Source organism: Cucurbita pepo, chromosome 16, assembly GCF_057944985.1.
Source record: "Cucurbita pepo subsp. pepo isolate OVF chromosome 16, ASM5794498v1, whole genome shotgun sequence".
In the NCBI taxonomy this organism is placed as follows: Eukaryota; Viridiplantae; Streptophyta; class Magnoliopsida; order Cucurbitales; family Cucurbitaceae; genus Cucurbita; species Cucurbita pepo.
In genome coordinates this window covers 9838622-9978430 of record NC_141813.1, presented here as the reverse complement: position 1 = coordinate 9978430, position 139809 = coordinate 9838622, and the positions used below count along the sequence as shown (strand labels likewise).

Genomic DNA, 139809 nt, shown 5'->3' with positions numbered 1-139809 from the left:
TATATTATTTACTATTTCTTTTTTTAATTACCATATAAATTTTAAAAAATAGAAATAGTGTTTAGTTACTATATATATATATATATATATATATATTAGTCAAATTAATAAAATATAATTATAAAGTAATAATAATTTTTATAAAATATTTATAAATGTAATGTTATTTTTAAATAATACAAAACTAATAGTATCGTATTAATTATTATATATTTTTTTTTAATTACACGATTTTGTTCACCCTTAATTGTGGGAATTATTGTATAAAAAATTTAATTTTTTATATTATCCATTATTTTTTTTTCTTCAATCATTTCTTAAATTCCATGGACTTGATGACGCATTTTCTCTAAAAATACAAAATAAGGAAAATAAAATATTTTTTACAATAATTAAATCAATTATAATAATTTTATTATTTTAATATCTAGTGTGTAGTTTTAAAATTCACATCAATAATCAAATACCTAATATTAGGTTAAATTAATAAATAAATAAAATATCCTTCAACTTTATCCATTAAACTTTAAGGGTTTTTAATAATATATTTATACTAAAAAGTAAAAAAGATTTATATCATGGTTTGAAAATTATTAATATTTTATTTCAAAATAATTTTTCCATTTAACTCAATAATTATAATTAATATATGAAATTAAATTATTACATTCACTTAATATAGAACAAAGATATTAAATTTAATAATTTTAAAAAACTAATATATATTTTTTAAAATATAATAATATGAAAATTTTAATTTTGCAAAAAAGAACGAGTCAACTCGGCTGAACGGCTTTTAAGCGTAAAGCGAAGACTGAGTCAAGGAGCGAGCGAACCTACCAAAGCGCTATGCAGTAGATGCTTTGAGTGGCTTTGTTCTCTTTCCCTTGCCTAACTGTATTATTAAAGAAAATAAAAATAAAATAATTATTATTTGGCTTGACACGTGTCGCATCAGGGAAGGGTAGCTGCATGTGTGGGCCCTTGCTCTTTGTTATCACTCCAATGGGCCACTGTTGACCAAATAGAAAGAAAAAACAAATTATATTGTTTTTATTTGTTTTTTATTTTATAATTATTAATAATATCATTTATTAAAGTTTTTTTATTATTATTATTTTTTAATCTTTAAAAATTAAGTGTTCTGTAAGTTTTTTTTTTATTTTGTTATTTACTTTTTCAATGTTTTAAAAATTAAAAAAATAATAATTTTTAAAAATTTGTTTTTATTTCTTAAATTTGATTAAAAATTCAATTTTTCTTTAATAATAATGAAAATCGTAATTAAAAATTTGGGAGAAAACAAACATAGATTTTAAAAACTAAAAAATTAAACATATTTACCTTTTTAATTTTATTAGAAAAAAAAGTTTTTAAATATTTTAAATTATAAAAATTTTATAAACTAACATATAAGTTATCAATCCGAACTGAGGACGGGTTTTTGGAGTTAGCTCACTCTCGCGGGATCACGACCCTTTGTCCTAGCTATTGTAGCACGTGTGTCGCCCAAGGCATAAGAGGCATGATAACTTGACGTCATCCGTACCTTCCTCCAGCTTATCACCGGCAGTCTATCAACAATTTAAGCATATTTCTGATTAGGTGATTATTGAAATTAAAAAAATCCAAAAAATACTACTATTTTTTGTTTTATATTTTCAAAATATATGCCAAATTTTAAACAATAAAAAATAGTTTAATTTTTTTTTTTTTGTTTAAAATAAAATTAAAAAAAACAGAAATTAAGGAAATAATTAGCGTTTAATTTTGCTATTTTAAAATGGGTTTAAAATTTGAACGGTTTATTGAGACCCAACTGGACCGCCGATATAACCGTTTCCCGCGTTCGCGAAGAGCCCTTCTTCTTCTCTCTTTCTCTGGATTTCTATTTTTTCCTTTTGTTGCTGTGATTCAAATGGCTTCTGGAAGAACAAGAAGCCTGCAATACAATTTCATTTGTATTGCTATCTCCTCCGAATCCTACAGGTATGGATTAACCTTTCCTTTTCTGTTCTTCTTTCGCAATCAAAACCAGAAGTCGATTTCGCTTTTCCTTTTCACATTTCTAGGGATTTTCGCCCTCTGATTTTGCATATTTAGTATATCAATGTTGGAAATCTTGCAATCCCTGTTGATTTGTTGATTTTGATGCTTTTTTTTCCCTCGTTGTATATGGTGAACATGATAAGTGAAGGTAGAATGGGTGCGATGAGGACGGTGACAGTGGTTTTGGTTGTGACGGTGCTGGTTTTGGTTGCGGAAGGAATCGATACGAACGACGTATACAGTCCATGTTTGGATGCGAAGATTCAGAAATCAGATGGATTTACTTTTGGCATAGCGTTTTCGTCGAAGGAAGCTTTCTTTCAGGATCAGATTCAACTTTCGCCTTGTGATAGTCGTCTGGCTTTGATATACAAGAACACTCAACTTGCCCTTTTCAGGCCTAAGGTCGACCAGCTCTCTTTACTCACCATTAATAGTACGACTTTCAATCCGGTACGTCTGTGATTCATCTCTTCACAATGTTTATCTCATACTTTGATTTCGTTTTAACCAATTCCATTGATTTCGTTTCTTCCCCTGTTTTACCAAGAACATGAACTGTAGACAATTATAGAATAACAAGGTCTAAGAATTTGAATCTCGACCTGATCAATGTTCAATATAGCTTTTCATATTTATTCTCCATGATAATTATTGAAGAATGACAAAATCAGATAGAGTTATTTTTTTATATAGAGAATCACAATTCAAACAAGGGGTATGATTAGCAAACATATAGATGATTCTTTTTCCTGTTTCTAGTACAAGTATGGATAGGGGAGGATTTTACTTCCACTCTTAAGGTTTATTTGTACGAGCATGAATCATTCACGGGGCTGTTGTAAGTTGTTATTAACTCTCATTTAGTTCATAGTCCTTAATGGTTCATATTTTAATTTATTTTGGTTATTAACTCTCATTTACTTTATAACCATTTTGGTTCATTCTCATTTTGATACATGAATGGAATCAGATGATTCAGGTATGACATTAATGCTTCTAATGCCTACATAAAAGTTTGTCAAGCATTATTTAGAGTCATTGTCATTTTGTATTTATATGGTAGATTTTGGGTTAGATGTGGAGTCATTGTCATTTTGTATTTGTCTAAAGGCAATTGGGAGGAACTTAGTAACTTAGTAGGAGAGACTTTGTAGCCTGAGACTGTGATAGATACACTTGTAAACACTTTGGTTATCGTGATTTGGCTACCATCCGTGGATTTAGAGAAATTTCTTCTCTCCGAACCACATAAATCTTTGTGTCTATTTGTTCAATTTCTATTTGTAGATGAATAAGTACGATCGATCTTACTTCCGCTTTCACTAAACAATTGGGTATCAGGACATTTTAGTTGTGGCATTTTGGTACAACAATTAGTCAATCATGATACAGATATAGATAAAATGGATGACAACTCATCCAACTAGAGTTCTGTTCTACCAATTAGAAATATGTGTAGTTAGCAGTTGGAAACATTTGTAAAGGTAGCACAAAGCAGAGAAAAAACCTCTCCAAATCATACACTTTAAACAATTTTTTTCATTGGTCAAACCGTGGGTGGGTCACTAACTTTTTGAATGTTGAAACAATGAATTAATGGAAGATTTTGGTGGATGATTTGATTATATGATTGTTAGAAAGGAAGGTTAGGACATCAATTTAAAAGTTACAAATGAATATGATTCGTGGTGGTTTGCAGGCTATGAATGGTGGGTATATGGTAGCATTTGCTGGGCTGAAGTATGCAGCAAGATCTCTCCCAGTAATGATTACCGATAACTCTCACACCATAACTAGTTTCACTTTGGTAAGCCCATAAACCACCATTTACCATTGTGATGATAACAGTTAAGTGTTGCTTGTGTCAATGTTGTACCCAGGTTTTTGAATTTCAAAAGGGCACTCTTCAAAACCTGTTCTGGAAGAAATATGGATGCGAGAAATGCACTGGGGATTTTTCAGTGTGTCTGGACAACCAAGACTGTGCAGTTTCGAGCTCCAAATGCAAGTACCATGGCGGTTCTGTTGACTGCAATATAAGCATACAACTAGCATTTTCAGGGACAGACAGGAACCTGGAAGTCCTCAACTCCTGGTTTGAAATTGACAATCTCATGCGCTTCTCCCTCTTCAAACTTTTCGCTGATGTTCGTGATACCGTCACCAATCCATTCGGGTAAAATTCTTCATCTCTGTAGGCAAGGAACCAATATTCTTCATCATAGCTCAGAGCTATGATCTACATTTTGTTAGATATTGTACAATCTTGAAGATTCAACACACACACGCATATATATACATGGTGCAGCATAATAACATTGAATTTTATGGCTAAAAACTGTATTGATATTAATCAAATCTGTTCTGATATTAATCATAAGAACATATTGCCTTAATTTAGTTAGTATTAGTTTATGAAATTGAGTTGGCTGACTTTGCTCAATGGTGAGAGTGAGTGTAAGTAACGCACAATCGTTTTGCTAAGTCTCAAGAAAGTATGATCATAACATGTGTCAGGTCTTAGATTCGTCTTGCTTGACTTCTATTTGTCTGTTTTATGGATATCTATCAATATTGACGGTAACAATTATCGATTATATGTTTAATTGGAGGAAATTGAGGAGTAATAGCTGAATTAGGAGTGTTTTACACCAGAAAGGAGTTTATCGACTCAAATAAGTAGCATTTCAGAGCTTTTGAAGCTTCTAAACCAGTTATACTTGGTAAATGTGCTAAGCATGCAATTATGTGATTAGGAACTTAGCCACATTGATATGTGTTGATTGCAAGAATAAAGTATTGATAGATATGTTCACGTGATTAGATTACAAGTATGTTAGGGATTTGTGACTATCGTGTATATTGTATGCATCTGGGTTATGATTATGGACTCCTCGTAATATGTGGCATGTTTGGGAAAATACCCATTTTTATGATGGAACGAAGTAGGAGCCATTAGAGGTTTGTCATACGAACTGTAGTGGTGTTTATGCCTCGTGTACACTTTATGGTTTGATGGATGATAGGTTGAGAGACATGTCGCCTATTAGTCTACTATACAACGCAACGCACATCCCTTTCATTGATGCGCTGAGTAATTAGTTAGGGATATGAGTATTCTTGACTATCGAATTGTGAACCATTTCAAGCTGCTAGAGAGTCTAGTAAACAAGTCGTAGAGAGTCTAGTAAACAAGTCGTAGAGAGTCTAGTAAACAAGTCGTATAGAGTCTAGTAAACAAGTCGTATTTGACCGAGAGCATGTCTGACATGTGAGCTTGGAGATTATAAATAAGCATACATAGAGAAAATTGGAAGAGAATAGTCAAAATACCCTAAAACCAAAACTAGAATCGGGATAGGCAATTCGAGCTTATGAAATAAACTGATGGTTGGACCGAGATCCTCATCCAGATCGAAAACTCTAAATGGACAGTTAATTGGATAATTTAAATTAACGAAACATGTAACTGGTTAATGAACCACTAAATCTTTGCTTATTCGTCTTCTCTTTCCTCAAGCAACTTTTAATCTTTGAGAGTTCTACTCCTTCAATAAGGTTATTGGATAATTTAAATATAAAATTTTTGTTCTTCACTAAAGTTTTAGATCAAATTTTAAGAGTTTCATAATAATTGCTCTCGGCAAATAATGTAGCACCACGACCCATCAAAGAAAGCATCCATCTCCACACCCCCATCTAAGGTATTAACCAAGTCAAAGAGAACCCACAAATAAAGAAATTTAACTTCTTCGAGATTTTCATCCTTCACATTGAGGTCCATCGAGGCGTAGAAAGTTCGATAATGTCAAGTTTATGCATCCTCTAGATTGTCTGATCCCCAAGCTGCTCGAAACACGAAGCAAAAAGTTCGGCGCGGTGCCTCCTCGTTGGCTTCTCTTTCTCCCTACCAACACCACTTTTAGAGTGTTCCTTTTGAAAGTACATGACCTTCAACTCTTTCATTAGCTAGGCTCCCTTTTCACCCTATGTTATGCTCCCCAACTCAAGTTTACCATATTCTACGCCTACAATGTTTGCGTCATACGATCGTTGTCAGTAGTATCATCCCTACCATTTGGCTATGCAAACAGATTGCCCCTTGTTATTGCATTCGATTAGGCTGTTAAACAGTAAGCAAGCGGGTTACATGTTCCATTATGTTGAGATGTGAGATATATGTGGTGATGATCACTCTAAGGTATGCACCCTTAGCATGCATTTTCGGTTGGGGACATGTGTTAGGTTATGGAGCCTGCTCCTTATTTATAGCTTGGTCAAACGGTTATATCCGGTAAAGCTATATATAGTAGATGACTAAATCTGATAAAGCTATATATAGTAGATGACTAAATCTGATAAAGCTATATATAGTAAACTAAACCATATATATATATATATCGTCCGGTAGAGCTTTGAAGATGTACTTTCTATTATCTGTACTCTCTCTTGTCGTACATACCTGAAGTCATCAATAAAAAAAATCCTTTTAGCCAGAGTTCTCCTTGCAATTTTCTCTATCCTGTTCTTTGTGTTCATCTAGATCGAGCGTGTGCGTTGTTGTCCGATCCTAACAACTGGTATCAGAGCTAGGCGAAATTCACCACGATCTGTGAAGATGGAAAGTTCAAAGATTGGAATTGAGAAGTTCGATGGATCCGATTTCGGTTTCTGGAAGATGCAGATTGAAGATTATCTGTATCAGAAAGATCTTCACGAACCTCTGTTGGGAATGAAGCCGGATACCATGACCACGGAACAGTGGAAGCTCAAGGATCGACAAGCCTTAGGGATGATCTGGTTGACGCTATCCAGAAACGTGACGTTTAACATCATCAAGGAGAAGACAACGTCAGATCTGATGAAGGCGCTGTCAAATATGTATGAAAAACCGTCGGCTATGAACAAGGTGTATTTGATGCGTAAATTGTTCAATCTACAGATGTCTGAAGGTGGACGTGTTGCTGATCATATAAATGAATTCAATATGATCATAAGTCAACTGAGTTCGGTGGAAATAAATTTCGAGGATGAAATTAAAGCGTTGATTTTGATGTCATCCTTACCCGAGTCATGGGATACTGTTGTTGCCGCAATCAGCAGTTCCCAAGGATCTGATAAACTGAAGTTTGATGAAATTCGAGACGTAGTTCTCAGCGAAAGTATTCGCAAACGGGAAACTGGAGATTCATCAGGCAATGCTCTCAGTGTTGATCGAAGGGGAAGAAGCAAATCAAAGAGCTCAAACAAACATGGGCATTCAAAATCAAAGAACCGGGGAAAATCTCCAAACAAACCCAACGTAACGTGTTGGAGCTGTGGGGAAAAAGGACACTTTCGGACAGATTGTACAAAACTGAAGAAGAAGCAGAATCATAAATCTGAAGATGATGATGATTCTATATATACAACAGAAGATGCTGAAGACGTTTTAATCCTTAGTGTGGACAGCCCAGCTGAATCCTGGATTTTGGATTCAGGTGCATCGTTCCATTCGTCTCCAAGTAAGGAATTGTTTCGAAATTTCAAATCAGGAAATTTCGGGAAGGTGTATCTTGCCGACAACAAAACCTTGGAGATTGAAGGAAAGGGAGATGTCTCCATACAAACTCCAGCAGGAAATCAGTGGACATTACAAGATGTCAGATACATTCCTGGTCTCAAGAAGAACCTGATCTCTATTGGTCAGTTGGATAGCATAGGCTATGCAGCAGAGTTTGGAAAGAGTTCATGGAAGATTGTGAAGGGCGCCATGGTTGTTGCACGTGGCACAAAATTCGGAACCTTATACACTACTGCAGAGTGTATAAACATGACTACTGCTGCTGAGAGTGCTTCCAATTCAAGTCTATGGCACAATAGACTTGGACATATGAGCGTCAAAGGAATGAAGATGCTGACTGCGAAAGGAGCTTTAGAAGGCTTAAAATCTGTTGATATGGGTCTTTGTGAGAGCTGCGTTATGGGCAAATAGAAACGAGTTAGTTTCACAAAGGCTGCCAGAGAACCGAAGAAAGTACGGTTGGAAATGGTCCATACAGACGTCTGGGGACCATCTCGAGTTTCATCACTTGGTGGATCAAGGTACTACGTCACCTTCATCGATGACTTCAGCATGAATGTATGGGTTTACTTTTTGAAACACAAGTCAGATGTGTTTACCACCTTCAAGAAGTGGAAAACTGAAGTTGAAAATCAGACCGGCTTGAAGATCAAATGCCTGAGGTCTGACAATGGAGGAGAGTACAACAAATCAGAGTTTATAACATTTTGTGCAGCTGAGGGAATTAGATTAATAAGAACAATTCCCGGTAAGGCAAGACAAAATGGTATTGCAGAAAGGATGAACAAAACATTGAATGAGCGAGCAAGAAGCATGAGGATTCATTCTGGACTGCCAAAGACATTCTGGGCCGATGCTGTGAACACAGCAGCATATTTGATTAATAGAGGGCCGTCAGTACCCTTGAAGTTCAAATTGCCTGAAGAAGTATGGACAGGAAAAGAACTCAAGTACTCTCACTTGAGAACCTTTGGTTGTACTGCGTATGTTCATGTTGATCCAGAGAAGAGAGATAAGCTTGATGCTAAGGCTGTGAAATGCTACTTCATAGGCTATGGCTCTGACATGTTCGGGTACAGGTTTTAGGATGAGAAAAATATGAAAATCCTAAGACACTATGATGTGACCTTTGATGAAAATGTCATGTACAAGGACAGAGAGAAGATAAACTCTGAGACTACGAAGCAAGTGGGAGTTGAACTTGAGTGGCAGGAAAATTCACGCAGTGATGGTACAACAGAAGCTCAAGAAACTCCTGATCCTATTGCTGAAGAAACAGACGTGGAGCAAGTTGCACCTGAGCAGGTGTTGAGGAGATCATCCAGAACTATCAAAGCACTAGATAGATAGTCAACCTCATTACATTATCTGTTGCTGACTGACGAAGGAGAACCAGAGTCCTTTGATGAGGCCCTACAAGTGGAAGATTCAACCAAGTGGGAGCAAGCCATGGATGATGAGATGAGCTCACTTGAAAGGAATAATACGTGGGTGCTGACTGAGTTGCCTACAGGAAAGAGAGCTCTGTTGAACAAATGGGTGTTCAAAATCAAGGTTGAACCAGATGGCAGAAGGAGGTTTAAGGCTCGGTTAGTAGTTAAAGGATATTCACAAAGAAAAGGCATTGATTATGCTGAGATCTTTTCTCCAGTTGTGAAATTGACTACTATCAGAATTCTGCTGAGTATTGTTGCATCAGAGAATTTGCACCTTGAGCAAATAGATGTAAAAACGGTGTTTTTACATGGAGGTCTAGATGAGGAGATCTATATGCAACAACCAGAAGGGTTTGCAGCTCCAGGCAAGGAGCACATGGTGTGTAAGCTCAATAAGAGCTTGTATGGACTGAAACAAGCACCGAGACAATGGTACAAGAAGTTTGACTCCTTCATGTGCAAGAGTGGTTTCCACAAGAGTGAAAAAGATCAGTGTTGCTACCTCAAAGAATACACTGATTTTTATGTGTTTCTACTCCTGTATGTGGATGATATATTAATTGTTGGATCAAGTATGAGGGAGATAAACCACTTGAAGGCAAGCTTGTCTTCAGTATTTAAGATGAAAGATTTGGGTGCAGCGAAGCAGATTCTTGGGATGAGGATTTCTCGAGATAGATCTGCTGGCACATTAAATCTATCCCAAGAGCAGTACATTGAGAAGGTGTCGTCCAAATTCAAGATGAATGATGCTAAACCCAGGACTACCCCCTTGGCAAATTATATTAAACTGTCAAAGGGGCAATCTCCCAAGACAGTTGAGGAACGTGAGCACATGACATCAGTTCCGTACGCTTCTGCAGTTGGGAGTTTGATGTATGCTATGGTCTGCACTAGACCTGACATAACACATGCAGTGGGAGTTGTTAGCAAGTACATGACAAATCCAGGGAAAGAACATTTGGAAGCTGTGAAATGGCTTCTGAGATATCTGAGAGGTACATCCAATACTTCACTTTGTTATGGCAATGACAAAGTAGTTTTGCAAGGTTTTGTGGATGCTGATCTGAGTGGAGATGTAGACTCTAGCAAGAGCACATCTGGATATATCTACACTATAGATGGAACAGCAGTGAGTTGGATGTCCAAGCTTCAGAAATGCGTTACTCTTTCATCTACTGAAGCAGAGTACATGGCAATAGCTGAAGCTGGAAAGGAGATGATATGGATGACAGACTATCTAGAAGAATTAAGTAGGAAGCAGTGCAAGAATATCCTTTATACAGATAGTCATAGTGTCATACAGTTGGTGAAAAACTCAGTCTATCATTCAAGGACAAAGCACATTAGAAGACGATACCACTTCACTCGCAGGTTAGTGGAAGAAGGCGATATGTGTTTGGAGAAGATAGAGGGCGCAAAGAACCCAACAGACATGTTGACAAAATGTGTTGATGTTGGAAAATTAAGGTTATGCAAAGCCTTAATTGGTATGGTGCAGTGATCGTTTGAGAATTAAATTCTTGGTTGACTGGATCAGTCTCCACGTGGGAGAATTGTTAGGTTAGGGAGCATGCTCCTTATTTATAGCTTGGTATGGTGCAGTAAACCTATATTTTGTAAAGCTATATATAGTAAAGTTATATATGGTAAAGCTATATATGGTAAAACTATATCCGGTAAAGCTATATATAGTAAACTAAACCATATATATCCAATAGAGATGTTCTCTATTCTCTATTCTCTGTCTCCAAGTGGGAGAATTGTTAGGTTATGGAGCATGATCCTTATTTATAGCTTGGTATGGTGCAGTAAACCTATATTTTGTAAAGCTATATATAGTAAAGCTATATATCATAAAGGTATATATGGTAAAACTATATCCGGTAAAGCTATATATAGTAAACTAAACCATATATATCCGATAGAGATGTTCTCTATTCTCTGTACTCTCTATTCTCTGTACTCTCTATTCTCTGTATATATATGGTAAAACTATATCCGGTAAAGCTATATATAGTAAACTAAACCATATATATCTGATAGAGATGTTCTCTATTCTCTGTACTCTCTATTCTCTGTACTCTCTATTCTCTATACTCTCTATTCTCTGTACTCTCTATTCTCTGTTCTCTGTACTCTCTATTCTTTGTACTCTCTATTCTCTGTTCTCTGTACTCTGTTCTCTGTACTCTCTATTCTCTATTCTCTGTACTCTCTATTCTCTGTACTCTCTATTCTCTGTTCTCTGTACTCTCTATTCTCTGTACTCTCTATTCTCTGTACTCTCTATTCTCTATACTCTCTATTCTCTGTACTCTCTATTCTCTGTTCTCTGTACTCTCTATTCTTTGTACTCTCTATTCTCTGTTCTCTGTACTCTGTTCTCTGTACTCTCTATTCTCTGTTCTCTGTACTCTCTATTCTCTGTTCTCTGTACTCTCTATTCTCTGTTCTCTGTACTCTCTATTCTCTGTACTCTGTACTCTGTTCTCTGTACTCTCTATTCTCTGTTCTCTGTACTCTCTATTCTCTGTACTCTCTATTCTCTGTTTTCTGTACTCTCTATTCTCTGTACTCTCTATTCTCTATACTCTCTATTCTCTGTTCTCTGTACTCTCTGTTCTCTGTACTCTCTATTCTTTGTACTCTCTATTCTCTGTTCTCTGTACTCTTTGTACTCTCTATTCTCTGTTCTCTGTTCTCTGTACTCTGTACTCTGTTCTCTGTACTCTCTATTCTCTGTTCTCTGTACTCTCTATTCTCTGTTCTCTCTATTCTCTGTTCTCTGTACTCTCTGTTCTCTGTACTCTCTGTTCTCTGTACTCTCTATTCTCTGTACTCTCTATTCTCTGTACTCTCTATAAAAAAAATCCTTTTAACCAGAGTTCTCCTCGCAATTTTCTCTATCCTGTTCTTTGTGTTCATCTAGATCGAGCGTGTGCGTTGTTGTGCGATCCTAACAACTAGTATCAGAGCTAACGACTGGTATCGATCCCAACAACATGAAATGTACAACAGAAGTTGCATTAAATTTAAAAATGTATTGTTTTAAAAATATTTATAAGGTTTAGATACTATTTAGAAAATAACAAATTGTCCAAATTTGTGAATTGAAATATTAAAGATAAAAGGAATTGGAATATTTCAACCATTTTAATTAAAGATAAAAGGCAAGAAAAATAAATAAATAAATAAATATCGCCCACAGTATACCATGTCCGCAGCAGATTCTGGCCCCACCGCTTACGCTTTCTTATCCAAAAAGGAAAAAGTCCAACGCACCCTTCCAATCCTGTCCACGTCACCCACGTGTACCCAATCACATCACGCCAATCCAACGCTCCAGAACACGTCGACAGAATTATCTGACGTCACGGCCCCTTGATATTTTCTTTCCATATAAAAACACAAAATCGAACAATTAATAAATAAATAATCAAATTCCATCCTTATCTATTTTTTGTTCATCTTCTTCCTCACAATTGCTCTCAATTTCTGCAACAAGCGATGGAATCATCCCTTCTCCGTTCTGTTTCATCTCCTTTACTTCTCGAATCCACGGATCTTCTTCGCCGGATCGGATCCGTTTCCTCTCCGAGATTTCCTTCTACCGTTGTTCGTTGTTCTTCCCGAAGCCATGCTTCTATTCCGAAGCTCGAGCCGTTTAGTCGCACGAAGCTTGATCGCGCCATCAAAGATCCGCCTCTGGTTGAGAAGTCCGAGAACGAGCTTGCAGGTTTGGCTATTGATTTCAGAGGAAGTTGTTTTGACATGGAATCATTTTTGTGTTTCTGATCCTTTGCGATTTCTTGTTTTCTGTTTGGTCTGGTTTAGATTACTGCTCGACATTGGATGGAGACGATTCATATAGCTGTTGGAAAGCGTATTTCGAGCTCAAAGATCTTGAAGTGAGTTTCTAGGGATTCTCGATTGATTTTCGTTCCAGATTTTTTGTTATTTCGTGTTTGATTTCCCGTTTCCCCCAAATCCGATGAATTCTAGACCTAATTTTAAACGAGAGAGGAAATATACGAATTAATTAATCAACGAACTAATTAATCGCTGTGTGTGTGTTTTCAGAAAGAGTCGCCTAAACAAGAAGTGGAGAAACTGATTCTTCAAGCGGGAGGCGTGAAATCGCTGATCGGACTCTTACACGGCATCGCGGGCATACACAAGAGGAAGGAAAGCGAAAACGAGGCGAAGAAGCCATTGAACGGCGTGGAAAGAAGAGTGAGATTGTCCAATACCAGATGGATTGCCGAAATCCGCAGAGGAAATTGAAGAAGAAGAGGGAGCGAGAATGCCGGATTCGCCATTTACGAGATTGCTGAGGAGCAAAGGTACATTCCCTGCCTGGTACACCCCTGCACCCGATCACGAAACAGATTGAACAAAAATACATGATCTGTTCTATGAAAATCAGTAATGGTTTTGGCAGATCGAATAGCGGAGTAAAAATTTGTTATATAAAATTAGTGATTAGGAGACATCCTTCAGTATATGTGATTTGATGTGTGTTTTGTTCGATTGTATATTTTACATAGAAATGTCTGCTAAAGAATATGATTGAACAGAATGTTTGAATCTCATTACTGAACACTTATGTTCTTCAATAAAGCACTAAATTTTGCTAATCTATATTGGATAAATTAATAAAAATACTTCTGCATTTTGTAATTTTTTAAATTATATTTTCGATCAATTGAGTGACCGTTTTATGAAATAATTGTGTGATAAAATAGTTTTTTTTTTCTTCTTTTTCTATATACTATATATTTTTCTATAATATTTGTATCTAACCTATTTCAAAATTGGAGCATGCTAAACTTATATTTTCAATCTCAATTATGGATAGGTCGGGTTGGAAATAAGAAAATTATAATACCAACATAAGCGTTTACAACAAATGGAAAAAGCTCGTCATAGTATGCTAAGCTCGGATTTTCTTCATCGACTGTGTTGGAAATAAAAAATATTAAATATGCAACACTCGCTCATCGACAACGTGACTTACCGGAGTTACTATCGACACTGATAACAAACTCCGATAATCAACCATAAATTTAGAAACATTTTTAAACATTTCTATAAACAAAGTAAAATATTTAAAACTAGTACTATTTAAAATATTAAACAATCGACCTAACTTTTAAACAACGAAAAGCATAACTACATAAACAGACCCAGACATGGATGTCCAATAGTCTCTAGCCGATCTTGTCCTTGGATGTACATAAATACATCCGAATATGCTACTTAATTGGTTTCGAATCCCTTTTTCTCTTGGATGTACGTTTAATAGGGTATTTCAACCCAATTCCTTCATATTAGACCTATATTCACAATTTTCAAGATAAGTATAGACCAATAGGTCAAAAGGAGTCGAACGGAACAAACCGGGAGCCAAAACAGTGACGCACACGCCCTCACGTGCCCCCACTCTCTCTGTCAGCAGAATTCACGCGCCAACTGATCATCCACTCGCACGCCTAGTCACGGATACTCACGCACCATTTCTTCTTCCTTGCGATTTCCTTCGTATAAACGTTCGATTCATCTCGAAATCACCCTTTGTCCTTAAAGAACTTCTCGGCAACAACGATTAGTAACGGTGTAATCAAGCTAAACCACGCAAAATCCAAAATCCCCTATATTTCTACTCTGTTTTTGGTGTTCCCCTTCCCCCTATCTTGCTTTTATTATTATTATTATTATTATTAAGTACATATATACATATTATCATTATTATTATTAGATTTTTACAAAATATCAATCGGAGTATAATTCAAATAGCACTTATTAAGAAAACTTCAAATAGCACTTATTAAGAAAACAATTGACCCGTACAACAACAACAAATGAACGAAGAAACAAATCGAATCAACCTAACCAACTTCAAATCGAATCAACCTAACCAACTTCAAATCGAATCAACCTAACCAACTTCACTCCTCTTAATCAAGACATACATTTAGATTGAACCAAAATGAACTATAAATTTGGTAAAGGGCCCAAAACCCTCCAAAAACCTTGATATTTGGGCCACTGTTCTTGATATCCAAACGGTTCATCAACCCCGTAAAGTTAGCTTTCAAACTCGAGCATAGGTCAATAAATAAACTATCGTTAACTATCTTAAAAATGTCAACATAGTTTAATGGTTACTAACAAAACGTAATTTTGTTAGTAATGTTTAACGAGCATGCTCTCTTTATCATTTATTCATTTATGTAGTTCAATAATTATAGGGTGGAGATGATCATAAATCTAATTTACGTGAATTATTTAAAACCGACACCTACCCTTTTGAAAGCTTAAGGATATTTGAAAGTTAAAGGTATTTTTGAAACCCTTTTCAAAGCTCGGTGATATTTTGAAATAAAATGTTATCTGTTTCCATCCAAAACTAATAATAAGAATATTTTCTCGAACCTCTTTTTAAAAGTTTAAGAATATAAATTTTAAAATTTTATTTATATAATTAATGAAATAAAATTGTCAACAACGTTGCAAAATACAATTACAAATAGATATCAAAGAAGGAACGAGGAACATTGAACCATGGGAGATGAGAGCGACTTCGCCCATAGGTTGGACCATCCCACAGGCCGAAGTCCTTCCATAGCAAGAGATGGACAAGGTATCGTTCTCGTTATTGTCGTACAAAACCAAGAAAGGGAAGAAAGCTAGCGTAGGAGGAAAGACGAGGCTCATGGACTACGACTCCACGAAAGAGTTACCTTTGTATACAAAGGGCATGGGGGCGCCATACTAGAGGTGCAACGACTTTCAAGCTTGATAAATAAGCCTTTCACTTAGCTTAGTATCATAACTCAACTCATAATGTGATTGTGCTTTGAGAAAGTTCCTCAGCTCAGCTGCATACATCACTGCACTTCCACTTGACACCTATCGTGAAGATAAACGACTTATCTCACCGTGACATTCTCTTGAATTCTTAAAACTTCTGTCGCTCTATCCCCGCAGGGGCAGAGAACCCATCACTGTCTCGACTATGCTACCGGAGGCTCTGGAGAAGTCGGAATAGGAGAGCACTCATCTTGGGTGGGTTTACTACTTAGATGCTCGATGACTAATTTATATGGGGGAGAATGTCACACCCATACAATGAAGAAAGTAAGTTATGACCCTCACGTCGAGACGAGTAAAGCAGCGCTCATTCGGCCACACGATGGTCAATATAAAAAATAAAAAAAAAAAAAAATGTCATGATGAGACGTTTGAATTTTTTTTATTTGCTAACCATTTTGTTTTGAAAATTGACGGAAACTAACGTGTTTCTTTAAGAAAAACAAACATACATTCGAGAGACGAAAAATTAAAAATAAAATTGCAATGAAATGCCGTTCAAATAATTGTTAAATGGAGTTTATTATTCAATTCGATGTAGCTCCGACCCTAACGTATTTATTATTGTCCCATCAATCTTGAGGTCTTCCTCAAGGTGGTCCACTTTCTTCCTACCTATTTGGTTTGCGTGTTCGAGACCTATCTCTTCCCATAAATGAGAGACAACGATTAGGTAATTGTCTCACGCAACATAAATTTTATAGGTAGGTGAGAGACAACTTAGCGAATTGAAACATCTTAACCGTCAGATAAAAAAAAATAAAGAAGCAATTCTCATAGTACCAACTAGCGAACCGAGAATAGACCGAACCGTAAAAACAAAAAAAGCAATTCTCGTAGTCGCAGCAGCTAGTGAACTGAGAATATACCGAACCCCGAAAAGAAAACAGGTAGAGGTATTCATGGGTTGAATTGGATTGAGTTAGTTCGAGTTTTTTTTAATCGTTTATTCAATTTTTTTAAAAAAAAACAGTATTTTTGAAACAAAATATTTCCATCCATCACTGACCAAAAAAATATTTTGAAAATTTTGAAAGTTTAAAAGTAATTTTAAAATAATGACCTATAATTGCGTTAATTTAACCAAAACTAGTTTCGGGAAGACTTAAAAAGTTAGATGAGAAAACATTTAAGTACGAGAATGACATTTTAGGCTATATTGAAGGCTTGTCGAACAAAATTGATGAGAGATTGGTCCATTGACGTGGTCCAAAGTGCATATTATATTCCTTGCTGTTCATGTTATGTTACTGTCACGAACTTAAATTTTTCAATGAAATTTGAAGAATTTTGTTATTTTTATTGTTTTTTTTTTCTCTAATTTTAATCCAAGCTTGTTTATTAATGGCAATCCAAAATAATTGAATTATAACAGTAAAGATTGGATTGAATTATTTACAGTTGACATTTCTTATCTGAGTAAATCCAAAATAACTGAATTATAACTGTAAAGATGGGATTGAATTAGACTTTTTCTAAGTTCTGTCTGTGAGTTGACATTTTTTATTTGAGTAAATCTGATTATTCTGAAAATAAGGTTACTACTCAATCCTATTTTTACTTTTAAAATTATTTTAAAATTATTATGAAAATAAAGAATATTTGGTGTTTGTAATGGAAGGTAAATGGAAATTTTTAATTTTTTTAAAAATAATTAAAAAAATAACAATTGGACAATTACAGATTGGTCATATATATATATATATATATATATATATATTTATTTATTTATTTATTTATCCGAAAATTTTATTTTATTTTATTTATTATTATTTTGATGGATTAAAGAATGTATGAGTAACTTTTCAATCAATTTGATTGCCTTTGTTATAATTCTTTTACTAACCAACTTAAAATAATAGAATAAACCATATTTATAATTTAATTAGTTATTGATAATATTTTAATCAACCTGAAATAAATTTTTATTTATATTAAAGACAATATTTTATAAAAATTATTTCTAGCCATTTTAATCCATTTTTACTTATGAATATTAAAAAATTCTATTTATATATTTTATTTGTTGAAATAGTAGGAGAGCTGAAAAAAAAAACATAAGCATATACAAATCAAGTATAAAAATAGGGTTTATATATTTAAAAATAAATAAATATAGGAGGCTACCTAACAAAATTAGGAAAAAGTAGAGTAAGAGTCGGGTCGGAACTCAGCTGTGCAGAGGACGAGATGAGAGGCATCGACATGAATGGTGAATGGAACGACCTCGCAATCCTTATTATAAACTTTGCTGCCATTTTCAACAACTTCAAACATATTCCCGCCTTCTGAACCACCGACATACTCCTTCTCCTCTTTCTTCTGCGTGCGTGTCGTCTCTCTTCTTCTTTGCTCCTCTATTTATTCTGAAATTTTGGACAATGACATTTGTCATTTCTCCTCTCTGGAGGACAAGGGTGCGAGATTAATACGCAATAAATATAAATATAAATAAATAAATAAATAAATAAAAATATATATATATATATATCAAATTTCATATTTATTATGTTTTCTTTGCTCCTCTATTTATTCTGAAATTTTGGACAATGACATTTGTCATTTCTCTTCTCTGGAGGAGAAGGGTGCGAGATTAATACGCAATAAATATAAATATAAATAAATATATATATATATATATATATATATATATATATATATATATATATATCAAATTTCATATTTATTATGTTTTGGTAACAGCAGCTCATGAGCGGGTAGTTTTGGCCTGTTACTCTTGTCGTCAATCTCATGTTTTAAAATCGTTTAAGATTAATTCCTCTCTACCATCTGATCTACATTTTTATTTTTTTATTTTAGCTAAAAAAAAATTATAATATCTTTATGAGGAATAACTATTTAGTTTTTACTTCTTTTTAAGTATATGATATTGTTGATATGAGCTATCATTTATATATGAGTCGAATTATAAATTTAATTTCTATAATTTAAATAAAATTAAATTTTATTCAATTTTAAAATTTAGAATTTTATTTATTATTATATAAAACTTCAATAATAAAATTAAAATTTAGTGGATTTTAAAATTTAGAATTTCATTTATTATTATATAAAATTTGCAATAGTCTTATTTATAACAATTTTATTAAACAATAATTACTCTTTAGTAATTTAACTGAACAAATTATAGATGAGATATTTAAATAAATTTAAAAGTTTTAAATTATAAACGAGATATTTTAAAATTTTAGGAATTAAAATAGAATTTAAACATTAAATTACGTGTCACAAAATGACAAAATTAATTTAAATGGTTTGTCAGGAATACAATACAATATTTATTATTATTAGTTGACGTCTCAGCCAGTTATTTTTTGGTAGGGTTTTGGATATTTTTTTATTTGAGGAAGATTTTAGTTGTTTTTATTACACGATATTTTGTATAACTTAATTTATTGAAAGTATTCGTGTATTTTAGTTTACGGGAATTATTCATTCATTTATTAATGTAATATATACTTGATTCGATGGGTCTAGATTATTTTAATTTAGAGTTTAAATTCTTATAAATCTATGAAAAGATTATTTATCTTTTAATACACGATATATACATGATTTTATTGGACAAAAACTCATCTAATTGGATAAGATTATTTTAAGCTAAACTCTACTAAATTTACGAGCAGTAGGTTGAATCATAGATTATCTAAATTCATTTTAAGAGTTTTTTATTTTTTATTTTTTATTTTTTATTCTCATTTTCAAAAGTATAAGAGTGGATTAAATTGTCATTTTCATTAATCAATTGGATATTTTTTAAAAAATTATTCGGTAATTTTCATAATTATTATGAGATTTTGGTTATTTTAGTTTGAATTTTTAGATTTTTTAAAATAATTACTCCATCATTTTAAGATTTCGGTAGTTGTTTTGATAGGGGTATCTTGGTAATTTGATAAATCTTAATTAAAATTTGAATATATAGAAAATGTTATCCAAATTTCAATAAATAAAGTATTTTCAACCCTTTTATTATATTATTTAATTTCAATAAAATGTTCTCAACATAAAATTAGTAAATTTAGTAAATAGGCAATTCAATTATTTCATAATTTTTTGTGATAATAAATTAAATATATATTTAAAAAATTATTAATGATAATTAGTTTTTAATAGTTTATTTTAAATCAATGTTAAGGTTGCAAATATTTAATTAATTAATTAAAGTTAAAAAATAAATATATAAAAATTAATAGGTATTAATAGCTCATGTTAAATTATGATACGCAAACATTTTTGGGATGATATGCAAACATTTTTGGGGCAAGTTGTAAATTTCACTCCATTTAATCTAAATTATAAGTCCGTGAAAACTAATGATGAAGGTTATCTAGAGTACTCGAGAATTGTTAGAAATAGGAAGATCGACGAGATACACTACTAATTCTAAAAATTGTCGTTAGATTTTTGAACTTACGGGAATGGTTAAAATGGTGTGGATACAAATGAACCGAAAGAGAGTGATATGAACCAAAACATCAATCATGTAATATAAACTTTAACGAAGATGTGAAGAAAATATTGTTCAAATTATCACAAGATGTTACAATTCATGTCACATTGAAGAAAAATCAAACTTCACTCGGTCGTGGTTAAAAATTTTGGGTGGATGATAATTACGGAGTGTTTTTTTAATGCATTTTAAGATTTTTATTTACTTTTTAGGTTACATTTACATAGCAGCTAATTATGGTCATAAATTATGAACATTTCACCTAAAAAATGCAGTAGATTGAGCATATTACACATATATATATTAGTCAATTGATAAGTTTTTTTACCATTTTATATAGTTTAGATCGCATGTTTAGAACCATTTAAATTGACATGATCGATCTTGCTTGTGGAGTGATTCAAATCTCAAACAAATGTTCTTGCGTTGAGATATTTGATGATCTAGTGCTACATGTGTTACAAGCGATTTAGTCTAAACACGCATCTAGGACTTCATATGTTCCCAGCGATACGGTCTGAAAAGCTACATGTGTTACAAGCGACTTAGTATGAACATGCATCGAGGACTTCATATGTTCCCATCGATACGGTCTGAAAATTGAGAAATGAAATGAAATAAAATTATAGAGTTTAAATTGTTACAATTGTATGATATTGTCCACTTTGAGTGGAAAGGCCTCACGTCATATGCTTGGGCTTCCCCGCTTCCCCAAAAGGCCTCACATCAATGGAGAACCGTAGTAATTCTAGAGCTAATACGTGCAACAAACCCCAACTTTTGGAAGGGATGCATTTATTAGATAAAAGGTCGACGCGGGCTCTGCCTATTGCTCTGATACCATGTGATATGAACCACGACCAAGGAATTTCCATACCTCAAGGTCCAATTACAAGGACGAGAGCCAAGAAGCTACAACAAACCTTATACAGTTATATTCAAGCTATGGTGAGCTCATCAAAAGAAATTCTAAAAGACGTTGGAGACCTCTCTTATATGTTATGCAAAGTTGAGCTTCAAGACAGAGATGAATTAAATGCACTTTAAGTTCCACTGAATTTATCAAATAGTCCAAGGATGACTAATAAGCACATTTTATTATTTGCATTATTTAATTATAGTTTAATTATTTGTTGTAAGCTAGTTTTAAATATAGGAGTTAGGCCATTAACTAGCCATTTTAATAGGGAGGTAGTATTTCTCATTCACTAAAACCTTCTTTTCTTGGATTAGAATTAAAAATAGAATTTCTATTTTAACTTTATTGGGAGCTAAACTTTCCTTTCAAATTCTTGTGTTTAGAACTTGCATGTATAGTCATTCGAGTGGTATTGATCAAACCCTCTTGTGGGGTGATTCGAATCATGAGTTTAGAAACGAGTTTTCTTTACTATTGATCTTGATCATCAAGGTAATCCGTTTCATACTTTCCCTTGGGTTGATTTCCATATCATCATGGTTTTACTTTGTGTTTTACCAAAGGTCTCGCACTAATGAAAATCATTCTCTAAATTAGTGGACGTGGGATACATAAATAATAAAATAATTTAATTGTTAAACAAAATTTTAAAGAGAAAGAATAAAAAGAATCAAAATTATCTAATGATTTAAAAAGGAGTGAAGAAGAAATGAAATAAAATACGCTGAAGTGAATCTCTCCATATCAGATCCTTTTTTTTTTCTTTCTCCTCCCAAATTCTTCGATCTCTCACTGTATAGTATATGAACGTAACCACCTCCATCCTGTTTTAATTTTCTTGTTTTTTTCAATTTTTCTCTCAGCTTTTGATCCATAAATTCAAACGAAGAAGATCTGGGTTCTCTTGAGAACACGAAGATCAACAATGGTTTTGCTTCAATCTGAACTCAGTTTGGATTTTAGACCTACTTTTGTGCCCAAAACGCTCACCGATTTCTTCAAAGAGGTTTCCATGATCGGAAATGTGCCCGACAGGGTTTCGAAGCTCAACGATTTCGTCAAAAGTTTGGAGGATGAAATGAGGAAGATCGATGCCTTCAAACGGGAGCTTCCTCTCTGTATGATTCTCTTGAAAGACGGTGAGTTCTTCTTTTGAAATTACAGGTTTCAATTCCTAATGAGATGAATTTGAAATTATACCTAACCAGAGGTTTATTTCTTAGATTTGGGATTTTGTGGAATTTCTTTGGATCAATTGAAATTCAAACGTTTGAATGGATTCTTAGGGCTGTTGATGTTTGTGTTTCAGCCATTTTAGCTGTGAAGGAGGAGTCATTGCTATGTGTAGTTCCCAAACCCCAACCGGTTTTGGAAGAGTTCATACCTATGAAGAAAGAATGCTATGAAGAAGAACAAGAAGATCAGAAGAATTGGATGAGTTCTGTTCAGCTTTGGAAGTCCGATCGGAAACGAGATTCCAAATTCGAAACTAAGGTATAAGAATTTCTCCTATAATTGTCGAACTTGATCTTGTTATCTGCTTGATAATCAGTTTAGAATTTGGTGTACTCTTTCTTGTTTGGATGATCACAGAGAAATGAAAAAGTAGGCCTAGTGACTTGTAGAAATAAGAATGGGGAGAGGATCCATGTACCATTTAAGGAATTTCCTATTCATGCGCTTTCTCTTTGCACTCCGGGAATCAAAAATCCGATAGAGGAATCCGCTTCGAGTGGTACTCGAGTTGTTTCGTCTTCCACTCTGAGTTCTCTTGTGAATTTAAGAACCGGAATGCAGCAGCAGAAACAGCAGTCGTCTCGTAAACAGCGGAGATGCTGGTCACAAGAGTTGCATCGATGTTTCGTTAGCGCGTTGCAGCAGCTCGGGGGATCTCATGGTAAGATATGAAGTTTATGTTTAACCACCAATGTCTAAATGATTGTTGTCTTCAAAATCATGAACAACTATAGACCTTAATCAACATGGTTAAGTAAAATGCTACTATATGTGATACCAAGAACGACGATGTCGGTTGTTGGTATCGATTTTTGGACTCAAAGTGATGGAGATTCTCGGGTTTGATTCGAAACTTTTGTTATCTTTTCCAGTGGCGACACCGAAGCAGATTAGAGAACTAATGCAGGTAGATGGTCTCACCAATGATGAAGTGAAGAGCCATCTGCAGGTTACTTTTAATGTCTTTTCTCTTTGATTCTGTGATGAACTACTAAACATATTGTTTTCGTAACGTTTCGTGTCACATACATCAATGAAATTAACGATATCTTTTGCTGAATCCAGAAATACCGACTCCACACAAGAAAACATCCAGTATCTGCAGTCACCCCTGCAAACCGATCCGTAGTTGTTCTTGGAGGATTATTGGTGCCTCGAGTTCACTACGGTGATTCGTCAATGGTGTGTAGTTCTCAAGCTGGCTCACCACAAGGTCCTCTTCAGTTAGCAGGGACAGGGGAGACATCGACCACAGGGGAGAACAGCACGGAGGACGACGACGAGGATGATGCAAAATCCGAGAGCTACTGCTGGAAAAGCCGAATTCAAAATCCGGGGATCGAAGATGCGTAAGGTGTTTTCTTCCCACCATGATTTTGAAAATAAGAAGATATACATTGGAGGTATATATATATATATATATATATATATATATATATATATAAGGTACATAAAAGAAAGGTGAAGGCTTGAAATTTTGCAGGATTAGTGGCCCTTCCCCTTTGAATAGATTACACTTCTGTTTATTACTCATAAAAATGGTACAAAATATTTGTAGGAAAGCCATGTTTATGTGAAGAAACCAAACCAAAAACTGATGATTTTTTTTATATACACCATCAGTTTGTTTGCCCTGAAACTTTCCTGAGGCTCATAAATTTTCTTTCGAAGTTCATGTGAATAGGTCGGAATTTTTGTTTCAAAACTCCGATATTATTTCAAAAGTTGATTGTTTTGTCGGGAAAAATCTGTTGTTGTGAGGTTTTCATTTTATTTTCGTTTCCTCGTTTTCATTTTGTGTCATTTATCGTACATTTGTTTAATATATATATATATGAAATAAAAGTATTATTGTGAGTAAAGACCTATTTGGGATGAAAGCATGTAAAAGGGGTTTGGAATGGGCATGCAACCATGGACAAGCAAAATTAGGATATTTGTCATGCGGCCATTGACAACACGCCTTAGACATGCATGACCGTGACATCCTCCCCCACTCAATTGGTTGACGTCCCTGTCAACTGACTCGGACAAGCGTCCCTGTCAACTGACTCGGACAAGCAAGACTGAGTCATCTTTTGGGCAAGCATGACCGTAACATCCTCCCCCATTCAATTGGTTGACGACTCTGTCAATCGACTCTTTACAACCTTGTGTCATAGGCTGAGGTTGACTTTTAGGTCTCTTCGTTGTATTTTCAGTTGATTTCAGTGTTGTGGAGTCTCGTCAAATTTGTAAGGAGCTGTTGAAAACTGTTTCTTGATTCGTTGGCTCTTGGCGTCTCCCCATTGTTTTTTTTTTTTTAAATAAGAAGGGAATATCCCGAGCATTTGAAGTAGGAATTCACATTTTCAGATTCTCGGGAATCTTCTTTAAAATTTTTGCTATACAAATGAACTTCCCTTATCGATCGTAAAGGTAATTTAGTAGCTCATGAACTAACTTCCCATGCTAACCTTACAAAGTGACTGTTTTTCTCGAAGATCATCTACTACAACTGCCTTTTGCTCTCACTTCCCTTTAAACCTTTAATGTTATTCATTATTATTTTTATTCGCTTATATATTAATGAATAATTATTATTTTATATGCTCCCAATTCTATTTAAAAGATTAAATTCTACCATACATTTAAAAAGCTAGTCGAGAGCTCAGTTAGTTAACAATCGAGCAATCAAGGCTTACCATAGCATCCGTGTTCACATGAGCAAGAGAGTTCAATATTTTACAATGTTCTTGTCCGATTCAATTGGATGGTCACACTTTTTCAAGAACGGGTTTTCCCTCGATTCGAAAACCAACGTACTCCTTATTGCACGAGCTGGGTTACTAAACGTCACGATCTATATATATATATATATATATATATATATATATATATATATATATATATATATATATATATAAATATATATATATATATTTTTTTTTTGCATTATTTATTTATTTATTTAATGTTGGGAAAAATGGGGTATTAGTGTAAACTTCTGCGTTCGCACGACACCAGGAACAAATGCATTTAAAATTTGAGAGAGGGTTGGTTACATATTTAGAAATAAATAGCGGGAGAGAGACTCTTTGTAGCAGAGAAAACCAAAAAAGGGGGGGAAAAAGAAAGACACCCTTCTTCTTCGCCTTCTCCAAGAACCAAAGAACACTCTAGAATCTAGAATCTGAACCAGAGCCACCACCATGTCCAAGCCAAGGTGCTTCTTAGACATCACCATAGGCGGAGAGCTTGAAGGTAGAATCGTCATCGAGCTCTATGACGATGTCGTTCCTAAAACCGCCGAGAATTTCAGGGCGCTTTGCACTGGCGAGAAAGGCATTGCTCCTAACACCGGCGTTCCTCTCCATTTCAAGGTCCTTACACAACACGTCTTTTTTTTTTTTTTTTTTTTTTTTTTTATCATTTTTGTTCGATTGCATATTTGTTTTTTTTTGGAAGTTGAAGCTTGTTTGTGTATGAGAGATGAAGCAAGGACTTGTAGTTCTGATGATTTTGTTGCTTTGTGTTCGTCGGTCGAAGTGTTTGTTTCCGAGATTTGAGGGGACTTTTGCTTTTGGCTTTAGTAGATAGTGATATCCTCGGTAAATGTTGGATTATTATTGCTTTTTTTTTTCTTCTTCCTGCTTTGGAGACTTTTTCGTCGTAGTACGTTCCTAACCTGCGTTTGCCTACTTTCTTATAGGTTAAGGACCGTCCTGCTTTCCTTTTACTTTGCCTATCTGTTGTTTAATGGATTTGGATGTTGATTCCGTCGAACAATACGTAACTGAATAAAGAAAAGATAATTACGAAGTCGCCGTTAACTTTTTCTGGCCTTCGGTTGTGAAATTTGTGTTTGAGGCTTAAGATTTGGCGGAGGGTTATGCTTTTGTAGATGCTATCTTTATGTCTGAACTTAAAGAAAAGGCATACTGTCTTTTCTAGCAGGGATTTCTTCTGTTTGTGAATTGATAGGAGATGAACACTTTGTTTCCCTGTATTGTTTCATGCATAAATGGAAAACGAATAAAGAAAATGGAAATTGAAGGTCGCTCTTCTGAAACTTTATTCATAAGACTGCTATGAAAAAGTTTGACGTTACTAGAGTGATTGATATCTTCTGGGAAAAAGTGATCGCTAATGATAAATCACACCGGGATGAGTTAAACTACATTAAAGTTCCCTTGTGTTATAGCATATCTTCTTTTGACTTGATTTCTATGGTGAAAAGCACCTTCAACCCAACATTTTTAGTGGCCTGCCGAGATGTAAGTGTATGAGAAAAACCTTCAACCCAACATTTTTAGTGGCCTGCCTGTGAGCCTTAAGCACAAAAGGTAAAAAAAAAAAAAAAAAAAAAAAAAAAAAAAACTGCAGACTTCTTTTTAATGAGTGAATAATTTTTCTTAATACATGAAACAAAAAGTATCATGAATAAGATAACGAAAAATGTAAGGAATTAAAGCTTTTAAGTTCTAAATTGCAATTGAGTAGAGAAATGAATATTTGAAGCACCGAGGTGCATGCCTCTAGAATTGAGGTGCCTAATGTGGGCTCGCCGAGGCACTTTTCTAACCAGTATGCAAGGCTAAGGACCATTATAGTCATAGCATCACTCAGGTGCATCAAGCCGAATAAAACTTGGAATACTTGTTTTTTTGTTTACATCTTTAATTGGAATGTCAGGTCATGCTTGATAAAATATTTCCAAGTTCAGTGAGAAATATTGAAATAAAGCATATTTTGTAAGCTGCTGTCATATTTACTAATGATGCATATGCATTTTTGTAAATGAATATATGATACCATCATTTGGATCATCAGGTCCCTGCAATGCTTCCAAAATTTTTACAAGTTTCTGAAATGTAGTTCGTTTCACAAGGTTTAGGTGGTTACTCAAATCTTATGCCTGTTTCTTACTGTGTGATAAATATGTTTATATACTATGTATTATCTTTGCAAACACCTATGGTAGACTATTAGATTTCTTCTATTTACTTAAACTTGAAGGAAAGTAAGTTTTTGTGTTTCAAAATATTATTGTTACCATGGAGATTTTCTTGCTGACACTTTCGTTGATTCTCTTGTTCACACTGTTACAATGGAAATTATATGAATGAATGTATTTTTTGTAAATATTATCTACCTCATGCACACTTTTTGTGGCTTTACTTTGTATATTCTGGTTGGTTAATGAGGCTTGACACACAGGTTTGTTGCATTTTCTAGAATGCACAACTTCATTTTTCTCCAAACATGATTATGTAGAGTTCGTTTTCCAGTATTTGAAGCCACAATTGTTTAAAATTTTAGGGTGTCTGCTTTCATCGTGTAATCAAAGGATTTATGATTCAAGGTGGGGATATTTCCGCCGGCGATGGTTCTGGGGGAGAATCTATTTATGGTTTGAAGTTTGAAGATGAAAATTTTGAACTGAAACATGAAAGGAAAGGAATGTTGTCTATGGCAAATTCTGGTCCCAACACAAATGGGTCTCAATTCTTCATAACAACAACACGTACACCTCATTTGGATGGAAATCATGTGGTCTTTGGGAAGGTGGTGAAAGGAATGGGAGTAGTTCGCTCAATTGAACATATCTTAACTGGTGAGAATGATCGTCCAACTCTTGATGTTGTAATCAAGGATTGTGGAGAAATCCCTGAAGGGACAGATGATGGAGTATCAAATTTGTTCAAAGATGGTGATGCCTATCCTGATTGGCCAGCTGATCTTGACCAGAGTCCTTTTGAACTTTCTTGGTGGATGAGTGCTGTGGATTCTATTAAGGCTTTTGGTAATGAACATTTTAAGGTAAAATCTATTATGAAGGTTCTTTGAAGTCTAATGACAATTTTTTTGTACTTCTTCAGTTATTATCATCAATTCACTTATTAGTTATCTTCAAAATTTCACTTTATTTTACTTCCATTTTTAATAACAAAATATTGAATAAAATTCATAGAAACAAGATTACAAGATGGCTCTCAGAAAGTACAGGAAGGCTTTGCGATATCTTGACATTTGCTGGGAGAGAGAAGGGATTGATGAAGGTAAACTCTTCATTTACCTGCATTACTTACATTTATGGAATCCGTACATTAGTTAGACATTGTTCAGATCTTTGATCTTTTGTGTTCTTAACAGAGAAGAGTTCATGTCTGAGGAAGACCAAATCACAAATATTTACAAACAGCTCTGTAAGTTTTCATCAAGTACTTAGTGACGAAATTTTATTTTGTATATATTCATAAATGTTCCCTCATACAAAGATGATGCCATTTTAAAAAATCTCAAGGAGGAAGGTTGAATATAAGCACATTCCATTTCATATGGAAATGATTATTCAAATTAATTGTTTGTTAGGCGTATTTTGTGCTTAGGAAATTATTTTCATTGTTATTATTCTTTGGGAACTTCAAAACACCTTATACTCTTTGCTTGGTACAAAGTTGGGATGCAGTGGGGTGTGTTTATTTTCTTTATCCATGTGCCGGTACTATTTTTATTTTTGTGCGTTGCTTTAAAATATGAACCGTTATTCTTTCCTTAATTATCTGCAGTTTTCATAATGTCTTTCTACATCAAGTTGCTCTTTCTGTCTATTTTGCAAGTTTTTTCTAACATTAATTAATAACTTTGAAATTATTTTCCAGTTAAAATATTCCTTCAAGGAGAATTCATACGGCCTGCTATTCTTTATTTCATGTTTCATTGTTTATGTATCAAGGTGAAGAACTTTTTCGTGCAAGGCAAAAATGTTGCACACCACCTATCGTCCTAGGGAAATGGTGCATGTTTAATTAAAAGAATATATTATATTGGAAGTTGAAGATAAACTAGAATTTAGCAGGACATGAAATGTATCATTGGGGTATAAAATTTTATTTAGTGAGAATATAGTAAAGAAGTAGACATTTTAATTTAGTATTATTATTTTTGGATTCGACAATGGCTTGAAGGATTGAACCATTGAATCTTTGGAATGAAAATCGATGTCTTATCTAGTAAACTATACATGGATTGGCTACAGGTTTTTGTTTAGTACGTTTCATTCGATACTATTTTCTTTTAAAGAGTTAATGAAAGAACCTTAGTTGTTTAATTCACTAGTATACAGAATGTCTTGGATGCTCATCGTGGCCGACTGTTTGGTGCAACTGACATGTTTAGATGCTCCATCTTTTAGTGTAGTCATGTTATCCTTTCGTCTATTGTAGGCATGTAAACTGAAGCTAGGGGATCTAAAGGGAGCATTGTTGGACACTGAATTTGCAATCCGTGAAGGAGAGAACAATGCAAAAGCCATGTTCCGCCAAGGTCAGGTTGGTATCATCTTTCATTGATGAATTAGTGAATAAGGTCTATTGGTATCATCTTTTAATTACTTGTACGTTCTTTACAACTAACCTTGTCACCTATCAGGCACATATGGCTCTTAATGACATTGATGCTGCAGTTGAAAACTTTAAGAAGGCATTGGATTTGGAGCCAAATGATGGTGAGTCATGATTACTTCATTTGGTTTATTTCCTTGCCTGAGATATTATTCCCCCATTTTCCTTGTTTTCCTTTTGAGTTGGAAGCTGGTATAGTTTACTGGTTTATATCTTGGTCCGGAATGTCACATCCATTAGTAAGGAAGCAGAGATACATGAGACATGTACATGATAGCTAGGAACACTAAGTCTCAGTCTCTCTCTCTCTCTCTCAAAAAAAAAAAAAAAAAAAAAAAACCCCAAAACATTATTTTCCAACTCTTATGGACTACTGATTTTTTATCTTATCTCTGTTCGTATTTGGTTTATCTATATATATATCTAGATGAATAATAGAGTATGGACATGACCATGCACCACGGGACCAGATTCTGTTTATGAATATATGAGAATTTGGTTTGTTTCTTATTTTGCCAAGTTTTTTTCAGCTGGAATAAAGAAAGAGCTGGCTGCTGCTAAGAAAAAGGTTGGTACACTGCAATCTTTTATATTATGCATGCAAGAATATATGGGACTAATTTTTGTGTACAGGTTGCTGATAGACGTAATCAAGAGAGGAAAGCATATGGCAGGATGTTCCAATAGGAATTTGCTCTCCAATGGTACACACTTATGACTTTTTTATAAACTTGTTTGAATAAGAAAAAAAAAATAGTACGTGTTGGATGATGAAAGTCCCACGTCGGGTAATTTAGGGAATGATCATGGGTTTATAATCAAGGAATACTCTCTCCATTGGTATGAGGTCTTTTGGGGAAGCCCAAAGCAAAGCCATGAGAGCTTATGCTCAAAGTGGACAATATCATACCATTGTGGAAAGTCGTGTTCGTCTAACAGTACGAACACTTGGTTAATCATCTTTTTAAAGAAAAAACTTCGGCTTCATTTCAGGTTTTGTTTTGGAGCGAGATGAAGAGAAATAGGGATCCAGTTTGTAGTGGCTAGTTCAACTATACAAAACTGCAGTTGGAGAGTTGGAGAGCGGGGTATAGAATCGTCAATTTTTGGGATGGTAATTGGTGTCTTACCTATTGAACTAGACTAAGATTAACCTCTTTAAAAAAGAAAATATATTGAGAAACAGGTAGCTTTTAGTAATTTTGATATGGATATTTTGTTGTGTTCAACTTTGGTGATAATATTTTGTTGGTATCATCTCGAGCTTGGATCCAAATGAAATGGATGGTTATTCATGACATTCATATAACTCCTGTTTGAGTAGGTTAATGATTTGTTATTGAACTCCTTGTAGTTGAAATTGGAAGCCATGGAAATGGGTTGGTCGTTGGTGCCCTTCGACCCAAGGAAGAATAAAAGTCATAAATGGAAGGAAAAAAAAAAAGATGGAAGGGTCGAAAAAGGTAAGGCTTTAAATGAGTCGGTGAAGCTTTAACAGAAATCAATTGATGGAATTGATAAATAATTTTGATTTTTTTTAAAAGAAATTATTAGGGGATGAAAAACGTCATATTGGCATCATTAAAATGTCATGCCATAATAAGTGGTATGTTTCAAAGGTGTATTTTGGTAAAATCACACTTTTTTATGTTTGAAATGTGCAATTTCTTAATAGTTTTTTAGAGCCATTTTCAATGGAAGAAAATTTGACATTTTTTAAAACTTATTATTATTTTTTTTTTTCCTTTTTAGTGGAGAAAGAACTTTAATTACCAACCCATTTCAGCTCCAATATTGTTCCTTAATTTTCTCAAGTGTGTATTAAAACTAAATTACAAGATTTTAACTTTTTTTTTTTGAGTTATTTCTTTTAATTTCTAAAACTTAGTTATGAATAGAAATAAGTTTAATTTTGGAAGAAAATTTATTGTATAGTTATAATTAAGGTGCGATCCATTGAAATTAAAAGCTTAAAGTTAATATTGATACAATTTGATCGAAAATTATAGAGGTCAGAATTGGAAGACGGAAGTTGGGAAATAAAATTTAAAATTGAAACTATTTTGGTGATCGGTGATAATATAAAAACCCCATCAGCTCAAACATTGGCAACATCAAGAACTCATTCACTTAGGCTTTTGTGTTTCTCTCTATCCAACCATGCCTTTCATATCTTCAAAACTACTCATTCTCTTCATTTGGGCATGCCTCTCAACTCTATCCTCTGCCAATCAGCCTTGGTTTTGGGCACATAATTGCTCCTCCCCTTTCAACCCTACCCACAACCCGTCTCCGCCACCACCAACATCGCCACCGTCTCGAACACCGCCATCACAACCGTTGCCACCCTCACCACCAAGATCACGACGTCCTCGAACAACACCATCACCACCACCACCATCACCACAACTGCCGCCACCACCACCACCTCGACGTTCACCACGTCCTCGAACACCACCATCACAACAACTGGCATCACCACCACCATCACAACAACTTCTACCACCACCACCACCACCCCGACGTTCACGACGTCCTCGAACACCACCATCACAACAACTGCCATCATCACCACCACCATCACCACAACTGCCACCACCACCACCACGACGTTCACGACGTCGTCCAACACCACCATCACAACGACTGGCATCACCACCACCACCATCACCACAACTGCCACCACCACCACGACGTTCACGACGTCCTCGAGCACCACCATCACAAAGACCTCAAATACCACCATCGCAACAATCACCACCACCACCACCACAATCACGACGGTCACGAACACCACCATCCCAACAGCAATCACCGCCACCACCACCATCACCATCATTGCTACCACCAACCCCACCATCTCGAAAGATCATAGTAGGTGGCTCAGAGCATTGGCACCTCGGCTTCGACTATAATGATTGGGCGCTTAAGAACGGTCCCTTCCATATAAATGACATCCTAGGTAACCCTTATTGATCACATTTTCAAGGTTATTATAAGAATTTTTCATTCTCCAACTTATTTGGAAGTTAATGTTGGCAGTATTCAAATACGATCCTCCAAACAGTACAACTCCGGCTCACAGTGTATATCAGCTCCCAAACATGAGAAGCTTCGTCAACTGTGATTTGGGAAAGGCCAAAATGCTTGCAAATTCAACACAAGGAAGTACTGAAAATGGCTTTGAATTTGAGCTCAAACACCAAAATCCTTACTACTTTGCTTGTGGAGAAGCCAATGGCTTCCATTGCCAAACTGGATCCATGAAGTTCACCCTAACACCAATACTTCAAGGTTGATATTACAACGTTGAGCTAAACTTAGTCAATACGGTCAAATAAGATCAACCTCTCGAGTCAGTGTTACACGAACCTTTTGACTTTTTGGTAAAAAATAATATGACTTATTTAATTGAGTTATACTCCAGTTGACTTCTTGATCTACTTTTCAACTCGAGCGTAAATCTAACTTTTTCAAACCTAAATTTGACATGTTTTATTCAGGTTGGAATCTAGATTCAAAATTTCATACTACTAAAAAAAAAATGTATGAATATAATATAATCTATAATCATAATGCATATGTGATGAATTTGAATGTTGACTTTACCGAACAAGATAAATGGTAGGTATTAGAGATGTTCATATGACTCGATAATCCGACCAACCCAAACTACCCAACATAGACTATAAATGTCGAGTTATATTAGATTTTTCGGTTCGAGTTGAGGTTGAATTTTAGAAAAATAAAAAAAAGCTTTATCAATTTGCGAGTTGACATTTTTTTGGTTAGGTCAACCCTACCAACCGAATTAACCCCGAAAATATGCTCTTATGAATATTAAAAATATTTAACGTTGGTAAATATTGTCAACTTTCTGTTGGGAATTACTTTAAACTCGTACATAGAAAAATGGTTCCGAAGGGGAAATAGACGGGCCGAGCCCAGCAGAAAATAGACGGGCCGAGCCCAACAGAAAATAGACGGGCTGAGCCCATCAGAAAATAGACGGGCCGAGCCCAGGAGAAAATAGACGGGTCGAGCCCAGCATAAAATAGACGGGCCGAGCCCAGAGAGAATAGACGAGCCGAGCCCAGCAGAAAATAGATGGGCCGAGCCCAGAAGAAAATAGACGAGCCGAGCCCAATCCGATATTTATCAGGGCCCGTATGGTTTGGGCGGATTGAAAATAACAGACTTGAAGAATCCCGATCTGGATTTTGCCCTTCCCCCAAAGAAACCTTCATCTCCGGCGAGAAGGACGGCATCAACAGCCATGGATCAATCCTTCTTACTGATGCTCTCAACTCTCCTCCACCTCCACAACTACCTCGATCCCACCATTACCCTTCTCCCTTCCACTCCCTCCTCCGCCTCCTCTCCTTCCTCCGCCTCCTTCAACTCTCCCACCTCCCTTCTTTCCTCCTCCTCTGCCGCCCCTCTCCTCTTCTTCACAATCGCCTCCGTCCTCTCCTTCATCGCCTCCTCTCGCTCCAACGCCTCCTCCTCCCCTTCCCGAACCTCCTCCACTACCCTTCCTCCCTCTTCCTCCGATTACTCCGTCTCCGCCTTCCGCGCCTTCTCCACCGACCACATTTGGTCCCTCGAAGCCCCTTTTCGCGATGCCCAATGGCGCTCCCTCTACGGCCTCTCTCACCCTGTCTTCACCACCATCGTCGACAAGCTCAAGCCCCATATTGCCCTCTCCAATCTCTCTCTCCCTTCCGATTACGCCGTCGCTATGGTCCTCTCTCGCCTCTGCCACGGCCTCTCCGCTAAAACCGTCGCTGCTCGTTTCTCTCTCGAACCCTATCTTGTTTCCAAAATCACCAATATGGTCACCCGTCTTTTGGCCACCAAGCTTTATGCTGAGTTTATTAAGATTCCGGTTAGTCGCCGGCGTTTGATTGAGACCACTCAGGCTTTCGAGGAGTTGACTTCTCTCCCCAATATGTGTGGCGCCATTGATGGGAGTCCGATCAAGCTTCGCCGACTACCCCCTGACCAGAATTTTTCCACTAATTACAATTGTCGATTTGGGTATCCCTCGGTTCTGCTTCAGGTTGTTGCTGACAACAAGAAAATTTTCTGGGATGTGTGTGTTAAAGCTCCTGGTGGTAGTGACGATGCCAGCCATTTTAGGGATAGTCTTATGTACCATAGGCTTACTTCTGGTGATGTTGTTTGGGATAACGTAATTAACGTTAGGGGTCACCATGTTCGACCTTACATTGTGGGTGATTGGGGATATCCTCTGTTATCTTTCCTGTTGACACCATTTTCGCCGAACGGCATCGGCACGCCTGCACAGAACCTGTTTGATGGAATGCTGATGAAGGGTAGGTCTGTTGTGGTTGATGCAATTGGGTTGCTTAAGGCGAGGTGGAAGATTCTTCAGGATTTGAATGTGGGTTTAAGCCATGCGCCACAGACCATTGTTGCTTGTTGTGTGTTGCATAATTTGTGTCAAATTGCCAAGGAGCCAGAGCCTGAACCATTGAAGGACCCAAATGAAACTGGCCCTGCACCCAACATTCTTGACACTGAAAAGTCTCTGTGTTATTATGGTGAAAGTGTGAGGCAGGCGTTGGCTGATGATTTGCATCAAAGGCTTCCATCGAGGTAGCTAACGTTCCATCAATATAGTCTTTCATGTTGCACTTCCATTGTTGCCATGCTTAGTCATTGCCTACATTAGAAAGAGTAATTGTTCATAGCTTGCTCCTAGAAGAACTCTGCCATTGACTGATAGCTTTAGATTATTAGTTAGAAACAAAGGGATGCGTTTGTTCAGTAATGCATGATTGTCTTAACATCCTCCTAGGCGTTGTGTATCTGAGTTCAATGATGGTTATATGAACTGTAAGTTATGGGTGAATGTTTGTAGAAATTAGTGTTCAAAGTGTACTCAGAAACTCTAATTGAAGCATTTCAGGCAGTTTGATCTATGTTTGATGATATATTTTGGCTACCTTGCATCTTTGATTCCTGAAATCATTTAGATTTGAGTTGAGAATTTTTTTTTACGAATAGGAAGAGAGTTTGATATAGGAGTGTACATTCAACCGGCTAATCCGAGTTATAAGGGTTAGGTTGGGTTTAAAAGGGTTTCGGGTTTGGGTTGGGTTCGTTTTTTGAAACTCGATCCGGTTCGGGTTTCGACCCAACTCGAAAACCTTAAAAAATTTAAAATAGGCCCAAGCCCATGAGTCATGTTGTCTGCCATTGCAAAGTCCAGATTGCATAGTGCAAATGGCCTCTCTCTACTCTTCGATACACAAGATTGAATTAATAATTGTAATGAATTAATAATTGTAATGATGAAGTATTATCATCTTTCTTATTGTGCTCTTCGTCTTCATAGTTCTCATATTACAGTGTTCGTCTTCGTCGTTCGCCTCTTTATTTCTCCGTTGACGTCGTTCTTATCTCATAGCGGATGTCGTTCCTGTCTCTTCTCAGTTTGGAACAACCCAAACACACTTCTTGTCTCTTCTCAGTTTAGAACAACTCAAACACAACTCGAACCTAACCTGAATTGGTCCAAAAAAATCTCTCAACCCAACCCGACCCAGACCATGTACATCCCTACCCACAAATCCCAAAAGGTAAAACAAGGTCCTCATAAATGATGGAGACCAATTTGAGGACTAAGCCCCTAACCCAAAGGGGTATTGAGACCTCGAATATTCGGTCAAGTTATTAGACCTATTTCAACATCTCCCCTATTGATACATCAAAGCCCTTGTATAGACTCTCGAGAGTTGTCTAAATAGAGATAAAGATATAAAATGGGCATTCATGCCAAACATACAATAAAGATATAAAATGACCTGTTTTCCCCCTTTCAATACAACAATGAAGGAACCCAACCGGACCCAAGAATTCGACCCTTCATTGGGTCATGTTCCTCACCTGGTTCATTCCCCAAAATCTATATTCCCTTTTTACCCTTCATTTTCTGTTATATCCGCACGTATAGGGTGTTCGTATAATCCAGTGACTCAAATAACCCAAACTATATAGATTAAGTAAACCCAAACTATAAAGGGTAAGTTGAATTGATTATTATTTTTATTTTATTTTTTCCGATTTGGATTGGATTGAATTTTTGAAAAACTTGAAAATTTGTTTCGATTCATGGATTGAAACTCTTTTTGTCGAGTCAACCCTAACAACTCGAAAATAGGGTTCACAACTCATCCAAACCCTAAATTTATTATGATTCTCTAAATTTTTTAATATTATTTTTAAATGTTCATATGTATTTTTAAAATGTCGTTCATATATTAATGGCAAAGGTATTTTTATATTCTTGAAGTTTTTAAATAAATTTAAGGATATTATTGAATCTTTCCGAAAGTGAAAGTTAAAGAGTATTTTTAAAACAAACTATTAACGATTTTTATGGATAAAAATATTTTTTAACATTATTTCTTTGTATATTTTTATTAATTCAGCCTAAAATTAAACCGTCAGCCACGTTGTCACGGTCTCGGCCCCCTCAAATAATTATATTTTTGAAGAGTAATACAGTCAGCATATTGGAGTTAGGATGGTCAACTTATTAAGAGTCAAAACATCAGTTTCTAAATTAACTGTGTTCAGTCAAAGGTTTCGGCTGTCGGTACTAACCCTTGTCTTTTGACTTTGACTTGATATTTCATAGTCAACGTCACTAGGTTGACCACAACTTAGACACTTTGACTCAGTCAACTCATACTCGATTTCATTTTTAGTCCTCGCATATTATATAGTCAAGCAAAATTGAAATTACATTACAAACATAATTATTTAGTTGCGTTTGTATCGATCTCGAGAATGTTTCGAAAGATCAGCGTTGAATAAATTATAAACGGATAGAATTCAAAATTCTATGTTAAAAATAATTATATATATATATTAATTGAGTTATGTTCATGTTAACATATACAACATATTAGTATATAATACTTGGAGTTAAAACATATTTTATAATTATGCGAATCCTGAATCCAATAAACGTGATATGTTCAGATGTGATCATAATTCATTAATATATTGCTATTTTACTCGAGTGTCACATCATAGCTTTATATAACGAACCTTTCACAACTCATTTTAAGTGTTGAGTTCAAACTCTTCCTTGGGTTGTGACCTTCCCTTGAATTCTCAAAACTTCTGTCACTCCATCTCCGCAGGGGCAGAGAATCCATCACTGTCTCGGTTGTGCCACCAGAGGCTCTGGGGAAGTCGAAATAGCAGAGCACTCATCTTCGGGTGGGCTTACTACTTAGATGCTTTCAACAGTTATTCACTCCGCACTTGGCTACCCAGCGTTTATCGTGGGCTAGTTATAATCAAATATGAATCGAACTCGTGCATTCTTTTTTATTAATTGTCACGAGAACAGTTATACCAACATGATTTAACTACGACGAACCGTCATATTAATTTATAATAATTAATAGATAATTTATAATGTTTTTTTTTTTATTTATTAAATCATAATAATGATGTGAAAGAGTGGGTGGTCCAAAGGGTATCTCATTTAAGCATTAAATAATAATGTAAAGTAGCATAGCAAATATGAATCTCTTAAAAGAAAAAGAAGAAAAAGAGAGAAAGCTTGTCACATAATGATACCCCAAGGTGGACCTCTTTCTCAATCATATAATAAAAACTCTACTTTTTATTAATATATATACTTCTCGACCTTTAATTTAAAACCGATAGGATGGTTCGAGAATATCTCGTTCACTACGTAGTGTCACAAGCGTACTCTTATGGTAGCGGGATAGCGATTGTGCGGCATTTGTTCTAACCCAACGAACAAGTCAGTCGTGAGAAATTCAGATTTCGAGGACAACATCACTGTACTCGAATCTCGAGTCATGTTTGAGAGAGAAATTTTGGAAAACGTGAGCGAGAAAATACGTTGATTGCATATAATATTATAAGCTAAAAGCGATTAAGCAACAACGACAGATTTTATAGTATATAACCCGATTAGTCATATCCCCTATAGTACATTTTGGGGTATTTTAGCTCTGGTGCGTGTTGACACAATATGTCCTATCTAAGATGAAAGCATGTAAAAGGGGTTTAGAAAGGGCATGCGGTCATTCGGGGCCGTAAACAACACGCTTTGGATAAGTATGACCGTGACACGTAACACCACACAACTCATCTCTTCAGCCTCTTTACCTATCGGTTGACCTCGAGTCAACTGTTGTAGCCGAACATTAGAATAATGGGAGAAGGAAATGACGATGATTTGAATGGTCACACAGGATTCTTACCCTTCCATCCTTTTTAAGACGTTTTGACATATAACCTATTAGACGTAACTTCAAACATCATGAACACGAACACCGACCCATTAAATAAACGAACAATATGATGGGAGTGAATAGACATTGGCATATAATTAAACACTAAAAAGGAAAAGGAAAAAGTGTTGTTACCAACTCCTTTTGTCTTTCGCCAAATATTAACTTATTGCTTAAATCTTTTGCATGAGGAAAGAAGATGCCAATTAAAGCCAAGAAAAAAGGGAAAAGGGGAAAAAGGAAGAGGATGGTGGGGAAAATAGAATCATTTTAGGGTTAAATCCCGTTTTTTCTTCGTTCACGAACGTTTACGTTTATTTTAGGTTAAATTAGGTTTAGAATTTTAACCTTATTTTTTTAAACTTTGTCATTTTGTAGCAGAGTTACGTCGATTCTACTGTTGTCGTTCATATGAGTGTTGAACTAACTTAATGTATTATCGAGTTTGGAAAAAAATTTGAGAGAGTCGGAAAGTTTTTAGATAATAGAGAGAAAATAAATTGAGAATTAACGGAATAAATTTTTAGATTAATTAAAAAAAAAATTATAATATATATATCGGTGGACTATGTTTAAAAAATACCAGTAAAATTTTAAAATTAACATTAACACCCTTTACGTTTATAAAAAAAGTTCAACAAAGATTCCGTCAATATATGAACTAAAATCGTCTATTAACATTTTATAGATTATTTACAAATGTTTTAATGTTACTTTAAAAAGTTTATGAACATTTTTGAAACGTGGTACGGTACGAAAAAGTATTTTTTTTTTTTTAAATTTAAAGGTATTAAATTAAGAATATTAATAAAACTTTTAAAATTTAATGTCCCTTTTAAACCATTTTGAAAATTAAAAAATATTTTTAAATAGAAAGTTTATATTTTTTATTTATTAATTTAATGTTTTTAAATATATAAACAAATATATTATCTTCCTCTAAAAAAAAACATGCCCAAAAACTTAAATTCTTTATTATTTATTTATATATAAAATACTGGAAAAAAAAAACATTCTCTTACATTTATCAATCCAAACAAAAAAAAAAAATCAAAATTAAAAATCTGCCGGTTCATCCACGTGTCAACGACCCAATATCTCTAGAAATTTCCTGCATACCGGACCGGTTAAACCGCAAGCAACGGCCCAAAAAGCTCCTCTTCTTCATAAACTCCTCGGAAACCGTCCGGTTCGCCGCTGTGAAATGCCTCCTTGGACCGACGCTGTCGGCTGATCGGAAACTCGAAATCTTCACGTCGTTCTCCATTCTTTCCGACATTACAACGTACGTAGACCTCAGCTTATCAGCTTTCTCCGTCGCTCGGCCTTCGGAAGTGCTACGAAACAATAAGTCTCTGAGCCTCCATTTTCTATTGGCCTTAGAGAACGATATCGCCGACAAGAACGACAACGACTTTGACTTTCCGGCGACCGTGCAGCTGTCGCCGTCGCCGTCGCCGTCGCCGTGAATTGGAGTTCGAGAAGAGATTCTGTAAGGGGAAACGGATCGAGTGGGTTTGCGGGCAAAATTAGAGGAAATGTATGAGATTTCCTCTGTTCTTCCTCTGTTTTTGCTCTGTTTATCAGCGAGCTCATAATTGGTTCGATGGTTAAGAGTCTCTTTCATTAGCGCCGCTTCAAATGGGTCGTCGTTGATGTTCATGTCAGAGCTGTTCTTCGTTTTCCGAGGGGAAATCCTCGAATTGTGCGGCGATCTCGGCGACGACATGTTCGACTGTCGAAGAAAAAAATTTAGCAGAGGAACTTGTAATAAACTATTAATTTAACATTTGGTCGGAAAAAACAGACCTGGAATCCGGGCGGGGGTTTGAGCGGCCGGATTTTACCGCCGTCGAAGAGCTCATCGGCGGAGAGGGAAGCTTTAGTGCAGAGCGACTGGCGGCTGAAATCAAATTCAAAATCTTGGTCGGCGGAGCAATTGGGGGATTTGGGAATGCCGGGTTTCTCTTCCCAGCGGAAGGGGACGGCGGAGGGAGAGCCAATCGGAACGTCGTCGTCGTGGCGGAAGAAGTTGACGGCGAGAGAGGAGGGGCTGGTGGGCGCACTGAGGGAGGAGAAGGGAGTGGAAGGAGCGGAGAGATAGTGGGAGGAGCAAGGGCTGCCGAAGTTGAACAGGTCGCCGGCGGGAGAGACTCCGACGGCCACTTCCATCTCCGTTGACGGCGGCAAGGCGGTGGATCTGAAGCTGTGTGAAATGAAGGAAGGGGATTAGGTGGAAGAGATCTAAAGAAGGGGAAAGTTGAGAGAAATTGAGTTCTAAATTATGATCAAAAGTGGAGCCGCCATTGTGGATAGAATTAAAACTATTCTATTCTTCCAATATGAACACGTTGACCACATTGACCACATTCATATTTATTTAAGTTTAAGCATCCAATGAAAATCTTCGGTTCGTTCTTTCGACTTAGTTTGGCTTTAGTTCACTCGGTTGGGTCGGTGTAACTACTTTGACCGTCCCACACAACTCGTCCCAAAATCCTTTTATATGCATTATTTCATTGAACAGTGATTGTTAATGTGTGAGACCTCATGCATGTTGTATGTCATATGATCATAGATTACTTCTTTTGCAAGTTGATTTTTCAGTAGCAGTAGTGCGTGTTAGCCCATAGTTAGACTTAGGGAGTATGTTAACGAGTTTGCCAAGTGGTTTCATATGCGTATGAATGAACTGTGTGTAGAGAAGTACTATGCATCTAGCTCTATCGGGAAGAGAAAGTAGTAGTGAGGTCACACTAATCATGATATATATTAATATTAAATATTTTTCAAGTAAAAGTAAAGGACTCATGTACGAACGACAAACCATCATTTTCACCATATTTTCCGTGCGAGGGTAGTATAATAACGTTTTTTCAATTTTGAACGGAGTTCTTAAACCTATTTCAATCATGATTTTCTTGTGATTACAAGTTTATAAGTATTTAAGTTATGACAAATTTTAAAATAAAAGACCTCTTGATACGGTTGACCTCATTGTTGACCTCATTTTTCTAACATTCACATCAACATACCTCTCGGTATGGTTGACATTTCGTATATTGTAGAAAATATGATAAGTGGGTTGTTGTATTATTGTTTCATACATCGATAAGGGCATTTGTGTCATTGTTTTATACAATATGAAAGATCCTCGTTATCATACATGTGTACGTGTCATTGTATCAATACTGTCACACTCACAATCAACAATCTCAAAATATATACATTTTGAGAAAAATTACTCCGTCTTTTCTTGAATCAAATACACCCGTAAAATTGAAATTATAAAAGATGGCACAACATTATGAGTATATGTTATAGTTACTTGTCAATACGAACGTAGCGACCTCTAGGTAAGACACTAATGATGATTAAAACGTCCATTTCAAAGTCGTTGGACTCGAGAAGGTGTATGATATACTAAACGTAGCTAGTCCAATAATAGATGATAAGCATATGGGTGTCCTTAGCACATGGTGAATTAATGCTTGTGATCAAATGGATTGGATTAGGCTGCTTCCTACCTATAATAGCCTTTCAATTATTTGAGACAAGCTATAAATCTCCTTACTCATGTTCGTTAAATGATAAGCTACGAGTTTTTTTTCAAAAGTTCGTGTAGTTTAAAATAATTAAAATTACTTATCAAATGCAAAGACACGAGAAGTTTTGGTAAGATTATTTCATTCAACCTCTCTTTGTTTGATCGGTAGCGTGAATCTTAGAACTTTTCATAGTTCTGTTTGTTGGATGATGGAAGTCCCATCGGCTAATTTAGGGAATGATCATGGGTTTATAAGTGGGAAATACTAACTTCCTTGGTATGAGGCCTTTTGGGGAAGCCCAAAGCAAAGCCATGAGAGCTTATGCTCAAAGTGGACAATATCATACCATTGTGGAGAGTCGTGTTCGTCTAACACTGTTCATCGATTATTGGTAAGTCACGTGTTTTTAATATGAAAAAGAAAGTCAATAATTTAAAAAATTAAATCATAAGATATACGATTGAATAACGTGAATATAATTTGACTTGAACTAATTATAACTCATAGCTTAAAATACATGTCAAATATGAAATCGAGTACAAGATCATATTGATTCACACGAAACCGTTGAAAGCTATGGGTCTAGAGACGAAGAAGAAGAGATGGCTTAGCCATATCCGAGTATATATCCGTTCATGAGATGGAGCACATGGAACCATTAATTTGTGCATAAAAATTGACTTGAAAGAGTTGATGTAAAGCATTTAACATTTACAACTATCATAACTTTACCTTTGGAAAGAATATATGATTCAGTAAGAAAGTGTAGTACAGTTCCATAACTTTTATTTCTTTTTATTTTCCATTTATTTTATCGTTTCATTATTAACGTGGCCCAAATGCACATTTAGCAGATATTGTCCTCTTAGCCCAAGTCTACCGTGGAGATATTATTATATTTGAGTTTTCCCTTTCAAACTTCCCCTTAAGGTTGCTAGAGAACGAATTGGGTTTTCCTTTTCGGACTTCCCCTTAAGGTTGCTAGAAAACGAATTCTACACCCTATGTTTCGTTTTACTCTCCAACCGATTGGGATCTCACAATGTGTTTCGTTCTACTCTTCAACCTATGTGGGATCTCACAATGTGTTTCGTTCCACTCTTCAACCTATGTGGGATCTCACAATCCACCCTTTTCTAGAAGGATTTCCACACCCGGGATCTCACAATGTGTTTCGTTCCACTCTTCAACCTATGTGGGATCTCACAATCCACCCTTTTCTAGAAGGATTTCCACGCCCTGTGTTTCGTTCTACTCTCTGGCCGATGTGAGATTTCACAATCCACCCTCTTTGGGGCCCAACATCCTCCCTAATATTTGTTCCCTTCCAATCGATGTGGGACCCCCCAATCCACTCCCCTTCACAACCTAGCATCCTTGCTGGCACACCTCGTATCCATCTCTTTCGGTATCCATCTCTTTCGAGGCTCTGACTCGAGGCTCAACCTCTCTTTTGGTTTTCCCTTTCAAACTTTCCCTCAAAAATTTTCAAAACGCGTCAGGAAGAGATTTTCATACCCTTATAAAGAGTCCTCAACCAATGTGGGATCTCACACACCCATAACACACTAACACATGTATTCTTTTACATACTAACACTTAACATAATAATTTGTAACAATAGGGTTATAACCCAACTACCCAACCCAAAAATAGACAATATCAACTCAGAAATAAAAGATTGAGTTGGATGGTAAAATTTAGGTGGCTCGATCAACTAAAATAAAACAATATAAAAAATTAATGAATTTGAGACTTAAAATCCTCTGATTCCAACCTTTTTTTTCTCACTAGCCCCTACAAGCAGAAAACTTCGGGAATAAAAAAGTAAAAAGTGAAAAGTTAAAAAAGAAAGGTAGAAAAGCAGTAATTATATATATCATTGATTTACAAAGCATCCAATGTTGAACCTGCATGAATCTGGAACAAGACAATAATTCTAAGGACCCCATGTCGTTAGAATATTATTTTAAGGATTATGGTTCAGAGCATCTATATATTAAAAAATAATAATAATAATAATAATAATAATAATAATATAATTATAATCTGTAAATTAACTTTAAAAAAAATAAAATACCCCCTCAGCCAAGAAAAATCAACCCGCATACCCCAAAATTGTTCAGCAGATGAGCTAGCTACAAGCAGTCTAATCTCAAGCATGACTCTTGCAAGGCAGTAACTAATAATGTTATGAAGCCATATAATTCAGCAAATAAAGATTCAGCTAACCACAACTTAAATAAGTTCTCGCTATTACCAAGTCAATGTATATATTGATAGCTAATAGATTTGTGTTTTGAATGCTCAGATTTTAGTTTGACGGTGGCAATGGCAATGGCAATGGCCATGGCCATGTCCTTCTCAAGATGTCCCATTGACTGCGGCAGCTGCGGCATGCATGTTTGCGTCCTGATGCTGTGGTATATAGTAACCACCATAGCCACCATAGCCTTGCCCTCCATAACGTCCCCCATTCCATTGGTTATTAGAATCACCTCTCCACTGCCAAACATTAAACCAAGAGGAATAAGAATAGTATAAATGGGTTGTTGTTCGTCATTAAAAGGCTATTGAAGGTCAAATACCCTAAAAAAAGGTGTTCATAGTAGCTAAGAACAGATTTACGATTATTGCTGCTAAAAGAGAAGTCAAAGAAAAAGATGCCAGAGGACTGACAATGTACAATAAATCAAAAGGTTGAAGAAACTAATTAACAGTATAATGCAATGCCTTCATGACAAAGGTCAAAGATATGGAGAGAAGGCAAAAAAAAAAACGAAAAAAACACGTTCCTAGATGATTCAGCATGAAGTAAACAGATCTTCAAAATCAATGTTCAAATGTTCAATAATTTACTCTCTAAATGTATAAATTTCCCCAGTAATTCTTTTTATGTCAATTAATCCTTTTGTTCAATAAAGGTTTTATATTCAAAGTTGTCTAAACAGGTTCATCAGACCTTGGGAGTATCAATAAGTCCAATATGTATTCAATAATTGTCTAATAATGTCATGATATTTTTTACAGTAACAGACCCAAGAATAGAGGAAGATGGGATATCCCCACTCCAAACAAGTGTTGTAATTCCATATGCATGGTCATCAAATCCCATTTCTCCTATTTTCTAAAGGTTCTAAGCCATACAACAACAACTAGTAATCTAAAAATATTCATAAGAAGACGAGTAAAACAGGACAAAGATTTAAAAAGAAAAATAACATAATCAAACCTGCTTGTTCCCTGTACTGCGACCCCAAGAAAGACGAACAGTTTGCTTGCCGATAACTGTACCATTCAGTCCCTGTATTGCATCCTCAGCATTCTTTCTACAAAAAAGAGAAAAATACGTGCAAAGATAGGTCATATGCTGTCCATTAGTACCCACGAATACAGTGTTTCATGAAAAACTCATTTTCTTTGCATGTAATTGGATGAATGTGTTTGTTTAAATCAAGCTGGAATAAGTACTATAAAAACCAAAGCTAAATATTTGTTTAAAGACCAATAAATACATCGCTATGAATCTAGCCGTTAGTCAATACAATGCTTAGAATCCTCAAAAAAAAAATAGTACTGCATTAGAGATGGTTATCTCTACCCCTTGCCCTGGGTGCACAAATCACATAAAATTGTAGTTTAAAGAAACATTTAAGTATGAGAATGGATAGCGTCCATCTAACCTCATTTTAAAGGAACATTTATCCAAATAACTTGTAGTTTAAACAACTATGAAATATATTCATAAAAATAACAAAATATGGTTTAAAATTTAAACCAAAAAAACCATTTTCAGAAACATCACTCAGCAGTCAGCAGTTGTCAATTTGAAGAAGATAGGATATAGGACCAGTATTTGTTGGCAAAGGGACAATTGAGGAATAGGCTGCCTTGTGTCTGTCTTTCATGCACAAGATAAGATACACTCATACACCATCCTAAAGAGAGAGCTCATGTTGGATATCTCTTCTGAATCAAATCGTGTGTGTTAATAGCGTACTCTCACAATTAATGTCCTATAAGAAGAACTAAACCTTTTTCAGGACCATGCATCCGAAAGTTCACTGAACTCTATAAAGAGAGAATCAAGAACAACCTTGTTTTTGAAACAATTCACTGGAAAGGGAAAACATCAAGCAGAAGCTGGAAGGTTCTAGGGGCCATCTGGATCATCTGGGGGGTAGACTGATGATAGCAAATCTGATAGGAAAGCCCACACTCAGTATCTTCCTCCAAGAAGAGTTTTCAAAAGTTGAGATCCTAATCATGCATAGGGTGTTCAATGTATCTGTGATAGTTTCCTGGTGGAGGGAGAGGAGTCTAGGAAACACAAGTGCATTTCTAATCTACCAGTCTAGTCAAAAGCTGGCAGAAGAGCCGTTCGGCTCTTATTCGATCCTTGTGCCTGAGAATAGACTTTTAATGACCCTTAGACGAGGTGCAAACATATAAGTCCAGCCAAGTGTTGATGGGTAAGAGCCAAATTTGTCCATGATGACTCTTCTACATAGGTATTCTTTCTCATAATGTACCTAAAAATTCATGAATGTCACTTGTATGATTGTAAGAATAGCCTCCTTTGGAGATATGACTTTCTCCATTTTTCAAGCTTGTTATCTATTATATCAGCAATAGGGGCCTAAAAGAAGATGGAGCAACCACTAGTGCCAACCTTGCAATGAAATCTGTCTACATCAGCTTTGAAGGATGAATCAGTATTATTTATCCCCAATAAAAAAATTTCAATACTCGATATTAAGCTCTAAAGCTTCCTTGAAGATGTTGATGATATTAAAGAGGGTTTCTTTTCATCGAAAAAATCAAGCTTTCATAAAGAAAAATGAAATAAAATAGTACGAAATTTGGTAAGACCGAAGGAGAAGCTTTAAGAGAAGAGTCTACTAAAGCAATCTGCCATATCGATGGTGAGGAATGGAGAAAGGGGGTCACCTTTTCTGACACCTCTTAAAGCTAAGATTTTATCTATAGGCTTGTTATTAATGACGTTGGAGAAGTTGCACCAGAGACTCATTTACTAAAAAAAAAAAAAAAAAAAAAGGCACAACCTTTGGTGTGAAGAACTTGATCTAAAAAGTTCCAATCAACTTTGCCATTGCCGTCTTTAAAATTTATAAAGAAACAAGCTCCAGATTATGTGCAATCAACCTATAATTGCGAACTGAAACCATCCAAGCAAGCACTCCAAATAAAGACAATAGTTATTATTTTTTTAAAAAAAATCTATGAACTTCATTGGACAAATGAAATTCTAGGAGGGGAAAGAAAATATTCATTTCTTTAGAAGGAATCCCTTTAATGGATAATTAGGGAATGGGCTTGACTTGGTTCTCTCACAAGTTGGAGCTTGTTTTTGTAGACCAAAATGATGGTACAATTACAAAATTCGAGGATAGAGTTTATAATCTGGCAGATTTGGCAACTTTTTCTACAAAACCTGGTGAGGGCAAGCTTGATCAGTATATTTCAGCCAAGTTGATTTGAGACGGAAATTTTCTGAAAGAAGTAAATTTTACGGATGTATTTTTGTAGGTTAACCACTTCCGCCATCGTTTTCGGCAGCTCATTTTAGGAACAAGGTAAAAGGTAGCTTGTTGTATGAATAAAGAACGAACACCTATGTCCGGCTTGAGTGTCAAGTTTACAGATTCAAAATAGAGAGCCTTATGCAACATATTGGTAACTAGTCTAAGTCAATCTGGTTTTAAAAAAATGTTCCACTAGCCATAGCTTTTTAAATATATAGCTACAATTATTATAATAAAGTACATATCTACAATTATTCTAGAAAAGCAGGCTACCTAATCAAAATATCCTAAAAGAAGACACAGGCATATATAGGTCATAAATCTCAGACCCAATGAGGCCAGCTACTATAGCAAGCCAAAACTGACTGCTACTTCACGGGTCAATCCAACTTGGGCCAGAGTAACCTTCTCAATTTGTAACCTCTAATTCTTTAAAGATAAGATAAGCATGGCAGCTGCATGTTTAACAATACCTGTTGGCAAATTGCACAAATCCACATCCTTTTCCAATCGGGATTTTCACAGAGACAATCTCACCAAATTTAGAGAAAGGTTGCCTGAGATCTTCGTCACTAACATCAGAATCAAGGCCACCAACAAATATCTGAGGTAGCACAAGTTGGTTAGGTATGTATTGGAAGAGAGAAATAATATGAGACAGGGAAGGATAGACTAACAGTCGTGTTGTTCGATTCGCCATCTGATTGTGAACCCTGAACAGCCATGCCATTTGCATGTCCACCAGCCAATACCAAAGCTAAATAAATGAAACACAGAAATAGGCATCAGAATCAACGTCTAAACTCAAACTCAAATAGATATTGAAAACACATAAACTTCATTTTCAGTCACATCTACACCTTATAGCCGCAAAATAAATTAAACATTAGAACGTCTTCTACACAAGAAGTATATAGCAAATCTATGTTCATAATTCTGATGCCTAAAATCCATTCATGAAAATGAAAATATTACTAGGACGGATGCCAAACCATGCACATGTCAGATGAAAACATCGAACTTTTATTCTTCATCCTCTAGCTGACATACAGCCAAAAGACACTAATACTGGCCAGTAGGCTGGTTCCCTAAACTTCTCAGAGAAATGATGTTTTACTTATCAGTGCAACAGGAGGGGAAAGATGAAAATAAAAGAAGATTTCAAGAAAAACCAGTACCAAAACGTTACAATACGATCCAACTTGGGTATCAGTTAACAAAGAATAATGTGACAAAAAACATGACTAACAGAATAATAGATCCACAGACAAAATCACTGGTCTCCATCAATAGTCTCGAAAATCACTAATGCTGAAACTGTTTAGCATTTAGAGGATGGAAAGATTTAACAAATAGCACTGGGTTAAGGATAAAAAATCCTGCAAATGTTGCTATTGCAGATTTTGTATTCTAAAAGTGTACAACTTGTATTGCAAGGTATATCAATTGATAAAGATATATAAATGGAAATACGGAAATCCATCAAAAAGGAAGAAATAAAAGGAAAAATAGAACCCTAGCCTCAGAACCATCCCTCCTTTAGTCGCTGAACTAATTCCATGAAACTAGAAGAATGAAATAGGAAACCGTTCGCAAACAATTCTACTGCCCACTGTTAAACTTCTGTAACGACCATTAACAACTTTATATTAATTATTGTAGTTGCTTGCAAACGGGACAATTTTGAATGATAACTTTTTAATACCTTTTTGTGTTCTGCTTTCTTATTCTTTGTTTTTTAGGTGTGTGTTAGGGATGGAGGCATATTAGTTCATTCATTCATGAAGCTTGTAATAGAGATGGTTAATGATGATTTAAAGCCTTTCAATTCCTTAGGAACAACAACACCCACAGTAATGCCAGAAAAACCAAGGCTAACCTTGTGATGAATAACCTTGTTGATATCCAGATGCTTTCTTTGGTGTTGCAACACCAATGCGCATGGGTCTACTTGAACAATATATCCCATTCATTTCAGTCACAGCCCTTGTCCTTTCACTTTCATCACCAAACCTGACAAATCCGTAACCTTTTGAACGACCTGAATTTGAATCAATAACAACCTTGGCTCCCTTAACAGATGTGTATTTACTAGAAAAAGTTTCTTGCAGCATAGCATCAGTTACATCAGCAGCCAAATCACCAACAAATATAGATAGGTCAGACCCAGTGTCCGGTCGCCTATCACTTCCACTAAAGGTTGCCCAATTGAGACGAAAAGGCAGATCTGTGTTAGGCATTATAGCTCCATTATAACTCTGCAATACCTTATCAGCTGTTGCATGCGAATAGAACTCAACAAATCCATAGCCCTCAGATTGACCAGTTTGCTTATTGCATATAACCTTAACAGAGAAAACCTGAAGCAAACAGAAGACACACAGTTCAGTCAACTAATGATCGAAAAAAGATGCTCGTGATGGAGATTGAATTAGACCAGGGGAAATATAAAAGACAGTCTGCAGTTATCCATCTAACCATTGACCAATAAACCAGAATCAGAAGCAAGCAATATGTCACTCAAGAACACTGCACGGACGAATTAAGAATAATGGTAAATCAATACCATACACTAACTCCTTCAAAAGAGTAATGACACTGAAGACCAATCACACATTGTTTGATGAAATTCAGCCCCAAGTTATTTTAAGACAAGAAACTAAGAAACGAACACACGTTATTTCAATTTAAACTCAATAATACACGTTACTTTAATTTAAATTCATGACATCATGAGGAAGGAAACATAAACTCCAAATAGTATTGCAAAGCTTGTGATCTATTTGCGTCGATCATTATGATGTCAAAGAAGAATTGAAAGGACAAATCAAGGACAAACAAACGGTAATTAACAAAGCGCAAAAAAAGAGATGCTCATACAAAAATAAATCAGTCTAGGATTTGTCCCCTCTTCAGTAACAATTCTGCTTGCATTGGCGAGACTTGTTTTGGACCACCAATCCAATTTCGGAACAATATAAGATGCAGCAATAATAATGCCAGCAATCACAGATTCACAGACTTCAAATCAATTCTATAACGCGTAAGCACGAAAAAAAATAAAGAAATCCGATCGATCTCTGTACAGAAAGCCGCAAAACGATCGAACAGAAACTAGAAGAACGAAAATAGGTTGAGAATCGTAAAAAGTAAAAGCTCGATACGATAAGTAAGTTAGACCTCGCCGATGTGAGCGAAACAATTGTGGAGATAGGTCTCGTCCATCCAGGGCTGAAGATCACCAATCCAAAGCGTCTTAACCTCGTCCGTGGACCCCTGTCTGCGAGGTCGCTGCGACTGAGCTTGCTGTTGCTGCTGCTGCTGCAACGGCGGCGGCTGCTGTTGATAAGGAAGGTGAGAATACGTCATGTAATGCTGAGGAGGGTACATCATCATCTGTTGTTGATGCATCATGGCCATGGCGGCTGCGGGATACTGCATCGCCATCCATTGCTGTTGATACTGTTGTTGTTGTTGAAACCATTGTTGGTGGGGGTGGGGGGCCTGGGGATTGAGATCAGCTCCGTTGGACGGCTGGGCCATGATCTTCAAAGAGTCTCCGTATCCGTCCGTATACGTATACGTCTCCTTCTCCGTCTCCGTCTCCTTCTTCCTTCTCTCTCCGACGACGAGATTAAGCGAGAAACGACGGCTCCGGTTGGATGCAAAGGAGTAAGACCAGGTTGGAGAGAGAGAGAGAGAGAGAGTGATGCTGTTGAAGGAGAGAGAAAGAAAGAAGGAGAGAAAGAGGAGGAGATTGGGAATGAGAAAGAGGTTTTATTGTGAATGATAGGTTACAATAAAATAATAAAATAATATAATGGGAGAGAGAGAGAGAAGGCGGTGGTGGCAACGGTGGTGGCAACGGTGGTGGCCACGGTGGTGGATGGTGGATCTCCGCCGGTAACTTTACAAAAATAAAAAAAAAATTATAAAACAGATTTCAAAACCTGAATGGAAAAAGAAAGGAAAGAGGAAGAAGATTGGTTTGCCCTAAAAATGGCCTTCAATTCTAAAATAAATTAATTAATTAATTAAAAATTTTATATATTTTTAAATTTTCTATCCGAAAATTTATGATCCTATCTAATAACAATTAGTTATTAATTAGTTATTAACTTTTTTATTAATTTTTGGAGATCTCGATATTGGAAAATATATTTATAATATATGTCTTTAGAGGTATTTATTAAAAAAAAAATGACGAAGTAATCCCGTTAAAATAGTAAATGATGAGGAAAAAAAATAAAATATTTCTCGCATTAACTAAACTGTTACAGATAGACGCTAAGATTATATTATCTGTCTACATTCCATCAGATATGTCTAATCCGAAGTATATTATTAAATTGTAATAAATTTTGAATTTTTAGAAATGTTTGTTAAATATTATATTATATTATCGCTTATAAAATGAAATTGGATTTATTATCATATTTTGTTTTTGTTTTTATTTTTTTTAATAAAAGCTATACTGAAAAAAAAAATTATCTATTAAAATATTATTTAAAATTAATATACATACAAATATATTTACTGTTAATTTAAAACAAGAAACAGTAATTTTTTTTTTTAAGTTTTTTAAAAGTAAAAAGATATTTTTGAACCTTATTAAAATACGTTTTTATTAAAAAAAATAATCTAAATGGATTAGGAGACAATAAATTTAAGAATGTTTTTTAAATATTTTTGAAACAAAATATTCGATCATTCAAATTAATTTTTAAATTTTTTTAAAAAAAATTAATTTAGAGGTATTATTAATAATTTTGAAAGTTCAAATTTATTTTAGGATAAAGATTTTTTTTTTTTTTTTTGTATTAATTTATTCGAATAATAATAATAATAATTTTATCAAAAAGACCGCTGTTTTAAAAATAATATTTATATAAATCAATTTTAAAATATAATTAACAACAAAATTAATGGTATGGATTAATTTTAAAATTTATCCAAATAATAAAAATTGAAATACAAAAAATAAAATTAAAGTCAAACTTTATTTAGTTAATATTATGTTCATATTCTCTTATTATTATTATTATTATTATTATTATTATTATGGTTATATTTTGTATAATGTAATAAATTAAAGATTGGGATATAAAAATGTCAAGCTGGTGTCCTTTCCGTGTAACAGCGTACTTAGCAACGCGTTGATGCCGTCGTCCATGTTAAATGTTGGACCATTACTTTGAAGGTCCACACAACTCCGACTTATTCTTTCCTAATCATTATCTCGACTCTAATTTCAAATTTTTACTGTCGGCGTACGCTTTACTCAAGTTTAAAACAATTATTCTCGAAATTAAAATTTTAAATTATCTTCAAACTGCTTCGATTTTCATTCAAAACAGCTATAGTTTTCAAAGAGTTTGTAACCTTCAAAAGGAATCGTTCCGTCTTTTAGAAAAATTTTTCTTCAAATTTTCAAATTTCTGAACCTCAAAAATAGAGAACGGCTCATTTATTTAGAAAATCTGCTACGCGTACCGTGGGTTAGGATTTTTTATGGCATTTGGGCTCGACCCTTTTGATTTAGGTTTCAGTCACGATCATTATTTGGAGTTTTCAATCTTTTTTTCTTAAAATTTAATTTGGGATGTAATAATTTATAATTTCAACATTAATTTAAAAATAACTAAGTGGCAAATTTTGATTGGTCGAATTTTATCGGTATACTTCATTTATATATATATATAGATATAATTGTACTAAAAAAAATTTAAGTTTATCGAATTAAATTCTAATAATTAAGTCAACATATAATATTAGTCGATGTGTTTTTAAATTTTATTTTAAGAATTATAAATTAATTATACTTCATTGTTTGATATTGGATTATCAACATGAATATAGCTCAATATCATTACAAATTTTGAGGTCTCATATTTATTATAATATATATATATATATTTATTTATTTATTTATTTAGATGAAAATTAACATTCTAAAACGAGTGAAATCAAATAAATTCAACAATTAAAATAATGAACAAAATAAAAAATGGGGTAAAAAGACATTTAAAAGTAATTAAATATTATAATTAACCATGGTTTGGGAGAGTTAACCATAATGTGGTGTAAAGCTTTCATAAAATTGACAGAGGCATGACAGAGAAGCGGCTGCCCAGGTTGGAAGGTTTGACGAGTTTGTTACTCTGACTCCTCAAAGTTGAGGGTATTTTTGGAATTTTGTGAACCCTCAACGACCTGTCGGCAACTAGGTCAACGTTCAATCCTCTCAAACTTTCCCGCCTACCTCAAAGAATCGGCACGTGACCTTCTATCCTTTTCCGTTATTTTCTTTTCTTATTTTTTAGTTCACACGTGATATGAGAATTATAATTTCTAATATCTTAATTTAGGATATATATTTTAATTAAATGAATTAAAATATTTTTTTAAAAAAGTAACAATAATTTTTAAAAAATCTCAATTTAATATTAATATATATTTTTTTTTTACTAGCTTTACTTTTACGACTCTAATCTTTTAATGGGCTGAAGGGAATGAAGATAATTGGGCTGGGCCTGGAGGATCCAAGGATGAACCCGTGGGCCAACCCGAGACTAGGGAGGCTGTGGAGTGACCGGCGGCGAACTTGATTCCGGGCGCGTGTGTTTCACGCAGAATTAAGGGAGAGTGGGTTTGAAGGGTTGGGAGAGTTGGTCGAGACTGAAATGGAAGACCACGCGCTTCATTTTCTTGAGAATTATGTTTAAAATCTAAAAAATAAAAACAATAAACTAAAAATAAAAAATAAAAGGGTGAAATTTTGTTTTTATTATATATTTTTTAATATTAAGTTTATTATTTGATATGAACCCACACGTCAAACCGTCCTTATTAATGACGTAACATATTTTCTATTACTATAATAAATATATTATTTGTTAATACAAAAGGAGTCTAGGTCACTATTCAAAAGAATATTAAAATTGTCGTGTTGTTGGAGGTGGAACCTGAGTCATCACTATATTATAACGACTTTTAAAAAATTTAATATTTGTTCACACACGAGATTTTATTGATCGTCGTTAGAAAAAATAATCCAATTTCGAATTCGTTTAAAACTGTCAAAACAAAATTGAAGTTGTTATTGTTGGGGATCAAACTCAAGTCACTCGAGTGACAAGTGGGAATACTCATCCTTGTACTACAATGACATCCAGAACATAATAATTCCAGTGACAAGCGGAAATACTCACCACTGTACTACAACGACCTCTGAAAAATATATTGTTTATTAATACACAAGATTTTATAAACCCTTTTTTAGAAAAAAAAAAAAGCATTCGAGTGTGACGAGTGACAAGCGGGACTACTCACTCTTGTACTACAACGACCCTTTTGAGAAAAAAGCAATCATGTTCTGAATTTCATCAAACTACCGTTGTGGGGTCAAACCCGAACTCAAATCAAACCAATCTCGGGTCACTTGCGCGACAGGCAGGATTACTCACCACTATACTGCAACGACATTTAAAAAATATAATATTTGTTAACATACCATATTCTATTAATGGTCGTTAGAAAAGTAATCCAATTAAAACTGTCCAAACAAAATTAAAGTTGTTATTCACCCTTAACAATCAAGGAAATGAATTTTCTATAAATAAAATTACTTTTCGAGTCATAATTGTCCAACTTCGAACCGCCATTTATTTTCTGCTCATCAATGGCTTCTTCAACAAACGACGTCGCCGACGAGTTCTTTCCCTTCTTAAGAATCTACAAAGACGGCCGCATCCAACGGCTTCAAGTCACCTCCGACATAGTCCCCGCCTGCGCCGACGACCCCAACTCCGCTTTCCGAGCAAAGGATGTCACGATCTCCGTGGATTCCGCCCTTTCGGTGCGTATTTTCATCCCCTCCGCCGTAGATCTAAATCAGAAACTGCCCCTTCTGTTGTACGTCCACGGCGGAGCCTTCTGCTTCGAATCGGCTTTTAATTTGCAGTACCATAGCCACGTGGGTTCTCTCGCTGCTAAGGCCAACGCCGTCGCTGTTTCCGTCGAGTACCGCCTCGCGCCGGAGAATCCAATCCCCGCCTGCTATGACGATTGTTGGGATGCGTTACGGTGGATCGCGGCCCATGTGAACAGGTGAGGCTGATTTCAATTTTTAATTTTTTTTTTAATATCAAATATTCTTTTTAACTTATTAAAATATTTAGATATTTATAATTTCATTATCAATATATATAAAGATATTTAGATACTTTTAAATTTTTTTAAAAATATTTTAGAAATAAAAATATTTAGATATTTTAGAAATTATAGATTTAAATACTTTAGAAATAAAGTCTAGTTACATTTAGATATTTTAAGATATTTTTTTTAGGCAATTCCAAAAACTCCGAGCTACCATAAGAAAATTAATCTGCAAAAATAAAGTGTCTTGTAATCTTTTTTTGACTGGTTCTAACACAACAAGTGTGAATATTTGCCACAAATAATTGTGTTCGACAATCTGGTATTAGAGTGAGGGTGGTGTAGGTTGTCGATCTCCAATAATTTTTAATATGCTCTGTGGGAACCTACTCCAAATGGGTGAAAAATTTTGAGCTTAAACTGAGAATGAGAGACAGGACGAAGAATATATTCCTCGTCCGAGGCCAGGAACCCGGTCTAAATTCTTAAAAATTGAGAAAATTTATCTCTAGCATGATTTTATTTTAAAAGTCTTTATCGTTAAAATATCATCACTAGCCAAATAGTGTCAAGCCCAATAATTGTCTAGCCCGATAAATACCCTTCAAAGTTTTCATTCAAGAAATACAAAACAGTAGTATTCTACATGAAAATATTTGCTTAATCCACCACACTTAAATGATGTGAAAGTTATTTTATTTATAATCAAATAAACTATATGGAAAGAGTAATAAATAGAAAGAATTTAAAAGCAAATAATTTAGTACTAAATATAAAATATGATAATTTAGTACTAAATATCCTACACACTAGTACGTAGTTAATTGGTTTTAATAGGTAGGATTGTGTTAACATTTTTAGTGTGTTCAAAACATTGGGCGCCAACAGGGATGGTCCAGAGCCGTGGCTGAACCAGCACGCAGATTTGGACAGGATCTGTTTAGCTGGCGACAGTGCGGGCGCCAACATCTGCCATCACTTGGCTGTCCGAGCAGGATCATCAGCAGAGCAGCTGGGCAGAGTAAAGGTGGTGGCATTGGCTTTGATTCACCCGTTCTTTGGCGACGGGGCGGGGGACCGGCTGTGGAAGTATCTGTGTTCGGACACCACTTGGCTGAGACCCACTGCACAGGATCTCGCCACGTTGCCTTGTCGGAGAGTGAAGATCTTTCTGGCAGAGAAAGATTCTCTGAAGTTCGGAGGGTGGAATTACGATGAGGATTTGAAGAGCAGCGGGTGGAACGGGGCGGTGGAGACGGTGGAGCACGGCGGAGAGGATCATGTGTTTCATTTGAAGATGCCGGAGTGTGAAAAGGCCGTTGATTTGATGGAAAAATTAGCCTGTTTCATAAACTTAGATTAGGATCAAATTAAGCTAATCTTAAAATAAATCTCTTAGCTTAAAAGGTTCGGGTTTGTATTTGAATTAGACTTCTTCGACAATAATCGCACGACTTTTGAATGAATTGTAACACGAATTGATGACGGGTCTTTTTAGATGTGATAGGTCGAAAAAAGTTCGAATAAAACTTTAGTTGTCTTTTTTAATATGCTACCAAACCCATATTAAAAAATAATAATATAAATTATATTTTGGTATTAAATTTCTCTCCCCTAAACACTAGATGTATGCTCTTTTAACAACAACAAAGAGAATTGAAAAGCGTAAATGTTTAAGGTTTCTTTGTTCTAAAAGACCATTCTCCTCAAATTGTTTGTTTCAACGATCGTGGGTCATATCCAACAGTATCTTTATTTATTCTTCTACATAAATTCGAGGGCAAATGCATAATGTGATGTCCCACCTTAGTTGGGGAAGAGAACAAAACACGTGTAGAAACCTTCTCCTAAGAGACGCGTTTTAAAGCCTTGAGGGGAAACCTGAAAGGGAAAGCCTAATAGAACAATATCTGCTAGCGGTGGATCTGGAGAAGTATCACATTTCCAACCCTGCCCGAAACTGGAAAGAGTCTGAGGCCATGTTACGACTTTAAAAGAATAGGTCTCAAATCATGTTATGTGTGTGATTGTATTACTAATCCTAAGAGTGGGTTGTATTACTAACTCCAACAGTATGTCTTAAAATATTGAAGTCACGTGCTATCCTTATATTTTTCATATAAAGGTAAAGCTCCCATGCATGAATGACGGTGAACGCTAGAAAGATCATGAAAGTCGATAGGTCGGTAGAACACATAAAGTTTCATTAGTGGTTGATAGGTGTTTTAATGCCATTTATTTTTTATTTGTTTCCGTGTATATATATAAATATATATAGATAAAAGGTATCTATGCAGTGACGCCACTAAATTAGGGAGTAGTCTAGTAATTAAGCATTTTTAATTTAATAAGATACATTAAAAGAAATAATGCGTCATTAATGGAGACCATTTACATGGCAGTAGTCTAGTAAGGTTTTTAATACCATTAATGTAATAATAAAAAAAAAAAAACCCAAAATTAAAGTGTTAGGTTGTATTATGAATTTAGTGTTAGGCTGTATTATTAATTTTAAGTTGTTCGAGTTACCCTCCAATCTCAGTGTAATGGCTCAAGCTTCCCCCAAAATTTTAAAATGTATGAGAGGTTTTAAAATCTTGGGGGAATCCGACAACCCAGCAACCTAGACCAACCCAACCCGAACTATTCGGGTTGGGTTGGATTAGTATTTTGGGTAGGGTTGGATTTTGAGCCCAAATTGAATTGGTTCGGTTTCAAGTTCGTGGGCAAAACCTTCGAGTTCATAATATATTTTTTATTTGGCTCGAGTCAACTTGAAGGTTTTGCCTACGAACCCAAAAACCGTACCAATTCAGTTCGGGATCAAACTAATGTTTATAGTGTTCCATGTTCATAAAACATATATATATTATTGACCATGACTCCTACAAGGAGAAGAAGGAGAGAGAAAAAAAACTGTGGTTCGGACAAATGATTGGCAGCGGGCGCCCTCATCTTTTTACTGTACACTCATTACCAAATATATAAATATAAATAAATATATATTATATATAATTGGTAATATATTATATAATATATATATATTTGGTAATGAGTGTACGGTAAAAAGATGAGGGCGCCCGCCGCCAATCATTTGTCGGAAGCACAGAGCTTTTTAAGTTCACAAATTACACATTTGTTGTCAAAACAGAGTGAGGAATTTTTTTGGGTTCTGTTCATCCGCCGCTTATTTCTCGTTTCCATGGATTCCACCGAAATTGCCCACAACTTTTCCCCTTTGTTTATCGTTTACAAAGACGGTACCGTCCACAGGTTACTCGGCAACGATGCAATACCTCCTTCTCCGGATCCCGTTACCGGCGTCGATTCCAAAGACGTCGTCATCTCCCCGGAAACCGCTGTCTCTGTTCGGATTTACAGGCCCAAACCCGCCACCGCCACCGCACAACCCCAGAAGCTTCCTGTTCTCGTTTACGTCCACGGCGGTGGCTTCTGCATCGAATCGGCATTCTCCCCTTTCTACGACCGCCACGTCAAGTCCTTAGTTGCTGAAGCCAACGTTGTCGCCGTCTCTGTCGACTACCGTCTTGCTCCGGAGCACCCTCTTCCGATTGCTTATGAAGATTCATGGGCCGCTCTGAAATGGGTCGCTGCCCATTCCGATGGAAACGGGCCGGAGGAGTGGCTGAATGGAATCGTGGATTTGGATCGGGTTTATTTTGCTGGAGATAGCGCCGGAGCTAACATTGTTCATCACTTGGCGGTTCGGGTCGGGTCGGAGGGGATAGCCGGGTTGAATCTGAAGGGATTGATTTTGGTTCATCCTTATTTCTGGGGAGGGAAATTGGTCGGAGATGAAGAGAAGCTGAGACCAGAGGAAAGACACTTTATGGAGAAATTGTGGTATGTGACTTGCCCTACAATTAGCGGGTTAGATGACCCGATTGTGAACCCGGAATATGACCCGAAATTGGGACAGCTGGCGGCGGAGAGAGTGGTGGTTTATGTGGCGGAGAAGGATGCTCTGAAGAACAGAGGATGGTTTTACAGCGAGTGTTTGAAGAAATCGGGATGGGGTGGCACCGTCGAGGTCGTGGAGACAAAGGGCGAAGGCCACGTGTTTCATTTGTTCAACCCGACGACCGACGTGGCGCTGGATTTCGTCAGAAAGCTTGCTGCCTTCATCAATGGCAATGGCGGCCGCCGTGAGTGATCTCAGAAAATGAAATAAATCCCCTTCCCCCCACCACCCCTCACGGCCCTCTTCGACGGCGCCGGCCACCGGCGGCGGAATTTTAGGCCGTTTTAAATTTCCTGTTCTTATTTACATTGTATGTACTTTGGAGGGGAAATAAATAAAGGGATTTAAAGTCAAATCAAATCAGGAATTGTATTTCTAATTTTGTTTTATCGTTACGGTCACCCCTTTCTTCTAAGAAGTGTTTTGTTTAATTCCAACCGACCTAGCCACTAGGTGTCTACAACGACGTGAGATCTCACAATTCACCCACCACTGGCACACCACTAGGATATCTGCAACGACGTGGGATCTCACAATTCACCCACCACTAACCCTGACACACCACTAGTGTCTCGCTTTGATATCATTTGTAACAGTTAAATTTCAATTATATTTATTTAATTATTTTTTTTGTTTTTAATAAATAAAAATAGTTTTTAAAATATTTATTATTTATTTTTATATTTATAAAATAGGTAACTCAATTTTAATATATATTTTTGAAAATTACAAACCATAATTTTTTTTTTTGAGTCCATTAAAAACCATGACCTATTATTGACGAGCAATAATAGAATAATTTTTTTATATTAATAAAAACATGAGACATAATTTATAATATATAATTATACCGAAAAAGAAAAAAAACCAATTCAAAAGTTTTCATTCCGTTAAATTAAATCTAACCTAAATAAATTCATAATCCAATTCAAGAGTAAATAAATTAGATGAATCAACTATGGACACGTGTACACGAATCGAGTAGATAAGTCATTTCCTTTGTGCATCACTATCTCAATAATTGAACCGTCTTCGTTTCTCATTCCATTTGAATGGTTGAGATTGATTGAAGTTCGAACAAAATTATATTTTTTTAATTTTTAATTTTTAATTTTAGAATATGAGGTTTCTAATTTTTATTTCTTGTGAAATTACGATTTTGCCCATCGCGTTAATTGCCTTCTAACAACCTTCTCCCTTTAGAGAAATTATTTGAAGTGTCTACCAAATATAAATCATATACAAGATAATACAAACAAAACTTAATAGTTACCATAGTTTGGAAAATAAAATAAAATAAAAAATAATAATTTTTACTAAGGTTGAAAACTATGTAACGCTCAATTTTACTGTAACGTTTTATTACGATAGTAGAACATGAACAACGTCAGTGTATGAAGTACAACATAGTGAGGGAACATATCGTGGTAGTGACATAGATGACTGTTTGTTTTGACTTTGTATAAAAACTCTCGGCTAAAGGGTTTGAGAGTTAACTAAAACGTCTAAAGTTACTAGACATTTCTGATCTTCTTTAAGGTAAGTGAGAGAACATAATACATGTCTAACCAGCTTTAATGAAGTGGAACATTGTTCGAATATATACTTTAATGAATTAACGGTATATAGATAAGACTATGTGTTTTATCTTAATATTATTATTACTACGACCCATTTTGTAATAGTTATAAATAATTTGATTTGAATTGTACAATAAATTTGTATGAGATTAGATGGTAAATTGATCGCTTCTTATAAATTTGTTAATTGAGAATATTAATATTTGACTTGATAATTTCATTAAGCTAGAAATGAACGTCTACTTAAGAATATTTTATGCTCAATTAATAAAAAAAATATATTCCGAAAAAAAAAATATTTATAAGCTTTGAAAATTTTTAATAATCCCTTAAACTTTAAAAATAGTTTTTAAAAAATTAATAAAAATACAATATGTAGTTAATATTTTGTTTCAAGAAAATACATTTGAACTTAAAAAACATTAAAAATACTTTTTAAATTTTTTTAAAGAATTTTAAATTTTGATAATTAATTTCAAAAATATTTTTGAACTTTTTTAAATATGATTATACGATTTTCGTCCATTTTTAAATAAATTAATAATCCAACCAGAATATTTTTTTAAAAAAATTTATGTATATTTTTTAGACGAGTTTTTATAAATATTTTTATTAATTTACCGAATAATTTATTATTGGATAACCGGCCCGAGTGGGTATGCTTTGGGAGCTTTTGATTTGATGCTCTTGACCTTCTTGTTTTAACCCAACAATTGGATTACATATTGAGTTATTGTTTTGTTTTATGTTACTAATTTCTTGTACATTTTAGAAGCTTTCTCGTCGTAGATCACCACTGAAACGTTGTCGTTGGGCGTCATTAAAGAAGTGGAAATCGGGGTTGTGATCGAGTGAGAAGAAGTTTTGAGTCAGGTTCGGGCTTCGAAAGAAGAATCACCAGAAAACTTAAAGATAAACCCCATAGTCACTAACAAACGCTCGAGCTCAAATCCGTGGCGATTCCTTAAGTAAAGTTATGATCGAAAGACGTCGATGATGTAAGAATTTTGTGGATTTCTTAGAACTTCCATCGGCGATAACTCTCTCATTTCTCCATGGGTTTTAACGAAACTTGAACCATTTTGTTCACCGTGACGAGCACTACAAGTTTGTAGAAGAGACTGTGAGCTATCGGAAGTTGGAAGAATCAAGGAGATAGAGACTCACGTGGGCTATTATCTAAAGAGAGACACGTCATATCTGAGTATAGATTTTCTTTTAATTCATATATTTCATATCAATGAGTAACAGTTTGTTGCTTGAGTACTTCAAAAAGTGAGTCGTTACATGCCCAAAGTCACTAGTCTACACAAAAAGCAACAACCTACGACTACGAAAGTTCAGACGCCTCCAAGCCAAAGAAGCATCAACAACCTAGCCCCACAAACTTGACACTAGACGCCCAATGTGTGCATGGCCCAAGCCCACGAAGCGTAGCCCAAATGGAGAAGTTCGACCCACGAGCATATGTTCGATACCACAATCGCACTCTTTTAGTAATAGACTACGATTTTGATCTTGTTCTAAACTAATGAAAACTTAATTTTAAGACTTGAATTAAAGACAATTAGCTTCAGATTCAAATTCAGAAAAAACAACCCAACCTAACCTAAAAGACTAATCCAACCCAACCCAACCCCTACAATTTGGGTTGGGTTGGTCCGGGTTGTCGGATTAGATGTACACCCCTACGATAAAGAGACTTGAAGCCAATTAATGGTGAAGGAGGACAAATTCGTAACTTCATGCAAAAATAAAAAATAAAAAATAAATTCCGTAAGTTATTAGCACGTTCTTGGTTGGTATCGTATGTGAACGAGATTCATTTCAAGTGTTAACCACGTGGAATGGATAGGGATAGTTTTAATTTAAAACATTATTTAATTAATTTTTTAAAAAGATTTTATAGTTAAAATTATAAATTTAATTTCTAAGTTAAAGTGAAAAAGAAAAAAGAAAAAAAAAACTAATTATTTAATAAATTATTAATCTTTAGAAATAAACTTATAATTTAACTAAAATTTAATTTAGATGATAAACAAAAATTCATTTTGGACTAATTGGTTAATAAAAAAAGTTAAGGGGCTAAATTGTAATAATGGGAAATGTGTTCTATAAAGTTCACACGTTTATTCTTCTTTCTCCTTCACGCTTGATTCCGCCATGGATTCCGATGAAATTTCCTTTAACGCCGTACCCTATTTCGTCATTTACAAAGACGGTCGAATCGACCGGCTCCTCGGCGAGGATTTCGATCCGCCCGGTGCCGACCCGAAAACCGGCGTCGAGTCGAAAGACGTCGTCGTCTCGCCGGAAGATTCCATTGCCGTTCGGATTTACAGGCCCAAATCCGTCGCAAAGCAAGCTCGGAAGCTTCCTCTTCTCGTTTACTTTCACGGTGGCGGTTTCTGCGTTGGAACGGCGTTTTCATCTCTCTTCCACCAGCACATCAACGCCTGGGTGGCTAAAGCCAACATTGCCGCTGTCTCCGTCAACTACCGGCGAGCACCGGAGTACCAGCTGCCGATTCCTTTTGAAGATTCGTGGACTGCCATGAAATGGGTCGCGGCCCATTCTGGGGGAGCCGGGCCGGATGAGTGGCTGAATGAAATTGCGGATTTGAACCGGGTTTATTTGGGTGGAGATAGCGCCGGAGGGAACATTGCACATAGGATGGCGCTGCGGGTGGCGACGGAGGGGCTGGCCGGAGTGAAGATCAAGGGATTGCAGTTGGTTCACCCACATTTTTGGGGGGAAAAATTGATCGGAGAAGAAAAGGAGTGGGATCCAAAGGATATATTTGTGGTGAAGAATCTGTGGTTTGTGGTTTCTAAGGATATTAAGGAGCTGGATGACCCGATTGTGAACCCGGAATACGACCCGGATTTGGGGCGGCTTCCGGTGGAGAAAGTGGCGGTTTATGTGGCGGAGAAGGACAATCTAAAGGAGAGGGGACGACATTACGCGGAATGTCTGAGGAAATCAGGATGGGGCGGCACCGTTGAGGTGGTCGAAACCGTCGGTGAAGGCCATGTCTTCCATTTGTTCAATCCGAACAGTGACTCAACGGTGGAACTGGTTAGACAGCTAGCTGCGTTCACTAACAGTGACTGTCGTGGTTAGATGAAGATAGACAACTAGTTCTTTGTAATTCTATGTAGTTTAAGTTGCATGTTTAGAATCATTCAAGTTTGACACGATCGATCTTGCTTGTAGAGTTATTCGAATCTCAAACAAGTGTTCTTGCCTTGAGATATTCGATCAACAAGCTAATCTGAATTTTACTTCTCTTGTAGTGATTCCTTATCATTTGGTATTAGAATTTTTCACTCGAGTTGATTCCTTATCATTATGTATTAGAGCTTTTTCTTGGGTTGATTTCCTTATCAATAGGTCACAATGGGTGGGAAAGAACCTACTCCCTCGTAAAAAGGGTTATTACTGGTCAAACCTTTGAGTCGATGTGACACAATTCACGAAGACATGTCTTATTTACCAACAAGACAAATTCGAACGAACGAAAATTGCAGCGCTGTTGGAACCTCTACCAATCCTTTCTCATCCATGGGAGAGTGTATCTTTTGACTTTCTCACGCACCTCTCGAAGGTAGGAGAATTTGAGTCCATCTTAGTAATCGTGGACAGGATTTCCCAGTACGTCATATTCGTCCCAACTCCCAAGTTGTGTTCGACTGAAACAACTATCCAACTAGTCTTCCAAAACGTTGTAAAGTTGTGGGGCATTCCCACTAGTATTGTCCGTAATCGTGATGGAAGGTTTACGGGGACCTTTTGGACCGAACTATTTAAGTTATTGGGGTCGAGCTTAAACATCTCTCAAAGCTACCATTCCCAGACAGATGAACAAATTGAAAGGTTTAATAGCATGCTTGAAGAGTTCTTACGTCACTTCATCGACACGCAACAAAAGAACTAGGTCTATTTGTTTGACGTTGCTTAGTTTAGCTTCAACTGTCAGCAAAGCTCGTCGACAGGGAAGACCCCCTTCGAGATAGTATGTGACAGATAGCCACTCATGCCTCATGTCATTGACCACCCTTATGCCGAAAAAAGTCCACAAGCTTATAATTTCACCAAAGAGTGGTAGCAAACCTCCAAAGTGGCACGTGTATACTTAGAGAAAGCTTCACAACGAATGAAGAAATGGGCAGACTTGAAACACAGACCATTAGAATTCCAAGACGGAGACCAAGTTCTTATCAAGTTGAACTATAATAGTTTCAATTATGAGGGAATAGGTACCAAAGACTATTGCGAACGTCGGGAGGACTTCATATCGCCTTCAACTACCCACATGGATGAAGAGCCATCCTGTCATCCATGTAAGTAGTAGCTGGACACCATAACACACAGACAATGATGACCACCAACATAACAAAGTGACACGAACTTGAGCCATAACAATCGATATTGGTCTACCTCTTCTCAAAACATTCACGTTCGACACCTTCATCTGTACAAAGCTTCTATAACGCCATCCGATTGGTTGTTTAAAAATTTCAAAAATATATTAAAAGGAGGAAATCTAAGAGGTGTTGATAGATTGTTTTGGTGACCATAAAAACTTATTTGAAATTTTTTTTCATATAAAAATATTACTTTTAAATTTTCATATTAATTTATGTTAGGATAATTGATTGCCACGTGGCAAAATCTTCATTTTTTGTTTTTCCACAGATTTTATTTATTTTTTTATTGTGCCTCTTTTTTACACGTAACTAACTATATGGTCTAATTATAATTTACCACGTGACAAAAAATTTATTTTTCTTTATTTTTATATTCCACTAGAGTTTTCCACGTGGCAATTTTTTCTTTTTCTTCCTTTATATATATATATATATATATATACAATTTTTTTTGTGGGACTTTTTTACAACCCAGCTATGTGCCTGCCACGTGGAAAAACACTAATATTAATATTTTCAGTAGCCAATCACTGGATGCCATCTGCTACAGAAAGAAAGAGACTTGAAGCCAACTAACGTTGAAGGAGGGCAATTTCGTAACTTCAAATAAAAACTTAAAAAAAAAAGTATAGGGGTTAGATTGTAATAATTTCTATAGTGAGGGTTATTGTTGTAATTTTGCATAAAGCTAAATATGATCTATAAGTACACACGTTTATCATCTGTTGACAGAAAACAGAGTAATCGTGTTCTTCCTTCTTCTCTCTTGATTCCGCCATGGCTTCCGATGAAATTGCCTTAAACGCCGTACCCTATTTTGTCGTTTACAAAGACGGTCGAATCGACCGGCTCATCGGCAACGATTTCGACCCTCCCGGTGTCGACCCTAAGACCGGCGTCGAGTCAAAAGACGTCGTCGTCTCGCCGGAAGACTCTGTTTCCGTTCGGATTTACAGGCCGAAATCCGCCGCAGAACAAGCTCAGAAGCTTCCTCTTCTCGTTTACTTTCACGGTGGAGGGTTCTGCATCGAAACGGCGTTTTCCCCTTTCTACCATCAGCACATCAACGCCTGGGTGGCTAAAGCCAACATCGCCGCTGTCTCCGTCAATTACCGGCGAGCACCGGAGTACCAGCTGCCGATTCCGTTTGAAGATTCATGGACTGCCATGAAATGGGTCGCGGCCCATTCTGGGGGAGCCGGGCCGGATGAGTGGCTGAATGAAATTGCGGATTTGAACCGGGTTTATTTGGCTGGAGATAGCGCCGGAGGGAATATTGCACATAGGATGGCGCTGCGGGTGGCGACGGAGGGGCTGGCCGGAGTGAAGATCAAGGGATTGCAGTTGATTCACCCACATTTTTGGGGGGGAAAATTGATCGGAGAAGAAAAGGAGTGGGATCCGAAGGACATATTTGTGGTGGAGAATCTGTGGTATGTGGTTTCGAAGGATATTAAGGAGCTGGATCACCCGATTGTGAACCCGGAACACGACCCGGATTTGGCGCGGCTTCCGGCGGAGAAAGTGGCGGTTTATGTGGCGGAGAAGGACAATTTAAAGGAGAGGGGACGGCATTACGCCGAGTGTCTGAGGAAATCAGGATGGGGCGGCGCCGTTGAGGTGGTCGAAACCGACGGTGAAGGCCATGTCTTCCATTTGTTCAATCCGTCCTGCAACTCCGCGGCGGAGCTGGTTAAACAGCTAGCGGCGTTCACCAGCAGTGACTGCCGTGGTTAGATGAAGCGCAGACGGCCGGTTCTATTTTTTTTTTGGTTCACTGAATTTGGGACAAATCAATCATGTTGTTCAAGATGATGTCAATCATTACTTTATGCAAATAATTAATTTAAAATCGTACGTGAAATCAAAGCGTGTTGTGTCGGTAGCTCCAACACAAATAAGGTGGGTTGACTTGAGTTGTAAACTTATTTTAGAGTTGGTCATGACTCAACCAAAAATGTTTCAACTCACGAACCAAATCGATTATGGTCGTGGTTGACAATATGCGAGAGACCAGACATGTATTCCTGCAATATAGACAAGTGAGATACATTATGCACAACATCTTCTAGGACGAGTGAAAGCTAATCTACAGATTATTGACCACTAGCTATTCCAGAATTTAGAATAGTCGTATAAATCAGGGGCTTGTGTGTACTCCTTTTGCCGAATCTGAACGCTCCTTTTCATAGGCACCATCTTGAGAAATACGTAGTCACCTAAAACAAATTTTGGATAATTTCTTCGTGAGTCTGCATAACTTTTCTACTATTTTGCACAAACTGTAATCTCATTTTTATCTTCTACACGACTCTATTAGTAAGTTGCACTAACTCGAGCCTTAATAACTAATATTTGCCTACCTCTTCTCAAAACACTACGTTCGTCATCTTCATCCGTACAAAGCTTCAAATAACACCATCTAGATGGTTGCTTGATATATGTTATTATAAGCAAATTCCATCAAAAACAGGTGTGCGTTCTAGTTACCTGTAAAATTTATTATTTAAAAATTAACGTAAAAAAAAAAAAAACGAGTGACATTTATCTAAAATAGACTTAAAAATATTTAACCTTTGGAATAATTTGTGAATATATTTTCTCATAAAAATTATTATTATTATTTAATCAATTTTGATAAAATTTAATTTCTTGTATTAAATAATTTAATACTGATATTTTAATTTTTTTTAATAAATAAGAAAAAAAAAATAAAGAAAAAAAAAAATTATGAATTGAGTGGAAGCTGAAAAAAGTTGGGGACAGAAAAATGGAAAATAAACGACTGTAAGTTACCAAGGAAGTAGCGTGAAATCTACTTCAGAGGGAGAAGGAGGCAAATCATCGAAGCTCATCGTTGAAGTTGTATAAAGAAGAAGAGATCCAGGCGTTTAATGCCGACGGAGGAGTTGTTGTTGTATTCAGAGAGCGCCGGAGCTATGGGGTGGGGGTGGTCGATCTGCGAGGGAGTGGTGGCTGTGACTTCGCTTTGCCTTCTTGGATGGACGGGGCTATGGTTCTTGAATCGAAGGCTCTACAAGGAGTACGAAGAAAAGCAAGTCCTTGTTCAAATCATCTTCAGTGTTGTCTTCGCTTTCTCCTGCAATCTACTTCAGCTCGTTCTCTTCGAGATCATTCCTTTTCTTTCCAAAGAGTGAGTCCTCAGTCTTCAATTTCTGCATCTTTTCTCACTAATGAACTTACTGTCAATTGTTTTGTGTGTTGTATGTCTGAAATTTTGAGTAATTCGGATCCGTTTCTTGTTTAATTTCTGTTCTTGTGGAGTACTTGGGGTTGAGTGGTTGCTTATATGGTTATGTTTGAATTAACTTGGAGAAGTGATCATTCCTTTTCTGTTAGACTATAATCGGGCAAGTAACATAAGATTATATAACTTGGAGAAGTGATTAAGAGGTGATCTCTGAGTTTTTCTTTGTTGCTGGATAATGGGAAAAAGGAAGAAGATAGATGGGATTTAGGGACAATGGTCAGTTCAGCCCTAAAGAAGAAAAACAAAAAACCCCAGCTAATTACAGTATTTAGATTGAACTTGGATCAATAGGCTGACCTGAATGGAGGAGTACCTCAAGCTTCAAGATGATAGGACCCTAAAATTCAACCAATTAAAAAATTTCACAACTCACACTCCCAAAATGGTGGAATTCTCCATTAAGATCATGAATTAACAGAAACAGCACCCCGAAATGTATAATTTTCATGGTTGAATTGTTGCAGGTTATTCAGAAGTTAGGTACATTAATCTTTGTTTACTTTAATTGCTGCAGGGCGAGATGGATAAACTGGAAGGTGGATTTGTTCTGTCTGATATTGCTACTGGTTTTCATGTTACCTTATTATCATTGTTACTTGATGCTTTGCAATAGTGGTATACTTCTTCCTTTCTAGTCTAATAACTGAATTTCATTATTTTTGCTTTCGTTAAAATTATTTCAATAGAATGAAAAAATCGAATACACTTAATAATCGACAATCCTGTTTGACAGGATTTAAGGTTAAATTTGAAGTTTCATTTTTCAAAACAATTTGGTGTAAATCGTTTAATACATTTGCTTCCTATAGTCATACCTCTCTCATTGTAAATTGGGATTTTTTTTTTTGTAAATATCATGAACAACACATCACATCCCTTTTGTAAATCTCAATCATCAAGAAGTTATCTCTGACAAAAAAAAAAAAAAAAGATAGTACTTTATTTCAATCACAATTGAAATTACAATTTTCTTTAGAACACAACTCACCAAAATTTCAACTTCAAATTCAACCTTTAATCCCTTCAACCAAAACCTAACCTTCCTCCAAATTAAAAATACACATCCATCTCCAATTCCCAAAGTTCTCAGTCCACAACCATATTTAGAAATTTAAAGATTATTCCTCACAAGGTTCAACAGATTCTCAACTTAACCAACATTAGTCTAGGTGATTTTAGATCTGATTTAGAGGAGAATGCTTACTCAATGCGGTAAAAATCTTACCAAACATGCAAGAATTTCATCAACTTATTATATCTTTTGATATGACACCAAACTTCCATTGAAAACGTGAAATGGTATATGAGAGATAGCAAAGAAGTACCCACACAAGAGGAGACCCAACCTACAAAAATGGCTTCCAATCAAAAAATACACCTAATTGATAATTACAAGAGGCCTTAGAGGTGCGTCCACAAGGAAGTATTGGAAGCTTTGGCCTCAAAGTTCACAATGATGTTACTGATTCTGTTTGAAGATGTCCTGCACGTCAGATTTCAAAGGGACAATCAACTAAGTAGGATCTTTTTGCATCATAGCCATTCCCTGAAAAATTGCTGATCATCATAGGAGTTTATCTGTGGATGACCTTCATAATGTGAATGAATTTTGTTTTATAATAAACAGTTGATCGACTCAATAAGAGGAGCCATTTTATTCCTTGATAAGACATGATGCTGTTAATATGGGGGAAATTTGTCGTTTTGTGAGATAGTTTGATTGTATGGGGCCGTGGAGTCCATTTTATTGTGACAGAAAGTTAAGTTATCCTAAAAAACCATTGAGGCAAAAAAATTGGCGTCCTTAAAAATTTATATTCAACAATACATGCTCGATTGCAAGCTCATGGACAAACTAAGATAACTGATTGAACATTGGGCAAAATTATTGTTGCACAACAATACCTCAAGCTGACTTTGCCTCTAATTTCAATAAAATACTCCAATTGGCTATGCCTGTACACAGTTCAAAATTGCCTGAACAGAAGTATCTCTTAGAACTGAACTTTTTCTTTTTTTTTTTTTAAAAAAAGAAACAAATATTTTTGTGGTAGAAGAACGTTTTCAGTAATGGTGGTCACTTTTGTTGTTCTCAACCTTCCTATGTGATGCTAAAACATTTATTTTAGGTGTACGGAAGGAGCGGGCAGCTCTTGGAGCCATGTTATTCTTACTGGCCTTTCTTTATGCATTTTGGCGAATGGGCGTTCATTTTCCAATGCCTTCTCCTGATAAAGGTTGGCTATGTTTTTTTTACTTTATTTTTTTCATTTTACGACTCTTCCAGATATTTTAAATTTTTGCTGTATGCTTTGTTAGTACCTGTAATTGAATAACCCCTACCCCTGCTCTCCCCAAAATTCAATGTTCACTTGTTTCTCTTGACTGTAATACTTCTAAAAGCACAAGTCCTATCCTCCATTCTCGTTTTAATGACGTATTCTTTTGGATTGGTGGAGCCCTTTTCTATATAGTATTCTCTATGCCTTCTTTCTTCAGGTTGTCTTTTTTGTATGCCACTCTTGTTTTCTTTTAAGTTTCTCAATGAAAGTATGTTTTTCATAAAAATAAAATGAAATAAAAAAAGAAAGAAAGAAAAGAAAACTTTTTTTAAAGAAAGGAACTGAACTTCATTGATGAATGAAATCAAGAGAATTCTTCCACTTAGATATGAGATTAGTGAGACTATAGTCCTTAAAGGAATTTGTACATATGCACCTAAAAGCTGCAAAGAGCACCGAGTAAAAAAAGGGATTGTATGGCTTAGCTTTATCATTGAAAAATGCAGTTATCCCTCTCCCTACTAATTGTCCAGCAAAAAGCTCTGACCAAATTAGTCCAATTGACTTTCCTTTGGGCTTTGAAGGGTACCCCATTGGTGTCTATGAGAGGAAATCATGAATGTTAATGGGTAGCACAGTGAACCATCTGAAGGATTCCAATACTGTTGAACAAAATTGCATGGCAAAGGAGCAAGTGATGAAGAGGCGGCTTTTAGATTCGGATGCTTCCATGCACAAATTGTAGCAAGAGAGAGATAAAGCCTGATGTATGAGCTTTCTCTGCAGACAATCATTGGTGTTGATTCCCCGTGGCTGAGTTCCCAAAGGAAAATCTTCGTTTTCCCAGGATATTTTCCATCCCAAATGCTTTTGTACAGAGATTTAGCCTTCTTGTTATGGCTATTCTACAGAAAATAAGCTTTTTTTATTTGATTGAAGGGAAAAATCACCATGTAGGTCAAAGAAGGCTCCGGAAGTCCATAGCCATCTACCAATTCCTCATTTAGAACAACTGCACAAGGAACCTTTTTTCGCATTCACCATTTAGCATCGAGGAGCAATTTTGGATATTTATCGTCTCTATTAGTTGAATTCTAGTGTCTTCACTGTCCTACCCAATTATGGAATTTGAATGCATGTGATTGCAGATATATGCTAGCCTCATGTGTTATTCCTGCTTTTGTTGCTCCATTTGTGCTATTGAGTTCTAACTTCATTGCTTCCTTTGTCAGAATGTTTGGGAACTTTGCTCTTCAATCATTCTGTAATTTTCTCTGTTTGATATTAATAAAATATGGGGCGAGTTTTTGTAAAGCCTAGAATAAGATTTCCTGGTATAGTTTTTGTTTTACGTAATAGTTTAGCTTGTCCTTTATGTTTGTTTGTAACTTTTCACATATCAATGTAAAGCTTGTTTCCGATTGTTTGTTTTTTTTAAAAAATATTCTCTCTTCAGGCTTCTTTACCATGCCACAATTGGTCAGCAGAATAGGGGTGATTGGGGTCACTGTGATGTCTGTGCTATCTGGTTTTGGAGCTGTAAATTTGCCTTATAGTTATTTGTCTCTCTTCATCAGGTATCTGTTACTTATTCCTCTTAATATAATCATTTGGGCTGAATTGAATTCTCTGTTTTTTTCTTCTAGATTTTTTTTTCTTTTTTTTTTTCCCCATTGGAAATGCCTTTTATAACTCCTTTGGATTGTAGCTTTCTCTTCCCTTCTATTTTGTAATTTTCATACATTAATGATATTATTTCTTATTAAAACAAAAAATTTTGGCTGCATTTTCAGTTCAATTTTTTTTCTTCAGTAGTGATTTGGGTACTCTGATTCTCGTATATTACTACTTCAAATATTGCCAGTTAAAACATGAGATCATTGTGGCAACATGTAATTCATCTTGAGATGAGAGGCTTTAAGTTTGATAGGAATGAAGGAAAGTCCTTCATTACCTTGTTCAGTTAGTAGCTGCAGAAGTGACCCTAATGCAACTATTATCCACTATAGAAGTGCTTTTAAAATGTATTTCTAACTTGATGTTGTTTTAGTTTTTTATTCAAATTAGCACTATCTTAATGGCTAGAGCTTTGCATTTCTCATAGTGCATATGGTTATGTTATATTTTGTAGAGAGATCGAGGAAACTGAAATTAAGGCATTGGAAAGACAACTAATGCAATCCATCGAGACTTGTATTGCAAAGAAAAAGAAAATTATTCTTTCACAAATGGAGATGGAGCGGGTTCTTGTCTCAGAGGAGGTATCTTAATATTAGCTCTATTAGTTGGTAAATCTGGAACTTTATGATTTGTTGGTATTACTAACTATTTATTTTTCACGTTGAATATATAATTTTGTCCCCAATGTAATGGCAGTTTTCGGTTTTATCTATGATCTCTTAAAATTTTAATTTTATCCTATAAGTTTTAGGTTTTAAGTTCTTAGTTTTTCAGCTGAGTTCTCCTTAACTTAAGAAATAATGTTGTGAAATTTTATTCTTTTTTGTCTGATTAATTTTTGTGAGGTGGTTTGTTGTCAACATAGTAATGCTTTTGTAATAATTTGCTAGGCCTTTACTTCTGGATAGAAGCCCTTTTTTAATAGTTAGTTTGGGTTGGATCTCTTGGATAAATTTGTTTCCATGTTTTTTAATGGAAGTTCCATTACCCATAAAGAACATTGCGTTTTTATTTGGTTCAGTCTATTTTGAGTTGGGTAAATTATTGCATGTTAAACTATGTGAAGTGGATAGGTGTTCGTTTTCTTGGATGTGTCAAAATTACTAAAATAAAACCCAAGATATTTCCAACTCAGTTTGATAAAATGTAATTCATATTGTGACATCATTAATGAAATTGAATGCTTATTGTGACAGTAAGAACTTGTTTAAAAGAAACTTAGACACATACAAGATCTTAATATTTAAAAGCATCACCAAATGTTAACGGATGAATGTTGCAGAATTCCAAGTCTAGATCTTTCTTCAAGCGGCTAGTTGGTACTGTTGTTCGGTCAGTACAAGAGGACCAAAAAGAGCAAGGTTAGTTGTCCTTCATCCTCTTAGAATTAATTTTTTCCATCCTTTTCTTTTCTTTTTGTTTTCTATTCCCAAATAGTTTATTACCTCTTTCAATTGCTTGCTGTATCTGTCTGATATTCATTTTCTCATGTTCTTTCTTTTTTCCTTGATAAAGTGTGACTTCTGGTATTGCTTATTAAAAAGATTCATTAATTTAACCAGAAAAAAGGATGTGAATGAAGTGCCATGATTTTCAGAAATTTATGTCATTCTCCCATGATATTCTATGATTATCCTTATAGTTTTATTCTCATTTTCTTCGTTTCACCTTTGTTCTTTATTTTATTTTTGCCAATTCTCCCGGTTCTGCGAAGATATTAAAAACATGGAAGCAGAAGTACAAGCTTTGGAGGAGCTATCAAAGCAGTTATTCCTGGAAATCTATGAACTTCGTCAAGCTAAGGTTTGTGCTGTACTGCTGTATGAATGTAGAAATTCCTAGCATAATTGCTTATATTACTTTATCCATCATCATTTGTAACGGCCCTAGTGTGCTTTAAATTTCTGTACGGGCATATAGACTAGAAAGGTTTTTCCATGTCCTTCAATTTTACAAGTTTGGCTTTCAAGTTCACTGGATAGTTATGCTTTATGATCGTAATTTACTATGTTTTTCTTTCCAGAGGTAGGTAAAAATGTCGATACAGTTATAGTAGAAGTTACTGTGTTGAACTATTGAAAATATTGCTGGAAACACAGGGAGGGTGGACAGTTTAAGTACTTGGATATAAATATTTGTGTATGCATGCATGTATGTATAAATGTATATAGATAAGATTCCGATACTTTTATGAGATATTATCAAATGTACAAAACATCTTAGGAAACTACAGAATGCCATTCTATTTGGAAGATATCAATAATGGAGAATAATTTGAAAAAGAAAACTTTGGCTATGGCATTTCGGAAAAGAAAAACAAGTCTTTTGGAGAATGGTGGTGAAGAGCAAATATGGGTGGATTCTTCGAAAGACCTAAAAATTAAGATAAATTGGAGAGATTTGTTTAGTCTCTGGAAGGAGATGGCAAAAATATCAGATTTCTTTTAGAAGAACGCGAGTCTTGAATTGGGTGACGGAAATGACACTCTCTTTGGGAGGACAGTTGGCTTATGAACCATCCCTTGAAGACGTTGTTCCCTTCCATCTATAGCATTTCTAACGCAAAAAATAGCAAGGTTCAGCAGCTTTGGGAGCAGTCAGGTTTAAACTGGGACTTAAAGTTGAGAAGGGTAATGTTTGACCGAGAAACTGAGGAGTGGAGCAACCTTGCTGGAAATTTGGAGGCCCTCTTCTCTTGATAGACATGGGCATCCCTCGACAACACAAGAAACACAGTACCCTCCTGCACATTTCTTCAAAGATCTGCATGCTGTCCTGTATTTGGATTGATAATTGTTTATTCTACAATCTGGGGGAATTTATGAACAGCATTATGTATGGTAGCTGAATGCTAAAGCTGGATGATCTGAAAATCTGAAAAAAAAAAAAGAAAAAAAAATCAAAATAGTCAGATAGGTTTTCTTTGAGAAAAGTAATTTTTTGATTTGATATGCTCCAGTCATGTGTAATAGTCCCAATTGTCTTTACGCAACTGTACCAATTAATGCTGAGTTTTCCAGGAAGATTAGTAAATTACCAGTGCATTGTTAGTCACTCAAGATGAAGGATTAGCAATTGTTGTTCTTACCATTTGTTGGTTCATATATTTCTCAATACAACAGTTTCTTACATGGGAAACTACTTCACCGTTCTTCTGACTTGGCAGGAGGCTGCAACTTATTCACGTACCTGGAGAGGTCATGCACAAAATCTACTCGGCTATGCATGTTCTATCTACTGTGTGTATAAAATGATTAAGGTTTGTTAATCAGCTTTTTTTATTACCGTCTTTTGTCAGTAAAAATGATTGGTTCTTGTGTTCAATAATTTATTATGAATTTTGGCATGATAATATTTGACAATAGATATTTCAAGCCACATTGGTGGGCTCTATAATAAATTGATGTGACAAAGAAATTGATTCGACGGAATTTCTAGATTAATTCTTTCATTAAATTGCTTATTAGTTATTAGGAACAAATACCATTTCATTTGATTTTCTGGAATAAAATATAAAAGAATGTCCTTTCAGTAGTTAATTACAAAGAACATGTCCAATGTGACATGAGGGGAGTTAAACTGTAATTAGAAAATGGAAAAGACGATTTACTTCAGATAAAGCTCACAAGGAAGTAGATTCAATAAATGTATAGATGCTTTGGTGCTCATCCGAGGATATTATTGCATTTCTTTCCAACCATAAGTTCCAAAAAAAAAAAAAAAAACTAACAAAATTTTGCTAGAGAGTCTTCTTCTCCTTGAATGGGTAACCCGTTAGGGAGAGGGAGAGAAGAGTGATGATATCCCCTGGTCTTGTTATGCACCATCCAAAAGATTCTAGTAGAATGGTGCAGAAGGTTGAGGCAAAGTGGCAATTGCTGAATAAATGGATATGTGTCTCTTGGTTTTTCATGCAAAGGTGGCAGCATTGGGGAGTGAGAGATAGCTTCGGGGACCTCTTGTGAAGCTTGTCATATGTTGATGCAAGAGTAGCTAGGTTCCCAAATAAAGAATTTGACCTTGTCATTAGTTAATGACCATGTTAGTTATTTCCATTTTTCTTTCTTCTCCAGCAACCATGATTGATCTTATGATTTTTTATTTCCCACATATTTAATGCTTCTAGCTTGTGACAGAAAACTATCAACCAGGAGGTTACAGCTCTTACTAATTAATCCTCAAGCCAACAGTAAAACGGAAAAGAATAAGAAAGTACAGTTATTCCCTAAATCACACTTTACTATAATTCTCGTTTTAAGAAATAGGAATAACTTTACATGCACTACATAAATTATACTATAAAGTTCTGTATCATTTAAACTTGATCATTTTAATCTTGATCTTTAATAATGTCATAACTTATCTATTGTTGCTTAGGAGTAATCTGTAATGACTCCAAGTTGTTTCCTTCTCAAATTCTAGTATAAATGTATTCACATTAAGATATCTGATTCATTTGATTTTTTTTTCTTTTTTCCTGTTTCTGCAGTCTTTGCAAAGTGTTGTTTTCAAGGAGGTATTGTTATAATTCTCTACTATTGATTTTATTAATTCAAATCATATCGTAGATGTGGATTCCCCTTAAGATTATTACGTTCTTAGAACCATGTTTTGTTCAATTCATATTCTTCCCACTTGATGTATTCTATGTTTTATCATTATTCAAATATATAGGCTGGCTCAGTTGATCCTGTGACAATGACGATTAGCATATTCTTCCAATACTTTGACATCGGGATCAATGCTGCATTATTGTCTCAGGTAGTCTTTTAAACAAGTTCTTACTGACAATCTTAATGAGGAAATCCTAGGGTATTCAATTCATTTATTCATCCACAGATTCAAATTGCAGATGATTCTTGTAATACACCTTTTGGTGGTGGGAGTCTACTATCCCTCCTCTTATTTCACTCTTCAATGAAATTCTCTCTCTTCTCAAAAAATTAATCAGATTTAATAATGATCAAACAGAACTGTTAGGGGAAGATGGAGGCTCTGGATATCTGATCGACCATTTAATTCATATTTCACAATCTTTCTGTTTGTGGCTTCTGTTAATCCTTTTCTGACTGCCCTGCATTTTCTTGGAGTTTATGGTCATGGGACAAGCCAGACGGATCATTAGACATATAAATAATGCAAATTTATTTCAATGAACTTTTCATTTATGGGTCTTTTTTTTCGTAAAAAAGAAAAAAAATTGTGGTTTCTGTTGACCTGTCTTTTCTGACATTTCTTTTTATTTCTTCTGTAGTATATATCCCTGCTATTCATTGGCATGTTGGTCGTAATATCTGTACGAGGTTTCTTGACCAATCTAATGAAGGTATGAACTTTGGCCTTCATTTTAATTGCTTGTTTTTAGTGATATTTAGGATGTTTTTTTTTATGCCAGTAATGCAAAATAACTGAACGGATGTTCCGAAGTGACCAAGTATCCCCATGTTGTTGCTACTTCCTTATTTTGCTAAAGGAACATATACTGTAAAAGTAATTAAGTTTAGTTCTGAAGCATGAGGCCATTTTCTCTTGCAAGTTGTCCACATGATTGTGATGTTCTTGATTCATATAATTTAGATCCCAGTGTATATTCCTTTTCCTTTCGAGGTGTGTCTATCCAAGTGTGACCAAGCACAACCATGAGCTGCTTTTCTTTTTTATTGCGGTGAAAATAATGCAATTATTTGGGCATTTATAGTTTCTACTTGTAATCTTTTTCTCCTATTGTTTGAAATAATAGCTTGTTCCAATACCTTGAAGCCTAAATATATACAATTTTCATTTTACGTTTTTTTTTCCTGGTGTAGTTCTTTTTTGCAGTTTCTAGAGTCGGGAGTGGATCTTCGAGCAATGTTGTTCTTTTTCTCTCTGAAATTATGGGAATGTATTTTGTCTCCTCTATCCTTTTGATAAGAAAAAGCCTGGCAACAGAGTACAGGTATTTTTTTTTTTTATAGGAAACATAAATTTTCATTGATAAGATGAAATTACAAAAGGGGACCCTATCCAATGGACCACAAACTTCTCCAGTTGGTGGTCATGAGATTAGATAAACAATAATTACAATAAGTATTTATGATTTTTCTTGGAGTTAGAGGGCTTCAAACTACCTCTTGATGATCTCATGGAAAAAAGAAAGAAAAGAAAAGAAATTAATCACCTTTTTTTTATTTATTAATGCTAATTGGAGACTTCTTTTGTAATCTATTTGACTTGCAAAAATTTTAAATTCCCCCATTTTTTTTAAACTTTTTCTCCCTCCAACTGTAAGTACGCTTCTTATTCAATTTTCGAAACAATAAATAATGCCCATCTTTGAATGTTTGTTGCTGTATAATTTTAGTGAATAGCCGGTTACATATTGATCTATTACTAATAGCCTTTCTTCTTTGCCAATGTTCGTATCCCCTCAGATTGATCATAACAGATGTACTAGGTGGAGATATTCAGTTTGACTTTTATCACCGATGGTTTGATGCGATCTTCGTGGCCAGCGCGTTTCTTTCTTTACTTTTGTTATCAGCACATTATACATCACGGCAAGCTGACAAACACCCAATAGATTAACCCAAATAAGGTATGTACATGAAAGTTCCTTGTTTAATTATTTTGCCACTTTCATGCATTATTTTTAATTAATTCATGAAAAGATAGGCTTAAGGAAGTTTCTTTAAAATATAATGTAGTTCTGATGGCTCCACTTCTAGGATCACTTATTATATTATACCTCTAGCTATGTGATTCAGCAGCTCAGCCACGCCTAGCATGATTCATGAACGCAAATTCAAAAATCATTATTGCTTAAAAGAGTAATCTAATTTGTACGTACTATCCAGAATATCATTGTCAATGTCTTGGTGAAAAGTTTTCTATTTTGAAATCCTAATGATTCTACCTATAAAGAAGTCAGATCTTTTGTAAATGTTTCTGTGATTAGTATGTTAATACCATAATGTCTGGTTCAATTAAGGAATGTTGTATTTTAAGCTTTTCAATGTAATAATAACTAATACCATTAGGAACCAAAGCCATATAAGTACAAATCTGCCGTGTACTTAAAAAAGTTGTATTTTAACAATAACTAATACTATTCATTATGTAATGAGCAGTGCTTTGTGTGTGCCATATGGTTGATGCCAAAGTATTAGTTACTTAAAGAACTATCATTTAAGGGATTACATCTTTCCAACCCGATGCAGATCGAGATTACCGAGTAGCTTGGAGAACACAATTGAAGGCTATGGAACACCTCGAGATTGGACTATATCAGTTAGGCTGGTTTCTGGCCTTGTCTGGATGCACTGAGTGCAGTAATAACGAAGAACATCGGCATTGTGATCTTGGGATGGGATGAATTCTTGTGTTCAACCTCGTGTGCAGAAAAATGTCTTACCGACTGACGGTATCGAACTCTTTTCGTCTGTAGTAGGTCAGTATTTGATTTTATTGGTTATGTTTCTATATATCATTTTCTCAAATTATGTCAAGCAGTGAAATGATGAGTTTATTATATCTGTGCTTAGTATTTTTTGAGCTGTGATGATCTGTAATGATCTGTAATGGGATAGCTCTTCTCATAGAAAGGTCTAGCAACTCTTGGGTGTGTTCTGTTCTCCATAACTCCTTTGAGATTAAGCTCCAGATGTTCTGATGCTTCACTCTATTTCAATCTGTTATAAAGAACTTAGGAGGAAGCTAGGTATCTAGGCCATTAAGAGAAAGATTGGCAACTTCATTAAAACAGGATACCTTGAAGCTATTTGCATGCTTCATTTGGTGGTAGTATTTTGTATGCAAATTATTCCATGAAAGTCCTATTTTGTGCTTGGAGATTCTTTGAAGAACTGTGATGGTAATTGTACAATTAGGTAGGTTTGTTCCATTTCTGTCCACGGAAAAACAATTCTAGAATTTTGAAACGTGATAGTTACATTTATATTGGCGTCTTTAATTAACGATGATACACACAAGCTAGTTGATTTGACACAGTGCGATAGAGACGATTAAACAAAATAAAGTGATGTGTTTTAAAGTAAGTTTTTTTTGTATCTATATTACTTTGGATGGTAGAATGTGATGTTGGATGATAAAAGTCCCACATCGGCTAATTTAAGGAATGATCATGGATTTATAATCAAAGAATACTCTTTCCATTGGTGTGAGGACTCTTGGGGAAGCCCGAAGCAAAACCATGAGAGTTTATGCTCAAAGTGGACAATATCATACCATTGTAGAGAGTCGTGTTCGTCTAATATGGTATCAGAGTCATGCCCTAAACTTAGTCGTGCCAATAGATTGGTAAATCTTCTAATGTCGAACAAAGGACTCCAAAAGAAAAGAAGTCGAGTCTCGATTAAGGGGAGGCGTACCTTGTTCGAGGGGAGGTGTTGGATGATGAAAGTCCCACGTCCGACTACTTTAGGGAATGATTATGAGTTTATAATCAAATAATACTCTAACCATTGGTGTGAGGCCTATTGGGGAAGTCCAAAGTGAGCTTGTGCTCATACCATTGTGGAGAGTTGTGCTCGTTTAACATGTGAGACTTTTTTCAGTTAAGTTATGGAATCCTATTTAAAGACAGAGGAGAAAGGCAACTGAGCGAGAGACCACTATTACTCTTTATTTAATTTTTTTATTTTTTATTTTATTACGCGATCATAATTCCCTAGTTAAGATTAAAAAAAAGCATGGACATTTTTCCTCCATAAGTATTTATGAGTTCATATTATATTATAATTTTCTAAACTTTTTTGAATAAAAAAAAGAACAATAAATTGATATTTTAATTTCGAAAAATGTTTTTAAAAATTTAGATGTAAATTTTCATATATAATGAAACATTTTGAAAATTTTTAAAAAATATTCTAAATTCAGTCACCATATTATAAAAAAAATAATAATAATAAAATAATAAATTTCTTCCATAATGGCAGCTTACACAACCCATTATGGAAGAAACCATTTAATTTAATTTAATGTACCCATTTTTCTCTCATCTACACACAATTATTTTGCTTTCATTTATTCTCAATTTCACATTATTTGGTCATCGCCTTAAAAACCCACTTCATAATTGTTACTTTATTGACTCTAATCTTTCCCAAATTTCGAGAGAGCGTTGACACGAGTATAACTAAATAGTGATCGACATCAAAAATTTGAACGGTCGTGCACCTACGTTTGTTGTATGAAAAAGGAACAAAATACACTTTTAGTCCTTGAATCTTAGATTAAGTATCATTTCGATACGAAAATATTCGAAATTTATGATTTCAGTCTTGAAGTTTGAAAAAATATGTTTTTTTTAATCTTTGCCGTCAATTTTCTATGACTAATTCTATCAATTTAAGCCCCCAAAAAAGATGAAAATGTTTGAGATCAAAGAACCGACAAAAGAAAAACACACATGCCAAAACCGACACAAAAAAAAAAAAAAAAAAACCCACATGCCAAAATATACTGCTAACAATGATGAGAAAAACTCACAACTCGAGCAAAGGCAAGAACTTCAGAAAGCTCAACAAGGTGAACCATGGCGTAGATAGTTCAAGCTAGATGTCACATACAATGATTAGGACTGTGTCGATTGCTAACATGGTTGTTCCAATCTAGCTCGTAGTCTTTTGGCAAATCCTTACGAAATGAGCTTGTCTAACTAATCATACCACACCAAACAAGTACTATTGCAACAACACTTACGACATTGGGAGATCTTGATACTCAACATTTAGGTGAAAGAACGAATACTTAAAGATATTGCTTAATGCATGCAAAAACGCCAAACTGCAATTGTACGAGTAATGCCTTTAAAATAGCGAAACTAAATACAAAAATCAAATTCTGTTGGCTTACCGTGAATATTAACACGTGGGTCAGGACCGCAACGCTCGTCTCTATTTTCATAGCTTTTTTTTTTTTCATATAATATAAATTCATCTAGTGGGTCGTGGGTTATCTTCGATTTTAGAGCTTCCACGTATAATGTCTATTCTTCTATTTATTATTGTTGTAATAGCATAAATTTATTTCTCTTTCAATACCTACTCGGATGTAATATTACTTCAAGTACTAGCCGCTGAAAACACACTCAATATAGTCAAAGCTCGGCCACCAAACCTTATCTACCTATACAAATAGGCACTAAGTGAACATCGTCGTAAATCTTACCAAGATCAATTAAACAATCAGAATAACGTCACCTCCAAGAATCAACTATAAAAAATTCATCGAACTATCTATATCATAAACGACTTTGTCGACTATATCTTTGAAGGACGGGAGGGGACCTTAGGAGGCCAAGAATAGAGCAAAACAAAGCAACCACCATTTCAAGTTGATATCACTAACTTAGAGAAACTTTGTCATAGATACTCAAAATAGGCATCTACCTCCATCATAATATGCCCATTACCATCACCCTATGCCCACTATCACCCGAAATTTTTATTAATTTATTAAAAGTACAGGGACTAAAATGAAATAAATTATCGGAACTAAAATGATATTAGTATATTCAAAACATGTTCGTAAAATATATATAAATTTGATATTAAGATACAAATAATCGTCTAAATTATATATTTGTATTTACTTCGTAATAAGCTTATATGAAAATAAAAAAATATACGGGATCAAACCGTCTTCTTTAGTTGAAAATTTAAGTACTAATACATGATATCGTGCATGCAAGTATACACTAATACAAGCAACAACACTAGACCCGAACCAATTCTTTGTTGCATCAGATTTTTTGAAATAAAATTTAACTGTAATAGTATTCTCAGTCTTGTTTCTCCCATGATTTAGCTCCACGTGAATGTTGATTTATTTTTGAACTAAGCGTAGGTGTCCTACTTACCCTAAATCTCTCGAGAAATATGTAAAGTATAATGGATTCTTATAGGATATACGATACGTTGGACTTTCTATTCATTCTAATTTTCTCAGACGCTAGAAATGTGTCATTACGTCCTTTTGGTTGGTCAAATATAAAGAACAATTTAATGAACGGAAACGTCTTAATAGTCAGAGGAAAATAAAGCGAAAGTGATTCCCGTAATAGTAGCGAGCGAAATGGCAACAATTTAAGCTGAGCAAAAAAGAAGGAATTCTCTAAATATTAAAAAAAAACCCGAAACACGTTTAAGGTAAACAAAGCATGAATGACTTACTAATTAAGAAAAATACACGATAAGATTTAAAATGTGCCCCCGCCTAAAAGAAAATTTAATTTAGTCACTCATATTGTGAAATCAAAACGACTAAGCAACCGAAGAAATGAAACTTAAATAGATCGCCCGACTGAAATCCACAATCATCTGTTTCATCCGCTCGGTTTTCACGTCGTGCTATCCCGCTACGACGGTGTCCTTTTATCGTATTCCACTCCTTGTTGTTCGGAGTCCCAACTTTTTGGATTTGTAACGCATTCACTACTATGCAGTTGAATTAGACAATTAGTTAAGGGTGCTCGTGGATTGGATTGAGTCGGGTTGAGACATATTTTCTAGACCCAACTCAATTATTCGGGTTGTAAATTTTTTTCAATTCAAATAATTTTTATTAAATAATGATTGGAATCCAACCATACAATTTGAGTTATTTATTCAAATTTTTATTTTTAAAAAAAATAAAATATTAACTTATAAAATATCTATTTATTTCTTTTCAAATAATTAATTTAATATATATTTTAAAAAATTACTCAAATAAGTCAAATTTATTTTTAATAGCCTTCCAAAATAAATAATAAAAAGGATAATTATAGAATTAAATAAAAATAAAATAAATAAATATATATATATATATATATTTCAAAGACAGTTGGATTCAACCTAATTTAGTTTTAAAAGAACTCATGAACCAACCCAACCCAACCAGTACAAACTGGATGGAGTTGATCGGATTTTTTGGACACTCTACATATAGTGATGCGTCCCGTCTCTGCTGCTCTGGGAGCTTCCATCCAAAATTTATAAATTTATATTTAATTTGTTAAAAAATTAATACTAATTATTATGTTAAAATAAATTATGTGCATTAGAGTATATTAAATAAATAATTAAAATAATAAAATAAATTTATATGATTAATTATTTTTAATTAACCTAATATTTAAAAAAAAAATATTTTAATTAGTTTATGAAAATACTAAAAATAGGAGAAAATTAAAATAATTAGAAATCAATAATCTATTTAAAGAAAACAAAAATCCAATAATTTATGACTTACAATATTATATTGGTATCTATTAAAAGTCTAATTTCCATTAATTTCAATTTCTTATAGAAATTTTCTTTCCCTTTCTTCACCAAAAAGGAGAAGAAACTACAATTACTTGGCTGTCACGTTTTAGTCTGTCAATTACAAAACGGGGATAACACGTGTCAATCTCTCATTGATCCAAACACACGCGGAATAAACCTCTGGTGAAAAAATGTGAGCCAAGCAATCTGGGCGCATGATAGTCCGATGCTCCACATGCCAATCACGTGCCATTATTTCCAACCTCCCCTCCACACGTGTTTGTTCCTCCCACGTGCAACAACCCTTTAAAAAAAGAATTATTTAAATATTTATTATATAATTCACAAGCGATAAAAATGTGGTGTTTTTTCAAATATTTTAAATTACAAAAAAAAAAAAAAACCCTAAATATTTTCCGTTTATTTAAAAAATTTGAAGATAAGAAAAGGAATATTTATTTAATTACATATTGCCATTAAATTATTTATGATATTTTTTAAATTATAGATTTAAAATGCAATATATATATATATATATATATATATATATATATATATATATATGGAGGAAAAAATTAATGAAAATTGGAATGAATAAATGGGCGATGGCATTTGGCAAAGAGTATTTAAAAGAACTTTTATGTATTCATAAATGCAGAAATTTATAAGGGCCTCCAAATTGAATGCGTTTCCCTCATTTACTTTCTTTGTTTTTCTCGGGAAAATCTAGGAGAGAAAATTCGAGGAACAGAGAGGCGAAGAAGATAGAGACAGAGAAAAAGAGCTACAGTTCGATTGGATTTTCTGGAACTTTGGAGGAAAATTATAGAGGAGAATTAAATTAAAATTACTGGGGGTGAGGAGTTTTTTTCGTTTCGCTATATATTGTTTATTTTAATCTTGTCTTTGGTTTTACTAATACTTACCTGATTTTCGAGCTTCTTTTCTCTCTCTCTCTCTCTCTATCTTTCTGTCTCTCATCTGGGTTCTTAATCTGGTGTAATTTGTAGGCTTACCATTTATATTTGTGTGTAATTTTGCTTAAACCTAGTCCAGAATTTCTTCAATTAGCGGACTGAAGGAGGAGAGTGGCTTGTTGGGGTGTGATTGGTGGTGGGGTTTGTTGTAATCGGCTGCTAAGGGAACGGGTTATTCGGGAGTGTGGCCGATCGTGTCGGTGATGGCGGCGAGGAGGAGGGAACGGGTTGTGGACGGACTTTATGATGATGCGGAGGCGGTTTCCGAGTCCAAGGCATGCAATCGCTTTCAATTTAGGGTTCTTTTTGATATTTTTTTATTTGGGTTCTTTTGATTCTGGGTTCTTTTTGGGTGTTCGATTGATTTTTTTTTTTTGGGGTTTCTCTTATTTGGAACGGATTGGTTGCTTGCTTTCTTCCATTTTTACGACAATTTGTCTGTCTGTGGTTGCTGTGGGATTGGTTTGTTTTGTGTTCTCAGAATTAGGGTTCCTTTTTGCGAACGGGATGTTTCACCCTTTGTTTTTTTTGGGATTGTGAAGTCTCTATGTTCGCTGGAGATTTTGCAGTCGTTGTTGTGTGTAATTCTTTTTGCTGTTGCTTTTAAGAGATGGTATTGCTTGTTCTTACTGGTGTTTGGCAATAGTGTCGATGTAAGATTCTTTATGCTGTGAGTTTTTGGTTTTCTTCTGAATGTTGGATGATTATTAATGCCGTTTCTGCTTTTCCTTTTAGATCACACCAGTTCTAAGAGGGAGTTTTCGTACACAAGGGCCTATTGATGAGACTGACGATGACATTCAGGGGAATATGGTGAGATAACAGGGTGGTTTGGGATTTATGGTTCATAAGTAAGATATATTTTTGTTTTCTTGCGTAGATCTTAGTCCCTAACACCATAGTAATAATTGGATGTTCACATTTTGGGTATCTGAAGTCAATGTTATAGCTTAGCTACTAAGTTCATGTTTCGATATATAATTCATTGGTATACTGAATTTTGGTGATTTGTTGTATCGATTTCATTTCCCATTCTAGCAGTTATGTGAATAGATGATGGCTGTGTATTTGTTTATATTGGCAATTGCTAGAAAAGAAAGGAAAAGAGTTCATTCTCTATTGCTAATCTTACTTCATCTTTTTAGGTATCACCTCAGTCAAGTAAAAATTTTACCAACTGCTCCATGAATCAGACAGTTCATATGAGAGGCGAGTCTGGAACTTGTAACGTGTGCTCTGCTCCTTGTTCATCTTGTATGCATCTTAAACGAGCTCATACAGTTTCAAAAACTGAAGAATTTTCTGATGAAACCAGTCATGTAAATGTTACTAGTCAGTATTCTTCTAATGATGCTGATGCTATATCCTCCGTAAAGAATAGAGCATGTGAAAGTTCACTACATGCCAATAGTGAGACAAGTAATCTACTTAGCGTTAACTCTAGTCACGATTCCTTTTCTGAAAATGCTGATAGTATGGCAACAATAAGGTCATCTGATGCGGCGAATTTTTCAGTAGACATTGACATGCGTAAAAAATTATATAGTGGAATAGTTTCAGAGGGACATATTGCTACTGAGTCATCCATACAAACCATTTCAGAGAAGCATGAGAGTATCAAGGGTGTAGAGGGCCATGATGACAGCATTTCATGCATTAGTGGTTCTAGCAATGCAAATATTGCAATTGGTTCTCACCAGAACATCATGGACAACAAAAATCTATCATGTGGCTCTGCTTCAGTGGGTAGTTTATGTCGAGAAGGATCTGATAAGGTAGTTTTTTCAGAGACTCCTGCTTCTAAAGAGGTTCAAAACAGCTCAAAGGAAGCACATACTCTTCACTCTCTTTGTCCAAGTGATAAGCCATTATCTGGAACGGGTTTTGAACAGAACCCACCTGCTTGTGTGAAGGGAGAGCCATTAGAATCATCTTCGGTACACAATGACACTTTGACTAGGGAAGTAGTTAATGCTCCACCTCCTGGGGAGAAATCTGTTACCAATACATGCAACAAAATTGGTGACGATTTCAAGATTTCTTCACAAAATTTACTGAAGTCAGAAGAAGAGATCCATGTTGATAAAAGTGAGCCACGTGATGGAGATGTGAAAAATCAGCATGAAGACGATCAAGATGAAAATTCCAAGAACTTGTCTGGGTCATCTGATGTGAAGGAGCCCCATTTGCAATCTGCATCTGGATCTGAGAGCGATGAATCGGATATTGTGGAGCATGATGTGAGTTGAATTGAAATTCTTTATATTTAAGTAGTCCCTTTTACTATCTCTTTGGAACTTAAAAGTCTATAATTCTTTCCCTCTTATCTTCCACCCGTTGTAGCCTTTTGTTGGTTGGTTCATCTCGCAATGTTTGGGTCAGTTGGTAATAAATGTTTTTCATGTAGTAATGGTCCATAGGGTTATATATATGGGAGGAGATTGTGTGGGATTTTGGATTAAGTCCTCTAAGTTGAAAAACATAAAGAAAATTGATATTGTATTGTCTCTGATTAATTGTGTTAAGTAGTTTATTAGTAATGGTCCATAGGGTTATATATATGGGAGTTGATAGGATGGGATTTTGGATTATGTCCTCTAAGTTGAAAATCATGAAGAAAGTTGATATTGTATTGTCTCTGATTAATTGTGTTAAGTAGTTTCCATCTAAATTACCGCTCCTTTTGGTTTGATTTTTCTCTGGTTCTTGCTTTGAAGGTTAATTGGTTGCCCCTTATAAGTAAAATTCAATGGCTTTTGTGTCTTAGTTGATGTCATGATGCGACCATGCCCATAACTTATTTAGATTTGTACAGGGAAAGGCTGCTTTTGCTGGTGCTTTTGGAAAACTCTCTTTCTCTCTCTCATTTTTTCTGATCTTTATTTTTTTGTATCATCGAGAATTTTGGTTTACTGCATAGTTTCTTTTATTCTCAATTCCTCAAGTTTTTTAGTTTGATTTTGAACTCTGGGCATTCTCTTACTTCCATTGGGAATCAGGTCAAAGTTTGTGATATTTGTGGCGATGCTGGTCGTGAGGATTTGCTTGCTATATGTAGTAGGTGCACTGATGGTGCAGAACACACGTAAGGATGTTCCCTTTTTATTTAAATGGCATACTTTTGTATTTGTAATTGCTATTCTTGAAAAACTAAGTACCACGTGTTCTAACAAATTTTTTGTAACAGCTATTGCATGCGAGAGATGCTTGATGAAGTCCCTGAAGGTGACTGGCTGTGTGAGGAATGCAAATCAGCGGAAGAAAATGAAAACCAGAAGCAAGGTGACGTTGAATTCATGTTTATATAACTGTAATAACTAAGAAGAAAGGGGAAGATAGAGTTTTCACTTATTTTAAGAGTATATTATGATCTCATCGTGCAATTAATTTTCAGATGTTGAAGGGAAAGGTTGCATTTCCAATAAAAAAAAAGATGAAGGGAGAAGGTCAAATATCATTAGTCCAAGTACCCATGTTTCTGGTAAGAGAAATGCTGAAAATTAGAAGTCATTTTAAGAATATTATTGATAGCAACTTTAATTTTATTGCCACACTGAATGCTTCAGATGCTGAGGGAAAAAGAGTAAGCAGAGACTGCTCAAGTGTGAGAAATTTTGGCAAGAAGAATGTGGAAAATGTTGATGTTTCTGTAGCTGCAAAAAGACAGGTCCTTGAAAATAACAAAGGCTCAACAAAAGCATCCAGCCCTGGCAGGAGTATTGGGCTATCCCGTGATTCTTCATCAAAGAGCTTAGATAAAGGGAAGTTGATGTTTTCTCAACAGAAGTGTTTGGGTGATCAAGGCAGTAATGATGGTTCAGAAATGGCACGCTCACCATCTGCTAGTTCAAGACTTCAGACACTCAAGGGTAGATAAGCAGCCCTATATGGACTTTTTTTATTCCTTAATTTTCTTCTCGTCGTGTTGATGCTAATTGTTTATTGTTTATGCATTTGCCTATTACTTTCAACATACAGGTACTCTTTTAAAGTCTAATTCATTCAGCATCTTAAATTCGAAACCCAAGGTCAAACTTGTAGATGAGTTTATACCTCAAAAGCTGAGGGGGACTAGAGAAAATACCTCCCTTGAAGTCAAGGATGGGCCTTCCAGAGCTTTAGGAAAATCCCAATCATTCAAAACTTCAAATTCTGGCCGTGCAAGCATGAGTGAAGCAAGAGTTAAAATGCTACCATCTAAGTTTCCTCATGTCCAGGATCCAAAGGGTGTAAAACAAGGGAAGGACAGGAACATTTTAGATAGGAAAAATCCATCGAAAGCAAGTTCTGCAGTTTCAACATCTAAGGTTGATCAAAAGCATTCATTGCGTGGTGAAACCAATTTGGTATCATCTCCAAGCAACAATCGAGATCAAAAAGTTATACAATCTGATGGAATCTCAAGTACTCACCCCAAATTGAGAAGCAGTCTAGTTCACAAGGGTGTAGATAATCCACTCAGTCCAGGTATGCCGTTTCTGATGGCTGGATAGAGTTGATATCATATTTGCTTCTTTGTGCATGATTCTCTTATTCACTAATTTCAGAGTTTTGTAAGTTCTATATGCCTGTTGTTTGTTGATGCTAAGGCTTAGTTAATATTTTCATTTGTTTTTTCAGTTAGAGCTTTATCCTCCAATGGACTATGCAGTTCTTCTACTGAACAAAAGATAAATCATGTTAGCCCCAGGGAAGAACCAACTGTTGAGAGGCCATCTTATAATGATACTGGAAGGTCACGGGAAATGACAGGACAAGATGAGAAAAATAGGGAGAGTTCTGCAAATCTATCGAAGCCTGCCATTGCTACTAGTCCAAGAAGTGGTAGCTGTCTGAAATGTAAAGGAACTGAACATGCTACAGAATCTTGTGCTAGTGGTAGTCCTTATGGTGCCGATAGCAGTATAATTAGCTCTAGAGAGGAGACGTGTGAGGAGAACAAGTTGAAAGCCGCAATTCAAGCAGCATTGCTTAGAAGGCCTGAAATATGCAAAAAGAGAAAATTTAGTGAACAATCTGACGAGGTTTCCTCACCAAGCACAGTCTCAAATAGTGATATCGTGCATCTAGATCAATTTCCATTTTCAAACAAGATAAAAAATGAGCTTTCATCTGAAAGGGCATATGAAGGGAAGACAATTATCAGTAGTTCTGCTACTAACTTTCACAAGCAACCAGCTGCAAGTAGTTCAAAGCCACATGTCATGCCGAATCTCGATGCTCCTGTTCCTTCAAATTTTGAGGATACAGATTCAACTGCCATTCCTGTTGAAAAGGTTAGGATGAAAGATTTGTTTGGTCGTAGTGCAACAACCTCACTTCTCCTGAAGATGTCAGTGATTCCGGAGTATGAATATATATGGCAGTAAGATTCTCATTTGAGTTATCTCATTGATTTCTGTTAATTTATTTCATGTTTCTTTTTTTCTTAAAAAAATTATGATATGATATATTTTATCATTCATTAACAATCATTGAAAATACCTTTTGTTGTTTCTTGAAGGGGTGGTTTTGAGTTGCATAGAGGCGGAAAACTTCCAGATTTCTGTGATGGAATTCAGGCTCATCTGTCAACTTGTGCGTCACCCAAAGTTGTTGAAGTGGCAAACAGACTTCCACAAATTATTTCTTTGAAGGAAGTACCTCGCTTGAGCACATGGCCATCCCAGTTCCATGACTGTGGTGTTAAAGAAGATAATATTGCTCTTTACTTTTTTGCACAAGATATTCACAGGTGCCACTTTCAGCAATTTTCCATCTTCTTTAATCCTTGCTTCGGCTTTCATGCCAGTCTGATATTCTCTTGTACAACTGTATTTCTTGCAATTCAGTTACGAGAGAAACTACAAAAGCTTATTGGATCATATGATCAAGAATGATTTAGCACTCGAAGGTAACCTTGGTGGTGTCGAGCTCTTGATATTCTCTTCAAATCAGCTCCCTGAAAATTCACAACGTAAGATTTTTTTTTAATTCTTATCATTTCGATTGTGTGGTTATTTATCAAATAGGTCTTTGAAATTGTCAGATTGTCACCAAGTTGTTCCTTTGTAAATGATGTCTGAGCATATCTAGAAGAGGCTTTTCATTTGTTATATGAATCCTCAGATAGGGAGTGTTTGGTTCATTATTTTGTGTATTTTGATATTTTCAATTGCTTGAGGGTGAAATTTAGTCTATCATGGTGTCCTTTCTTTCTCCTTTGGAGCTTTATTATTCAATGCCCCGTTTATACAAAAATTGGGGATTTTGAGCTGTAGATCACTTTTTTGTTACTCTGTTAATTGGGAAAGATAGGAGTTAAGTTGTGCTGTGCAGCATTTAGGTAAGCCAGCTTTCGTTGAAACTGGAAACAGAAAAAGATTTTACAGCATAGTCTTGGCAATAAGAATATGGTATGCTTTAGAAGAATATGATATCTTGAGAAAATTGAAGACTCCTCTCCAACACATTCTGTTTCATTGAAGATCTGATAGTTCCTCTCCATCCATATTTCCCAAGTGAAAGCCTCTAGCACTAAATCTTTGCCTTCCCACCCCCTGAGTTAGTGGTATGGGCATTTTCCCTTTGAATCATTTTTAGTGAATACAGGAAAACTTCAACTATAATTGAGAAGACACTAGTTTGAGGATTAATGGTACTACAGAAGCTTGTGGGAAACCATTTCTGTGTCTAACTACTTTTCTTTTTCTTTCTTTCTTTTTTTCTTTTTAAATAAGAAACTGAGTTTTAATTGAGAATAATGAAAGAATGTACAAAAGCATATGAAAAAGCTAGCCACAAAAGACGACCATTGATTTGTTTACCTTCTTCTTCTTCTTTTATCCCTCAACTTTTAAACTTTCTTTAGTTAAATTAGTCAGTATTTCCTTTGTCGTACTTTGGCCAGATCTTATAATTTCCAGGAAGGGTATAATTTAGCTTTCTCTAGAAAGTTCTAGTAACTTTATCGTACATACAAATCTTCTTAAACTCCATTTAATTTTAGGTTCTATGGTTGGTAATTGTATTTGGAATGTTTTAAACGATGGAAGGATGTAGTTGTCATTTACTGATTTTGTTGGGAATAGTTATTGTCTTTTAGATGAATACATCAAGATCTGATTTGATTTATAGGTATAGATATATTTGCTGGTTTAGAAATTTATTGTTTCAATTGTATGTCTTAGATTACTCCTTTGTATAAGCATGTATATTGATCTTGTGATTCAATCTCTCTCCTTACCTCCCTCCTCCAGGTTGGAATATGTTGTTTTTTCTATGGGGTGTGTTTAGGGGAAAGAAGATGAATTGTTCAGATGCATTGAAGACTTCAAATATTTGTAGCAAAGAAGCTGTGCCTTTAGACAAGAGCTTTCCGGATATCATAGCAACAAAGTCTGATGATGTCTGTTTGGCCAAGTGTGTAGATGTAAAGATATTTGCTTGTGATGTTCCCAAATTTGGTAATGCATCCAGTTCGGCAGACCAAACTTCTGACACAACTAGCACCGATTGTCGCAAATGTGAATCTTCTTTTCACCAGACACAACTGAATTCCCTAGAAAATTCAGGCCGTAAGGATGATCAGTTTGAACTCAAAGCATCGTCAATGTTAGCTACAAGCATGGAATATTGTCAAGGATCGGCTAGCTCTGCTCCCATGGTAATACTTCTTTTTGCATCTTTTACCTATAGTTTTGTGCAAGTGAAATCTTTCTCTGGTGCACACTTCTGCACACACAAACTTACCATTGCGGCCAACAGTCACACAATGAATGCAACACACATCTGCTATGGTCTTCACTACCCTTGTTTCTCTTGCTCCCTTGTTCCTCAATATCTTTTGTTCTTGATGGTATTCTTTATCTACAATCCTTATCAGTGCTTTGGAAATGGGAATGCGTGATACACCTTGGATTCGAGTACCTTTTGTAATTTCATAGATCAATGAAATTGTTTCTTATTAAAAACGAATCCTTACTAATGCTTGCATTGGCACAGGCAAGCAATATGCAGTTTAATTTGTCTGATGTTCTTATATTCCTAGTTATTTTTTAATTACATTTTTGCTCAACCTCCATATTACATCTATTGGACATCGTTAGGTTAAAAGGCTGACATTTTAACCTCGAGTTTTTAGAAGTTGTTTAAAGTAGTCTATTTAGTTAATATTCTATTGCTTGCAGTAACATGTAGTTTAGAGCTGTGCCTGATTGCCTCAATAGTAGATAGTTGATAAGATATCTTTTGTAGTCTATTCTATAATTTTAATTATGCTGATGTGGTTACAAAAAGTAATTTTGTATGCTATTATGGCTAGTCAGACACTTTTATTATTCATTTGAACTCTAAATTATTACTTTGTTGATGGAACATTTATTATTAATCACAAAGTTCCGATCTTGACAAACAAAAACCTCCGAGAAACAATCAGGTTCCATCAAGGAGTTTGGTAACAACCAGTTTTTCATTTTCTAAGATACCACCAACCAATTGGTTTCTTAAGACAACAAATTGGTTCCACTTTTCTTCTCTTGATAACTTACTAATCCATTTTGTGAGCTACGCTTCTTTCCTCTTTTCTCCTTTTTACACTTTTTTACCCTAAGCTCTAATTTTGATTCGCAACAAAGTAGTTTCCCAGTTCACCAAATTACTCGATTGACTGTACCTTCCGTGGTTGGTGGTTCTAATAACTTCCTGTACAAAGGACCTCATCTTCCTCTCCATGTTTAGAACAATCTCTCTTGGTGTAGGAAATTGTCATCAAGAGACTGCGAGGATGCACATTATAGCATGGCTTCTAGGATTTCTCTGAAGAGGCATGAATATATAGGATAAAGGAATTTCACAAGCTGGACATCCCATTTCTTTATCCTCCTTTTTGACTCTGTTAAAAGGAGCAATAATGTATTGTTGGCCAATTGTGGATGAGATAAAATGTGCTTTGTCACGGCCTGGCCCTCCCAACACAAAAAGGAAGTGTGATAAATGATCTTCTTTTCTCCCTCAAGGCCCTAGATGCTCAGATTACCCTCTAGGCTTCTCGTTGAGGAAAACTGAGAATTTGGCAGCCATTATTTATCCACTAATCCACTTGAGCCATGTACCCCCGTAGCTGTTTTTTTCATAAGCCAACAAAAACTTCCAATTGACCATATCACGTCCTTTCCCAAATCAATCTTTGGCATCTCCCTCCTTTCATAAACCCCTCAAAGAGACGCCCTCAAGTTAGGGTACTGAATCCACCCCTTCCCAAAATGAAATGGAGAGAATTCCCATTTTATGCTTTAAATTTTGAGTAACGATCGTCTGTGATTGGAAAACTCCCAACTTTTTTGCATTTTCTTTTGTGTCCTGTGTGTTTAATACTTTAATTATTGACTTTAGTTAATAAACTAATCATTTTGGGTTCAATTGATTTTTTTTAATGTCGATTTCATTGATATTTTGCTCCATTTTCATTTTGTTACTGTATTTAATGGAAGCTAATGGTGGAGATTATTTTGAACTGTTTCATGATGCTGACTCGAGTTTAAAATGTCAAAATTTGAAACTTAGGAAATAAAGTGTAATTTGCCTTCTATACTTCAATGAATATTTGATGTATAATGGTTAGTGTGGGATGGCGTTTGCTTTTCTTTTTTTTCTTTTGGGTCCAGTTTTTTAATTAATTCTGAATTGTGAGTAAATATTCATTACTTTATGTTTCACTCGGGCCTCATTTTATAATCCTAGTTCTTCCTAACAGATTAGATCGCTATTTCCTACATTGTTTTGTTTCTTTTGATCAGACCTTGGTTTAACCTGGCAGAACCAGGAAACTTTGAAGGAGTTCTTGCTGAAGATAGAGAGGTGCTTGGATGAACTGAAAATCTAATATGATGCTAAGTTTGCCCATCAGTTATATGGGTGAATTGATTGCTGATTAGGTGGGCTATTTCGGAGATGAATACAATGTGGATTAGATCGTGTTTTTTGTTGTCCATTGGATATCTAGCTCCATCTTATTGTGAACTGGAATGGAATATCATTTTCTAATTATAGGATATATAACTGAATACCAGATATTATATCTCTTTCCCTCCCTTTTCCTTCTTCCAGCCCATTTCCTGACGTCTCTGTCCCTTTTCATTTCTTTATCACTATTTTTTGTGGTATACTTCTCTATTTTGCATTTCCTTATCGGATTGCCATAGTTGTTCATTTTAGTCTTATCAGGCCTTCTCACTCTTGAGATTAATGGATCCATTGATGTTCTCTTATTATGCAGAAGGAATCTGATCGTTCAGAGACCATAGAAGGGGAGCAATTTGAACCGACCATTCAAGTTAAAGAAATTGTAGGTGTTAATGATAATAAGAATGTGAAGCTGGACTTCAGTGCAACAGAAGATATGCCGCCGTTCATTAAGACCATTGATGACATGAAAAAAACTAGTGCAGGTGAGAAAATTGTAGATAGATTGGTTTGTGAAGGAGAGAAAGTTATACTCCGGACAGCAGAAGGGAGTTCAGACTATGAAGGTATTTCAAAAAGAGATTTAAATTCCGAAGCAATCCATTGTCTAGAGTTCAATCACAGAAAGCGAGAACAGATGGATATCTTACCGGCAGCTCTAGTCTCTATTAGTTCTAAGAAACGTACTTCTCGGGATGAGGAGGTGGACTGTATAGTGCTGGATGAAGAGAATGTCAGCAAAAAGATGAGGACAGGCTTTGGTAACTCATATGAAAATAGTTATAGTTCAGGTGGTATAAATTCACAATCTGATGCTTATGTCTCACCGCGTAATGATATCGGTCCCACGTTTTTATTTCAGAAAAAGGGAGGTAATATAGTATGTGATGTGAATGTTATTCCAGAAGATTTTGAAACTGCTGAAAAGCACTTCTTTCCTGTTGTTGATTCACATCAACAACTAGAGGATCACCACTTAGCACTTCCAGCCAAAAATGAGAACCAATATCACGATACGGTGCCAAATCTCGAGCTTGCGTTGGGGGCGGATACTAAGCTACGAAAAAAGAGTATGATTCCTTTTTTTATGGATTTAGTGGATGAGAAACGTAGCCATAGTGAGTCCTCAGAAAAGGTGATAGATGATGAAGAGGAAGATGACTCTACATCCCTAACATTGTCTTTGTCTCTCCATTCCCAGAGAAGCAACAATCGGCAAAAACTGTTCCGAAAACAAAACAGCTTCTACCCGATCGGTGGTATGTGAAATGTGAATACTTCACCAATTCTCTTTGGGGGGTTTGTCAGAGAAATAGGAAATGATATGATGTTGTTACTCTCATCTCATCTTTATGGCGTCGAATTTGCGTTCGGCAAAATGTATACCAGATTATGTTAGCTGATCTTTCAAGGGCTTCGTTACGTGAGGACCCGCCTTCCATCTGTTCATATCCCTCTCAAAAGTATATACCAGTAATTATTTTCCCCTTTTCTCCTTTAGTTTTTTCTTGGCTATGCTTTAGTTATTCATCTTTGAGCACTTTTGACTTCAAGATCAGAATTACGGCGGTTTGTATATATTAGTAGAATGGAAACAGAAATAATATTTGCTTGTTAACAATCATCAGGTACTACAGACCAATATGTTCACCTTGACAGTACTCTCTCTGTGCTATACCCTTCCTGTAGTTCACTGTTAATTTCCTGTAGTTCTTGTTCTAAGCTGTTGTTAGGCAGCATATGTGTTTGTTGAATCATATGCTGTCTACTACTTGGGACTTGAGATTCTACCAAGATTCTAAAGTTTACTTGCAAAGTATTGTCCTTTGAACACTCTAGCCAACTAGAAATTGAGTATGATACAGACCATTGCCTTAATTGTTTATTCCCATATTTTACAGGCTTCTTCAAAAGGGTTAGCTGATAGCCTCATTGTTTTTTTAAAATGATGTTTTTGAGAGTTCAACATGATTCTTCTGCTTATGGTTTGAAAGGATTTTTGTAGTTTGTTTAACCTCCGCATGGTAATGGTTTAATGTGTTGGATATATATTTGAGGTTAGAGATTTAAATTTTTTTGATATTGATGATTGAAGATATTTTAATTGGTTTAGACATATGTTCAAGGTTAGAGATCGAGTCTGTGAGATTCCACATCGATTGGAGTGGGGACAACATCGATTGAAGAGAAGAACGAAATATTAGGGTGTGGACACCTATTTTTGAGAAAGAAGTCTGAAATTCCAAAAAACTAAAAAAGAACAATATCGGCTAAAAAAAATTTAGATCATTCATACATTGAGAGGATATCTCTAGGCTAACCTAAAATAGTGACTTTGGAAGCTTTTCTCGAAAAAAGTTGCGGTGCAAAACGTCCTTAAAGAAGGAAGATACCGGTATGAGATCTCTTTTTAGGATTTAAAATTTACCTTTTCTTTTCAAATCCATATCTCCTTTTTAAACTTTGAAAGTAATGAAAGTAAGCAAAAACGGTTGAGTGATTTGTTCATTAAATTCTTTTGAAATTACCTAGTCAACTTAAATCAGACGTAGTTGCTAAGTCCAATTCTAGTTAAAATGATACGTATATGAACATTAAAGCAAGTTCATAGTGTTGAGAGTAAAGATCTACCTATCTATGAATTTACGTATTTCGATATGTACGTACGTACCTCAAAACGACTCTATAATCAGATTGATCTCAAATTATGGTTCGATGAAGAATACTTAAAAGTTGGTAATTATCAGTAGTATACATTCTTTTACTCTCCAAGACCATACTAATACCAATCCAATACACATTAATACCTATTACATTTACATTTTTTTTAAAGGATGAAGTAATAAAAATGTTTTTAAAGTTATATATTTTATCTGATTCAAACGTATTTAAAAAGTTTCAATAATATTTTAAACTTTCACAAAAAAAAACTTTTTGTTTCAAAAATATTCTTAAATTCTTAATAGTGTTTTAAAAATACCTCTAAACTTTTTTAAAAAAATTATTAATATCTTTGAATTTAAAAATACCCACATAATCAATACTATATTTAAAAAAAAATACCTATAAAATTTTATAAATAGCATTAACACTTTTTAACTTTATAAAAAGAAAAGTTAAAAAAAAAAAATTATGGTTAATATATAAACCAAAATCGTTAATTATCTCTAAAACTTTTTAACGTTACTTTTAAAAATTTATAAGTATTTAAAACTCTTAAAAAAGTTTAGGGCATTAATTAAACTTTTGAAAACTCAAAAGCCATTTTTGAAATAAAGTATTAACGAGTTTCATTCCAAATTAATAATACTTTTGAACTTTTTTAAAAGTTTAAAATATTATTGAAACCTAGTGTGACAATAACACGAGATGGGTAGGTCTACCATTTCACTTTCACTTAGGCTCGAGAAAAGTCGTTAGGGGACTTTGTTGAGGTCCTTCTCCTGTTCTCCACCCCCCAAAATAAAATTGTACGTGAGAGTTTTTCTTCATACAGCTCGAATCATATTCTTAGGATGCCTCGAAAAGCATCCTTTCTTTGGTTGTTGGGTTGGTTCACATGCGCACAAACGAGCACCGGCTGCAACAACATCGAACCTTGACCAATATATTCAGACACTTGGCTACATTTCCACGCAAACTAAAATAATATTTGAAAAATAATAATAATGAAAAATAATATTTGAAAATAATAATAATAATAAAATAATAATGAATAGAGGCGAACAATAAGGTAGCTATCTTAAACACTCTCTCTTGTTAGTTCTTTCTCATTCTCCAATTTCGTTGATTTCTCATCTTCATCTCTACTCTCTTTCCACATGGCCGCCTGCTTTGCTCCGTCGCTCTCTGTATCTGGTAAATCTTTTCTTTTCTCTCTTAGATTTGCTGTTCAAGGTTTTCATTTCCCTATCTATGCATATTCACTTGATTCTGCGTTTGTTTCGAGTGATTGAGTAGGTCGAACTTTTTCCTTAGTAATTATCGCCTGTAAGGTTGCTTTGAAAAGCTCTGGAAACGGATGAATTTAATCAGACAAAAGCAATTTCGTATTCAATCTGTGGAACTTTATTAGGACGTATTTTGCATTTCAGTTCCATGTAGATTGCTATTATAGACGTTTTCTTAATTTCGAGGAGGAGGTTTGTTGAATTCTAGGTCTCAATTGGCTTTTGTAACTCGATCGTTTAAGATTTTTGTTCTGTTTATCTTTGCTTAGCTCGTTTCTTTTCACAAGGTAATCCATCTGTTCATCGCTCTTAATTCTTTTTTTTTTTTTTTTTTTCGTTTTTTTCGTACTTTCCTTCTGTGTTTAGGGGGATTGATCAAGGCCTCAGATCTCTCCTCAAAGTCCATTTCCTTTGGTCAAACTCCAAAACTCGCCATCCAGAGGAAGTGCTCGAGAACCAACCACAAGTTATCAGTCCGTGCTGAGTACAAGTACGTGATGTAGTGTTATTCAAAGAACAAAGCTTATTAGCCTTAGTTTTTTACATTTTGTTATTATTAAAGTCAGGTAGGCTATATTTCAGCATGAAATGAAAACTTATATGGATATGAGGGATTTATCTTTATAGTGACGGACTTCTAAAGTTGCATGAATCTGAAATTTCAGATGTAACTGCCCTTTTGAGTGATTTTAGTTACTACAAATTCAAGTTAGTGGAGCGCAGTTGTGATACAAATCAAGTATGCTTACCAGAAAACGAGGTGCTGGGTGAGAGTAGGGATGAGCAGGCAGGAGATAGTATTAAATAAGAAAGAATGTAGATTACGAAGACATGGTTAAAAGGAAAGTAGTGTATTCAGGTCTTAGAACTCAAGGACACAGTTGTACAACCTATAGAACATATCCTGTTCAAATAAGGTCGTAGTGTACTCAATTCTCAAAATCTAATTAGTATTTATAACAAAGTTTTTTGTGGGCACGAGATTCAGGGGGACGAGGGCTTTGTAATGCACTCCTAGTAGATTCTTATCAATTTTTTTAGCGAGAATACAATCCCAAATTTAACGCCACTGTATGACCTGAGGGATCCATCTCTAGTGAAGTATTTATTTATGAGGCAAGAGCCATAGTTCCTTTCCTTAGATCTCCAGCTCAAGACCACCAATTTTTTTAATTCGAAGAAACTATGTTGCTGTTGAAATGATGAATTCTATCCTCCTTTTCCCTGCCAGAAGCCCAATAAAATTCCTTAAATTTCTCCAAATGTGAACTACCCTTTCATGGGTTTGAAAACATCGTAAATTGGAGTAAAAATCCTTTTTCTCCCTATTTACTAGCATTTTCCTTCGAGCATGCATGCCTTTATTTTGTTCAAGGGAGGAAACTGTACTTTAGACTAAGAGATGGAAAGAACAGTAAGGAGAGAAGACAAGGCATCCTTCCTTGAGATGTTAGAAGGAGATTACCTGAAACTACTCCCAATTTAAAATATGTCATCTATTTAGATGTATTTTAGGTTTTCAATTCTACTAATGAGTTTTAGTAATAATAAATTGTCTACTGCACATAAAAATGATAGTTTATTTTATACATTTGTTTCTCCTGTAGTAGCTCTCCCCTCTGGGTACTTGAAACTTAATGATTTGGATGTTGTTTTGTCTAGTCCTTACTGTTCAATATGAATAGCAAAACTCTATTGATGAAAATTTCAGCAAGACAAGATCCTAGCAAGACATCCTCAAGACAAAGATAAGAATTGCAAGAAAGAACTCAATGTATAGTGTGAATTATAATGAAAGGAGAAATGAGAATAATCGTCAAATCCAAAAAAATTCAGGATCAAATGGTATGTCAATAGGTTAGGCTTTATGTATATTGACTTTGACGACACCTTTGTTGGTGTCGGATTGATATTCTAGCGCAAAAACGTTAAAATCTTGATTTTACTTTGTCATTTTAACGATATCAAAGTTCTTTGTAAATCTTCATGTTTCTCTCCTACCGTTCTAGATTATAATAGAAAGATAAAGTTCAGCGTAGCCATGGATGATGATGCATTTTATGCCCCGTTTATAAGGTTTTATAAGCTCTTCTAAGTTTTAAAGTCGCCCAATTGTATTTACTCCAGGAGTTTGTTTCTTGTGAGGAAGTCTTCCTTTATTTTCCTCCTGAATGATAGTTGGACTAACAATTTCGAGTTTGATTTCTGTTACAGTGATGGTGGTAGAAGTGGAGGTGGGGAGTTTGTAGCTGGTTTTCTTCTTGGGGGTGCTGTATTTGGAACTTTAGCTTACATTTTTGCTCCGCAGGTGATTGAATGTTTTGCTCTCTCTTGAAATAAAGATTTTAATGTAATCATTTGGATTTGATATCACCATTGATGATCTGATTCAGTTTAATACCTCCTTGTGATATGCAAATTCAGAAGACTGATTATTTCTTTGCCCCACGTATGTTCCATTGTAGCGTTCAGTTACTCTCAACTTTTATAGGAAAATTATGCCATCCTCCTTCCGCAATATTCTTGACTATTTCCTTAAATCTTGTTGAGTGAGTCATATGGTTTCTCGTAGGTTCGAATATCTATTTACTGCCTTTCTGATTGTATGCACGTAATACAGATCAGGAGATCTATACTAAATGAAGACGAGTATGGTTTTAGGAGGGCTAGACGTCCAATCTACTATGACGACGGTCTAGAGGTAACTACATTGACTTGTATCCTTTTTCGTAGATTATTTATTTAATTTTTTTATGAAATTTAGTTTCCTTTATATATGTGTGTATGTGTATATAATATCCAATGCTTGAACTCTGATAGGTGTGTTTATTTCGTATCTGAATTTCCAAAAAAAATTAGTTACATCTGCACATCGTTTAGTTAATGATCTGTAAACGAGCAGGATGGAGTGCTATTTATTTTCTTCAATGGTTTGCTTTTCTTTTAAATCATCTCATGTTCATCAAATAGGAATAAGCACCACCGAGTAAACTGCACTTTATATGCACAATTCAAAATTAAGGTCCATAATTGACTTTGTAATCGGTTAAATCCCAAAGTAATCGCCGGTCAGCCGTTGGTGGTGAATTCGTTCCCGGGTCTTGTATACACCGCCCGTCACACTCTGGGAGCTGGCCATGCCCGAAGTCGTTACCTTAACTGCAAGGAGGGGGATGCCGAAGGCAGGACTAGTGACTGGAGTGAAGTCGTAACAAGGTAGCCGTACTGGAAGGTGCGGCTGGATCACCTCCTTTTCATGGGAGAGCTAATGCTTGTTGGGTATTTTGGTTTGACACCGCACATAATTGACTTTGTAATCGGTCAAATCCCAATTACAAGTTTAGTTCTTAATTTTGAGATTTATGTGTCTTTGAGCCTTAAACTTTGAAAAGATTTGTCAGAGATTTACTAGACGTAGAGTTGAAAGCTTCGAGATTTATTAGATATAGAGTTCGAAGCAAATTAGCGAGTTGCAAACTGGGTCCAACTTCTTTATTAGATGCTTAATATCTGAACAAAACATGATTTTCTGAAATGCAGAAAACCAGACAGACGTTGAATGAAAAAATAGGGCAATTGAATTCTGCCATTGACAATGTATCTTCACGTCTAAGAGGTGGCAACAAGACTCCAGCTGTGCCAGTTGAAGCGGATCCGGAGATAGAAGCTACCATGTAAATACAGTTTCTAGTTGCAGAGGTTTGAAGTTTCTACTTCTTAGATACCATATATCCATGTGACAATATGCCACAATTTTTAATTGAAAGAATTTGGTATTGATCCGAGTTAAAATGGATCGTTACAGGTTTTTTTGAATAAGTTCTCGAGTATACATGGATTGAGTTGTGTTAGAGTAATCTTTTGGATTAGTTAGGTTTGTGACCCGAACATTCTGAATAGAGTTTACAACCCAATTCAACCATTTTTTTTCTTTTTTTTTTTTGTTGAGTTGTCAAGGTTGTTTTTTTTTTTTTATTTATTTTTAAAAAAATCTACCTTGCACAATACATTTTATATTAATAATTAAAATTTCAAATATTAAGTACTCATAAGTCACAATGATATTAGTTACAAATATCAAATATTCTTAATTTTCGTAATGATATTAGTTACAAATATCAAATATTCTTAGTTTTCGTAGTGATTAAGTAGAGGGTTAGATTGTAACCCTATTTTCAGGTTTGGTCGAATTGACCCATAGATTGAATAGTTCGGGTGGCTCTAGACTTTCTGATCATTACTGGTCAATTTCTAGGGAATGGCCTAACTCTTACTCTTACTAATCACTTCAGCATTGGGAAGTGACTCATGGAAGTTGAACACTATGGTGGTACTTGTGGAAGTTTTAGGCTTCATTCTCCAATGGACTCTCTTGGACTCTCTTGTAAGGTACAAAATTAAATCTCCCCTTTGGGAGATTAGTCATGGCGGTGCCAACACGATTGACCGAGTTCAACGTCGAGTACCACGAACACCCATTTCGCTCTCTTGATGTATTACATGCAATACTTCTTATGAATCATCCTAGTATCTTTTCGGAAAATTTTTTGTATCTCTTTTTAAAAAAAAAAAAAAAAAAAAAAAAAAAAAAAAAATCTATAATTTAACCTTAAATTAAACGGGTGATATTACCAAATTGGCCTTATCTATGAAATTTTCAATCTTCGCTATTAAGAAAAATAATAAAATAATAATTTATTTTTGAACAATAAAATAATAATTTGTTTTTCTAATTTATAAATATAAGGTAGTCAACTTAAATAACTTAGTAGCTAAGGCATTTCTAATGCCTCATAGTTCCTATTGTCATTTAAATAAAAAAAGAAAAATAGAATATGTTTTTTTTTTTTTTTAATTCTGAGACACTCGAACCTCTAACCTTTTAGTCAATTGTACATAATTCATGTCAGGTGATGTTCATGTCGACAAATCACTCATAACCCAAACAACATATATTCAATATTAACGTATAGAATGTCCCGACCCATATTAAATCTATAAAACAACTTTTTAGTGTAATATATGTACGAAGACTGAAATTCCAGTTTTTTAAAATTAATTCATATTTATTACGACTGAGTTACAATTGCTTTGAAAACTATCTCTAATTTAATAATATAATATGGGTTGGTTCAAAAGTGAATGCCTCATTAATATTAAAAATTATTTTAAATTGAAATTATAATTATTTAATCTAAAGCTTTTAATTTTTAATTAGTTTAGATGGAGAAAGCATCCTACCACCATACAAATAATTTTAATACTATTAAAATAAACAACCATTTTAGTTCCTTAAAAATAAAATTAAAATTAAAATAGAAATGCCAAAATAGTTAGATTTTAAAATATAACGAGTAAAATAAACTAAATTGAAAATGACAAAGGAATATTTAAGCTTTTAATTTCTAATTATTTTCGTTTTTTATTAAAAAAAATTAAATTATTATTTTTATATTCATGTGAAGTAATCAATTACCTAGCTTGATAGATACCCACATATATTTTTTTTATTGTTGTTTTTTTTAATATTTTTGAACAATAAATAAATAAATATATATATATATATATATATATATATATATATATAAATAAATAAATAAATATATATATATATATATATATATATATATAATATATATATAACACTTGAATTAACCAGTGGCACTAAAAAAAACTAGGAATTCTTCGTACAAAGTATAAAATCAAGAGACAAATAAACTCGAGTGGGTTCATAGGTGAGAGATCCCACATCGGTTGGAGAGGAGAATAAAACATTCCTTATAAGCGTGTGGAAACCTATATGTAGGAGACGTGTTTCAAAAACTTGAGAAAAGCCCGAAAGGGAAAGCGTAAAATGGACAATATCTGAGGCTCAAAAAAGACAATATCTTCGAGCGATGAGCTTGAGCTGTTACATTTTAAATAACTTTTGTTAGTAGCCACAACCACGAGTCTGTCCAATTCCTTAAAGATTTATGATCTTTGCCTCATTCAATATTGATGTGTACACGTAATCAACGTTAGATTTTTTTCAACGTCTATCAATTCTCAAATATCAGTGTCTCTCTCGCATCTTCAAAACCATTCATTGCTCTATTGTTTGAACTTCGTATCTCTATTCCAACCGACCATTACAGTAGAGACTGAGAGTGTCATCACTCAAATAATCAAGCCATCATTCATTCAATTGACCAACGAAGTAGATATTAAGCGTATTGTTGTTTGAATCAACGAGCGTCAATAATGTTTTTTCTCTTGCTTCTTATGCCCTCTTCTGTTCCCAATCGTCATCAAGACTTTAGCTTTTAGATCGACTCCCGTTCAATTCCGACTTGATTCAAACTCGATCTAAAGTCAAAGTTTGACTAGCTTGTCCAGCTTGTCCCTAACCGCTCATTCCTGAATTGAGTATTCTCGAAAAGCGAGTTGCTCCACGATAAGTCATGGGCCATATTTGGATGGATAATGAACTTATCGCATAATTCTTTATATTTTATATATTAAAAATAGTAGACTTATTAATATCTTTTTCTTGAATTTTATTTTTATAATTCAAAATACCATAGTTTTGATTAATAAAAACTTTCCATAGAGTTAAGAACTAATGAAGAAGTTTTAAGAAATTTAAAAAAAAAAAAAAAAAAAACAATAAAAATACTTAAATTCAATTATTTTAATAACATCAATTAAAAGAATCTAAAAAATATTAAGAATTTAGTTTTTTTTTTTTTTTTTTTTTCCTCCAATTTATTATCATACCTACCATGCTTAAATTCAGGGGAAATTAAAATTTTCCCTAATAAAGAGGGATAGATATTTGTTTCTGATCATTCCAAAACAAACAAAAAAAAAAAAAAAAAAAAAAAAAAAAAAAAAAAAAAAAAAAAAAAATCATGATTCAAGAGAGAATTTGCTATACTGCTCTTTAATTTCTTTCTGAAATTTTGTCTAATATTCCATTTTCCAGACAATTTTCTCGGTATCCAAACAGGCGCATTCTCACCACTGACCGCGGAATACCGGAAGAACAGAGACCAAATCCTTCAGAAATTTACAATCATAATCTCATGAAAACCTAATTACGATTAGATTAAGCACTAAACGAAATCGCAAGCAACAATACACACAGTAATTCGTCACACGAAGGGAAAAAAAATCCCCAAATTTGACAGGAAAAAGAAAAAAGAGAAAATCTCTAATCAGATGAAGAAAGAAATATACGAATATGATCAAGGAATGAGAGATGTTGAGGCCTATCTTTGCGCTTCACATAGCCTTTCGCCTCTTTCTCCGAGTACGAATTAATCACTCCGCCGCCGTCCTTCTTCTTCCCCTCCTTCCTCCACAACTCCATCGCGTAACTCGGATGCGCATAATACGCCTCCGCCACAACCACGCCGCCGACGCCGCCGCCGTTCGCATCCACAACGTCGATTGGCAGGCGGACGTAGTGGCCGTTATTCAAACCTTCCAGTTCATCGGTTCGCGCGAGTCCTCTATCCGTCACCGCATAAACCTCGCCTTCAACTCGGTAACCAGAACCGGGCGAGTTTATCAGAAACGGCACTCGGTACGGTCCGCAAACGAGCGGAAAGCTCTCCTTCGTCCGGTAACTTCCAACGAAAGAGGCGTCTCCGGTCCGCATCAGGTCCTGCAACAACGTATGGTTCCAGAATCCTCGCTTCAGAGTACCATAGGTGAAGATCAAGGTCGTCGGAATCGTCTGATTGGCTTTGGCAACCATTTTTCTCTCACTTTTGGCTTAAGATCCTGATGACGAAGCCGGAGGAGGAAGAGAGAAGAAGGAGAATCTCCGATGAGATCAGCGGTTTGTTTGATTATCGAATCGCAAAGCTGTTTGGAAGAAAGGAAAATTGGAGAATGAGTTTCTATCCATCTAACCAAAGGGAAGAGTCTCCGATTTATAATCAATTTTGTTCAATATTTTCTTTATTTATTTATTTATTTATTTATTTATTATTATTATTATTATTATTTAAATGGTAAATATAAAATAGTTTTTCTTTTCCCTCCCTCAACTTTTTTTAATTTGTTAATTTTCTTAATTTTAATTTTAAACCGCAAGTAAAAATCAGAGGTGAAAATAAATTTTACTATTTTAATTAATGAACTATATTATTTACATTAATTTAAATATTTAAAAACCTCCCCCTCCTCTCTCCATCTGGCCCAATTAAAATCACACATTTTAATTTTATTCTAAATATATATCTTTTTTTATTCCAAAATTCCCATTCATAATTAAAATTTAAATAAATAATATATATATATATATATATATATATATATATATATATAGTTTTTAAAAAGAACGGTATAATTAAAAAATTATATAATTTAGCGATAAAAAGAATATATATCTTTTTAACATTTGAACTAAAAGACCGTGGAATTCAAAGTAGAAAAAGGTGTGACATCTTTTAGAAAGTCTACATTTGTGAGTTTAAAACGAGTTTGATTGTGTCCTGTTTCTATACTCTATCAGTACACGTAATCAAATTCATCAATATTTCGATTTTTTTTTTTATGATATTTAATATCTTGAATTTTAAAAAGTAAATAAAAAATATGTGAAATAAGCGACAATATTAAATATTTGTCTGTAATAAAGAAGAAAATAATTTTAGAAAAATAGGGAAAATAATAAATAAGATTTAAATTTATTATTATTATTTTGTAGGAATTCAAATAAATAAATAAATAAAAGAAAGCCCAGAAACTGTAGATAATAAATAAAATAAATCTGGATTTAAAATAAAACAAAATACACATGCGTGTGGGGTCATGTTTATTTCGCCTAATAAATCTCAAATTAAATTTTATATTTAACAAAAATGAGAAAATTACGAATTTAACCCAATTCAGTTATAAACTTATTTAAATTTTGTTTAATTTAATTTAATTTAAATAAATAAAACTTTTATATTTTTTTAATAAAATTGTATTTTTGCTTCCATTACAATTATATATACATATTTTTGTAATTATTTTATTATGATTCTTATTATTAATTGTTTAGTGACCGGTCTAATTTTTTAAATATATATTATGAAATCTTACCTCGGTTGGAAAGGGGAACGAAACATTCTTTGTTAAGAGTGTGTAAACTTCTAGCGATGGGCTGTCCAACTGGACCCCACCCGAAAGGATATGAACTAATATTTAACCAATTATTATCTAATAATGATTATTTTGGTTGAAAAAATTTACAAACCGAAATAATTAAGTTTAGTTAAAAATGTCTCGACCCGATTCAACCTAACCTAACTCAACTCACCAATATGTTTATGGACAAAATTAAATTTTTTTTAAAAAGGACAATAATGTAAAACTCAAAAATTAAAATTATTACAAATAAAGCCAAAATTGAACAGCTCATACAAAGAACAAAAGAAAAGAACAATGAAAATGATGTGCAAATTCAGACTCATCAACGTGTTGGATTTTTCTTTTAATCTGTGGACGGCTGAGATTTGTTGTGGCGTTTCATTTTCCCCTCAATTGTACGGAACTGTTGGCTGTTCTTGAACTGTTGGCGTTTCATCTCCCTTCTCCACACGCTTCTTTCTTTATATAAACAATATAATTCCTATAATTTATTTAGTAGAAGTGTGCATGGGTACACTGGAAACCCGACCCTCTAATTTCGAGTTAAGTAGGTTGGATTGTTGGGTTGTGGTAGCGAGAGAAGGGCGTAAGTATGCAACGTGATACAAGGCAAGGTGCATTTGATGCATCGATGAAATGCTTGTGATGCAAGGGTAAGGAGCTACTAGGGGTGAGATACTAACAAAACTTCCTATTCACAATGGTGAGAAGGTGAGGAGCTGAGATTAGTTGTGATGTCCCACATTGGTTGGGGAAGCCCGAAAGGGAAAGCCCAAAGAGGATAATATCTGCTAGCTGTGAATCTGGATCGTTACAAATGGTATCAGAGCCAGACCATGGGCTCAACATGACCATTTTTACAGAGGCAAAATCTCCAGAAAAGCGATGCCTGATATAGACAAATACGATGGAACTGGCTGTCCTAAGACTCATCCGCAGCAGTTTTTCTCAAATGTAGGTTCTATGAGGCTCACTCAGAAGGCAGATGCCCGGAGTCTTTGGTTACAGCCGAGTAAATTCATTGAATACGCTTTACAGACTGAAATGGCTTAAAACATAGGTAGAGGAGGAGTCAAGGAGAGAAGGAGAGAAGCTAAGCTTACCCGGACGATGTGTTAGCCTTCTCACTGTTCCCCGAAGGGGGTAGACACGAGGCGGTGTGCCAGTAAGGACGTTGGGCCCTGAATAGGGTGGATTTTGTGGCAGTCCCACATCGATTGGAAGAAGGAAAGAGTGTCAGCGAGGACACTGGTTCTCAAAAGGGGGTGGATTGTGATGTCCCACATTGGTTGGAGAGGAGAACAAAACACCATTTATAAAGGTGTGGAAACCTTCCTCTAGAAGACTCATTTTAAAGTCTTGAGAGGAAGCCCAAAAGGGAAATCTCAAATAAGACAATATCTACTCGCGCTTTTATACATTCCTCATTCATAACATTAGTTAACGGGTGTATGTGTTAGAAAACTCTTCACTACTATAGTGCAACATGTTCCTCATCGTAACATGAGATATCATCATCTTACATATCATAATGCATCATAATGCATCACATAATCATAACATATCATAACATCATAGTATATCATATCAACATACATGATATGCGTAGCATGTGTCATCATACATAAGACAAGTTAAGTCTTTCGACCGAGCCGATAATAGGATCACTTACTTGGTTGGTGTAGGCCGAAGCTACTAGAACCCATTGGTGCTTGATGTTTTGCCGAAGCTACTACGACCCCTTGTTTGATGCTAGCTTAAATCTGCTCTCTTAAATTTAATTCTACTTAAGGAGTCCCCATCAATTAGATTTCTAATGTGTTGCTTGATGCTAGCTTAACACAATTTTTTTAAATTTAATTTTATTAAGGAGTCTCGGGTGCTTGATGTCAACTTAACACTGCTTTCTAAAAGTTAATTCTACTTAACGAGTCCAATAATCATCAATTATAATTTTAATGTGAAAATTGACTCACCTAATTTTGCATAAATAATTTAAATATTAATCCAAAAATTTAAACCATCCTTAAACACTCCGGGAGAGTTGAAACTAGTAAGAAAGTGTTTAATAAAAAATTTAATTTTTTAATTTTTTAATTTTTTTTAAATAGTCAATTTAAAAAAAAAAATTAATAAATTTTAAAACGTATAAATGACTTATTACATACTAAATTTTAGTTTGATGATTTTAAAAGTTAATATTTTATTTTGTGAAAAGAAAATATAAAACTTTTATATAATATAATAAAATTAATAGTGGTTATTATTGACCCAGCTGGGCATGCGCTTCCCAACAAAGCTGCTTGTCGTTTTATATATTAAAAATTAAGGAGATGGTGAAAGTGACAAAACTTTGAAAAGTTCGACATGTCGACTTTTTTGAACGCCAGTTAAGGCTTCAATAAACAATTTGTCCATATCTAAATTACCATTTTCACCATATAACCTAACCAAATTGCCTTCTAGAATCACCAACACGACTACCCGAACCAAGATGAAACGGTTGATTAGGTTTTCGTATAGTGCTGTTTTAGTTATTACACAAAGTCAACACGACTATCACTGTATACCGATTGTTGAGTCTCGAGTCACTTAAAGAGAATTTTTTACACTGTCTGCATTTATTATTAGCTATAAGAGCAGCATTCCCTCCCTCGAGAAAACAGGTTTCATTTAGTGCTACCTTTAGTTATTGCACAGAGTCAACACGACTAACAGTATATACCGATTGTTCAATCTCGAGTCACTTAAAGAGAATTTTTCATATTGCCTTCATTTATTATTACTATAAGAGCAGCATTTCCTCGACCCAAAACATAGGTTTTATATAGGGTTACCTTAGTTATTGCACAAAGTCAACACGACTTATCAGCGTATATCAATTGTTGAGTCTAAAGTCATTTAAGGAGAATTTTTCATACTGCCTATATTATTAATGGCTATAAGAGTAGCATTCCCTAGATCGAGAAGATATGTCCTTTACTAAATCCACTCGAGGCAAGATGAAATGGTTTTATTAGGGTTTGTACAGTGATTGCTTTGGCCCGTTACGTGTCGCCGTCAGCCTAAGGTTTCCACACTCTTATAAGGAATGTTTCATTTCCCTCTCCAACTGATGTGAGATCTATCTAACAATCCACCCCCTTAATGGCCCAGCATCCTCGCTGGTACACCGCTCGATGTCTAACTCTGATACCATTTGTAACAGTCCAAACCCACCGCTGGCAAATATTATCTATTTTAGTCCGTCTACGTATTGAAACGCATTATTACTAATAATAACAATGTTTGAAAAATGTGGGCTTTCATAAGAGAATTAAGTGGGCAAGCAACGAGTAACATCATATTAAGTATAATTTCAACTTCAAAATATTATTTCTTTTTCTATGATATGTTACATTTATAGTGGTTTTTTTTATAAATTTTGCTAAAAAATATGTTAAAAGATTTCTCTTTTTCTTTTAAAATTGAAATTAGTTTGTGTTAATTAAAAATATATTAAAATATCAGTATCGACATTTTTTAGACTCAATCTAATTATTCGGGTTATAATTTTTTTTTATTATAAAATATTTGAGTTGGATTGATTTAAATTGTCGGGTTGATTTGGTTCGACCCAAGGGGTATTTTTGGAATATTAGAAATATTTAGTCTTCAAAATTTCCTCCAATTTATGAATCTTTTTTACTTGACTATTTTCACACTAAACAAGGCTTGAGCACATGGCCCATTTTGAGGCCCATAATTTAAACCATTCCTCTTAAAATTATAATATTTATTATTTACTCTTATAGGTTACCGACATTCTTGTTCCAGGTTTTCTCGAAATGATCTCAAGCTACTTACTCTCTCTCCAAATGGGTCGGAACAATTCGATGAATTTAGTCGATAACAACTACTCTTTCTTCCTTCAACTGATTTAGCCAACCATTTTGTGATATCTCACATTAGTCGGAGAGGATATCGAAACATGGAAACCTTCCCCTAGCATATACATTTTACAGCCTTGAGCGGAAGCCCGAAATGAAAAGTACAAAGAGAACAATATTTGCTAGCAGTGGACTTGGGTTGTTACAAACTGCTCTACCACTGAGCTAAGCTATTGAAAAACACCATACAAGACAATATTTGCTAGCAGTGGACTTGGGTTTACCACTGAGCTATTGAGAAAGTGATAACCTTTCATGAAACTTCATAAATGTTTCAAAACTACATTTTAAAATTTGATGATGTATTCAAAAAATTGAATTGTCAGAGTTATCTAAGTCCCTGTTTTAATTAATTTCTACTTCAAAAATAACTTTGAAACGCTTTTCCATTGAAACTTTTGGAGAAAAAAATATTAGCCGGGTTTGGTTCGGGGTCGGAGTGAGGTTCGGGTATGGATGGAGTTGAGAGCAAGAAGATAGGCAGATTCCGCAGCACCAACCAAAGCAGAGATCCATTTTTCTCCATAGCCCTACCTTTTCCTCTTCTCCATATTCTCTCTGTCACTTTCCCGAGAAAATTCCACAAACACGAAAGCGATCCAAGAGGGAAAACACAAAATCAAATACCAAAAAGCATCTTCCTATCTTCAATTCGCCAACAGCCGCGCACTCCAGCCGCCCCTAGATGTGATCGATCACACAAATCTCCGCCGCAATCGCAACAATCATGGTAAGAATTCGATCCAAATCGGAACACCTCCATTGCCGAATCGGTTTCCTAATTCTCCTATCGATCGATCGCGCTCTATTTCCTGAAATTTCTTCCGATTTTGCGCTGAATTAGGTAAAAATCGGAGAAATCGATCAGAAAGAAGAAGAAGAAGAAGAAGAAGAAGATGAAATTGAATGGCCGCCATGGCTGGAACCTCTGCTGAGCACGAGCTTCTTCGTTCAATGCAAGCAGCACGCGGATTCGCACAAAAGTGAATGCAATATGTATTGCTTGGATTGCATGAACGGAGCTCTCTGTTCGCTCTGTCTTGATTCTCATCCAGATCACAGAGCCATTCAGGTATGCTCTGTTCTTTGAGATTCTTTGATCGGATTCTTTCGCTTTCGTGTAGCGAAGAATTTCTTCAATTATTGAATTTTCTTTTTTTTTTTTTTTTTAATTTTGATTTTTGGAAAATATTTAATTGAAGCCTACGTGGAAATTACTGTTTGTTACCTACTAACAGCAACAATATGTCAAATCATAACTATATTAACTGTGAAAGTCTCTCTTTATTTTATTATTTTATTATTTTATTATTTTCTCTTTCTTTTTTCAATCAAGAGGTTGTTGGTGTTGTAGTTAAATTTTGAAAAGTTACTTCTCTGTTTTGAGGTAAAGGTAAAAAAGTAAAAAAGTAAAACATAATTTGTATCAATTAATATTTAAATCCGAGTCTTTTCTCTACCACATATTTCAATCTCTATTTAAAATTTTTAATTTATTTTTGTGGAATGTTTTTTTTATATATATATATAACTTTTGTTCTCGACGACCCCGTTTAGCTAATATATAGAAATTTCGCATGATTTTCTCCTCTATTTTCCCAACTTGGGTGAGTTTCTGGGCTCGTTGTTCTTGATTAAAAGTTACTGTATTTTTGGATAATGGAATACAGATAAGGAGATCGTCGTACCATGATGTAATAAGAGTATGCGAGATACAGAAATATGTGGACATAACAGGAGTCCAAACTTACATCATAAATAGTGCGAGGATCGTGTTCTTGAACGAGCGCCCTCAGACACGTCCTTCGAAAGCTCTCACCAACATCTGCCTTGTTTGCCACCGTTCCCTTCTTCATTCCTTCCATTTCTGCTCTCTTGGCTGCAAGGTTTTTCTTTCCCCCCTTTTTTTTTTATTATTTATTATTCATTTCTATGCTCCTCTCCTTTTGAAAATGTTTTTCAAAAATCATTAAAAAAGAAAAAATCCCGAATAAATATGTTCTTACTTTGTTTATATTTTGATTTGGAGACTGGTATGATCTAGAACTTTTACATAGATTATAAAGAATTGCTTTGTGCATAAATTGAAACGTGAAGGTGTTTTGAGTAATTTGATCTTAAGAGGATATTTGAAATTATGAGACGAGTTATTAAATTTGTAGCGGTTAATATCATGACTTGTAGATCGACATTTTCGTTTTTATGAATTTTTCATTTTTTTTATAAATAATATTGAACGGTTGAAATAAATGTGAGTTTATATTTTATAAATACAGCTAATTGGGACGTCGAGAAATTTTGAGAAAAAGGAGAAAGTGATGGAAAATGAAAGCTCGGACACCGCCACGAGCAACAGAAGAAGGCTTAGAAGCAAAATCCAAAGCTTCTCGCCGGCGACGCCACCACCCACGGCGGCGGCGACCCACAAAGCTGGCAAGAGAAGGAAGGGAACGCCACATCGATCCCCAATGGGAGGACTTCTCTTAGAATTTTAAATATTTATTATAATTAAGAAAAGACGAAAATACCCTTACAACCACCACCGACGCATAAGCCCAAATTATTACTATTTTTTGCAGCATCTGAGCCTTTGGCCAACGGTTAACGGAGGCCGTTGCTGTAAAAGTCACATCTCTGTTATATATAGTGCATAAGAAATGTATTTTCTTGTAATTTAATAAATAAAAATAATAATAATCATTATATGTGAAGTCTATTATGAGTCACCATCGTCATTAGGGCTAGCATGACTTTTAAGATCGAAACTCGATCTAATTTCAAGTCTCGGACCTAACATACTGTTTGGGTTGACCCGATTTCAAATGGTCAAACTTACCTTCAACCTTTAAAGTTAATCATTAAATCAAAGTCTGGAAATGGATGGACTCCTTAGTCGGCCCAATTTTTAAAATGGTAATCCACATCGAGACTGCAACAATCAACTTTGACTTTGGGCCGAACTTGGATTGATCCCGACAAATGAATTTGAATTAAATTGTGAAAATAATTTCACTTTTTTTATTTTTCCCACTTAATCGTGAAAATAGTTGAAATGATCTCCCTACCCAAGATTATATATGCTAAGCCGTTGTTGTCTCTCTCTTGCTTGCTTATATAACGTCTCTTTCAAAAATCTCTCTCTCTCCTCGTTTTCTAAAACCTTCTTTTAAAACCGAGGCTAGAGACTCGATCATACGTCGCTTGGCCGTAGGCGACGCAAGAACAAATTGGCTTAGCTCACTTGTCGTTGGAAAGTGAGTGTCACACAATCGCCAGTCCGCTGCCTTCAAAAGTGCAATTGGTACATAGTAAGATAATTTATGATTTTCTGGTTTGTTACTAAATCTATGATTTCATGGTTTGTTACAATATAATCCTCATTATACACATCTATAAATACATGAGGTCATGACTCATATAAGTTAGTTATCGTGCCATTCAACCTAGCATGATCAACCATAGCTGATTTCACATGGTAAAATATAATTTAATTTGGACTAAAAAAAAAGATAATTGTTTTGTATACTTTATTATTTTCATTTTAATTATTTGTAATATCAAATTCATACTAATATTTTTCTACTTTTCCGATTGAAAATTTGTCAAGTTAAGGTCAACGTACATAGTAGCAAGGATAATGCATCGTCTATTTCTCGTTCTCGCTCGAGAGCCAAAATGAAAACACATGCTACCTATTATACCAGACTTTCAACTAGGTATTCTACCCTTATCGAATCGGAACCAATCACTCCAGTATAATATTAGGAGAAAGGAAAACGCTCGAACAGTTGAGCGGCCGCTGACCAACAACTTCCATACTGATATGAACCCCAAAAGACATCAATCATATAATATACTTCAATGTGTCATGAATTGAAATATCTTTTGATAATTTTGACAACCTTTTCTTCACATCTTCATTGAAGTATATTGTATGATTGATGTCTTTTGGTTCATATCACATACGCAGAGATAGATTCATTGTTTGTATCTGGTCCAACTTCACACAGTCTGCTTTCGTAATTTTTTCATACTCCTTCAATTCAATGCTTCCATAAAAAGAAGCATTTAAGAATTATACGGACTCGTGTAATAAAATAATATATCATGTAATGACGTGACAAATGTTAATAAGATATTAATAAAAAAAGAAAAAATGGGTTATATTTGATTTGTGCACAAAAAATTGAGGAACATCGAATTTGTGTAACATCGAAATGGAAAAACAGAGGGAGAGGGCTAAATCTGAAGAAATGGAGAAGCTCTGCCGAAGATGTAATCGGTCCTATCTTCCATCCTCCAATTCATCTTCTTCATGCCGTTTCCATCCTTCGTTTTTCGTTTGTCGCCGCCATGACGATCAGAAGAGGTAACCTAGAATCTTCCCCATCATTCATCCACTATTGAATCATACTCGTTCCTCCTTGGGAACCCTTTCAATTGCTCTTGCTTGAGTTTTTGAGTCATTCTCATTGCTTTTTTGAAGTGATTAACTGAATCTTAGTGTTGAAATAAGCCATTACTGGCAGGGAGAGATTTTGAAGCCAGTGGGTTATAACTACAATCGGGCATTTTTGCTTTTGAATCTTATGGTTTCAGTATGGTTATTGTACTTGGTGATTGTTAAGTTTAATTTTGGTGTAATGATTGTTTGGATCTTTTGGCAGAAAAAAAAAAAAAAAAAAAAAGAGAGAGATAAGAATAAGTAATTGGCTTTTGGCGCTAGGATTAACGGGATAGATGATTTCAAGTTATGTATGATACGAGATAAAGGAATTTATGTTTGCACCATAGTTTGCATTAGAGCTTTACAGTTTAACAAACAAATTATGATGTTTTTATCCTCTCTCTCTCTATTGAAGGGATGTGATCTTAAATCTTGAATTTGTATCTAAAACCATTCTTTATGTAGCTGCTGATCTGCAATTGGCTGTGTGACTGAAATGCTGCTTTCTTTTGTTTCGTTTCCATAATTTAAGAGCTTACCACATGATCATTTACATCTGAAGAATTTCAAATGGTGCAAAACATCACTTTATCCAGTTAAACCATAGGATACAAGAATAAGAGAAACTGTTTCATTTCCATCTTTGAATGTTGATATGGTAAACTCTGCTTCTGGATTCATGACATTTTCTGTGCTGTTTCTAAGATTGAAGTCATTGCAATTCCTCCATGTAAAATGCGGTATAATACAGAGGGAATATAAAACGCCCTCCAGAAACCTCCTAGTAGCTCATGGTTCCAACTACAATATTGATAGTCGGGGAGTATTTGCAACAAATGTTAGAAAGCAAGCCAGGTGCAATCTGTAAAGCAAACCCCTTCTGAACGATATCGAGTAAATGCTCACTCGGAAGGGGTTTGTTTACCGATTCCATGTGGGCTCGCTTTCTAAATTTTTTGCTATTACTTCCCCACATGATTGTAGCAAATACTCCCCAATTATTGATCTTGCTCGTTTGCTTTGTATAATCTTTGAGTACCTGATTATTGGGGAAGTTTTTCTGTTAAGTAACTCAAGGAAGGGTGGGCCTGGTTCCAGCATCTTCGTGTAACGTAAAATTGCTACTCTCCCCTCTATTGTGGACCTATGGTTTGGGGAAGAAACTGCAAAGTGTAAGATCTCTTAGTTTAGGGTCAATCCAGAATTTTGTACATTCTCCATTTCCTTCCCCGCACCTTATTTTTGTGACAAAATATCCTTGCACTCGACATTCCATACTAGGGGCTCCTTGTAGAAAGAACGTCTGGCTTTATACCAATTCAAGGCTAAGAAAAGAAAACAAATCTCCTCTCTTTAAATTTTCTGATTCTACTTCACATTTTTCACTTGTCTGCTTCATTTTCTCCTGCATTACGTGGAAGTTTGAATAAATTTGACAAACATTTCTATACATCAAGCTTTGTAGTTAAGCTCATCTTCATTAGGTAGAATTATTTCCCTACATTCTTTGTCTCAAACTATTGAACAAAATAAAATCCAAATTTTCGATGTTGACCTATCGGTTAACACAAACGTTGAGAATAGTCCAATATTCGAGCAATGCAGGAAAGCATTGTAGATTGATATCCCTGCACTGTCACATGGCCTATCTTTGTGGAAGGGAACATGGAATTGTTTCCCTGCTCAGCAGAATATTATTTACATCGATTTTGCATTAAGTGTCACTCCCTAGGAAAGATGTTGACTGCCTTTCTCCCCTCAAAATCGTAACCTGCCAAATGTTCTTATGAGATAGGAAAGAAGAATGCAGAGGTAAGATCGACTAGATAAATATTCAAAAGCATCATCTTCTAGTTAGTTTTATCTAAAGTGAACCCACTCTATGGTAATCTTTCAAAAGAAGAAAAAGAAAGAAATGGAAAAAATTAGTGGTAAAAATCAATTTATACTCCTAAAGTGTTGGGGTTGTATCACTTTAAACCCTAAACTAGTAATTGTATCAATCAAATCCTAGCCTTTCATTAGTAAGTTAATTTAGACCGGGTTAGGATTCCATTTTAAAACCATTTTAACACGTGCATAAATGACTTCTTTAAATGCCTGAATTAACGTAGTATTAGAAAAGTAAGTTGAAATTAAATGAATAGTAGTAGTTTTCATTAGCATGAGTAATTTTTTATTTTCTGGCCTTCCTCTATTTTTCTTGGCTTACTCAAGAAAAATCATGTCATAACTTTTTTTGTTTGTTAATTTGGTAGAATTTTGGGAGAAAATAATTTTATTAGGTGATTTCGAAGTTCATTTGGTAGAGTTTAAATTGATACCATTATTAATTTGAAGTTTTAATTGATACAACCTCAAAGTTTAGGCTTATAAATTGGTTTTTGTCCTAAAAAATTATGATGAAGTTTATGCAAGCGGAACTAATAAATTTTTCTATCGAGTTTGAAGAAAATGTAAAATTTTGTCATTAAATACGGTTGAAAATGGAGATGAAACATTAGCCAGTGAATTGAAAGGAGCTTCACTACACTAATTGCCCTCCAAGAGCACTGCTACTGAACATTTGATGACATTGGAGTAATAGGAAACACTTAAAGAAATTTATTTCCAAGGGTGTCTACAAGAACCTCTAATTGCCGAAAAAGAATTGTATTTATTGTTGTGTAATTCACGCTTGCTTTCCATGGTTGAATTCAGTTGCACAAGTTTTATTTCCCATATATGCAACTTCATGTATCATATTGAATATTTAAGTCAATGGATGGCTCCGGAAGTGGGGGAAGTTCCTCATGCCAACAACCATAAACGTGAGCCACTTGGACGAATCATCATAAGTTGAGGAACATTGTAAGAAGAGGGAAGGGGCTTTTACATTATATGTTTTTGTTTCAAATTACTTGTGCTTTTATCCACTTATCTTTACTAAGTGATGTTAATAGTTAATGCGATCCAATAGATGGTTATTACGTAGTGATCGCTAGACACTTTGAAATTCTGTAACAATACGGAGGGTTTAAACTTGAGCCACTTGTGACAATACGGAGTGTTGGTGATGGAAATCACCACATGATTGGCTTGCATTGGTTTTGAGTTATAGGATAACACTGAATTTGGTGGAATGGTGGATATTATGTCACCTGAATGTTCATGTCTGGTGTGAAATTAACTTCTATTTAGTCAAGTCTAAAGTTGTTTGAAAACCCCATTAAACTAATTGTAGTTGAAATAACTCGATGATTCTGTTTGATAACCCATTAAACTAAGAAGCACTTGGACAAATGTGATTAGATCTGGCTCAAGTTTTGGAAAGTTGTCTCAATGCCCTTTCATTTGGGTTCTTTTTTGTTTGTTTGTCTGTCTGGCTGGCTTGATTAAAATTAAGAACGTATCAATTTTATGATCCATTCCAGTTTGTAAAGGGGTTAAGCCAGGTCAATTGATTGTTGCTCATGACAAGGCAAGGAAATTCCTACTTTGCCCGCACTTTATTCTCGGACTATTCCCGGTAGAATAAAGTCTCTGTAGTCCTGAGTACGTGGATACTCATTCTAAATCACATGGGAGTCTGTAGCTAGGTTACCAGCCATCTCACTTTTGCCCCCACTCTAATTTTCCCGTCTCTACCGGAAACTGTGCAAGGGAAGTGTTTGGGTTCCCTTGACGGGACAGACGAAGTGTGGGGCTGTGCATCCGATGCTCCGGTTTAACTTGCTAGCCTAACTATGTCTCGAGTTTTGTTTAGTCTCAGGAAAAAAAAAAAATGATTAAAGATGCGGGTACATTAGAGATTGAAAGGTCCCCCGAAAAAAATATTTGATGTAGTAGTGGACTGGAGTGGTGTGGGATGCGTCCACAAGTGACACTTCTGTCCTAGTTTGTCTTTTACTCCTCGTCTCTTCTTTCTCTTCTGGGTTGGCAGATCGTGCAAGTTCGAAATCATATTTATGCATGTATTTTCAATTTAAACATACTTCAGCTGATTAAATCGTATGTTTTGGTCTAGAGATTTAAATCTCGCAGCTACATATGTTGTTGAAGTCAAAATACTTGGGCACACATATATATTCTCTGTATTTAAAAAAAAAAAAAAAAAAAAAAAACTGCATTGATATTGATAAGGAATTACACTGTAACAAGCGTTGAATGAATGATCTTCTTTTTTCCTATTTGAATCTGCTCTCTTGATTTGGCAGTCTGATATTTTCAGTTGATTGATTCAAGGTACTATGAATTGGGACCCAACGACCCGCCTTATGCAGCCAAATTCTACGACTGCTGTGGGGCTGAGGACGCCGAGGCGTCAGGCTGCACCACCAGCTTCCATGTTTCTTATGATGAATGATCATAACAACAATATCTGAAGCTCTTTTTCACTCAGGTCTTGTGCTTTGCACATTCTGTAGATATAATCTCACCACATCATCTGCCAAACAAGGTTCATCTCATCCCTTTTATGATTAAAGCTTCTGAATCACTTTGAGTTCTGTGTTGTGTTTGTAGAGAAGACTAAATGAAACATAACATGATTAGTTTCTGAAGATTGAGTTCAGACAAAGTTACTGTAGTTTCTCATTAGAAAACTATTTCTTGTAAAAAGTTGTTTTTGGTTTCATTTATTTTGTCTTACAGTGGCTGTAAAGTGTGTTCTGATTCTGGGACAGATAAGATTATGTCCGTTTCTCTTGGGACCTTAGGGGGGAGATTAGAGAGAGAGAGAGGGTAAAAAACAAATGGGTGGTGAGGGATTCACGTGTAGGGTTGAACATTATGGTAATGAACTGCAGAAAGATATGGTGGTTTCTATAGGCTTTCTCTTTCGAGTTTTCTCCCAAGGTTTTAAAATGTGTCTACTATACAGAGATTTCCACACTCTTATAAAAAAATGTGAGATCTCACAATTCACCCCCTTTGGGAACCTAGAAAGAATGTTGCCCGGTGTCTAGCTCTGATACCATTTATAACAGCGCATTAACCAACTACTAGTAGATATTGTCCTCTTTGGATTTTCCCTTCAAAGGCTTTCTCTCAAGGTTTTAAAACACCTCTAAAACCGTGAGACCGATTGTAATGCGTAATGGGTAAAAGTGGACAAGATCTGTTAGCAGTGAGTTTGGGCGGTTACAATGGCATTGCAAGTTACAACGCAACGGGTTGTTCTTTATGCAGACTTTCCTATCCATGTTTCTAAAAGCAAACTTGTAGTTTATCGTTAAGCTCAAAGATTTCTTTATTGAAATTTGATATGCAGTTTATCGTCCTCGCTGGCACACCGCCAGTGTGTGGCTCTGATACTATTTGTAATGGCTTAAGCCCACCATTAGCAGATATTGTCCTTTTTGGATTTTTTCTTTCGGACTTCTCTTCAAGATTTTAAACGTCTATTAGGGAGAAATTTCAATACTCTTATAAGAAATGTTTCGTTACTCTCTCTAACCGATGTTGGATCTGACCGTGCTGTATTTGTTTTTTGGTTTATTTCTTCAAACTTTGGTGGAAAGAGAGGGAAAAAGTTGTTAAAGTAGGGTGTGTTTGGCTGACAGAAGAATATGAACAACAAACAGTGAACAAAAAAAGTAAGAGGAAGAAACACATGTTCCCATGCCCATTGGGTATCTGAATAAATGCTCTGTCTCTTTGCTCCTTTCCAAACATTTGTCTGACCTCATTTTTTCAAACTTGGCTTTTTTGACCTCTTCAAAACTCAAATCATCTCTTTAACAAAAACATTCTTATCCATCTCTTCTCTCACTCGGTCGTTCAACGAGGAACTCTTCACAATGGTATGATATTATCCACTTTGAACATAAGCTCTCGTGATTTTGTTTTGGGCTTCCCCAAAAGGTTTTATACCAATGAAAATGTATTCTTTACTTATAAACTCATGATCATTCCCTAAATTAGCGTGGGACTCCCTCCCAACAATCCACAACATTCTCAAGTTTGAAATTTAAATCATTTCGAGTTTTGAGCACATTAAAAGTTAAGATCTTTTGATGCGAGCTCAAAGTTTAAACTTAGAAGCATTCGGTTGATAAAGGGAAATGAGAGGAAATTTGCATCATTGGAGCAATTTCTTCACCGAGTTCACAAGTGTTTGAAGGAAATTATGTTCAATTGTTGTCAGGCTAGTAGAGATTGGGCAATCAATTCGTAGAGTCAAACTAGGTGAAGAACTGTCGTGACATCATTTCAGAACTTTATCGAGTTATGTCTTAGTCTTGTCGAGATCCCAAAACATTCTTATAAGAATTTTCTTTTCAAAAAATTGTAATTTTAAGTTGATAGTATTGATGAGAAAGTGATAAAGAACTTAATCATCAACCTAATTCATGTGCATTGATTCTGAATAAAGTTGTATAAGATTGTTCTTAATTGGCAATTAATATAGTGGATTAATGAAAAAAATCATTGTTGGTATGATATAGTGGGATGACACAAGTCGTTGTCATTACAATTTATAATGGAATCACAAAAGCATTGTCATTATCAAGATAATATATGTACAACTCCATTTCATTTGTCCTATTAATCAATGTATTATTGCATCATTACAATCATCATTCAATTCGATGTTTCCTTTTTTTTTTTTTTTTAGTATGACGGTTGAGAATTTGAGCTTCTAATAAAAGAAAGGCATTCTCGTGTTTCAACCTCATTAGATTAGTTGTGAGACACTATATATTGAAAGTTTCTACAATAAGCAAGTGAATGAGGCTAGTGCTTTGTGTCGTAACCATCCATACTATGAACAGGGTAGGTTGTGACTTCCATGTCGATAAGCAAGTGAATGGGGTTGGTGCTTTGTGTCATAACCATACTATGAAGAGAGTAGGTTGTGACTTCCACATTGAGACGAGCAAAGCGGCGACCCTCAAGTGGAGTTCATTTGGCCAATCGAGGGCCAAGACATACGAGTGTCATGATGCGACCGAGGAGGATGGTGCATCATCCAATATAACGAGTAGACAAGAGTGTCAAAGATAGGGTTGTTTAAGGGCCGAGTAGGGCCCCAAACCTTAATCTCGAAAGTTAGGGTTTTTAAGGAAATTTGGGTATGCGGTTCTGGAGTCAAGTCCGTCCGTATGAAATATGAAAGTGTGTGAAATTTGGTGTCAATCGGACATGGGACGGACGCTCCACGACACCGTATGATCGTTTGCAAAATTTTGTCTAAACCTGTTAGTTTGGAAATGCCTCAAAATGTACCTTAGGAGGAGGCATGATGTCAATTATCTACCACCCTTGGACCTTATGGCCTAAGCGAACTACCCTGTGGCACATATTGTGCCAAAGTGAGGGCGAGTGTTGGAAGACGAGTTTCTTGGACGACTTCCTTTGAAATGAATTTTTCAAGGACAGTGTCAGATTGCATGGTATGTCAACATTGCACCCCAACCCATGTATCGAAAATTAGATCATACACCCACTATCGATACGAAATTCATAAATGATATGGTACGAACACGGGAGGATCTCATGCCTTGATAGAACTCAACAGATGGATGTTTGAGATGTCTCAATATTATGTACGACACATGAGCCCATTCTCGATGGACATAACCAAGTGAGCTATGATGCCTTGCGACTTTGGTTGGCATCAAAATATGTGGACATCTTCAATACAAACCTAAATGTTATTGAGATGCGACATTACATTAAGAGACCTTAGCCCTGAGTAGAGACAAGATCGAGCCGAATGACTTGATCTAGTGTAGATGCAAGTCGGTTAGGTCGCAGAAGATTGAACATGCATGCACAGCCAGCGTATGTAGCCTTACAAGCTTGAATTCTACAAAAAAACTTATGTTTGATTGGCGAAGACAAACCTCATCTATGGTTCAACGAATCCACAAAGACAGGCGAAAATGCATATGGGGCTTGGGTTTTCCTCAAGGCTGGCCGTAAGCGTATCAAGATCACAGCACCACACGATTGAAAATGTACGACTGTGACACATGGCGAATGAAACAAAACAGTTCATCGGAAGATTTAAAGGATAAAAGTAAAGGTAGAACTCCAACCCTAACCCTAACCCTAATAATATGATATTCCAATCAATTTGCCAACTAATTCTACAAGAAACACCTAATGTTTTTTTTGTTTGTTACCACTTCCCACTCACCTTCCTACCAATTTCTTTATTAACTAATTTAAATAATAATAAATTAATAAAAAATAATTTTCTATTGCCTTTCTCAATCATTCAATATATATATATATATTAGAAAAATGGAAATTTCAACTATTAAATTAAAAAGTACAAAATCTCACTTTTTTTTCGGAAAAATAAAAATAAAAATGTTTTTTTTTTTCTTTTACTTATCTTAAAAAAAAAAAACATAATTATTATTATAAGCTATTTTAAAAATTATTTTCTAAATTGGAAATTTACATTAAAATAAGAGATATAAAATTAGGGAAATTAGGGAAATTATTGTATAGAATTAAATGTTTAAATAAAAGAAAAAAAATTAAAGTTGGATATATTTTCTAACTGTTAAGAAATAATAAATAAATTTCTTAATATAAAGTTTATTTTTTTAATAAATGTACAAAAAAAGTCCCCTGAATTTTTTCCCTTTAATTACACTTTAATTTTTTTTATAAATATATTTATATATATATATTCTCATTTTTCTTTAATTTTGATTAAAAAGGAGAAAAAATGGGGATCATAGGTCCAACTGTGTCCAATGAAAATGAAACACGTGGACATCTTAAAATAAACGGGCACGATGTATAAAGATTGAAAATGAAAGGGCATCTGACATAAATAACAATTTGTCTGATACACAAAAAGAATATATAATATATATTTTAAAAAAAAAAGTTTATTTTTATTACGAAAATGCCACACTCATGGATCCTTTGGCCCCTCAAATAGATTTTGAGAGGTTTAAAAGTGATTACCAAATAATAATAATAATAAATAAATAAATAAATGATAATTAACGAGTTTATCAAAATCATTATATCTAAACCGAACTATTTAATAATCAGAGATGTTCATTTAATCTAGGGTTAGGGTTAGGGTTAGGGATGGAGCTACACGAGAACCTACCTCGAATAGAATAGAAAATCTCGGTTTAAGTGGAGAATGAGGAAGGAGTAGAGAGAGATTTTTCCTTGTTCGTTAAATGCAGTCGAGAACTGGGACTCTATGCTGTAATATTAATATTTGAATTTTTAAAAATTACGTTTTTATATTTTTTAAATTATTCACTAAAAAATTAATTAAAATTAATATTTTGTATATATATATATTTATATATATATATTACCCCTAAATCAATTAAGATATTAATTTGAGGTGTAAATTTAATATTAAAATTAAATAGGAGGAAAAAATTGAATTGAAAAATATTTTATTTGTGAGAGTATAAAGAATATTTTAAGGATAAAAGAAATATAACCTTTTAAGAAAATAAAGACAAAATTTTGAATTAAATAAGGAAGTTTTGATTATTAAAAACAGCTGGGCAGTTGACCAAATTATATTGTTATTTATTTATTTATTTTTAAATGATAATAAATAGGGTTAGTTAGATTAAACAAAATTCGAAACTCAGTAATTCGAATCCCTTTGCAAGATAATTTGATTAATACTATTTTAATGACTCTAACATCCAAATTTTATTTAAAAATATAAAACAATAACATAAATAATAGTCGGACTTATCTGAATGGGTCGACTAACTATCTGACACAAAATTTCATAAATTTATTAAACATAAAATCGAAGACGTAAAATTTCATATTGAAATCAAAGGACCCATTAAACGTTTTTTAAAAAAGATAATTTATTTGATACGAATTTGGAAGCTCGAAGACTAAATTTGTAATTGAACTATAAAACGTAAAAAACACGAACAAAAAGTCTCGAAGAATGATTTATTAGTCTTTTTAATTCAAGATGGAACTGTCGATTTTTGAAATAGATGTCTTATCCGTTAATCTGTACTCGAATCGACCATGTCTGAAAGATTGCCGTAAAGAACTATCTATACGAATATATTCTTTTAATAACTTGTTTGATGAGACGGGAGATTGACTTTGATAAACTTTAATATGAAAATTTTCCAAGCATTAAAATGCCTTTTTTTTTCTCAAATAATTAAAATAATCATTAATTATATATCTTACTAAAATTTTATTTTTGTCTCAATAGTCGTTAGTTTAATCTTTAAAAAATGTAATATTTAAATGATTTTTCAAACTCAATAATTACCCTTTAGAAAAAGTATTAAAATATTCTAAATTAATTAAAAATATCCTTCCACTTTTAAAACTTCTAATTTCCCTTAAATTAAAAAAAAAAAAATGGTTAGTTTTAGATAGACACCGTTGATACTTTATTACAAAATACTCAATTTTTAAAATATTTAAAATATATTATTTAAACTTTCAAAATTATTTCAAATGTTTCATTAATACCGTTGTATTTATTTAAAAATTTCAAAACATTTTTTAAAACTTCGAAAATATATAAAAAAGAAAATATTTATTATATCTCAAATAATCTTTAAATAAAATTTAAAGATAATATATGAGACGATCCCACTTTTAAAATTTCATCAGTATTTTTTTAAATATAGTATTAACATTAAAAATATTTTTGAACTTTTTTTTAAAAAAAATAGTCACTATTTTCATCCAAAATTAACAGGAAAAATATTTAAAAAAAAAACAACTAAAATTAATGATAGATAAGAAGTGGGTAACTTTTAGAATCCAATTTACCCATCAAAAAAAAAAAAAAAAAAAAAAAAAAGGAAAATTTAGTGTTTTTGAAAAGGGGAGAAATGAAATTGAAAATGTGATGGGGGTGAGGGTTCAGATGTTGGGGTTTGGGTTTGAGGCCTAAAAAGAAAGGTCTGCTTCTGCTTCTGCTTCTGCTTCTGATTCTGCTCCTTAGTCTTCCATTCCTCAAGTGGCCTCTGGAATAAAGCAGCCATTGTTGTAGCTTTACCTGCTGAGAACAGAGGGAGACCAGCAGGCCCATTTTGGTCATTTTCTAGAGAGAGAAACCAAGAGAGAGAGAAAGAAGAGCGAGCACCTACAATCTTCATTGTTGAGTTGTAATCCCTTGTGTGGGTTTGCCAATTTGAGGGACACCAAAACCAACCCAAATTATTTCACTTTCTCTTCTTCTTTCTCTTTCTTTCTTCTTATCAACCCCCTTTTTTTCCTTTACCTTCTTCTTCCTTCTGGGCTTTCCTTCTTTGTCTCTCTATCTACAACTCAGAAATCTCTGAAACTTGTTTCAACAATTCATAATGCCGCCATTTTAGCACCTTCCACCTCCCTTTTCTCCTCTCTTTCTTCTCTTCTACACCACTTTTCTCACTTCATCTTACTCTGCCGCCGCCGCCGCCATGTCCACCAAATCTAAGTATGTCTTCTCATCTTTTCCTGTTCTTCACTCGTCGATCACTTCTTCTGTGTCTAATTTTAATTCCCTTTTCCCAATTTTCTTGGATCTTCTGTTTATCCCCGTTTTAGGGCCACTTTGGTTCTCTCTGTTCTTTACCGATTCCGCTTGTTTCTCTGTTCTGTGTTCTGGGTTCTCTGTTTTTTTTACTCTCTGTTGCATTATGTCTTGTTTCTGGGTTCGTTGTGTTAACATTTGATTGCCAATTTGACGGTGGTTTCTTTGAGATCTCATACTCTGTCGGTTAGATCTACTTGGAAGTAATCTTAGGGTGTTTTTCTTTCAGAGTTGGTGTGTTCTGCTGCTTTTTCTGATTGAATTTGTTCTTGAGGAGGCTTAAATGTTTCTGTAGTTCATGATTTTTGGATGTTCTTTAGGAATTTGAGATGGGTTTGTTTGGATTATGTTGATTACTCCATTTTGATTGTTCTTAACAGATCTTCTACACCTGAAACTCCCAACAAAACATCGCCTGCTACTCCTCGAGTGAGCAAGCTTAATAGAGGGCTTGCTAAATCAGACTCTGATTCTCATTCTCCTTTGCAAAGGTCTCGGCTCTCGATCGACCGGTCCCCTCGACCTGCAACGTCGAAGCCTGCAGTCGATCGTCAGCTGCCGAAAGTTGCTACCCCACCTGATGTAAGTTCTAGCTTAGGCACTCAAACTGTTCTTCCACCAGAATTGGTAATATGTGAATGCATATCATTGTAGCCTGTTGATTGTTGTTCTTATTTCAGAAAGCACAGCCTCGTGGTACCAAAGTTGCTGAGATACAGGCTCAGCTAAATGTGGCTCAGGAGGATCTGAAGAAGGCAAAAGAACAGATAATTTTGGTTGAAAATGAGAGAGAAAAGTTGAGCAATGAATTGAAAGAAGCACAGAAATCAGCAGAGGAGGCGAATGAGAAGCTCAAGGAAGCTCTGGTGGCGTGCGGTCGAGCTGAAGAGAGTTCCGAGATCGAAAGGTTCCGAGCGGTTGAGATGGAGCAAGCTGGACTTGAGGAAGCTCATAAGAAAGAAATGGAATGGCAGAAAGAGATGGAAGCTGTGAGGAGCCAACATGCTTTAGATGTTGCAGCTCTCTTGTCCACAAGTCAAGAGCTTCAAAGAGTGAAGATGGAGTTGGCTATGACTACCGACGCTAAGAACCAGGCGTTGAGCCATGCTGATGATGCGACGAAGATCGCCGAAATTCATGTCGAAAAGGTCGAGATTCTCTCTGCTGAGCTAACTAGACTGAAAGCATTGTTAGACTCCAAGCTCGAAACACAGTCGAATGAGAATGGACAATTGATAATGAAGCTTAAATCAGAGATTGAATCTCTGAATTTGGAGCTTCAGAAAGCAAAATCATATGCAGAGAAGGTGAAGGAGCAAGACGCTTCAATCGAGCAGCTTAATAACGAACTAAAAGCTGCAAAAACAGCGGAAGCGTGCTACGAGGAAACGATCACGGCGAAAGAGGCTTCCATTGAACAGCTTAATATCGATTTAGAAGCAGCAAAGATGGCTGAGACATACGCACATGGGTTAGTAGAAGAATGGAAAAACCGAGCCGAGGATCTAGAAACACAATTGGAGAACGCAAACAAGCTCGAACGATCAGCATCGGAGTCTCTCGAATCAGTGATGAAACAATTGGGACACAACAATGATCTATTGCATAATGCAGAGCTTGAGATTTCAGCTCTAAAAGAACAGGTAGGTTTGCTGGAAATGACTGTTAAAAGACAGAAAGATGACATGAAAGAGTCGGAGCAGCATCTTCATCGTACAAAGGAAAAAACATCAGAAATGGAGAAGTTGGTCGTGTCACTGAGGTCTCAGCTGGAAACTGTCATGGAAGAGAAAACTCAAGCTTTGAATAATGAGAAGCTTGCAGCTTCAAGTGTACAAAGGCTATTAGAAGAGAAAAACCAGCTCTTAAATGAGTTAGAAACCTCCAAGAATGAGGAAGAGAAGAGCAAAAAGGCAATGGAAAGCTTGGCGTCTGCATTACACGAGATCTCATCCGAGGCGAGGGAAACCAAGGAGAAGCTGTTGTCTACTCAAGCCGAGCACGAAAACTACGAATCCGAGATAGAGAATCTTAAGATGGTCTTGAAAGCTACAAACGAGCGATTTGAAAGCATGCTCGAAAACTCAAACCACGAGATCGATATTCTAACGAGTACCGTTGAGGAATCGAAGCACAAATTCGAGACGTCGAAGGCTGAATGGAACGAGAAAGAGCTTCACTTGGTGGACGCTATGAAGAAATCAGAAGAAGAGAACTCTTACTTAGAAAAGGAAATAGATAGGCTTGTGAATTTGCTTAAACATACTGAGGAAGATGCTTGTAAGATGAGGGAAGAAGAAGCTCAGCTAAAGGATAGCTTAAAGGAAGTAGAAGCGGAAGTGATCTATTTGCAGGAGGCGCTCGGAGAAGCGAAATCCGAGAGCGTGAAACTGAAGGAAAGCTTACTAGACAAAGAGAACGAGTTGCAGAACGTTCATCAAGAAAACGAGGAGCTTCAAACTCGGGAAGCTGTTTCTCTTAAGAAAGTTGAGGAATTATCCAAGTTGCTTGAGGAAGCTTCTGCTAAAATGCAAACCGTAGAGAACGGTGAGCCAACAGACAGCGAGAAGGATTACGATTTACTACCGAAAGTAGTCGAATTCTCCGAAGAGAACGGTAAACGACAGGAAGAGAAGAACAAAGTGGAGGCATTGATACCCATTGAACATGAAGAACACAAATTTGAGTTTCCATGGGTAGATAACGGTGCTGATTCAGTCGACAAGACGGAGAAAACGGACTCGGAAACAACGGTTCCAAACGGAATCGATAAACCAAAAGAAGAAGAGAAAAAAGATGAATCAGTACAAGTTGAATACAAAATGTGGGAGAGCTGCAAGATTGAAAAGAAAGAGTTCTCACAAGAGGGAGGAGAACAACAAGAACACGAATCCATTGATGACGAAGGGGACTCGAAAGCAGAGGGCGGAGAGAGTTTCGATCGGATAAACGGGGTAAGCTCAGAAAATGTAGAGGATGGTGGAAACTCGCCGTCGAAGCAGGCGGTGCCGCAGCAGCAGGAACAGAAGAAGAAGAAGCCATTGCTGAAAAAGTTTGGATATCTTCTGAAGAAGAAGAACAGTGTGAACCAGAAACAGTGATGATATAGATAGTAATTTTGAGGTGAATTGGTTTGGTTATGATATTGTTTCTGTTCTGATGATATTCTGAATAGGTGTTTGGTGTATGTTATTGGGATATTTGTTTTGTTCATTGTTTTAATGCCTTTCTTCATTACTGATCTTAGAGTTTATGAAAAGGAGTGATTACTTGAGCTTTGTATCATCATCATCTTCATCTTCCATCCATTATACACATTCTTTGTTAGCTGTTGCCAATGAGAGCTGCTTTGTAAATTCATACATACCGTTTGTTTGTTAGTAGATATTGTTCGATTTGGCCTATTATGTATCATCGTTAGCTTCACGGGTTTTGAAACACGTCTATTAGGGAAAGGTTTCTATACTCTTATAAGGAATGTTTCGTTCTCGTCTCCGACTGATGTGGGTAGGGAGAGGTTTCTACACTCTTATAAGAAATGTTTCGTTCTCGTCTCCGACTGATGTGGGTAGGGAGAGGTTTCTACACTCTTATAAGAAATGTTTCGTTCTCGTCTCCGACTGATGTGGGTAGGGAGAGGTTTCTACACTCTTATAAGGAATGTTTTGTTTTCGTCTCCAATTGATGTGGGTAGGGAAAGATTTCTACACTCTTAAGGAATGTTTCGTTCTCGTCTCCAACTGATGTGGGATCTCACACCCCATCCCTTTAGGGACTCAATTGTTTTCATAGACATCCTGCTTGATGTCTAGCTCTACTCAAATTGTAACAGCTTAAGCCCACTGCTAGTAGATATTGTCTGCTTTGACTTGTTACGTATTGCTGTTAGCCTCACTGTTTTTAAAACACGTCTATTAAGAAAAGGTGTCTACACCCTTTTAAGGAATAATTTGTTCCTCTCTCTAATCGATGTGGGATCTCACTCGAAAGATTGTCCCATGTGAAAGAGAAACCGGGCACTACGGTGAGACGTGAGGTATCTCCACACCCTTACAAGAAACATTTCGATCTTACAACCCACCCCCTTTAGAGACCTAGCATCCTCATTGACATACCATCCGGTGTCTGACTTTGATACCATTTATAAAAGTCCAAGCCTACCCATTAGCAGATATTATCTGTTTTGGTCTGTTACGTATCGTCATTAGTTTCACAGTTTTTAAAACGTGTGTATTAGGGAAAGGTTTCCACACCCTTATAAAGAATGTTTTGTTTCCCTCTTCAACCAATGTGGGATCTCACAACCCACCCTCGCAGGGACCCAACGTCCTCACTTGCATACCGTTTGGTGTTTGGCTCTACTCAAATCGTAACAGCCCAAGCACACCGCTAGCAGATATTGTCCGCTTTGGCTCATTACGTATCGTCGGTAGCCTCACAATTTTCAAAGAATGTTTCATTCCCCTCTCCAATCGATGTGGGATCTCACAATCCACCCCTCCTTAGGAACCCAGTGTCCTTGCTGGCATACCGTCCAGTGTCCAACTCAAATACCATTTGTAACAACTCAAGCCCACCGCTATCCATCGATGGACTTGACCCGTTGCATAAATGCCATTGGGTTGATCGATCTTTGGACACTTCGGACATTGAATGAACGAACGAATGAATGAATGGTGTGTTTTGATAGTTTGAAGTGAAATGAAAGCAAGAAATGTGGTGTACTCATTTGTTTAATAGTGAGTCATAGAATATCTGGTTTGGAAATGTTACCTAAATTAGTTGCCACAAATAATCACCAAATATTGTCTCTCTCTGGGGGCCTTTCAAAACCACATCCATTCATATTCTTTATTTATTTATTTATTTATTTATTATTATTATTATTCTAATAAAATTAATATTACATTAAAAAAAAAAAAAAGTAGAAATTGAAACCTTACCAAAATTAATTGTTATATTATAAGAATAATAAATAATTGGAACATGAAATGACGATATAAGACATGCCAACTAACAATAATAATAATAATCATAATAATAATAATAATAATAATAATAATAATAATTTGGTGTATAGGGAGAGAATTATTGAAAGTGAAGTTTGAATAATAAACTTTACCTAAATATATGTTTTAGTTTTTAATATTAAGGGAAAAAATTAATTCCTTATAATATTAACATTTTTCATATTCGATTGGCGTAAGCTTAAAGTATTTTTCTTAGTTGTTTTATGTATGAAACATTAGATCATGTTATCACGTTAATCATGAAGAGTTGACTACCTATCAAAGGACGAGGTAAGGGTGTAATAAGTTTGACTCGAGAAGATTTTGTGGGTCAAATTGTAACAGTTCAAGCCCACCACGAGTAGATATTGTCCTCTTTGAACTTTCTCTTTCGGGTTTTTCTTCAGGATTTTTAAAACGTGTCTGTTAGGAAGAGGTTTTGTTTCTCTCTCCAACCAATGTGGGATCACTCAACAGATTTGGTGAGTCAAATTGTAACAACTAAGTCCACCCATAGCGGATATTGTCGTGTATAGACTTTCTCGAGAATTAAAAAAAAAAACAAGTCAAATGTAGAGAAATTAATATTACATTTAACCTTAGAAATAGATATAATAATTATTTTATTTTACTAGAAAAAAAAAAAAAAAAAAAAAAAAAAGAATGTTGAAGAAGGGAGGAGGAAAAGGGAGGATTCAATCTCTCTGAACGCTGATTGGTCCGCCGACAGACACCGCCGGTCCCAAAACCCCTTATCTTTCCATCTCCGACATCGCTTTTTCCAATGACTAATTAAAACATATTATATTCACATTTGCTTTTCTTGTTCTTTTCTTTAAGAAAAATTAATAGAAATATTTCATATATTTTTTGAACTGTTAAAAATTTTACTTTAAAATTTTTAAATTAATAGATTTAATAATTTATTTAAAAAATATTCTTAAATTTTCAATTAATAGATTTAATAATTTATTTTAAAAATATTCTTAAATTTTCAATACATAACAAAACGTATTCTTTTTGCTTAAAAAAAACAATGTTTTTTTCATATTAATTAAATTATAAATTTAGTTTTTAAATTATCAAATTTGTATCTAAATTGTCTATTATTTAATATTAAAAATTTGCAAATTAATTAATATATAAAATATAAAAACTAATTTTATATCTAACCCAATCATAAACTTTCAATTCAGTGTGTGTGAATTTCAATAAATGCCAATATGTAAAAAAAAAAAAAAAAAAAAAAAATACAAAAATTTTAGACGCATTAAACACAAAATTAAAAGATCAAGAACCAAAAAAACACAATCACATAAAAGTTTGAGAGATATTAGACACGACATGTTGACACTTTTTAAAATCAGTTTAATCTTATTTCATTGATTTTGTTTCAACAGTAAGAACGAAGTTTATGTCGAACCATGAACATGGAAGGTGAACGTGTTACCATGTTATCGAAAGTAAAAAATCAGCCTTCACACAAACTCCTTTCTCAAGCATGTAAAAAAATCAGCTGAAATAAGTGAAACTAAACAGTAAATCACATTTAATTATTATACCTCCTTAATAACCCCAAAAAAAAAAGAGAGTGAACTATTAAATTCTTCTCTTCTAATACTTAATAGCAGAACGTAGAAACACAGTTTATCCTTAAAAACTAAACAGCAATCAGCCATTGAGGAGATAGATAATAAGCAAAGTGATAGATACTACATGGCCATCTATCTATCTATCTCTCTATGCACTCAGAGTCAAGGAGATAACCGAAGAGAGTTTGAACTTACGAGCTTTCGACGAATTTTGAGGTTGAAACAAAATCTCTGTGCTCGATCTTACTGTCACTTCTTTCCACTCTGAAGTTGGAGCTAAGCCCCCACTTCGGTTATCGCGTGGACCGTATAATACTTGTAGCCTTGTAGGAGCTGCAATTGGTATTTATACACAAGTAAGAAGCAAATAATACAATCACAATAGCTTCACCAATTTGAAGATAACATATTAAGGGTAACATACAAGGGATGGTAGCTTAGCTTATAGTAGTGCTGTTAATTCAATGATAAATGATGATATGACTATAAGACTTGGCTAGTTCGACGGGGCAAATGTTAAAAAAGAGCTATCCAACTGGAATAGAGTTGAATGTTGTGAGATCCCACATCGGTTGGAGAGGAGAACGAAACACTCTTTATAAGGGTATGGAAACTTCTCCCTAACAGACACATTTTAAAAACCTCGAAGGAAAGCCCAAAGAAGACAATATCTGCTAGCGGTACATTCGGGCCTTTACAAATGTTCTATACCTTATCCTACGAAGCAAGTATGAGTTGGAGCATGATACATCCAGATCCAGCTATCTACTTCCATTCAATAGACCTTTTGGACACTTCCCCCCAAGATCGCAAGATCCAGCCAAGGGGGAACGCTGGTGGGGTTGGAGTAATGGCATTAAAATCCCACCAAAATCAGCGGAGCAAGGAACAGTTCCTTGCTTAGCTTGACCACAGAAATATTCCCATCTTAAAATATCCCACTATTCTCCTAAAATTGCCCCATGTTAGAGATGTAAAAATTGTAAACAGTCAAGCGTCAGCCTCATCTACGACTGAACAGATTATAAACCCAAGGTACAACAGGATCAGCTCAAGAAACCTCGAAAAGTAGAAAGAACCATCATTTAAATCCACCACATGATGCTTTCCTCTGAATGACAATGATAGGTTTAAAGCTTCTGAAGCGCAAATGCTAAAGAAAACAATTGATATGGAAATATACACAACTGGTGCAAAACTAATAACAGGATTGATATGGAAATATACACAACTGGTGCAAAATTTTTCTTTTTGTTCTTTGAGATTTCTATAACATTAGGGAGAGCTCATCAAAACAATACGAGATAAACATAAATTGAGCTTCCTCAAGATCGCAGGGATCGAAGTTTAAGTACAGCTGAGAGTGAAACTAAGGGGTGTTTGAATTGAGGAGTTGGGAAAGGTGTAGTTATTAAGTCTACTCCACCCCTTGTTTGGCCAAGAGTTGTTAGATATGGGTAACTTGGGAAGTAGGATAGGGTGGGGAGTTATTAACTTCCCACGTGGAGTAGACTTTTTCAATAAATTTTATAATAATTAAAATATAAAATATAACTTAAAAAATCATTATTTGAAATCATAACGCAGATCACATTACTACAAAACAATTTTTTTAGTTTATAAAACTCTTCCTACCTCTCTTCCACTACATATCACCTACAATTTAAATTAAAATTTCTTATAACAAATAATAAAAATATTATGTTATTTGTGGTACTTTATTTTAAACTTAATAAAATAAAAGTAGAACCACAAATAACATAAATATAGAATATTTTGAACAAAAGAATGTGTACAATACTCATTTTGAAGTTAATCATGTTAAAATAGCATAAATATATGATTTTTTATTTTTTAACTTAGTTATTTATATTTTAAAACTTCAGACAATGTATTTCATTTTAAACTAATCAATCTTTAGAGGAACGAATATATATTAATTAAAACTTTTGAAAATCCTATAGTTGAACAGTACAACAAGATTGTAGGGAAAAAAACAGCCAATGTAAACTACGACTCAATAACTTTGTATTAAGTTGCTTTTGCACTCCAAACACAGACTAAATAACTCTCCCGAACTATTGGACTCTCCATACTAAACAACTCTACACCCTAACTAATCAACACGGATTAAATAACTCTCCAGTCTAGATTAAAGAACTTCATGTTAAATAACTCTGGAGAACACCCCTAAGAGAGCATAGAAGCAATGGAATCTCCATCGCTGGCTAACTTAATAGATTTGGGATGACACAGACAAGTACAATGTTAGAGAAAATGGAAAATTAGAGGGAAATTAAGAGCTGATCAATCAATAGTAAATGTTGAAAATCATGAATTATTGACTCCTCCATTTCATAACATAAAAGTGATAAAGCAAACAGTTGAAGACTCTTATCAAGTAGTAAAAATGCAGAACATTACCGAATCCAAGCATGCTCGTCTTTTGAATGGTCAGATGACTAATTTTTGACCGTTTGATATCTCTCAAATCCTGAACATCTTCTTCCTTGCCCTTGAATTCCAGAAATTCTCCAAGTATATATTTCCCTTTGAGCTCCAGTCTGAAGAGAAGGGAATATAAAAGTTCACACAAAAAGTATTATTTCTATTTTTTTCTCTATTTTCTTTACAACCTTCTGATCTTGAAGTTTAGATAACCAACTATGCAGGAAGGCATAGATTTGACCAGAATAATAAATAAAAATGCTGAAGCACGAGTTCTGTAATCATCCATAGTCCTATACCAAAACCCAATCCTGGTCACACATCACTGGTAAAGGACTATGGATGATTTTCTAAAATGCCGTAAAATTATGTGCACATGTTAGTAATAACAATAAGCATGCTTTTTTATGAAAAAACAAAAATACCACAATGCATTTTACGGATTTTTTTTTTTTTTTTTTTCTACGTTGCATAGATGTTGAACTTACTTATCCCACATCGGTGCAGTGCCAAGGATAGCTTTAAGCTTTTGATCCAGAGGTTCATCCTGCAACTCTTTCTTTCCACGAAATGCACCTTTCATCCAGCCAGAGAAGGAACTGTGTCCCGGTTTCAGCTGCATCCACTGGTCATAGGTAGTAACTTCGGGAGGAAATAACCCTGAGTCAATTGTACTGTAAGGGGAAAATGCAGCTGTTAGAATTTTCTTATCACTTTACACAAGAATGATTTTTCTCCTAAATGCTTGATGTATATACAGTAAGCCCATACAAATATTGGCCATATTTATCATACATTAGATTTATAGAACCATACATTTATCATGATCTGTTGATTGGAATCATTTTTTTTTTTAGTACAATAAACGTGGGAGTATTGGGATTTAAACCTCGGACCTCAAGGGAAGAAGTATATGATA

The 139809-nt window shown here is 35.0% G+C and overlaps 18 protein-coding genes and 1 pseudogene across 23 annotated transcripts in view; 15 read left to right on the top strand and 4 right to left on the bottom strand.

Moving 5' to 3' along the window:
• The first annotated feature begins 1842 nt into the window (after positions 1-1842).
• Positions 1843-4448, top strand: LOC111777756 (uncharacterized). Of its 3 annotated transcripts, none has more exons than XM_087118388.1 (4): positions 1843-1989; positions 2198-2502; positions 3752-3859; positions 3933-4448. In XM_087118388.1, exons 2-4 carry the CDS (start codon positions 2203-2205, stop codon positions 4230-4232), a joined length of 708 nt encoding a protein of 235 aa, XP_086974514.1. In that variant the 5' UTR covers positions 1843-1989; positions 2198-2202; the 3' UTR covers positions 4233-4448. The 3 variants fall into 3 exon arrangements, with proteins under 3 accessions (XP_086974514.1, XP_086974513.1, XP_086974512.1); XM_087118387.1 differs by having other exon boundaries at positions 1846-1989; positions 2193-2502; positions 3752-3814; XM_087118386.1 differs by having other exon boundaries at positions 1853-1989; positions 2193-2502.
• An 8035-nt stretch (positions 4449-12483) lies between these two features.
• MEE14 (maternal effect embryo arrest 14) lies at positions 12484-13692 on the top strand. The gene is given in 4 exon segments (XM_023656273.2): positions 12484-12790; positions 12889-12962; positions 13135-13289; positions 13291-13692. Coding segments are annotated over 4 exon segments (615 nt in total). The 5' UTR covers positions 12484-12561; the 3' UTR covers positions 13448-13692.
• Positions 13693-22034: 8342 nt separating this feature from the next.
• On the top strand, positions 22035-23992 carry LOC111777526 (transcription factor HHO6). Its single transcript, XM_023657169.2, has 5 exons — positions 22035-22459; positions 22630-22814; positions 22914-23217; positions 23429-23505; positions 23622-23992. Exons 1-5 carry the CDS (start codon positions 22246-22248, stop codon positions 23907-23909), a joined length of 1068 nt encoding a protein of 355 aa, XP_023512937.2. The 5' UTR covers positions 22035-22245; the 3' UTR covers positions 23910-23992.
• A 1593-nt stretch (positions 23993-25585) lies between these two features.
• Positions 25586-31241, top strand: LOC111777525 (peptidyl-prolyl cis-trans isomerase CYP40). Its single transcript, XM_023657168.2, has 9 exons — positions 25586-25918; positions 27858-28358; positions 28510-28597; positions 28692-28744; positions 29765-29869; positions 29970-30045; positions 30472-30509; positions 30575-30645; positions 30935-31241. Exons 1-8 carry the CDS (start codon positions 25748-25750, stop codon positions 30626-30628), a joined length of 1086 nt encoding a protein of 361 aa, XP_023512936.2. The 5' UTR covers positions 25586-25747; the 3' UTR covers positions 30629-30645; positions 30935-31241.
• An 860-nt stretch (positions 31242-32101) lies between these two features.
• LOC111777023 (uncharacterized) lies at positions 32102-33297 on the top strand. The gene is made up of 2 exons (XM_087118494.1): positions 32102-32903; positions 32984-33297. Exons 1-2 carry the CDS (start codon positions 32102-32104, stop codon positions 33238-33240), a joined length of 1059 nt encoding a protein of 352 aa, XP_086974620.1. The 3' UTR covers positions 33241-33297.
• Positions 33298-40212: 6915 nt separating this feature from the next.
• On the bottom strand, positions 40213-41554 carry LOC111777661 (uncharacterized). Its single transcript, XM_023657364.2, has 2 exons — positions 41062-41554; positions 40213-40987 (listed from the first exon to the last, which is right to left on the bottom strand). The coding sequence occupies exons 1-2, from the start codon at positions 41422-41424 to the stop codon at positions 40325-40327; spliced, it is 1026 nt and encodes a 341-aa protein (XP_023513132.2). The 5' UTR covers positions 41425-41554; the 3' UTR covers positions 40213-40324.
• A 3425-nt stretch (positions 41555-44979) lies between these two features.
• Positions 44980-52230, bottom strand: LOC111777485 (polyadenylate-binding protein RBP47-like). Its single transcript, XM_087118596.1, has 6 exons — positions 51527-52230; positions 50226-50706; positions 49024-49103; positions 48820-48950; positions 46033-46129; positions 44980-45305 (listed from the first exon to the last, which is right to left on the bottom strand). The coding sequence occupies exons 1-6, from the start codon at positions 51887-51889 to the stop codon at positions 45165-45167; spliced, it is 1293 nt and encodes a 430-aa protein (XP_086974722.1). The 5' UTR covers positions 51890-52230; the 3' UTR covers positions 44980-45164.
• A 3735-nt stretch (positions 52231-55965) lies between these two features.
• LOC111776906 (putative carboxylesterase 12) lies at positions 55966-58051 on the top strand. The gene is made up of 2 exons (XM_023656314.2): positions 55966-56455; positions 57392-58051. Exons 1-2 carry the CDS (start codon positions 56028-56030, stop codon positions 57864-57866), a joined length of 903 nt encoding a protein of 300 aa, XP_023512082.2. The 5' UTR covers positions 55966-56027; the 3' UTR covers positions 57867-58051.
• Positions 58052-59593: 1542 nt separating this feature from the next.
• On the top strand, positions 59594-60845 carry LOC111777371 (putative carboxylesterase 12 pseudogene; annotated as a pseudogene).
• A 3360-nt stretch (positions 60846-64205) lies between these two features.
• On the top strand, positions 64206-65403 carry LOC111777550 (putative carboxylesterase 7). Its single transcript, XM_023657201.2, has one exon. The coding sequence runs from the start codon at positions 64229-64231 to the stop codon at positions 65186-65188; it is 960 nt and encodes a 319-aa protein (XP_023512969.2). The 5' UTR covers positions 64206-64228; the 3' UTR covers positions 65189-65403.
• A 1807-nt stretch (positions 65404-67210) lies between these two features.
• On the top strand, positions 67211-68359 carry LOC111776765 (putative carboxylesterase 12). The gene has a single exon (XM_023656115.2). The coding sequence runs from the start codon at positions 67273-67275 to the stop codon at positions 68230-68232; it is 960 nt and encodes a 319-aa protein (XP_023511883.2). The 5' UTR covers positions 67211-67272; the 3' UTR covers positions 68233-68359.
• An 874-nt stretch (positions 68360-69233) lies between these two features.
• On the top strand, positions 69234-81391 carry LOC111777194 (GPCR-type G protein 2). 3 transcript variants are annotated; one of them, XM_023656671.2, is made up of 14 exons: positions 69234-69649; positions 70281-70381; positions 71896-72003; positions 73505-73625; positions 74180-74309; positions 75011-75089; positions 75443-75531; positions 76895-76987; positions 78218-78244; positions 78403-78489; positions 78983-79054; positions 79536-79666; positions 80142-80305; positions 80928-81391. In XM_023656671.2, exons 1-13 carry the CDS (start codon positions 69390-69392, stop codon positions 80293-80295), a joined length of 1452 nt encoding a protein of 483 aa, XP_023512439.2. In that variant the 5' UTR covers positions 69234-69389; the 3' UTR covers positions 80296-80305; positions 80928-81391. The 3 variants fall into 3 exon arrangements, with proteins under 3 accessions (XP_023512439.2, XP_023512440.2, XP_086974719.1); XM_023656672.2 differs by having other exon boundaries at positions 80838-81391; XM_087118593.1 differs by lacking the exon at positions 70281-70381 and having other exon boundaries at positions 69511-69649.
• Positions 81392-86859: 5468 nt separating this feature from the next.
• LOC111777192 (RING/FYVE/PHD zinc finger superfamily protein) lies at positions 86860-98556 on the top strand. 2 transcript variants are annotated; one of them, XR_002812358.2, is made up of 14 exons: positions 86860-87228; positions 87689-87766; positions 88099-89193; positions 89953-90038; positions 90141-90235; positions 90348-90434; positions 90520-90822; positions 90932-91420; positions 91574-92318; positions 92457-92687; positions 92785-92909; positions 94192-94598; positions 96750-96867; positions 97209-97350. XR_002812358.2 is itself a non-coding variant. In XM_023656666.2 (13 exons), the coding sequence occupies exons 1-13, from the start codon at positions 87157-87159 to the stop codon at positions 98160-98162; spliced, it is 4767 nt and encodes a 1588-aa protein (XP_023512434.2). In that variant the 5' UTR covers positions 86867-87156; the 3' UTR covers positions 98163-98556. The 2 variants fall into 2 exon arrangements, 1 of the variants encoding a protein (XP_023512434.2); XM_023656666.2 differs by lacking the exon at positions 96750-96867 and having other exon boundaries at positions 86867-87228; positions 97209-98556.
• A 2063-nt stretch (positions 98557-100619) lies between these two features.
• On the top strand, positions 100620-104657 carry LOC111777191 (Low-density receptor-like protein). Its single transcript, XM_023656665.2, has 5 exons — positions 100620-100753; positions 101212-101335; positions 103060-103153; positions 103466-103546; positions 104386-104657. Exons 1-5 carry the CDS (start codon positions 100717-100719, stop codon positions 104521-104523), a joined length of 474 nt encoding a protein of 157 aa, XP_023512433.1. The 5' UTR covers positions 100620-100716; the 3' UTR covers positions 104524-104657.
• A 3253-nt stretch (positions 104658-107910) lies between these two features.
• On the bottom strand, positions 107911-108757 carry LOC111777430 (AIG2-like (avirulence induced gene) family protein). Its single transcript, XM_023657025.2, has one exon. It carries the CDS (start codon positions 108587-108589, stop codon positions 108041-108043), a length of 549 nt encoding a protein of 182 aa, XP_023512793.1. The 5' UTR covers positions 108590-108757; the 3' UTR covers positions 107911-108040.
• Positions 108758-114340: 5583 nt separating this feature from the next.
• LOC111776925 (protein RGF1 INDUCIBLE TRANSCRIPTION FACTOR 1) lies at positions 114341-116614 on the top strand. The gene is made up of 4 exons (XM_023656339.2): positions 114341-114633; positions 114748-114975; positions 115574-115789; positions 116180-116614. Exons 1-4 carry the CDS (start codon positions 114631-114633, stop codon positions 116396-116398), a joined length of 666 nt encoding a protein of 221 aa, XP_023512107.2. The 5' UTR covers positions 114341-114630; the 3' UTR covers positions 116399-116614.
• A 1473-nt stretch (positions 116615-118087) lies between these two features.
• Positions 118088-122965, top strand: LOC111777786 (F-box only protein). The gene is made up of 2 exons (XM_023657502.2): positions 118088-118272; positions 122575-122965. Exons 1-2 carry the CDS (start codon positions 118121-118123, stop codon positions 122693-122695), a joined length of 273 nt encoding a protein of 90 aa, XP_023513270.1. The 5' UTR covers positions 118088-118120; the 3' UTR covers positions 122696-122965.
• A 6286-nt stretch (positions 122966-129251) lies between these two features.
• LOC111777096 (weak chloroplast movement under blue light protein (DUF827)) lies at positions 129252-133126 on the top strand. The gene is made up of 3 exons (XM_023656537.2): positions 129252-129745; positions 130222-130423; positions 130522-133126. Exons 1-3 carry the CDS (start codon positions 129729-129731, stop codon positions 132940-132942), a joined length of 2640 nt encoding a protein of 879 aa, XP_023512305.2. The 5' UTR covers positions 129252-129728; the 3' UTR covers positions 132943-133126.
• A 3246-nt stretch (positions 133127-136372) lies between these two features.
• Positions 136373-139809, bottom strand: part of LOC111777849 (uncharacterized) — a 7583-nt gene continuing 4146 nt past the window's right edge. The window contains exons 5-7 of the mRNA XM_023657572.2: positions 139379-139564; positions 138867-139006; positions 136373-136775 (exon numbers count right to left, since the gene is read on the bottom strand). Coding sequence (XP_023513340.1) covers positions 136591-136775; positions 138867-139006; positions 139379-139564 — 511 coding nt within the window. The 3' untranslated portion in view covers positions 136373-136590. The remainder of the gene's footprint in view (positions 136776-138866; positions 139007-139378; positions 139565-139809) is intronic.

Coding starts and splice junctions, on each gene's coding strand:
- LOC111777756 (XM_087118386.1), top strand. CDS start 1,919: ATGGCTTCTGGAAGAACAAGAAGCCTGCAATACAATTTCATTTGTATT. Junction 1,990..2,192: donor ATCTCCTCCGAATCCTACAG/GTATGGATTAAC, acceptor GAACATGATAAG/TGAAGGTAGAATGGGTGCGA. Junction 2,503..3,751: donor ATAGTACGACTTTCAATCCG/GTACGTCTGTGA, acceptor GGTGGTTTGCAG/GCTATGAATGGTGGGTATAT.
- LOC111777526 (XM_023657169.2), top strand. CDS start 22,246: ATGGTTTTGCTTCAATCTGAACTCAGTTTGGATTTTAGACCTACTTTT. Junction 22,460..22,629: donor TATGATTCTCTTGAAAGACG/GTGAGTTCTTCT, acceptor TTTGTGTTTCAG/CCATTTTAGCTGTGAAGGAG. Junction 23,218..23,428: donor GCAGCTCGGGGGATCTCATG/GTAAGATATGAA, acceptor TATCTTTTCCAG/TGGCGACACCGAAGCAGATT.
- LOC111777525 (XM_023657168.2), top strand. CDS start 25,748: ATGTCCAAGCCAAGGTGCTTCTTAGACATCACCATAGGCGGAGAGCTT. Junction 25,919..27,857: donor GCGTTCCTCTCCATTTCAAG/GTCCTTACACAA, acceptor TTAAAATTTTAG/GGTGTCTGCTTTCATCGTGT. Junction 29,870..29,969: donor CCATGTTCCGCCAAGGTCAG/GTTGGTATCATC, acceptor GTCACCTATCAG/GCACATATGGCTCTTAATGA.
- LOC111777023 (XM_087118494.1), top strand. CDS start 32,102: ATGCCTTTCATATCTTCAAAACTACTCATTCTCTTCATTTGGGCATGC. Junction 32,904..32,983: donor CCATATAAATGACATCCTAG/GTAACCCTTATT, acceptor TAATGTTGGCAG/TATTCAAATACGATCCTCCA.
- LOC111777661 (XM_023657364.2), bottom strand. CDS start 41,424: ATGGAAGTGGCCGTCGGAGTCTCTCCCGCCGGCGACCTGTTCAACTTC. Junction 40,988..41,061: donor AACCCCCGCCCGGATTCCAG/GTCTGTTTTTTC, acceptor TTTCTTCGACAG/TCGAACATGTCGTCGCCGAG.
- LOC111777485 (XM_087118596.1), bottom strand. CDS start 51,889: ATGGCCCAGCCGTCCAACGGAGCTGATCTCAATCCCCAGGCCCCCCAC. Junction 49,104..50,225: donor ACAAGGTTATTCATCACAAG/GTTAGCCTTGGT, acceptor TCATTTATTTAG/CTTTGGTATTGGCTGGTGGA. Junction 48,951..49,023: donor GCGAATCGAACAACACGACT/GTTAGTCTATCC, acceptor GTGCTACCTCAG/ATATTTGTTGGTGGCCTTGA.
- LOC111776906 (XM_023656314.2), top strand. CDS start 56,028: ATGGCTTCTTCAACAAACGACGTCGCCGACGAGTTCTTTCCCTTCTTA. Junction 56,456..57,391: donor ATCGCGGCCCATGTGAACAG/GTGAGGCTGATT, acceptor GGGCGCCAACAG/GGATGGTCCAGAGCCGTGGC.
- LOC111777550 (XM_023657201.2), top strand. CDS start 64,229: ATGGATTCCGATGAAATTTCCTTTAACGCCGTACCCTATTTCGTCATT.
- LOC111776765 (XM_023656115.2), top strand. CDS start 67,273: ATGGCTTCCGATGAAATTGCCTTAAACGCCGTACCCTATTTTGTCGTT.
- LOC111777194 (XM_023656671.2), top strand. CDS start 69,390: ATGCCGACGGAGGAGTTGTTGTTGTATTCAGAGAGCGCCGGAGCTATG. Junction 78,245..78,402: donor AAAGTGTTGTTTTCAAGGAG/GTATTGTTATAA, acceptor TCAAATATATAG/GCTGGCTCAGTTGATCCTGT. Junction 79,667..80,141: donor AGCCTGGCAACAGAGTACAG/GTATTTTTTTTT, acceptor GTATCCCCTCAG/ATTGATCATAACAGATGTAC.
- LOC111777192 (XM_023656666.2), top strand. CDS start 87,157: ATGGCGGCGAGGAGGAGGGAACGGGTTGTGGACGGACTTTATGATGAT. Junction 87,229..87,688: donor AGGCGGTTTCCGAGTCCAAG/GCATGCAATCGC, acceptor TTTTCCTTTTAG/ATCACACCAGTTCTAAGAGG. Junction 92,319..92,456: donor GAGTATGAATATATATGGCA/GTAAGATTCTCA, acceptor TGTTTCTTGAAG/GGGTGGTTTTGAGTTGCATA.
- LOC111777191 (XM_023656665.2), top strand. CDS start 100,717: ATGGCCGCCTGCTTTGCTCCGTCGCTCTCTGTATCTG. Junction 101,336..103,059: donor TCAGTCCGTGCTGAGTACAA/GTACGTGATGTA, acceptor TTTCTGTTACAG/TGATGGTGGTAGAAGTGGAG. Junction 103,154..103,465: donor CTTACATTTTTGCTCCGCAG/GTGATTGAATGT, acceptor CACGTAATACAG/ATCAGGAGATCTATACTAAA.
- LOC111777430 (XM_023657025.2), bottom strand. CDS start 108,589: ATGGTTGCCAAAGCCAATCAGACGATTCCGACGACCTTGATCTTCACC.
- LOC111776925 (XM_023656339.2), top strand. Junction 114,976..115,573: donor CAGATCACAGAGCCATTCAG/GTATGCTCTGTT, acceptor AATGGAATACAG/ATAAGGAGATCGTCGTACCA. Junction 115,790..116,179: donor TCTGCTCTCTTGGCTGCAAG/GTTTTTCTTTCC, acceptor TTATAAATACAG/CTAATTGGGACGTCGAGAAA.
- LOC111777786 (XM_023657502.2), top strand. CDS start 118,121: ATGGAAAAACAGAGGGAGAGGGCTAAATCTGAAGAAATGGAGAAGCTC. Junction 118,273..122,574: donor CGCCATGACGATCAGAAGAG/GTAACCTAGAAT, acceptor GATTGATTCAAG/GTACTATGAATTGGGACCCA.
- LOC111777096 (XM_023656537.2), top strand. Junction 130,424..130,521: donor AAGTTGCTACCCCACCTGAT/GTAAGTTCTAGC, acceptor TTCTTATTTCAG/AAAGCACAGCCTCGTGGTAC.